This window comes from Elgaria multicarinata, chromosome 3 (genome assembly GCF_023053635.1).
Source record: "Elgaria multicarinata webbii isolate HBS135686 ecotype San Diego chromosome 3, rElgMul1.1.pri, whole genome shotgun sequence".
Lineage (NCBI taxonomy): Eukaryota > Metazoa > Chordata > Lepidosauria > Squamata > Anguidae > Elgaria > Elgaria multicarinata.
The window spans coordinates 75,066,945-75,211,123 of NC_086173.1; the positions used below are offsets into that span (position 1 = coordinate 75,066,945).

General features: G+C 42.4%; 1 protein-coding gene across 2 annotated transcripts; it reads left to right on the plus strand.

Annotated features, from left to right (window-relative positions):
* Positions 1-1,642: 1,642 nt before the first annotated feature.
* NSG2 (neuronal vesicle trafficking associated 2) lies at positions 1,643-113,755 on the plus strand. Of its 2 annotated transcripts, XM_063120623.1 has the most exons (6): positions 1,643-1,863; positions 29,610-29,659; positions 42,025-42,175; positions 72,139-72,258; positions 111,196-111,306; positions 112,942-113,755. In XM_063120623.1, exons 3-6 carry the CDS (start codon positions 42,047-42,049, stop codon positions 113,131-113,133), a joined length of 552 nt encoding a protein of 183 aa, XP_062976693.1. In that variant the 5' UTR covers positions 1,643-1,863; positions 29,610-29,659; positions 42,025-42,046; the 3' UTR covers positions 113,134-113,755. The 2 variants fall into 2 exon arrangements, with proteins under 2 accessions (XP_062976693.1, XP_062976692.1); XM_063120622.1 differs by lacking the exons at positions 1,643-1,863; positions 29,610-29,659 and adding an exon at positions 41,052-41,219.
* Positions 113,756-144,179: the final 30,424 nt, after the last annotated feature.

A 144,179-nucleotide genomic window follows, 5' to 3' on the forward strand; every position in this document is an offset into this window, starting at 1 on the left:
TAGAAAGACCTTTAGATGTGGCTGCAGAGCAGTCTCAGATTCAAATCTCTGCTCAGCCATGAAGTGCAGTGGTTGACCTTAAGGCCGGTCATATCTCAGCCTTATTCACATTTATATTATTGTTTTTAATAATAGTTGTAAAACACTTTGCATAATATGTTCTGAAACCAACTAACATCTGGTCTTCGGCAGTGTTCCATTCTCTACTTCAGAGAAGTACCCAAAAGCACAAAATAACTACACATAAATTCTCTACCTTCTAGTAAATAATTGTTTTCCAGGTATACCCCAAAATGGCAATTAAAAAGAAGTTTATGAAGGTAGAAAGCCAGCAGGGCTGTGGGCGCTATCCACTATATTGCCCTGAGTGCCACATGTACGACTATCTGCCAGCTAGACAGGAGTCATGGCTGTGTGCTCAGTGTAACAAGCTCCTGGTTCTCAAGGAACGAATTTCTTCCCTTGAAGCCAAGGTTGCTAAGTTAGAGGCAGAGACATTGGTGGACGAGGCCTTTAGGGGCATAATAGTGTCCCAATCCCTGGGTGACAGTTTCTCTGTCATAGAGAATGGTGTCTCAGGAAAGGATGAAATGATCCCTTAAAAGAGACCCATTCTTTGGAAGAGGAACAAATATCATCTCGCACTGAGGATGTGCCTCCGGGGGTGAGGTGGCGACCGGGTTTGTGGTAGTGGGAGATTCGATCACCGAGGAGGTCCAGGTTCAGAGAAATCTGAAAAGTGCACTAGGTTTTATTTCACCCAGCAAGTTTCAGCTGTTATAATTCTTCAGGCGCCTTAGTTAACCCAAAACAGTCTGCTGTACTACACCTTACTAAATAGCTGTTTTATTACTATCATTGGTGAATTTCCCTAATCATTCTTGAATTTATTAATATAATTGGCCATTACCTTTGGATACCTTACTGCAATATAACTTGCATCATCCTGACTTGGATTATTTATTTATTTATTTGAATTTTTTTTTAATGCCACTTCTCAGCCAAAATGGCTCCCAGAGCAGCTTCCCTATAATCAACTAAATAAGACTGTCCCCACTTGCAGGCTTACAATCTAAAAGGAACATCACACAAGGAAACAGGAGCGGGCAGGGAAGAGGGGAACAATTCTTTCGACAGGGCTGGTAGAATGCCTCAGCTTCTGCCTCTCATCTCCCTCTGTACTGACTGCTGGAATGGCTGCTGCAGCTGACAGCTGAAGGAGGCGGAGCCTTCATGGCAGAGGCCTTCAGCAGGTTTATGCCAGGTCACAAGCAAATCTGCCATCTTCAGTCATGTCAGAACCCTTCTAGTATTTTTCCCAAATTGTTCTGGGATGTTTTGGGGTCTTCAGCCTCTCATTGATGTCAGCTGTGTTGGGACAGTGTATCAGGCCTAGGCAGATGCAAGCACCCCCAGACATCAATGATCATGGATAGTGTGCTGTGAGGATAAGCCTTCAGCTGTCTGCTCAAATGACACCCTGGGGCAAGAGCCAAATACTGACTATTTATATTTTGTAAATTTGGTACTTGCGGAAGATCTGCTGTCTCTGGCTGGAGTCTCATGTGACTTTGGCACGAATCTCTAGCAAACTCAGCATCCCAGCATCTATTTTTAAACATACAGCCTTCCGTATGTCAACTAGGCCAAAAACAAGCAGCCCAAGTGTTCAGTCACCTGCTTCCACTTACTCCTCTTCTGCTACTTAATCGTTGGAGACAAAGGGAAGTCCAGTGCATGATGCTCAAAAAGAAAGAAAAAATAAGAAAGAAAAGGATGTTGAATGAACAGCAAGACAATTGGGGTGGTAACATGTCTAAGGGGAAGAATGCCAAGCATTGGGCAGCAGAGCTACTCAGCAGGGTACGTACAATAGGCTTTGCCCGATCTGTGTGGGGCAGGGTTCTTGTGGATTTCTCCCTCATCTCCCAAGCACATTGGGGAGAAAATGGAAGGCTTTTATAGAATGACCACAGCTGAGGCTTTAAGCTACACAGTACATACATGATTATATTACAATGCTGATCTGGCTGGACTTTAATTGTTGCTGTTTCTGGGTAGAATCCAACGTTAGTTCTCCATAGAGTGGACATATTGAAATGTATGGGACTTGTTAGCCACAACTCATCTAAGTCCCACTCGTTTCAATGGGTCTATTCTATGGAGAACTAACATTGGATTCTACCCCTGCTTCACAAAATGTGTTCAGAAGATATTACTGAAAACCAAGCATTCTGGATTCTACCTGAAGTAGAAAGTATGTAAACCAGTTGACACAGGAGCGGCTTTTCTCTTTGCTTTCTGCATGAAAAATGTTCCCAAAATAGGTGAAGTTAAGTACTGCAAACATGTTCAGATGTGTATGTCACATGCACACTTTTTACATATTAAGGTATACACTTAAAAGAATCTTAAGTGCACACCTTAAAGCATTATGATGAAGTAGCCTTTATTCTGTCTTTGAACAGAGCCGATGTTTACATTTTGCAAGTGCATCGATTCCCTATAAAACATACTGATAACGTATGGATTATATACATTGTCTTCTGAGCTGCCCTGTACTTTGTCCGTTCTGTAAATGTATTTAAAATGAGGGTCAATCCTGGAAAGTGCAATAAGCATGGAGTAGACACATTGGCAGCAGAAATAACCTTAATCCTATGGAATCACTAATTGTGAGACTGATTATCTTCCAAGAAGGTCGGCACTTCCTAACTTGCAGTACAGTACACGGTCCAGATCTCACATTGCAATCAGAAGGGTTGCCATGTCAAACTGGACACTGGACCCAATACCGTGAAACCCTCAGATATAACAGGAAATGTAATGTAATGTTGGCTTCTCCTGCTCTTTCTCTTCTCAGGCCTGTCATTGAGGCAGCAAGCAGGGTTCTAGGTGTGTTGTCCAGGAGGTGGGGAGATGTCAGGACAGGGGAAGGAAGAAATAGGAGCGTCTATTTCTGACTACACTGAGGGGTTTAAAGGTGTGTGCCAAGGTTGAGAGATGTTACAATCCTATTTTCTGACAAAGGTGAAATAATCTGCTTGCTCTGCGCCCATCTGATGAGGTCCTTCTGTGCATCCCACTGCCTTCTGGGGCACAACTGGTGGGGACATGTGAGGCCTTTTTGTCAGGTTTATCATTTACTTGTTCCATAGGTTTTTCTTTTTGTTTAGTTCTGGGTCTCCCTTAGTTTTTAATGAATAATTTTTATGTAATAATTTTATTTGTTGTTACATTTATATCCTGCTTTTTTTCCTCTTCCAAGGAGCCCAAGGCAGATGACATGTCCCTCCTCTCCATTTTATCCTCACTAAAACCCTGTGAGATGAGTTAGGCTGAGCCCAAAGTCACCCAGGGAGCTTCATGGCTAAGTAGGGACTCTGGATCTCCTGAATACCTGTCCAACAATCTAACCACTACACCACACTCTTTCTCTTGCCGCTTTTAGTATTCTATCAATTTGTTCATATTTTTATTAATATTATTTTATTGGCTGCTTTGTTGGTTTTTGGTGTAAGCTGCTGTGTTTTGATTTGGCACTAATGCATTGGAGCAGTCAAAGCAGGATAAGAGGTTTTCATCAATAAATTAAATTGTTACAGCTTGGTTTGAGCTGAGTAATTTAGTAATGAATAAGCCTTTTCTTGGATTCAGCAGAATTCTGGTGGCTACTCAGAACAAATTGCAGTTGTTGTTCATTTCTGCAATAGTAGTATTAAAACAATTTGCCTTGAAATACAAAATGGTAATATTAGGGAAGTTCATGCAAACATGGCAGTGCCCAAATTATCTTCACAATTTACATAGAAACAGATTTAAAAATAAAATTCAGCAATACTTTCAAACAAAGGTTTACTGTGGACAGCCTGTTGAGACCATTTATTTTGGTCTGAAAAGCCCTGATATGAACATCTACCCTCCCCCCACCCCCTGCATTGTGGCAGTAAAACATACTTAGTTGATCTTGAAGCACAGCAAAAAAGATGAAAAAGCAAACCAGAACAACGTGCACCCTGATTTTGAAGATATTCGCGTGTTAGAGATATCATGGATTTGGCTGCTGACAATACCAGGTTCTTGAATTTTTCTGGTCTGGGAAGTGACAGGGATCCTAATCCTGTGGTTTAATTTCCTTAGAAATTTAAGGATGCCTGGAAATCAATATGGTAACACCTCCCTTGTCTTTTGCTGCCCAGGCTTCAAGAGTGAAACGTGCCCAACTCTGGTCTAATGTGCCCCAATGATGTTCCTTCTAGCAATTTACAAAATATTGTCAACAGATACAAAATGAACATCTTCAAAACAGATTTGTTTAGAAAATCTACTAAGGGACCAGCCAAGTCTACAGTATAATTAAATTAATGACTTCATAAATGTCAACTTTGGTAATAACCTTGCTTTTCTTGCAATGTACTATTGCTCAGCAGGAGAATAATTCACTGGTGATTCTTGATCTTCCATTTGGAAATTGCCAATTCAAAATCTCAGATGTGGCTTAGTGTGGCATGGTCCAAAAGGCACAGGCTGCAGCTATTTTGGTGAAGCCAAGCAGACCTGGGTCTCTGGTCACTGCCTGGATGGGAGACTGTCTGGGAATCCTATGTACACTGTTTTGAGTTCAGCTCCATCATGGAAGAAAAGGGGATAAAATTAACAATAATGCTGATTGCTCCATAGCAATGCTGCATTTGTTCTTCCTTTATATCCCCCCAAGGTGAGTTTTGGGAGAGGTAAATGCATCAAGAAGAGAACACATGGATCTGTCCTTGCTCTGTGAACTATCAGGATTTAGGATAATGCAAATAGGCTAAAGAGTTGTTTATCTTGCAGGTCAGAAACTTGTCTTTTTCATTAGGCTTGTCAGGAATGTTGAACTAATTCTATTTAGGAAATTTTAAAAAATCAACAGTTTAGGTAGCAGGGGATGTGTATCACAATAGGTTAGGACACTGCCATTCTCGAGATAGCACATCCTGCTTTGAATATTTCTTTGTTGTACAAAGTGTTGGGATGCAAGAAAACCATCTTTTCTCTTTGGTGGTGATTTTTAGGCAACTAATCCTCCATTTTAGTCCTGACCCTGCACACAGACATGCACACACACACCCCGGCACACCACTGTCTTTCTAATTTTGGGGAATGAAAGCGGAGTAGATCTAAATGAAATGGTGTCTCTTCCCATTGCTTTAAAAAGGATTGCTCAATAGAGATTGCTGCCCAGCAAATGCTTATGAGGCGATTCCTCAGTCAGCTGCTCTTTATTCAGTATCATGAAAGCCAGCTCAGACAACAGTCCAAAAGACCCATTGCCTGCCTACAGGAAATCGGAGACAAATAATGGCCTCAGAAACGATAGCGAAGCAGAAAACATTGACATCTCTTCTTCTCAGTAAAATAAGCCGATTCAGTACGTCAGTATGAAAAACAGTGTCTGGAATGAGGCTCTGTATGCAGCTGCCTTTTCAGGAGTAATTTTTTTTAAAAAAAAATTTCAAGTGGCTTAGGTAAATACCTTTCATCTTGTGTCACCACAATGCAATATGATGATGGTCTTTTGTGTAATGAAGGTAGTATTGCCTGTTTGGATTTTTTTAAAAGCAGGTTGTTGTAGTGTCTATTTTTACCTGGCCTGTAGTGAGATGTGTTCTCTGGATTTTAGCAATTAAAGGAAACCACCCTTCTACTCCTTGTGAAATTAAGGGCGTTGTACGCCCTCTGCTGGGTTTACTGTAAAATTCCATTTTTTTTCCAGAGGTATGTGTGGAAATAAGATTAGGCTGAAATTGTCCTTCCAGTTTCCTGAAATTATTTTCCTCCTGTAAAAGTGGGGAGTGGGTTACTACTTTTTGGGGGGAGGAAAGAGATTTGCTGAACAGTGTGTGTGTGTGTAGTGTAACAGGGGTGACCAGTGGGCAACTTATGGCCCTCCAGTTATTTTGGCCTACAACTCCCATCAGACCTCGCCAGCATACCCAATGGTTAAAGAGGAGGAGAGTTGTAGGCCAAAGTATCTGGAGGGCTACAAGTTGCCCACCTTGCCAAGTGGTTCCCTTTTTTCTTTCTTTCAACACTTTGTGTTGTTTTAAAGCCCCTTGCCACTCACAGAGGCCCAAGGCTTTCTTTGACTGTGTGTTGCTCCCAAGGCATTTCAGGAAGTGTGGCTGGCAGGAAGCTGCGGAGAGAGCCACACACCGCTTCCGATGTGGCGTTCGTTGCTCTCAAGGCATTCCAGGAAGTGCAGCCAGTGGGGAGGTGTGAAGAGAACCTTGCACTGGTGTGAGTATTGCAGGACTCTTCTTTTAAAATAAAAATTATTATTATTATTATTATTATTATTATTAATAATAATAATAATAATAGAAATGAAATGCAAGAAAAAAATGGAATACCCCTCATCCCACATTTTAAGGGAAGAAGCACTGAAATGTCAGAAAAAATTCAACCCAAATTTACGTGGATTACAGGATCAGCCCAGAAGATGCCTTATATCAGGTCAGCCAATTTGTCCATCTAGCCCAGTATCATCCACTCTGACTGGCAGTGACTTGCCAGGATCTCCGGCAGAAATCTTTCAGTCATTTGTTCCCTGATCATTTTTAACTGGAAATGCCAACGATTTAACCTAGGATCTTGTGCATGTGAAGCATGTGCTGCTCTACAAAACCTGTTCCATAGCCAGGTGGTTCAAAGTAGGAGGTGAGAACTCCTTAAGAAGGTTGTGTTATGGTGGATCTGCCCTTGTGTAAAAACAACAACGACTCACAAAGGATGGACAGTTGCCCTTTATACAATTTTATACAACTGAATACAGCACCTAGTGAAATTCCCTCTTCATCACAACAGTTAAAGCTGTAGGAGCCCTGCCCTCTTTTGTATCTGGTCATTCTAATATAGCTCTTGCAGTTTTAACTGTTGTGATGAAAAGGCAATTTTACCTGGTGCTGCATGCATCCAAATGACACCTGCTGAAATTCCCTTTTCTATGTAACTGTTAAAGATGCAGGAGCCTCCTTTTCATATGGTCACCCTAAACTGATCAATGTCATCCAATAAGGAGTGCCAAACTCTGGTCCATGGGCCAAAACCAGCCTGTCGGTGGGTGAATCTGGCCTTCCAGGGTTCCCTAGATGGCCCTTCCACCCAATCCACCCACTGATCATTTGGTAGTTTTCTGGGTTTTGCTCAGTACTCCCCCATTCTAAAAGGTGCAAATGCCTCTCCTAAAAGAGCTTTAAGTTAAAATAGGCTGGTATTTTTGGTATTTTGGCCCAAATGCATCCTCTGAGAGCATTTCTGAAATTAAATTTTGCCCATTGGCTGAAAGAAGTTCAAGACCCCTCCAGTAATTTCTCATATGCATAACAAAATATTGCCATTGGCACTTTTAGATAATAGCACAGTGATATGGATGCTCATAACACAGTTATGGGCCACTTCATCTACAATGAAATTTCACAAGATAATTTCTACTACTCCTGTCCTGGTGATCAGGACCGTGTTTCATATGAGAACTGTCATCAATCCAGCAGCAAGCACAGGGACATAATCAGAGGAGAAAATCTTGTTGAGGGCAAGTTTTCACCTGTCAAATTCTTCCATGGGATTATGTATATGGGTGCAAGTCCACAAAAGGCTAGTGTGAACTTTGATGTATGTATAAGGAAGTGACATTTCTCGCAGAATCTGGGATCACAGAGATGACTGCCCAGAACCTTTGTATGTATATCCTGATTCACATTAATCTTTTTTCGTTTTGTTATGAACACCGCCAGCCAATGAGAGGATAACGGAATGAAGGATATCTGACAATATGTGAGATACAGACAGAATGGGTTTAACAAAATCCGTACATCCCTAGGTCAATATCTTAATGGGTGCTTCTAGAAGAGATGACCAAAACTGATCAAACTGATAAATTCCAGTTGCAGATAAATACATACATGGGTCTTTGTGACACGTGGATTTTATATATGCCCATGGAGATGAGAAAGACTCACTGATTTTTTCTGGAAATGCAACATACCACATTGACATGGGGCAGTGGTCTTCAACTGGTCCAGACCCAAGACCCACCTAGGACTCCCACCCTGCAACATGGGACCCACTTTCACAATTGCCCAACGTGGCGGCAACAGCTTTGCCGTGACCCATCTGGACTCATCCTGTGATCCACTTTTGGATTGTGGTCCACCGGTTGAAGACCACTGAGATAGGGTATGTCCAGATGGCCCCAATTAGGAAATCAGAAGTGCTGTTTTAGAGGTGATGGGCTGTAGCTCAGTGGTAGAGCACATGCTTTGCATGCAGAAAGTCCCAGCAAGCATAAGCTCCCTGTAGAGCATTTTAGATCTAGGTAAGCATTTTTTAGGGGTGTGTGTAGAATGTTGCCACTGTAGAAGGTGACCTGGAGTTGCCATCAGTGTATCTTCAAATGCCAGTTCTGTAGGTGGATAATCTGTTTGGTCTTGGTATTATGTTTCACCCAAGGCACTCTGCTATATGACTCAGCTGCAGCTTTTCCTTCCTACGCACTCACAAATGTTGTAACTCGAGAGGCTCACTTTGGAACTGGTTTTGTACCAAGTTTTAAAATCTCCGCGATGGGGATATAAATGTTCCATGGTGATGATGTGGGCTGAAGTCACAACTTGGCTCCTCCATGCTTCTTAATGGCTGGATGTTGCCAGGCATCTTTCAAACTCGACAAGGCATATAGGCTGTTCTAAGGCTGCTGGAAATCTCATAGGTCTGCGGGTTAATCAATAAATTTGCAAACAATAGTATTTCTGCAATGGCTAGTATCCTTAGCATAGCTGGCTTTCATCTTTCTCTCCCACTGCTGTGAGCACACGTCTCCTCTCCTTAAAGTTCTGCATAGGCTTCCTGTCACAGTCCACATCAAGCTTCCCCAACCTTGTGCTCTCCAGATGTTTTGGATTTCCACACTCATCAACCCCAGCTAGCATGACTAAAGGTTCTGAGGGTTGTAGTCCAAAACTTCCGGAAGGCTATTCTAGTCTTTATATGAAAGCACCTTTCCATCCCTCACGTGGTTCCATCCCTTTGCCTTTCTCTTCACCGTCTCCATTCAGCACAAACACATCTGCTGTTGTCCCCTTTGCCACCATCCTGACTCCTGTATCTGTTCCAACTAGAGGAAGCAGCATGGTAGAAGCACAATCCCTCTTCTGCCATTAATCACCAAGCCACTTCCCTCTCTCTCTCTCTCTCTCTCTCTCCTTTTGCCGGAGGCTTTCCTGAGCTAATCTAGATTTACCATACTCATATGTCTACTGCTGTCTGATTTTACTTCATCCACAACCCAGCTCTATGTTCTAGCATGCTGTTTGCATTCAGCATATTGAAATGGCTAATCTATATCTGTCATGCAAAATGTAAGGGAATCACCTTCTCCCTTGAAGAGATTAACAGCTACTGGCTAATAGGAAAATGGGTTCAGTGGCCATTTAGTAGAGCCAAGAAACCTTTGCTTAGCGACCCCAAATACTGGTCAGCATTTCACCTAAAATGCAAAGACAAGTCTTTTACCAGCTCTTACAGCTAGGGACTGGTAAAAAAACTTGACTTTGGTTCCAGCTGTGCTAGTTCTTGAAAAGAAAGACCTTACAGAACAGCTTAGTCTATGTGTTCAGAGTTTGTTGCATTGTGGAAACTGCACTACAATGTTCTTTGAACATTGTCTGGGCTGGATGCTGCACTCCTGACACTGCTTTTCAATTTGTACATTTATAAATGTGCGTTAGAAGATGCTGCAACTCTCAAGCGCTCTCTCCTTTCCAGGAAATTGTGTCTAAACTGTTTCTGAGCTTCCCACAGCTCAGGGAAGGAATATATATTAGTGCAGAGGCAGGCAGACTTTAGGCTGCAGGATCTACTTTATTTTTTTTTACTAGAATTCCAAGTCCACCAACTGGAACCAGGTGGAAAACAATGCTTCAGATAGGCAGTCATACACTAGGAATTAAGGAATAGACACCCTCAGCGCAGGAATATATGTTCAGTACCAGACCCAAACTCACAAGTCCTTTCAGAATTAGAGATCGAGAAAGATATAACAGTTTGAAATGGGGCGCTTCCAGGTAAAACGTTCTTAACACTAGTGATCAAATGGCATTCTGCAGCTATTCTATCTTTTCTTCCTTAACTAGTTTTTTTCCTAGTTTTTTTCCTAGTAAGAAAAAAGATGGAATAAGCATTGGGAAAACACGGAGGGCTACAATTTGAATACAACATCATCTGGACGCACACACACACATGTAAAATTCTGTGAATGAAGTGACACAATTGCATAATAACAACTCAGGCCTTCCAATAGGGAAAAATAAATAAATATGTCTAAAATATTTGAATTCCCAAACAGAAATGTAAAAGCAGAGATTAAAACTATAACATATTCTTAAAGGGGCATTGTTTCTGGGATTGTGGCATCTTTCCATTTGTTCAGTATAATATGAACAATAATGAACAAATAATATGTTTTATCAAGTTGTATTTTAGGGTCTTAATTTTTGTTAACTGCTCAGAGAGCTTTGACTATTTGACGGTATAGAAATGTAATACATAAGCAAGCAAACTAAGAAATACATTTTATTTATTTATTTATTTATTGCATTTCTATGCAGCCCAAGATAAGTGAAAGAAAATAATATAATCACTGGCTTCTTCTCATCAGGTGATAAGTTTGTATTACATTTGAGAAAATGTGGGCATCTGGTTTCTTCAGTAGATTTACCAGTTTGTAACCCACAAGACAGTTAGCAAGCAAGCCCCACTCACTGCCTGTTAGTTTCACTCTGCCCTTACCACAGGGAAGGGTTGTACTGAACTTGTTTTAAAATATTGAGAAGTAATTTTATTCTCATTCATTAACTGGCAGCTATAGTTCTTGAATGTGATTGTATTTTTAATTGAGTATCTTGTGTTGCTGCAATGGGTCCAGATCAGTCTGTGGGAAACAAATAACCTACCTATCACTCATAGCAAGCCATTCTACTTTGTTTTTGTCCATGGTGCTCATGCCAGCAAGGCATTTTACGTGCAACATAAAAATACATTGCTATCCTGAAATATTGTAGGAGGTGTTTTTTAAAAAATAAAATCAAAAAATAATAAAAAAGATTGTTTCCCTCAGAATCGTTTTGTGATGCTTTATTTAAACAGGTTTTTTTTTGTGTGTGGTTTGACAGCAAAGTCTGCCATCTTATGGTTTGTCTCTGAGTAACAGTTTATATCCTTTTATATAGCTGTATTTTGTGACTATGTGCTTTCCAAAAAAGCTTTCTTATGCAAGTGCTCTGCCTTATTCACAGAATTTTACAAAGGTGGGGAAGGGGGTCGAGATGCTCTTTCCCATGTTTTCCAACCGCTTCTTCCATCTTTTTTCTTAACACAGAAAATCTGTTAAGGAGAGAATGATGGAATAGCTGTGAAATATATTTTTACTCTAGCTTTGGAAGACCTGCCCCTCTCTGGAAGCATCCCTGAAAACTATATATTTTAAAGGTCTGCAAACTGAAGAAAACCTTATACACATATACGCATGTTATATTTTTTAAAAATAATTTAATTATTTACAATAATTTATATTGTATTGTGTATTTGTGCTTTTAACCTGTTGATTGTCTTACTATGATTTTAATTTTTGTGAACCGCCCAGAGAGCTTCGGCTATTGGGCGGTATAGAAATGTAATAAATAAAATAAAAATAAAATAAAAAAAACAAACAAAAAAAACATTTTAATACAGGAGGACAGGGCTTCTGTATCTTTAACAGTTGTATAGAAAGGGGATTTTCAGCAGGTGTCATTTGTATACATGCAGCACCTGGTGAAATTCCCTCTTTATCACCACAGTTAAAGCTGCAGGAGTCCTGCCCCTAGTGACCAGATACAAAAGATCCCATTTCTCTCAGGCCCTCCCCAGTTCTGCAGCAGCCATTTCAGGCTCTTCTGCCCTCCTCCTTGTATGAACCTGACAAACTGGAAACCTCTTCAACAAAATTGTGTTTAAATATCAAGATTGCATGTAAATCCATTAAGCGTTTGCCTTCATATGAATCAGCAACAGAATAAAAGCACGTGAGCTTTTCATCCTAGCAACACCAAATGCCTTACGCGCAACAGCAAAAGCTTCCCCTGAATGTGATCAATTGGCCAGTGTGCTCACATTCAATAGTGGCTCCCCTTCCCTGTAATTTATCTTATCCCTTGAGCCAAAAACAGAGGTGCCAACATGATTGTTATAGCAAGATATTGATGCGTTTGTTTGCAAATGGTATTTATCAGATGAGGGGAGGAAGGGAGAGAAAAAAATAACCCAATACTGCAGTGTCTAGGCACTTCTCTTAAGGACTAGTAGTGCATGGCCCCTCTTTGTTGTTCAAATGGCTTCTGTTTGAAACCCTGGCTGTCGAATGATATTCTAAATATAAATATGTTCTTTCTTCACTGTAGGGAGCTGAAATATTTTTATGTGACATTCCCTCTCTACAAACAAATTGCTTACTCACTGCTGCGGCAGTATGAGTCATTCATGCATCCCCTTAGGCTGAGTTCGGATGACACACTAATCAACGGTTGTTTCCCATTCTGTTCCTATTAACCCCCACCCCCCCAGTGGATTACTGTGTTGTCCGAACTCAGCCTCTGTGTAACAAGTGTATATTTTGCCCCACGCACCTAATGCTGAAGGCAGTGTAATTTTCTCCCTCCCTCCCCTTCATTCTCAGTCTGTGGCCTCATCCAGAGATCCCCGTTTTGTTCATTGGTTCAGCCGAGACCCCTCCCTGTTGGGTTCATGACAGAAGGGGGCAGCATCAGTCACACCTCTGACCTGTGTGTAACTCCAGCTGCAGCTAGGCCTCTGCTAGGTCTAGGGCTAACTAGGCCTCTGTGAATATGAAGCCCAGTTCCCGCTCGCGCTTTGGCCGAGAGAGATTTCGGACTGTGTATGTGAACAGTTTTGGTAACCACCACTGTGGCCCTGTCATTCATTATGGCAGGAGCAGAGACCATGAAAAAATGGCTCTGGCAGATGCCAGCCCCTGCCTTCCGGACAAGGCAATTTCAACCATTTCTGACAGAATAGGCTCAGGGGGAGCAGCTTCTATTCCCCCTATGGGTCAAAGGAGCCCCTGCTTTGTGCTTGCAACCACTAATGCAACACAAGCTAAAGGAGCTGGGACATGTGGTAGTCAGCCACTGAACGAAGGAGGGGAGGCCAAGGGGGACAAAGCCAGAAAGGTCCCCAAAACCAAGAAGATTCTGGCTTCATCTTCAACGTACAAAGATTGGAGCAACAAAAGGGCAGCTGCAAGCTCCCCAGTCTTCAGCAATCAGAAAGAAATTGGTATGAGGAGAAGCTGTCATGCATATTGTTCAACAACAACAACAACAACAATAATACAATGATACACTCTCTGCCACAATGGTTCTATTTTGGGGGGGACTAAATTCTGTGGTCCAGTATAATCTAGATCAAGAGTCTGGGTGGAGATCTTTTCTAGGAATGTTGAATTAGGGAGTGGAATTTTTCTTAGCGCAAAACATAGCGTAAAACAATTCTGCTAATTCAGTGGCCAGCAATAACAAGTTAGTCACATGACTAACCACATGATTTTAGGTTGTGAAAGCTTGCAGTCCCAAAGCTTTCCCCTCTAAAACTCATGGAATTATCCTATCTCAGTTTTCCATTTTAAAAATTCTAGCTCTTGGTAAAAAATTAAAACATTCCCTGATATATGTGAATGCAAGGGCCAGAAACTGAAACCTCGCTAAAAACAACAGGCAATGCAGACATATATACACCACAGGCAAAACACTCCCCCTTCTAGCCCATAGGATGGGTGGCTGGGCATGCCTCAGAACAAAGCACTGTGGAGCAGCCACCAGCCATTTTTGTTTTCTATGAATGCATCGGGGCCCCAAGTTGGGCCCAGAACTAGAAACAATCTTAAAAATAAAGATGGTGCTGGAGGCTGATGCTGTTTTGCAGCATACCAGCCTCCCAGTTAAAAAATAGTAATTTAAAACCTTTTTTTTAAAATAGTAAGGTTCAGGGAACCTGGCAGGCACCAAGAGAAGTGTCCGGGAGTCACTATGATGCCACATTTGGGACCCCAGTAATAGATAGTCAACATATGCCTATTTTGGATTTCCCTTAAGTTCTAGCTGCTATCTGAAGCAAAAGATGATCTTTATGAGACCACATCACACAGTACCCTCTGGATGTTGATGGTTTCAAGTGATATGAAGTATTGATCTTTGAAAATAGTTTTTCAGAGATTTGTGCTTAGACTTGCACCATGATTGCAATGGAGGAGAGAAAATAAGATTTCAATTAGACTTGTGTGATCTGATTTAATTCTGTGATGTCTCACAGCCACATGGCATTAGTTTGATATCAGTAGCTTAAATGGGAGCACGAAGTAAATACAATTCAATTGTTAATAGGTTGCTGTCAAGAGGCTCAAGGAGATGCATTTGAATTCCCTGCTTCCTTGGAAAATGTGATCGAGCAACAAAACGAAAAGGTAGAACATCAGTAGAACGGCTCTAGAAATGTTTATTTGTTCTGTACATGTGTGCTGCTTTGGGACATGATAACATGTTAAGGAAGCAGCCTTGTACCCCCAATTGTGGGGTAAATTCAAAATGCTGCCCACTGAAGAAAAGAGTACTGATTTCTAAATTAAAATGCTAGAGTTCAAGCTTGCTTTCATGTCTAATAATCTGGAAGCTCCTTGCCCTAATCCCAGATTTGTAGATTCTGATGTTAATTGGTGGTGAAGGAGAAACACTTTGCACATGCTCAAAAGCACTCACATCTCATTTCTCAAATTCCACAATTAAGTCCAGACATTGAAAACATCTTCTAGAGGGCTAAACTCTGGCTGAAGTTGAGACACATGCTTTTCTCTTCATATTGTAGCAGATATTTTGAGTAGGTAAATTGAACTGCGGGACAGTGCCCATGTTCATATGTGCCTATATGAGTGCCTCTGTGGCTCAGTTTGGATGATTAAACAACTCATGGTTTGTTAACCCCAGTACTAGACTGGGGTTGTTTGCAAGCAGGCAGGAGCGAGTGAGCATGCACTTAGGTTCAAACTCTGGGTTGTTTCCTCCTTCAGCAGCCCAGAGTTCCAGTAACACAGGAACAGAGCGTTTTTGGGTTGTTTAGCAAAGCAGAAGAGGCTGGTCAGGAGCAAGATTGCTCGCTCCTGTACCTTCACCAAAAAACTCATAGTTTGTTCACCATAGATTGTTTAATAGACCAAACTAGGTCTGTGTGTCAACATAAGTTCAGGTCAAGAAGAGTATGTGATGAGACAAGATATGTTCCCCAATGAGGGCAGAACTACACATTACAGGAAACATGGGGATGCAATCCAACAGGGCATGCCCATGCCACATTTCCTCCCTCTCTGCTGTAAGGTATGAGAACACTTATCCCATATCACCAATTCATCACTTTGTGTAGTTCCTCACCTCCACTTCACATCACTGGCTGCTGCTGGTTGGAGGTGGGAAAACACACAACGTGATGATGCTACAATACTCGTTCCTACATATCATAGGGAAAATGCATCATTTCACCTTGACAGCTGAATTTCTAAGTACTCATCTGAAGAAGTGATTTAAGACTGCTTCACATATGATGCTTTCTCATATACAAAGATAATCTCTGTGTAGGGAAAAACCACAGATGGTGTTACTTGTGAAGTATGATGCAGTCTTCTGTGATAACTTGCCAGGAAATGAAGTAGGTGCTGGATTTGCATACATGTGGCAAAATAAATGCTTGCCATGCACTTCACATTATTTCCCCCTACACAAATTTTATTTCTGTGAAGGAAGAATGTAATATGTGACATGTTTCATAGGAGCCTGGAGAAAGTTGTACAAGTAGCATTTGGAGGAATAAGCTGTCCAGTTCTGTCCTTCAGGTGAATGGCTAGTGCTGCCAGGCAGGCCCTTTTGCCAGGAAAGAAGTGTGGATGATGAAGGGGAGTAAGGGGAAATACTTCTGCTAAAATAATCTTTATTATGTGTTCATCCTGACCAACAGATTCTCACATGCAGCAATGGGATGCCTGTCAGTCACTGACTGGGTTCAGACATCACAATAACCCATGATGGGTTAATTAAGCCACGATGCCTTAATTAACCTATCATGGGTTATTGTGTCATCTGGTGGGAAGTGCTTTTTTTAACCCATGATGGCTTATTTGGCCAAAATAACACACTCTATAACCCACTGTCTGCAGAGTGGGTTATTTAAGCTGTGGGTTCTTTTTGGCTGGCTACAAAGCTGCCGCTCTGCTCTGATTAGGAACATGTTAAAGGGACCAAAACAGCAGTGTTGAGGAGGCTGACTCTGAGGTTTGGTCCTGATCCTGCAAACCTCCAATGTTTTCTAGGCATCTCTGCCTTTTTGGTGCACTTGGGACTTCTGCTTCTCTGGAGTAAATGGTCAGGGGTTTGATGGTGGATTGGGTGCCTCCCGACTAGAAGAGATTGTGTGCGGACTTTTGTCTTAATCCTGCAAACCCTCAAGGTTTTCTAGCCACTCCCCATTTTGGGGATTTCCCCTCCTTGGTGAGTTATCGCACAGAGTTTTATGGTAGATCAGATGCTGCCTGAGTGGGGGAGGCTGTGTATGAAGTTTTGTCCCAATCCTGCAAGTGTCCAGTGCCTCAGTGGTGAAACAGCGCCACTGCTTAGAAGGGAGGTCTGCAGCAGGATGGGAGGGCACGGGGTTGAATCAAATTACACACAGTAGCTTAATAAGCTACTCACAGTACCTTATTAGCACGCTCGTGTGGTGGTGGATCATGGGCCATTTAAAAAATAAGCTACTGTATGTAGCTTATTAACTCATCATGGGCTATCATGACTTATGTATGCAGCCGCTATGTATGAGATTCTCCACACAGTCACCTACTAAATGGATGGTTGGTGAAGTTTTTGAAGGGAGGAGTCCTAGAAGGGCAAGTGCATTTAAAAGGGAAGTAAAGAGAGTTAGTCTTAGTTCAAAAAGTTTGGGAAATACTGAGCAAATTAGATTATAGGATTTGTTGATCAGGGAAGGGACTAGACTATATTAGTAGAAAGACACGTTTCATTCCATCTCATAAATGCACTTCTGTGCTCTCTGAAAAGTTCACCTAATGCCTGAGGGTGAAACCTGACATGTTTGCAAAATTGGCAACTCGTTATTAGTTTTATTATGTGTAAAGTAATCAACTCAAATTTAATATATCCAAATGTCACAGATGCATGATTTAAAATGAGGAAAACTACTACCTACAGAGGAATATTTTAACATCTTTTTATATGGTATCTGTTAAATATTTTGCAAAGAAAACAAGGAATATGCCTCATAATTCAGCATTGTAATTCAGCATTGTAATCTAGCTTTCAGCATTGTAATTCAGCAATTTAATCTAGCCTTTCCCAACCTGGTGTCCTTTAGATGTGTTGGACTCCAAGTCCCAGCTGCCCCAGCCAGCACAGCCAATAGTAATTATGGGAATTGTATGTTGGGTTATTGTGCCAGAACTTTTCTCTTTCTGGAACTCTGTTTGTGCTCAGAAACAAACACACATCACACAGGTCTTACACAGCAGAGCTGGTTTATTTCCTTCAGGCTTCTGTGCAGTTCAATTCAGATCAGTTCAGATCAGCACACTGAGGCATACACAGAGAGCAGTGATCTTAGAGCAGTGATCTTAGAGCAGTGATCAGTTCCATTTTACACAAGTGAGAAACTATATACAGATCTACACAATTCTTATCTACATTACATACAGCTGTGATGAGGCTAACTTAGAATCTTGGCAAGGTTCCCAGAACAGCCTCTATCTCAAGGTAATTGCCCACAGATAGACTTTCTCTGTTTAACCCTGAGATAGCCATACACACACAATTTTAATGACTAAGCAAGTATTTCTTTTCATATACTTAACAGTCCTCCTCTTGCGCATGTTGTTTAAATTGTGTTACAATCTGAGACCCAGCTTTAAAAGCATCTCTTTGTGTTTTACCATTGATACTGGTTTTGTGAATAAATCAGCCAACATCATTTCAGATGGACAATATTCAAGCTTAATCCAGCCCTTCTGAATTATATCTTTCACATGAGAATAACGAACATCCACATGTTTAGTTCTTGGTTTACACTTTTCAGATGTAGCCATACTAATACATGCCTGATTATCCTCAAATATGGTTACTGGTGTCTCAATTTCCAACCTTAGATCAGCAAATAATTGTTTATACCACTCAATCTCATTACAAGCCAGAGATAAGCTGATATATTCTGCTTCTGCACTAGAGGTTGCTACACAATTTTGTTTTCTTGTATACCAATCAATCAAGGATTGATTGTAAAAGAATGCTGCTCCACTGGTAGACTTTCTATCAATTGCGTTAGCCCAGTCAGCATCTGCATAAACACAGAAATTTCCATCTTTGTGTGTAGATATTTCCAATTTGTAATTGATTGTACCTTTTAGATATCTCAATACACGTTTTACAGCTGTCCAATCAGTTACAGAAGGTTTTGTCATTTTTCTGCTTAAAAGATTTACAGCAAATGTAATATCTGGTCTACTTAGGTTTGCTAGATAAAGTAAACTTCCAATCACACTCTGATATTTCTGTATGTCTTCCATTTCAGTACTGTCTGTCTGATTTTGAAAATCAGTGACCATAGGAGTGGCAACAATTTTACAATTCTCCATGCTGTGTTCTTCCAGCAATTTTTTAATTTTGCCACTTTGTTCAATCAGAAATGACCCTGTGTTAGAATCTTTTGAAATTTGCATTCCCAAATAACTTTTCACTGAACCAAGGTCTTTTAACTCAAAATGTCTTTGCAGCTGGTTTACAAATGTGTTTTTCTGTTCTTCTTCATTAAAAACCAGTAACAAATCATCTACATAAATCAGCAAATACACTACATTTGAACCATCCTGTTTTGTGTACAAACAATGATCAGCTTTGCTTTGTTTAAAACCCATTTTGATCAATACATTGTCCAGTTTCTTATTCCAACACCTTGCTGCTTGCCTCAAACCATATATGGATTTTTTCAATTTACAAACTAACCCTGGATTTTTAACAAAACCTTTTGGTTGAGTCATGTAAATTTCCTCAGTTAAATCTCCATATAAGAAAGCTGTTTTGATGTCAAAATGAAATACATTCAATTGTTTTTCTGCTGCAATTTTTAACAAAAGTTTTACACTTGAGTATTTTGTTGTAGGTGCATAAACTTCTTCAAAATCTATTAGATATTTTTGAGCAAATCCTCTTGCTACCAATCTTGCTCTGTAACGTTCCACCTGTCCTTTCTCATTTTGTTTTACTTTGAATACCCATTTACAGGTAATGGCTTTACGACCTTCAGGTAAAGGTACTAGCTCCCACGTTTCATTTTTTTCCATTGCTCTGATTTCCTCTGACATTGCTTCATGCCAGCCCTGAGCTTCTGTAGGTTCCATTTCCTGAATTTCCTCAAATGAAGTAGGTTCATAGGCTATTAGTAAAGCTCTATGAGAAACCTGTTTGCTTTGGTATTCATCTGAGTAACGAATTGGAGCTTTGCGTTCCCTTTCTGATCGTCTTGGCATAGTTACAGGCATAGTTTCCTCCTCTACAGTTTCTTCCCCCTCCCTCTCTTGCTGAGATTGTTCAGGAATTTCTTCTGTTTCTACAGCTTTCTGTTCTACAGGCAAACTTACATACTGTTTTGTTTCCTGCATTTGTTCTCTTTCTGAACATGAGCAAAACATTTACTTCCAAAAACCCTTATATGTGACACTCTAGGTTTTCTTTTGTAAAACATTTCATATGGGGTTTTTTCATGTACAGAGTGGTAAAGCCTGTTTAACAAATAATTTGAGGTGGACAAAGCTTCTGCCCAGAACAGGTTAGACAATCCTGACTCTTTCAATAGAGCTCTTAACATGTTCTGCAAGGTTCTGTTTTTCCTTTCTGCAACTCCATTTTGAAATGGTGAATATGGAGCAGTAAGGTCATGTTGTATACCCTCATCACTGAGGAATTTTTTAAATTGGTTGCTAAGAAATTCACCTCCCCGGTCCGTTCTTAGATTAGCTATAGGTTCTTTAAATCTATTTTTACTCCACTTAACAAAGGCTTTAAACTTTCCAAAAGTTTCACTCTTCTGTTTTAACACATACACAAATCCAAATCTACTGTAATCATCAACAATAGACAAGAAAAATCTGTTTCCTCCTTGACTTGTCTCAAAAGGACCTGCAAGATCTGCATGTATTAATTCAAAAATTCTTTTTGTTGTTCTCTCACTATGTTTTGGAATGTTTGACTTATGACACTTGGTTTCACTGCATACATTACATTCTACATAGTTAGAACATGGTTTGATTTTCACCCCTTCACACAATTCTGGAATCTTAGAAATTGTTTTATAGTTAGCATGACCAAATCTTTTATGAGTTAAATGGATACACTCTTGGTGTGGTTTGCAATTGGCTATTGTTTTTGTTGTGACTTTGCTGGCTACAACTTCATTTTCTGTACAAGTATTAATCACATACAAAGATTCTTTCATTATTCCCTGCACACACACCTTGTTTCCCTGTTTTATAGTACAATTTTCTTCAGTAAAACAAACCTCATACCCCATTTCTGTTAACTGAAACACACTTAGAAGGTTTGTTTCTAATTCTGGTACATATAAAACACTTTGTAGTTCAACTCCCAGACAATCAAAATATACATTACCCACACCACATATCTGGATTTTTGTTCCATTTGCAAGGGTAACACACTTTTGCTCTGAAGTAGAAGTTTCCAAGGTTACAAATGAAAGTTTGTCTTTTGCCATACTTATTGAAGCCCCAGAGTCCAAAAACCAAGGATTCATTGTCTCTTTGACTCTTGCTAGAAGACACTTCTTTGTTGATTCAGCTTCATTCATGTTGTTTTCTTCTCTCCACTTTGCTGTTGACTGCTTTTTCTTCTTGTTGTTGCAATCCCGCCTTAAGTGTCCTGTGGAACCACAGTTAAAGCATTTCCTTGCCTTTAATGCAGCCACCACATCAGAAGATTTATGGCTTTGTTGAAATTCAGCCACAGGAAGTTTAAGGCTCTGTTGTTTTGAAGCTTGTCTTCTTTCATAGGTTTCCAGTAGTTTTCCAGCTACATACTCAAGGGTTAAATTTTTCTCCTCTTGACTTTCCATCATGGTGACAACCGCGTCGTACGATGAATCAAGACTTGACAAAATCACATAGACTTGGTGTATAGTTGTAAACTCCATCCCTCGTGCCCTGAGTTGATTGAAGATTTCTCTCATGCTTTTCAAATGGTTTGACATAGACTCCCCTGGTTTCAGCTTCATTCCATACAGCTTCCGGGTTAGAATTATTTTACTGCCCGCTGTTTCTCTTTGATATACAGCTTGTAGCGCATTCCAGCACTCTTTTGATGTATTCAAAAACTGAATGAAGGAAATTTGAGAGCCTTCCACAGCTAATGCAATAACTGCCATTGCTTTTGCATCGTCCTTAAACCATTTAGCATTCTGTGGATCTGCTCTATCTGGTGGATCCTCTGTGACTACATACCACAGTTCAGCCTGAATCAGATACATTTGCATTTTGTAAGACCATAATGCATAGTTAGAGTCATTCAGCTTTTCTAACAATTGATGCAAACCAGACATATTAGCTCCTGCCATTCCCTCTGCTTTAGGAATTGGTATCTCACCGTCCTCCTGCTCAGAGTCCTCCTCAGAGTCAGCCGACTGAGATTTTTCCTCACTTTGCAGCACTGGCTTTAGCTTGATGTCTTCCTTCATCAACAGTTTTCTGTTTTAGCAGACTCCTGGTTCTGATACTGCACTGTTCCCATCAAGTTCTGGTTCTTCTGCCTGGATTAGGCTGGCGTAGGCTGGTCTAGGCTAGACTGGGACTAGGCTGCCTGGACTGGGCCCATAACCTTTGTTGGGTTATTGTGCCAGAACTTTTCTCTTTCTGGAACTCTGTTTGTGCTCAGAAACAAACACACATCACACAGGTCTTACACAGCAGAGCTGGTTTATTTCCTTCAGGCTTCTGTGCAGTTCAATTCAGATCAGTTCAGATCAGCACACTGAGGCATACACAGAGAGCAGTGATCTTAGAGCAGTGATCTTAGAGCAGTGATCAGTTCCATTTTACACAAGTGAGAAACTATATACAGATCTACACAATTCTTATCTACATTACATACAGCTGTGATGAGGCTAACTTAGAATCTTGGCAAGGTTCCCAGAACAGCCTCTATCTCAAGGTAATTGCCCACAGATAGACTTTCTCTGTTTAACCCTGAGATAGCCATACACACACAATTTTAATGACTAAGCAAGTATTTCTTTTCATATACTTAACATTGTAGTCCAAAACATTTGTATTTCATCAGGTTGAGTATAACGCTATTGTAGTCTTTCTTCAGCCACTTTCTCTCATAATGAATCAAATCACACCACTGAATGTATCACAGAGCAGCATTTTATTGTTTTAATGTAGGGTGACCATATGAAATTGAGGACAGGGCTCCTGTATCTTTAACAGTTGTATAGAAAAGGGAATTTCAGCAGGTGTCATTTGTATGCAGGCAGCACCTGGTGAAACTCCCTTTTCAGCTCAACAGTTAAAGCTGCTGGAGCCCTGCCCTCTTTTGTATCTGGTGTTTTTAAAAAAATTCTTTTTGCTTTTATCATTGTTTTATTGTATTTCATGGTTTTAAATTTTGTAGTACACTGTCTTAACTAACTCTTTGGCCTTGCTCAGTCCAGCTCTATCACACATAAGCAAAGAACAACAACAATTTTATCCAGATTGTCTTTGCACATGTGATTTTAGTCAGATAAACAGGAACTTTATTTGCCTGTCATAATGTAGGGAGCTTGGGGGAGCTAGGGGTGGCGACGGCCGACAGAAAGCTCTGGCGTGGGCTGGTCCATGAAGTCACGAAGAGTCGGAAGCGACTGAACGAATAAACAACAACAATGTAGGGAGTAGCTCTAAGAGTGCTGCTGATGGCTGCTTTGCCTGAGAAGGTGTTGCAATCCATACCACCTCCTTTGATCGATCAGTTTGCACTCACTTTTTTCATGCTTGTGAAAGAGGTACAAGTTCTTGTATATTTGGTCTAGACATAAGTTGTTCACTGGTTTCCCCACCCCTCTCCCCAGTGTGGTGTAATGGGATTCCCATGTTATCCTTGCAAAAACCTTATGCAGCAGGTTAGATTAGCAAGAGAATAATTTGCCTAAACTAAGCTAAGAGTTGCTCATCCCAGCCAAAGATCAACAATACAACCATGATGTTACACAAGTTCTCTTCACAATCCTGGAGCCCAGGTGCCTCACAGTCCTATTTCATAGTTCCTTCCCCCCTTTTTACGTTCAAGTCTTACAATTGAACAAATCCAACATTTATAAAGGGAAAATATTTTTTAAAAAATAAACTGCAGCAACAACACCTTAATACTGCAGTTCTGAGAAGAAGGAACTACGAATAGGAAATGTGCAAAGATTGGTATTGGAACAATGCGGGACAGAAGGGAAGCAGAGTTGAAATGCAAACGAACGTGCTGGCCTTGAATGTTAGAACACAACACAAGAAACCTTCAATATTGATTTATCAGTACTGGCTTCTAGCATTGTTGCACTAGTCCATGATCTGAAGGCTGTTTCTGAATAGGAAGGAAGGAAATTTCCATTCTAGAGGGGAAAAAGAATCTTCTATCACTCTTATACTAGACCTATAACAGGTCATCCTGAAAGATATTTTCATCCCAAGGGATCAGCATCGAGCTTTTACTGAAGAAAGAGGTTCAGAGAGATGCTAATTCAAGAGAAATGGTGTGGAGTGGGAGTGGGGATGATGATTTAAGAAGATTAAAGGGGGTAATTCATAAAAGAGGTGAGACATTTCACAATAAGTGCACTTTCCCCCTCCATTTAACTGGAGTTAAAAATAAAGAGGAGCCTGCCTGCTCTCTACTCTTCTCAGCTCTAGAACAAAAAGCAAGAGCAGATAAGTCAATATGGTTCTGCCAGTGTACCTCACATATCTTTCTTTCTAGTCTGCAGTCTGGCTTGGAGTGTGTAAAGTAATTTCTAAAATGGTTGAAGAAAATGGACACTTTAGAAACAGACTGATGTCCTGTAGACAACTTTCAAGTGAAGGTAGGTATTAAGTCAGCTTCTGGTGGAGCTCCTGGCTTCACTGATGTGCTTGAAGGGTAAAGTTGTGATAATAACCAGGCATACTTCTCATCAACATCATCTGCTAAGAAGGACTTTACATTCCAAGTTGGTAAACAATGTTTGCTCCTTTGTTTCCTTGGGATCTGAAAGCTGTAGCCCCAATCCAATTTAAGTAACCATGACTAATTTATCTCCATTGATTTGAATGGGACTTAACACAGAGAAAGATTTAGTTGGAATGAATCCTAATTTGACATGTTCCTTAAGGGATCCTTATGAAAACTGTCCTGACACTGCAGTGCAGCTAATGTGGAGGGGCAGAGTGAGAATTCAGTGTGACCATAAGATCATAAGAAGAGCCATGCTGGATCAGACCAAGGTCCATCCATTCTGTTCTCACAATAGCCAAATAGTTGCCTGAGCAGATAACACAAGTGGTTCAGACTCTTCCCCGGCTCTCTCTAGTCTTGCAGGCAGACTTTGTCCAACTGGTTTGGACAAAGAAAGCCCTAACTGCCATGGGCTTGCAGAATCACTTACTCTGACTCACTGGTTATTTAACAGTAAACCTATAGAGAAGTCCCCCAATTCTCCCCCCCACACACACACACTCAAGCGAAGTGGAGAGTAGGAATGAGCTCATTAGCCTTGGCCCTGCCCCTTCCATAGGTCCTTGATGCCTGTCCCTAGAACCTTCCACGAGTTGGAAGGGTAACTTCAGCGGCGAGTCTTCTGTACTCAAGCATGTCTCCTACTTGATTTAGAACCCTGATTAAGGTTCTAATTGAGACGGCTCCCCACTGGAGAAATTATCCTTCCAGTGTGTGGAAGGCTGCAGGACAGATGATAAGGAGACAATTGAGGGTGTGGGGGCTGGTGGACTTGTCCTTGCTCTTCTCCTCAAGTAGCTTTAATTGCTTGCAGGGATGGACTTCTGAATAGGGCTAAATACCACCCACACATTCTATTTGAATATCAGGACACAAACTACTTATTCACAGTTACTGGAGATTTATCAGAATTATTGTTTGAAAACAGTGTAATCACTTCTTGTTTGATTTGACATCTGGTGACTGGGATTTATCATTAATTGCTATTTTTATTATTTATTTATTTATTTATTTATTTATTTATTGCACTTATGTACCGCTCCCATAGGCAGGGCTCTCTGGGCAGTTTACAGAAATTCTAAAATTAAGATAAAAATGAGTATACAAAATTTAAAATTCTAAAACACAGAACATACACACATAAAGCATTAAAAACCGTTAAAAAAAACTAAACGTGGGTGATTAAGATTTTACATTGTTCTGAATAACAATGCCACTCATTGTCCCTTAGCCTCTGGGATGGAGTAGAATACACATCAAAATGAACAAATTGATCTGTTTTGGCAATAGAGAAAACAGGTGCGTTCAGAACATGTATGTGCTTAGACTTGAGAACCCCAGGTTTAAGATTTCAAAGTTAATATTTTTAAGTGGCAGAAGGATATAGGAAGAGCCCTGAAGCTGGATCAGACTAAAGCGTCATCTAGTCCAGCGTGTTGTTCCCCACAACGGCCAACCAGGTGCCTCTGGGAAACCTACAGGCTTGAAAGCATTAGTACTCCCGCTATTCCTCCTTAGTGCCTGCCATCCAGTAACACGCTGCCTATAAACATGGAGAATCCATAGAGCAGCCTTCCTCAGCCTGGTCCCCCTCCAGATGTTCTGGACTACAAATCCCAACATTCCTGATAATTGACCATGCTGGTTGGGGCTGATGGGAGTTTAAGTCCAAAAAGCCTGGGGAGCATCATGATGGGGAAGGCTACCATTTAGCCACACTGACTAGCCACTGATAGCCTTAACCTCTGTGAATTTGTCCAATTCCTTTTAAAGCCATCTAAGCTAGTGGCTATCACCACATCTTGTAGCCGCAAGTTCCATAAATTAAATATGTGTTATGTGAAGAAGTGCTTGCCTGTCCTGAGTCTTCTGTCAGTCAAGGCTAATCTAGACCATGAGGTTAATAGCATGAATGCAATTAACATGCATTTTTGTTATGTAAATCACAGCAGGGAGAAGCCTGCCCAGCCTCAGACCATGAGGAAGGGGGAATTTAACTTTTTCTCTCCATCATGATATTGACAAAATTCCACTTCTCCAGAGCTGCTATTTGCATTTCAAAAGAAGCTCACAGTGGAACACTGGTGCTCGGGGAGGTTCTTGTGCTGTGCATCTAATCTAGAAATGAACAGAAAATGTTGGGGTTTGCTTCACAGTATTGTTACAATCACCCCACTTTTCCCAGAGGTAAGCTTCAGGATGTAGCTCTCACTCATGTTTGGTTTCCTTTGAAGGAGGATAATGTAGGGTTATTGGTGTTTTGTAATATTTGCAGGTATTTACAAACATACAGTTGAGCATAGGTAGAAGTACAGCTGAAACACTCCAACAGACAGACAAAGCACACTGCTCCCACATCAGACCTTCAGGGAGACAGCAGGCTTACAGAGAATCAACCCAGCTCTCTGTGGGCTCCTCTAAATGAGCGATTTATTGCACACTCGTAATTGGCCACTCATGGAAGTTTTCAGGTTCATTACTTGACATCATCAACAACCAGGACATCTCTTGTGGTATTCCCTGGAAATCCATCTATGAAAAGAACCACTTTTAATGTGGTAATATCTAGGGAAAAGCTGGATCTCCTGTGACTAGATGGCTCTGTATCAACAGAAGTAAAGGGAGGGAAAGTATTCAATTCAAAGCATGTGGTTGCCCCTCTCTGTACATGTAACGCAGCCCATAACAATTGCAAAAAAAGAACCAGGAGGCACAAAGCTCCGGGTAAGCAACACGATTTCCCCTTAATGTAGAAATACTCTGAGTCTCTTCCTCTATGTTTGATTCAATTTGCAGTCTCTCTTGTACTTTTGACACACAGGTACCTAGATTACAACATCCTTAGCCAGGAGTGTGGGGAGAAAGGCATGTCCTTTTGCTAAAATGGCTGTCACCTTCTACAGGAGTCTTTTGTTAGTCATTTAGATGTAATTTCCCTAAAAAGAGAGAAACTTAGCACCTTTGCCAAGGCTGTTAAAGGAGTCCCCAATAGTACTTCTGGTTCCATTAACCTTCTCCTGTCCATATTTCCAATCTTACAATGCTATAAATAAGGGATACACAAAAGAACAGTGTCTCCATGAAATAGTCCAAATTTGGTTCAAAATCTAACATGAAAGTAAGTGGCTGAGTTTGGACGACACACTAATCAACGGTTGTTTCCCATTCTGTTCCTACTACCCCCCCCCCCCCCAGTTCATTAGAGTGTCATCTGAAGTCAGCCAGTATCTTCTTCTCTCAAATGTGAAAGAAGACTTTCTACAGCACATGTGTAATACATAAACAAGGGGGCTCCTACTGTGACTTAACAGTAATAGAATTTTAGAATATTTTCCGTCTAGTGGTGGCCTGGATGTTGCAATTTCATTACGTGAAAATGAAGCATGAATTAAAACTGACACTCTATTGATGTAGTTTCCATTAGAGCTTTGTAGCTGCTGCACAATTCAAAGTAACACAATATTATGCTTACCAACATAATTGGAATTTCTGGCTCCACAGTTTAATTAGTTTTAGGAAACAGATTTGCCAATCCATTAAGAGTTATCTGTTAAATGTAAAGTGACATATTCTCTCCCTCAGTTTGTCTGCTTAGCTCACGTTAATGGTAACAGAGGTTTGCAAACTATGTGAGTGTAGAATATTGCAAATAATTTCTGGTGGCTTCTGTTGTAATATTTTGTATAACTCTTCATTATTCACATGCCATATATTTCCAAATAGCCCAAGTGAAATTAAATGAAATTCCTTATTAACCATTAGGGAAGCCCAATATTGTAGATTGCCTTTAATTGTGCGGGCACAGACAATGATCTGCAACATTCTCGTGATGTTATGCCAGTGCAAACACCTCCAATGACATCATACATATGTTTACTCAGAAGTAAATTTCTCTTTGTTCAATGAGATTTCTTCCCAGGTAAGTATATATAGCATTGTGGCCTCAGGATAGGGTTAGGATATCAAACCCACATGTAACTTCCTCATATGAGCCAAAGTAAATAGGCATCTAATGGTCAAAATTCAGCATATGTTAATTGTAACTAGGTATTATTGAAATCAGTGGGATCTTGCAACCCAGTTCTAAAGATATTCACTTGATTGAAAGTAAATCCCATTGATTTCAGTGGGGCTTACTTCCAATTAAGTATGCTTAGAAGTGTAGTCTTACAGTGCAATACTGTACATGTCTAACAGATGAAAGCTTTATTGAATGCAATGGGACTTATTCCCAGTCTCAGATAAGTATATGTAGGCTTTAATACTTGCACTATGTTGAATGGGACTGCTAAATTTCACCCTCTGAAATTAGTATATGTACAGCCATCAGTTATTGGTGTCTCCAACCCATTGTAACTCCTCTGTACAAGGACAGGAACTAATCTGTGGTCTTTGTAACTATGACCCTGTTTACCCAGTCTGCAGCTGCAGCCTGCCTTGCTTTCTCACTAGATTACAAGAAGAGTTAATAGAGCTTTGGAGGCATTTGCATTTTATTTTATTTAAACAAACAAACCCCAAACCTAAAATTCTGCCTTGATGGTTATGTAGCACTTTTACTTAAAGATGCAACTTTCTTCCCTTGGCCTTGACGACAGTAAGAATGGCCTTGTCAATAGTTTTGTTTGTACATCAGGAGAAAGGAATGGCTGGAGTTATCCTCCCCCAACATCTGTTTTCTAATGCCCATTTCTGTTATCATCCATTTCTATTATCATCCATTAGGAATTACATAGTAGTAATTATCTTTGGCTATAATTTGCATCTTTCTGAAAGGCACCATTATGTTACCCTCAGTGCTAATTGTAGCTCATTTTTCCAAAGGTTTAATTGTGGCTCACTTATTAAACTCTATTTAGCTGAAAGCACTCTATTCTAATGCCTTCTTTCTAATTAGCAGATTTTGCACAATATTGCACCAAGGAAGGAGATAAGTCTATTGATCTGAATTCTTTATCAGATAAGTAGTAAAAATACATTGGGTTAATCCTAGTGGGACTGCGTATGCGGAACAAAAAATCTGAATCAACAAGCCTCTGTTTTGCACCAAGGGTGTTTATGAAAGCAAGATTATTAATGTCACACTTCATTTCTACAAAGTGTGTTCTTTAAAGGTGATGGTCTATTACAATGTTAACAGTACACATGGTTTCACAGGAAATATAATGAGAGTTAGTTTCAGTACAGATGAAAGTGGTATTAATTGTTTCTTGAATTCTTCTACAGGTAAAGATGTAAACCAGGATGCACAAAATGGGGCTTCCTGCACTGACACAGTGAGTAAAACAACTCTGTTTCAATGACAAAGTAGGGATGTAAAGTCATTTTAATGAAATGTGTGGTACAATATAGGTCATGGTTAGGGAACCTCCGAGGGCTGAATTCAAATTCAGGGAAGCTCCTAGGGGCTACATTCTAGTGGTGGGTGGAGATGAAGGCAAAAAAGGATGGGGCCAAAAATACAACGAACGTCAGCATATTGTAGCTTAAAGCTCTTACAGCCAAGCTTTGGGAGAGGCATTCCAACCTTTTAGAGTGGGAAAAACTGCACAAAACTTGGGAAACCACCAAAGGGCAGGTGGTTGGGGAAAGGGAAGGAGGCTGTGGCTATCTAGGGAATAGCCAGATTTGGCCCCCAGGCTCATCACCCCTAATTTAAGAAGATCCATCCTGGCTCAGACCAAGGGTCCATCTAGTCCAGCACTCTGTTCACACAGTGGCCAACCAGCTGTTGAACAGGGACCAACGTAGCAGGATGTGGTGCAACAGCACCCTCCCACCCATGTTCCCCAGCAAATGATGAACATAGGCATACTGCCTCTTCTGTTGGAGGTGGCATATAGCCATTTGAACTAGTAGCCATTGATAGACTTATTCTCCATTTGAGGTCTTTCACAATTTTGTTAAAATATGAGTCCAAGAGAGGTAATGAATAAAATAAATAGAGCTCGACTTCTAGTGCCGTGGAATAATATGCTGTACAGAGAGGCTTTGTATGTCTCTGTTCCTTTTAGAATGGACTTCCTTGGCAGTGATGTCATATAGGCAAGGATCACCGTTTATGGATTTGGAGCTCTTCCAGGGCAAATAACATTGTTGTAATGGGGGCGAGGAGCTTTGGTTAATGTATTTGGCATTGTGGGAGATTTATTTATTTATTTTAAATATTTCTTGACTACCTTTCAGGGCAGAAGCCCTCCCAAGGTGGCTTTCACAAATAGAACACAGAAGTTGATGCTCCTGTAGGAATTCTTGAGAGTTTGTTGGACAGCTGGATGATTGTTGAAGCTGTGGTGAAATTTTATGAGTTTAAATTGCTGCTCCACCTGACACAACAATTTTTCTCAGATACTATAGAGGGCCTTTTGATGGTGCATTTTTCCATGGAAATTTCCTCAAAAGGCTTTGCTTATTGGTAGGAAAGACATTTTTATGCTTTGCAAACCACCTGACTCATAGATATACCTCACTATATAATGGAATGGCATATGCTGGAGTCATACAGAGTTTGGAATTACATTGTTTACCATATTTCAGCTCTTTGGTCTATTGCCAAAGTCAAATAGTTTCCCACTGTGGTATTTTACATCTACAAGAGCCCAATATTCTGAAATACTGCAGGATCTGGTATCAATATTCTTCATAAAATCAAAACAGAGTTAGGTACAAAGTCCAAGAAATAAATTTATTGGATGATATGGGATTCAAAACAGAATAGTCAACTCCGCTTGTAGACTTTAATAGTGTGGAAATATATCTGTTTGGATCAAACCATAATATATGTGAAATCTAGGAGTTGAGGAGAATGCTGGTTCTATCCCACACTGAAGCTACGGTTGTTCCACAGTTTCGTGCTGAAGTTTCTTCCTTAGTTTGCTCCTTAGTACAGTTTCACAAGGATCCATCCTAAGAGCTGTTGGTTAAGAGAGCAAAGCTGCCTTCTGCCCATTTGCCCATCTCAGGCCCACTGAAGAGGGCATACTGCATAAATTCAGGAACTGCATAAATTCAGTCTATAGGCACTGGGCAAAGAAGGCTTCTTCCACAGTTTTCCCAAGGAATGTCAACTTCTGGTTCTTCTGTGCTTAAATTACAAATGTGTCTCCACATGGCGAAATGTAAAGAAAATGATGCACTGTTTCATAACTGAACCTCTTTCCTGCCATTTCTGACAGGGAGGGAAATGGTGGGGAAAGCTTCACCTCTTAAAATTGTGTACGCCAGGCTGCTGTTAAAGGTACAGTATGAGTCATAGGGATGGTGACTCTGCAACATGGGTCATGGATGAGCAGTCCACAATTCTAGGAAGACTAACTACATATGGAAGAATTATGACTTGTTTCACCTATATAAAGTGGATTGTATAAACCAGAGGTGGGCAACCCTTTTGTACCTGAGGGCTGCATTTGGCAATGGGCAGTGTGTTGGGAGCTTCACCAGTAACACAGGGACATGTGCCTTCACACACTCATACATGCAACCTTCCCTTCCTGCAGGATGACAGCACTTTATCCAATCAGCTGGGCAGGAAAAGGCACATGATGTGTGCTGCACTATCTTCCCCATTTAAGTTGTGTTCCTGAAAACGACTATCTGGTGGGCTATTGGGAGTGCAAGTCTGCTGGCAAACTGAATGGCAGAGGCCCCAGAAGGCAGTGAAGGGGGAGGAAAGTGGGGGAGGAGAGCAGCGGTGGCAGTGGGCACCTGCAATGAGCCACACAAGAAGTCTCTGAGGGCTGCATGCAGCCTGCAAGTTTCCCATATAAACATTATATGTGGGTTCCTCTTGCCTACATATGTATAAATATTTACATCTTGTATTTCCTCCAAGGAGCACAGGAATGCCCTCACCTCCCCCCCCACATTTTATATCCACAATGTAGATATAAATGTGATGTAGGTTAGGCTGAGACAATAGTGACTGGCCTGAGACCACCCTGTAAACTTCATGGCTGAGGTCTAAACTATATACGAAGCTAAATCCATCATTGGGAAGTATGGATTTTTAAAAGTTAGTAAGTGTGAGAAGGCCCAGTTTCACCTGTACCACACAGCACATGAAGCAGAGAGGATGAACTGTTCCCACTCCAGCTGTGATCCTGATGAAAATCCCACCCCCACACACTGCTATTAACCTCCGCTCAAAAGCTTCCATTAGGGCCAATGGGAGCTTCCCCCCGCCCAGGAATAATGGCAGTGTGTGTAGGTGTGTAGGTGAGTGATTTCGGAAGGGAAGAGTTTACATCTCTCATCACTGTGGACTGCAGTACTGATAAGAACTGGGCCCTTTGTGCCTGCTCTTTTTCTGTTTTTAAAAGAGTCCCAGGGACATGCTTAGTGTCACATCTAGGTTGACCCTCAGTGAAACTTTAGACCCAGCTCTCCGCTGTCTCGGTCTAACTATTACAGCATACTGGCTCTCATATTTACATGCAAATGCATGAAATATTACTGCAGAATTGAAGAACTTCGCAGATAGAAAAAGTTGCAATAAAATCTTTAGCCTTTGACATGTGGTATAAGGACAAGTAACTACTCAATACGTTTTTTTAATTTTTAAACAAGATATTCATAACCTAGTTTTTCAAATCTTTTCCCATCAGGATGAAGCCATTTTTGGATGGGTGTAGAAACTAAAGCGAGAAGGAAATGAAGATTTATTGTCAGGTTATGAATTGGATTGTTTTTATTCTAACCACTGTCCAATTAGCTATTCAAGAAAAACAGATTGTTGGCATTAGACATACTGGAATACAAGCCCTGTATAAGCTTTGTGGAATTTCTTTTTGCCTTTTTAGCATAATAGCTTCATTTTAATGCAAGTTTGATTAAATTACATAGTTATAGGTATTTTGTTTAAACCCTGAGACAGCGTTGCTCATTGTTTCTATTTCCTTTAAAAATACAATATACTATGGATACAACACAATAAAATATTTATGTTGATTGTACATGTATTGTACTAATTACTTTGCTGAATCAAGGCACTTGTGTCTCTAAACTGATTTCCCCCTTATTCCATTAAAATGGTGTATCTGAATCTTAAGATGTATTTTGAAAAATACAGAGTAATGCACCCTGAAAAATACGTGGCAGCCAGATACTGCAGGGTCATGAAAACAATAAGGTATGAATTCATGATGGTGATGAATTGGGATGCACTGTCAGCATTTTATTACTGAAAGTAGGAATACAGGAACTATTCAACTTAATATAGCCTACTGGGGATTTGAGGAAGATTCCCCCTTCACCCAATATTCACTCTTCTAGTATAGTTCTTCTCTACTCCCTTGCTATTATGGGTAATTGCCTGGAAATTCCAAGACTCATAGCACAGGAGAATAGTTCAAAAGTCACACAGGCACTAATAACCAAAATAAAAAAGACACTTTTCTGAGGAGTGGAGCACTGTTGCATCTCTAATTGTGTCTCCTCTTTTGGCTTAGGTTTTTGACAATTTTCAGTCTCTCCTCGACAGGGTCTCCTTCCTTCTTCAGTTTACAATGTTCGACTCAGTTCTGCCCACATTCTGGTAAGAGGGTCATATATTCATTGTCAGGAACAAAAAAGAAGCAAAAACTATGGTTCAACAATAAGCTTAGGGCTCAATCCTATCACAATTCCTGTCAGCTTCCAAACTCGGAGGCTGACAGGAATCCTATGCAGCGTGGGAGCATCCTGGAGGCGATCTTCTCCATGTTCCAGCCCGCCCTTCATTTCTGCTAGATGGGCAGTGGAGTCTTGTAGAGGGAGTCTTTGCCAGTGCTCTATCACCCAACATTTTGCCCTTGCATGCTGGTACATTAAGAAACAAAATCCAAGATGGGTGTATGCAGATAGGAGCAAACTTGGTGTCCAGCCTAACTGCCTCAAATGTCTTGGATTTGTAGACGTCACTTGTACCTGTCTGGAAGAACAACTTATCCCACTCATTCTAGATCTTTGAGAAGTTGGGCTTACATTTGAAAGGAAGGCCCTCAGTGCCATACACAATCCGGGATATTTATTTCCTTGCATCCAGAATTGGAGAGCTGCTTGAATGTACTCGTAAGATGTAGTTTCCCCTTGTGGTAAGTCTGAATATATTGAGCTTTTATTTTAGGTGTCTTGATTAGTTACTGTATACTGCTTCCTTCATAACTGTTACCTCTTACCTTTACCTAGCATAGCAGTTCATGACAATTTTCTGTAATCATAAACCATTCATGTTGATAAGACGTGACGCAATGAGTAAGAGATAAATAATTATAAAGACAAGAAGTGCTAAAGAGGCGAGTAGAGCTGCTGAATGCCCGTTGTGCATCTTAAGGATCGCTGGAGATGGAGCATGTATTACCTGCCCGAAATGGTCTTTGATAACTAACACCTGCAACCACCATGCGTGAGCTGATTTATTTGTTACATTCACTATGGCCACATTTGGATGACTGTATCTCATTTTAATAAGCCAGGGATATTCACAAGCCTTTTTCCAGCCAGCACAGCCCCTTCTCTCCTCCATTTGAGATATGATTCAGTAAACCAGGAAGTCTCTAATAAACTGGAGTTCTGGAATTTTGGTTAATTAAAGACATTTTGGCTTATTGAGGATCTCTGCAAAGGGAGGAGCAAAGGGGCTGCATGCATATCTGAGTTTATAAAGATAAGATCATCCAAACTGGGTGTGTGAATTTCAGCATTCCTTTCTGAGATTTGCAAACGCACACACACCAGCTATAAAGTTTGGTTCAACTCACTGCATGAGTTGAGGACATTGCATAATGAATGTCTTCATACATGCTCCATGTAATGGGCATTCACCTTTGGGGGCATTAAAATTCATGTTGTTGTTGTTGTTATTAAATTTATATTCCGCCTATATACAGAATACCCTAGCGAACATACAAAGTTTAAACAATTTAAACAAGATAAAACAATCAATAAAACAGTACCCTAGCCAGCCTAAAAAGGTTAAAAGCAATTTAAAAAGAAAAAATAATCAATAAAACCATACAGCACAAAACAATATTTAATGGTCAGCAATAATGTTCTTAAAAGTTAAGGCTTGCTAGAATAATAGAGTCTTTAATGCCTGCTTAAAGACATTAAAAGAAGTCAGCAGGCGCATTTCAACTGTCAGGTCATTCCACAGCTGAGGGGTGGTGAAGGAAAAGGTCCTCTGGTGTGTGACTGCCAACCTCACGTTAGGCAGTTGCAGTGGATAATCCTCCAAGGACCTTAAGTGGTGAGCTGGAACACTGAAGGAGGAGTTGCTCCCTAAGGTACCCTGGACCTAGAACATGTAGAGCTTTAAGCACTTTATATTTTGCTCAGAAAGGAATTGGCAGCAGTGTAAAGATTTTAATATTGGTATTATATGGTCTCCACAGGATGTCCCGGAGACCAACCTGGCTGCCATATTTTGTACCAGTTTAAGTTTCTGAACTAAATATGTAGAATCATAGACTAGCAGAGTTGGAAGGAGCCTACAAGGCCATCGAGTCCAACCCCCTGCTCAATGCAGGAATCCACCCTAAAGCATCCCTGACAGATGGTTGTCCAGCTGCCTCTTGAATGCCTCTAGTGTGGGAGAGCCCGCAACCTCCCTAGGTAACTGATTCTATTGTCATACTGCTCTAACAGTCAGGAAGTTTTTCCTGATGTCCAGCTGGAATCTGGCTTTCTTTAACTTGAGCCCGTTATTCCGTGTCCTGCACTCTGGGAGGATCGAGAAGAGATCCTGGCCCTCCTCTGTGTGATAACCTTTTAAGTATTTGAAGAGTGCTATCATGTCTCCCCTCAATCTTCTCTTCTCCAGGCTAAACATGCCCAGTTCTTTCAGTCTCTCTTCATAGGGCTTTGTTTCCAGACCCCTGATCATCCTGGTCGCCCTCCTCTGAACACGCTCCAGCTTGTCTGTGTCCTTCTTGAATTGTGGAACGCAGAACTGGATGCTATACTCTATATGAGGCCTAACCAAGGCTGAATAGAGAGGAACCAGTACCTCACGTGATTTGGAAACTATACTTCTATTAATGCAGCCCAAAATAGCATTTGCCTTTCTTGCAGCCATATCGCACTGTAGTCAGCTCCAAGTACAGCACTTTGCAGAAATCCAATTTAGAGGTTATCAGCACATGCACCTCTGTTACCAGGTCCACATATTCCAGGAATGGGCATAGATGCATATCAGCCAAAATTGATAGGTGCTTCTCACCATCACCTCCAGTAGGGCCAGGTCAAAAAGCACCCCCAAGCTACAAACGTGCTCCTTCAGAGAGTGTGTGACCCCATCCAGAACTGGTTAACATACCTCAATACCTGCATTAGGATCCTTTACGACAAGCATCTCTGTCTTGCCTGGATTCAACTTCAGTTTGTTCTCCCTCATCCAGCCCATTTTTAAATTCAGAGGAGGTATACTTTCCATATGGAGAAAAAGATTTGGTGAACTGATAACACCTGGCCCCAAATCCCCTGATGATCTCTCCCAGCGGTTTCATGTAGATATTAAACAGCGTTGGGGATAGGATGGAACCCTGGGGAACTCCAAATAACAGCTGCTTTTTTGAGGAGCAACTATACCCAAGCGACCCTATCTGGGACTGCCCTGAGAGGAAGGAGCCGAAAGCAGTGCCCCCAACTCCCTCAGGCAGTCCAGAAGGATACTGATGGCATTGAACGCTGCTAAGAGGTCCAAAAGAACCAATAAGAATTCACTCCCCCTATCGATTCCCAGGTGAAGATTATCTACCAGGGTGACCAAGGTAGTCTCAACTCTGTATCCCGTTCTGAACACAGCTTGAAATGGATCCAGATAACTGGTTTCATCTAAGACAGCTTGGAGTTGAATGGCCACTGCCCTCTTGATTACCTTGCTCAAAAATGGTAAATTACTCACTGGCCTATGATTATTAAAGTCCAGGCGATCAAGAGGGGTCTTTTTCAGAAGCAGTCTAACATTTGCTTCGTTCAAAGATGGTGGAAATTTATCTCCCCTTAGGGAGGCATTAATAATATTCAGCAGGAATTGCTTTACTGTCTCCCCTCCGTGGACTACAAGCCCAGATGTGCAACCTTGTGGTTGCCATTGCTCAGTGGCAGAGCACATGCTTTGCATGCAGAAGATTCCAGCTTTAATTCACAGCATCATCTGGTAAGACTGGGAAAGAGCCTTGACTGAAGCTCCAGAATGCTATTGCCAGTCAGTGCAGATAATACTGAGCTAGATGGGCCAATAGTCTGACAGAGTATAAGGTAGTTTCCCATCTTCTGCTGATTGTACTAGATGATACAATGTGTGTGAGGGGGTGCCATGTGGATGTCAACCCCTATGATGAATATAATGTATAGACGAGCTCTATGAACAACATGTGTCCCCCTGCCCAAGAGCACAGTGTTGCATGAAAAAAAAAGTGCACTCTCCTTGCATGCCTATTTGCCCTGCAAAATTGCCACTTTTTGCCACCACTGCAGCAGCAAATTCAGCCTCCAGTGGGTTGCAGGGGATAATGTGGCTCCTGACCCCTGGAAATTTTACGGCTTTGGCTACCATATGGGCATTATTCCCCAATGCTAAAATAATGTGTCAGCAAAATACTGATGCAGTGTGCATGTGCGTGTTCATAAATACTTTTAGAGGGAACAGAAAGCCCAAGAGTTCTATTAAGATGTAGCAGGATGGAGGTGCCAGTAATTTTGCTGGCATAAGTCTAAGCATATGGGCTTTGTGGCCATTTTAAATTTCTACTGTATGTATGTTTTGTTTAGATAATGTCTTATCCAGAGTCTTAAATACATTTACAAGAAAGAAAGAAAGAAAGAAAGAAAGAAAGAAAGAAAGAATATGTGCTTGCTTACCCATATTTCAGACATGGCTGGAAAAGCCAGAGAGAGAAATTGAACAATGAAGGTAACCTATGTGTAATCAGCGCTGATGCTGGACTTTAAAACAGGCAGAAGACAAGCTTTTTGGTTGCCCTGACAATTGGCTCATGTGTGTTGCAGGCACTGAATACCAAGGCAAATTGCACCTGAAATGGGTGGCCTGGCTTCTTAAACATATGGGATCACTGGAAGTGATAATGGAAGCAGCAATTTCCCTCTGATTTGTTTAGATTAAAAAGGGAAATGTATATCCTGTGGGACTCTTATTAAAAGAATAAAACAAGGACACAATTTTCTGTTGTCAGAAAGCAGTGCTTCATATTCTCACAGTCTTCTGCTGCATACATTGGCCCTGTGTGGGCAAACATGCCAGATTATATCTAATATGCAATAAAATCTTCAAGTTTCTCTTTGATTTGTTGTTTGTAACTCACTTTGCGTCTGCTGTCTCAATGGTGCCCTTACTGAGATTTCACTTGTTCTCAGTCTCTGGGCATTGCTGACAGCTTTAAACATGAAGCACCCAGTTTATATAAACTCATTACTGCTACTTCATATAAATGTGCAAAAAATTGATTTGGCAAGTTTCAAAGAGAAAAGTTTTCAACCCTAAAATCAACCTTTTAAACTTCCTAAAATAGCTGCAGGGGATTCCTCAGCCTTAAGAAGAAAAGCCCAAATTAAGTTTCTCTTTTGGAGTTGCCACTCTCCTTTTTTTCTTCCCAAAATTATGGAAATATGTTGCTGCATGTGTGGTTCTCCCTCCCCTCGCCCCAGTGTAATAATGCTAAACTATGTTTTGGGTTTAACTCAAAAGATGCATTCAGGCATTATGCTTGATGGAATGACAAGTAGCCAAGAGCGTCTTCCTATGATGTCTGAAGAATAATTAAATGCAATTTTGTTCTTGCATTTTCCCATTGTTTCCACTTACATGCATTCAGATATCATCATGGTAAGAGATAAAGGGGCTGGTCCATGTCCTTCTGTCACCTCTTGCTTTGCTCACTCCCTGTTTCTCATGTTCCTGGCCTTGCACTACTTGATTTCCAAAGGTTAGATCCAGAAATGTTCATCTGCAAGCAGAAGGCTACTCCTTGCAGAATGAGACTTCCAACACTTCCCCCCCCTCCTGCAGTCTCCAAATTTGCTCAGGTTTGGTAACAGTAACTCCAAAGGTATAACCAACAATGTCACTTCAGCTGTGTTTGCATGGGGTGTAGGCTAAAATATATATTGCACCTTCAGCATAATATCTGAAAATATTCAGTCAACAGAAACCAGTTCATCTTGAACTGCGGTGGCCCATTTACTGGCCATGCCAGCCCAGCCCATTCTATTCTTCCACAAACTAGTCAAATGGACTGGTATCACTTAAAAGCCTTCTCTGTCTAATGGTGATAGGTTAGCTACCCATGTTGAGTGCAGTGGAGGCTCAAAGGAGATTGTCGACATCACATGTGAAAAGAGCTTAAGTCTGTTCCTGTTGTGCGTTCTGTGCTGCTAGATGGAAAAAGAAGACATTGTTTTCTCCAAGAGAAGTGGAAAAATGGACGGGCTCCTTTGCCGTTTTTGTCGTTGTTGTTGTTGCTCCACAAGGTAATGGGTCTGAGAATTAACACTGAGGACCAGATCAGTAGTTAAAAGCCACTATATTAGGAGCTGCATTGTTTAATGATTATGCATCGCTATGCTTGGGGTTAGGCTGAAATGCTGTTCAGCGAGATAGATGAATGATAGTTGGGAAGAGTAATTAAGTCAGAGCAAATAGAGTCCTTGACATCTTTGTGTACAGCACTGGATACGTTATTGGCTTTTCCATGGAAAGACTGAAAGAAGCCCTCATCTTATTTTGCAGGCAAGCCCACCTCCACATCTTACAGTCTGATCCTGAGCATGTTTACTTGGAAGTCCCAATGAATTCAACAGGACCTTCATCCTGGTAGAGCCTTCCCCAACCTGGCATGCTGGGAGTTGTAGCACAAAACATCTGTAGGGAACCAGGTTACAGGCGGCTCTCCTAGGGGGGATCTACACTACTGCTTTTAAAGCGCTTTGAAAACGTTTTGAAACTTGTATATGCAGTGTGTCCTGGGCCCCAACAGTTGTCAAAACTGTTATAAAGCGCTTTAAAGCAGTAGTGTAGATCCCCCCCTAGTAGGTGTTAGGATTGATCTGCCCCTGCCTTGTGTTCCAACTCCTAGGCCTCCATCAAGTGCACATTCTTTTGGAAACGTGTGTGCCTAAAACCGTCCTCATTTGTTTCCAGTGGCTATTGCCTTCTGTTGACTCCTCTGAGATTTAGCTCCGAGTCCTCAAGATCAGACCAAAGTAAAATAATCGCTTCTCCCGCCCCCACCCCCATTCGTGAGTCCACCAAGGACAGTGAGCCCTAGTGAAAATAAATAAATAAATAAATAACCCTGCCTAGGATTTCTTCCCGATAAGGTTCTCCCTGCTACGACTAAGGATCTTGTATGTTGTTGTCCTGTTTACTGAAGTCGTGTCTAGTTGTTGTCCATGACATCATGGCAGACAGGAGAAGGCACAGAGAAAGCTCCACGGTCGTGTCGGAAGTGCGCAGGCCGTGCTGCTGCTAAGCACAGAAACCTGGCTGGCGTTCCCCGAGCGGACTGGAGGTGGCGTCGCGGGTAAACGTCTCCTCCTCCGCCCGCTTCCTCGCTTGCCAAGCGCGTGTGGCCATACTCTGCAACAGCAGGTGGTGCCAGATCCCGCGCAGAAGCCGCCGCCGCCCCAGCCAGCTTGGGAGGGCTTGCCTGCCGCAGACGCGAGCTGCTCTGTGCACTCGCTTCCTGATTCGCTTTCAGTAGCGCTTGGGAACCAGCCGGCTGAGGAGCGAGCGAAGCGCTGTCCATTCAGCACCACCCAGGAAAGGAAGGGGGGAAATATACCCAGCTCTTTGGCGCAATCCGGCCTGAGCCTCCTTCTTAGAGCGCGGTGTGTCCTGCAGTAAGTACACAGGGGGAGGCTGATGGGGTGGGGGTGGGGGTTGTGTGTGGGGGGTTGTGTTGTGTGTGGGTCCTCCTGATTATGAAGCGTGTATTTGTGCCCCTTCTGTCCATTCGTACTGTACAGATTTATCAGCGATTAGAAAAACTGAGAAGGGAAATGGCCTCTTTAATCACCATCCTCAATGTGACTATTAAAAATTATAGTCCCGGAGTACAACCATATCCATTCTTTAATAACAGACTCTATGTGCTGCCTATAATCAGGGGATTGCTAAATATTGCTACAAACGGATTGCTATAAACAGGGATTGCTCATTAAGTGCCACACTCCAGGGGGTTAATGTAGTCATTGTGATTTAAAACACACACACACACACACACACACACACACACACACACCACAACAACCCCCTCCGCAAACCTGGGCCAAACCCATTCCTTGTGAAGTCTGCTGGTTTCCTTGGATTTATAACAAAGCAGCAAGGCGGGGTTCACTCATATGGTATGATCTTGATTTACAACAGTACTTGTTATGCTTGGATCTAAACAAGCTTGATCTGATCTCTCTTGGAGGATGTCTCAAGCAGCGTACTTGATGTTTTATATTCTTTTATATGGTTCCCAGAAACTAAGGGCTTCCCCACCCCTCTAGAAATCTAGCAGAGACATGCAAATAGAAATGGTATGACCTGCAGGGCTGACTGAGACATCACAAAGCAACATTTCTAGTCTTCTCCCCACCCCCACCCCCACTGCACCTAACAGTTCCTTCCTTTAACAGTGGTCATCTCAATATGTTTTAGGTCTGGAACGTGAGGTCTAAGGATGGTGAAACTGGGGAGCAATTTGAATGACAAGAACAAGCAGCAGCCGTCCAATGAGGATGGTTTTCAGACAGTTCCTTTGATAACCCCCTTGGAAGTAAATCATTTGCAGTTCCCAGCACCGGAAAAGGTAAACAGAAACAAAAACAAAATGAAAAATGGTTCTGTTCTGTTTTTTCATTCTTCCACAAGCACTTTTTTTTTAAAGCTCCTATTGTTCTATGTAAATGCAACTGTAGAAAAAGGGCTTGACTTTTGCTGTGTGCTCTTTTTTTGTTTTTGTTTTTTAAAGCACAGGAGACCAGCTCATAAAATCTGGAAAATGGTTTGTGACTGAAATCTGCAAAAGGGCAGGGTCTGTTCGTCCTCATATTTGCTACTTTTTTTTTAAACTGGGGAACAGATTAAGCTGCATCTGAACTACTAAAATGGTGTTGTGTATCATTGTCTTCTGCACCTGCACTGTGATGATTTGGGAATGTTATTTCTGAAGGTGATATTTTGGCTTTCTGTGTGCAGTCTAGATGGGTCATTTGCTATTAAATTGGTCTTCTACAAATGAGTGAAACAGTTGAATTCTTCCATGTAAAGTGCTGCAGAGGAACATTCCATGCCTTCATTCCACCCCTTCTCTCCCCTCCAATTGGTTTATGGGAAGGGATCACTGCTGTAGATCTCCCAATCAAAACTCACAGAATTTGAGTGGCATGCACAAAGTGGGAATCATTGATTAGTTTCTCATTGATCTGTTATCTTTATATAGCCTATTGTCTATTCCATACACATGGTTAGCCCCCATCAATACTTCCACAGGGAGAGTTAATGTAGTGCCATAAACACATTTCACCACAGATGTACCCAGAAAATCTATGCAATTCAAACCCTTATGGGGCTGGGGTGGGGGAGAGAGAATGACTGCACTGCTACACCTGTGCATTCTACTGATATCTAGACAATACACAAAAGGTGTAGCTGTCATGGAGGAACACTGATATAAATATGTTTAATACTCAAATGCATATCACAAATCTGTAGAAAACACATTGATGCTATGTGGGTTGAAGGATGCTAATAGCAAGGGGGGAAAGTGTAAGTGATCAATAAGTTTACCTCAGTAAAATCAGTTTTATACCAAAATACTAGAATTCCTCTCAACAGTGCATCATTATCTACTGCCAGATATGGAGGAATTCCATTCATGTAACTTTGAGATGCAGACACTGAGGGATGGTATTGATATAGATGGGAAGAGACAAAGCCAAGCTGGGTACCTGCATTTCTGATTGCAGGGAGGTATAATCCCAATGATTTCTTAAAGGTAAAGGATGCACAGTTTGTAAGCTGGATATTTCTTGTGTGGTGTGAAATTGTTGGAAATAGGTCTGATGTTGGAATTCTGAAAAGATCAAGATGATGGTCCCCTCTGCCCCATTATACACATATACAGTTTTAAGAAGGGAAGGTTGCTTCTTAAGTGCTAGTTTTCTGGAATCAATTTCCTCTCTAGTGGGGCTGCAAAAAAGCTTATAAAATAAAATTGCATTTTTCTCCACCCCACCAAACGTCCCAAACTCTACACACAAAGAAACATAAGACTCTCACATTTTGCCTAGATGGATAAACAAGTGGGCCCTGACCACTTCATATCCCAGATGAACAAGGTTCTTGCTGACAACGTTCAATTTGTAGCAGTTCTGAATAGATCTAAATGGGTTGGTCCAGTGAATAGTGTGCTTTACCGGGGTGGGGTGGGGGGTAAAATCCAACATAAGTCCTACTTAGAGTAGACCCATTGCAATGAATGGGATTTAAGTTCATTATGACTAACTTAAGTTCTGTTTATTTGAATGGGTCTACTCTAATTAGGATTTACATTGGATTTTACCTTTGGAGACCTGGATTCAACTTCTCCTTCAGCCACACAGTATGTGGCATTAGGCAACTTGCTTTCTCAGCCTCATTTCCCCATTTTTTCAACTAGGAGTAACAACAGCCTACTGCTGGACCTCACAATGCAAGTGGATGAATGGCTGGGGACAAACAAGGTGTCAGAAATGCGGTCTGCCTTAGGTTGTTTGGTCCCAAGCAACTATATGAAAAAAAGCTGCAAGGTCAGCATGGAAGCCAGGATCTGAACTAGAGTCGAAGGAGCTAGGTCAACATAACTGCTGCCTTCGCACAGCCTTTAAAGTGCTGCTACTCAGCCATGTGCTGTAGCTTTGCTCACTAGTGTACTGTTTCAGGTCACAGGTCCTGTTGAGTATGGGGATTAGCCCAGTTGACAGTACTGCTGCTCCCAGGTTCCCAGGGAAGTGAGTTCAAACAAAGCCAAGGTCAGATACCAGCTTAAGAAAACAAAGTGTGGAAAGCACCATGGAGCACTCTAACTAGGCTGAAAGCAGCTTGTACGCTGCTCCAACAACTGGCAAACTCAAACTGTGCCTTAAATGGGGCTTGAGCTTCTTAGAGGCTGCTAGCTCCTCCCATACACTGCATGAGGCCTTTTCCTTTAAAGGGGCCATGCTTGTTTTTAATGCCTTTGGCTGCAATGACATGGAGGCGACTGGGATGTGGGGGTTTCTTCAGAATGGGAGTCCTCCAGATCTGAGGATGGCAATACAACCTCCTCCACAAGCTGGTCTCCAGGGGCTCTTCTGGGTTTTAGGGCCCTGACGAGAGGGTCATTTATGGGTGCTTTTGTGGCCATGAGAAAGAGAAGCCAACTCATGAAACTTACCCCACCAGTTTCTTATAAGAACCAACAGGCTAAATATTACAAGGGTATTAATTTGGAAATTAACAGAGATTTACACATCACATTGAATGCAATCATTTTATGATTTCTTTCTGAAATGCTAGTTATAACCCTTTTGTTTCACTTTACCGATTCCTTCAGGGCATGAAAGCATCAACACATACACACCCGTCTGTGAGGGCATCCCATGTTCCCTTCAGCTGGCAGGGGGATTGTTTTGTATGCAGACAGGGACGATGCATGAAGCTGGCTCATCCACTAGGATGAATAGAGCACTATAGCCACTCTGGAGCTCCATGTGCACATTGAAGCACATGTGAAGCGCTAGATTGAAGAAATAATTATTATTGTTGTTTTGTTGCTGTTACTACTACTATTAGCATTATGTTATTGTTTTATTGCATTTGCTATGAAAATTCAAACCTTTTCTATCTAAGAAGCTTTTAGAGAAGGACAGCTATATCTCCTTTGATTACACTAGAAAACAAAACATTAGATCTGCTGTATTATATTATTTTAAACAAACTAGCAGGTGTTTCTTTTGAAAATGGAAGAAAAGGCCCTGCTGAAGAACACTGAAACATCTAATTCCTTGGACTAAAATGTACAAAAAAGGAAACTGCTAAAAAATTCTTCAAACAATGTAGATATTTTGACTATGCCCCTGCCAAGTTTTATAAATAAATATGCCATTCTTATGCCAACCCTTCTATGTGTGTGTAGTTAAGTTCATATTTCTTAGGGCCAGTAGACATTGCTTCCATAGGCAATGTACTAGAGAGTGAGCTGTCATCAACACATCATCTCTTTGAAATATTATCCAATTAAAAATAGATTGTGGAACACATTGTCCTGGCCCACACTATAACTTAGCTAAAAGGGATTAAAGTGATCACAGAAGACAGACACATTAGTTTGACCAGTCCAAGAACAGCAAATGAATGAAATTGTGATGGAGAGATCCCTATTAGTTAATCAAATTTCTTTTTCTTCCGATGGATATGAAATTGGCTATGATGAAGAGGTGGTACTTGGAGAGAGAGACTTGAGGTGCAATCCTACGCATGTAGGACTTTCCCCCCTTAGCTTAGAATATCATTTACTTTGCTTACACATCGAAATCCTGGAACTGTTTGGAAACAGATCAGTTTGTTTTATATTGAGTGCTGAACAGTGTTGCCCAAGAGACAGGTCTTGGACAAATTCCTATTAATTAACTGTGACTTTGTTTAAGAAGCGATCAAGTGTTGAGGGTAAAGTTTCCTAACTTACAAATCAGTGTTTGCTCAAGCAGCCATTGAGACTTTCCCCCACTGATGTCTCACTGAGAAAGGATTGGGAATGATACTCCGAAGTGGCATCCAAGAGGTAGCCCCTTTATTAGCATAGGCTTCAGCCATGTAGATCTGCAGGATACTTATTATGGATTAGGATTTTTTGAGAATGCTTCAAAAATATTAGATCCCACTAATTTAGGTCCCTGAATAGATAATTTTAGCTTCTCTTTATGAAGGGCATTCTATTTTCTTGGTAGTTTATCTCACACAAAGTCTATGCAGAGCTCTTCATTAACCTTAGAAAATGTGGATAAACAAAACCACATACAGTGAAGAAGCAGCTTGTCCATTAGGCCAAAGAAGCAGGTGCCCATGATGGTAGTGGAACAGGAGCACATGGGTGGGGTCGGTTCTCCTCCTTTTGGGACTTTGGTTCATCTTCATGGCATTCTGCAAGGGACACATTATACTTTGAAATGGTGTGTGTGGACCTAATAATGAACACATCATACTAATACCTATGACATCCTCCTCCTTCTTTGCAATTTGTTTATTTGTTTATTTATAACATATCTTGGCCACCTTTCAGGCAGAAGTCCTCACAAGGCAGCTTACAACAACAAAATACATCAAAATAGTTAAAATATTAAAAACAGTAAAAACATATACACAATAAAATAAACGGCAACAATAAAATCAACAAGAACAACGACAGCAATAGCAGCAATAATAGTACTCAACGTTAGAAGGCCATGGTAAAACAAAATGTTTTCAAGGCCTTCTTAAAATCCTGCAAGGATGGTGCATGACGGACCTCTGATGGGAGTTTGTTCCAGAGGTGTGGGGCCACTGCAGAGAAGCCCCTCTCCCGTGTGATCACCCACCTATTTGCTCCCACAGGTGGGCACATGAGAAGGGCCTCTCTTTCTGATCTTAAAGTGCAGGCAGGCTGATATGGGTGAAGGCGGCCCTTCAAGTAACTTGGTCCTAAACTGTTTGTGGCTTTAAAGGTCAAAACCAGCACTTTTGAATTGGGCTCGGAAACACACCGGTAACCAGTGCAGCTGGAGCAGTATAGACATTATGTGGTCAAACTGCCTTGCCCCCACCAATACTTGGGCAGCTGCATTCTGCACCAGCTGAAGCTTCCGAACCATCTTCAAAGACAGCTCCACATATGGCATATTACAGTAGTCCAGCTTGGATGTGACTAGTTTGTGGATAACTGAGGCCAGGTCCATCCTCTCCAGATAGGGCCACAGCTGGTGTACCAGCGTAAGCTGGTAGAGTGCACTCTTGGACACTGCAGCCACCTGGGCTTCCCCAGTTAGCTCAGAGTCCAGGAGGACTACCAGACTGCGTACTTGGTCTTTTACAGGGAATGCAACCTCATCTAAGACCAGTTGTAAACCTCCATCCTACGTAGTTGGTTTCCCAACCCATAGTACCTCTGTCTTGTCTGGATTAAGTTTCGGCTTGTTGGCCCTCATACATCCCCAAACAATCTTCAAGAGTTCCACAGCCTCCATGGGTTGTGCAGATGGAAACGAGAGGTAGAGCTGAGTATCATTCGCATACTGATGACACTTCAGTCCAAACCTCCTGCCCCCCCCCCCACAGGCTAATGGCCATGGGGTGGAATAGAAATCCCCCAGCACCACCTTCTGAGACTGCTTCTCCAGAAAGGACCAAAACCACTTTAAAGCTGTGCCTCCCAAGACCAATCCAGATAAATGATCCAGAAGGATACCATGGTCAATGGTATCGAAAGCCCCTTTTAGGCAGAGTGCCCTATATTTTGCTATAAAAGCACATAATGTCATGTGGGAAGCAAAATTCAGTGGCTGGTGATTGCTCAGCTTCTGTCTGCTCTCTAGCCTTTAGGAGAGGGATGGCCAACTTTGGGTAGTCCAAAGGGCCAATAAACTGATTTTTGGGCCATTGCCAAATTCAGTGGCAGCTTGGGCCACAGAGGGGATGGAGGGCATGTGGTTCATGGGCCGTGTGTTGCCACCTCTGTTTTACAGTTCTGGGGAAGAGCTTGATGACATACAGGCAGTGCCTGGTGAAATTAGATTGCAAGCCTGCAGGTGGAGACTGTCTAGTCTTCTTTTACTGATTATTTGTAAGCTGCTCTGGGAGTCTTTTTGTCTGAGGAGTGAGGTGAAATACTACAAATTAATAAATAAAAGGTCATGGAAAACAATGAGTTCACAACTAATGTGCAAGATGCAAGCCTATTGGTAGTATACACTGACTCAAGTGAGAAGTGGGTAAATTCATGACAGGTTGGAGGAGGGAGTACCTTCAAAAGTTTCTTATAGCTACCATTGCCACTTTTGGGGGGGATTGAGGGGGAGGGAGGGCTGGCTTGGGGAGGGCCAGCCCTGCAGTTAGGAAGCTGCTTCAGGTGATGGCTGGAGGGGGGCATGTCAGTGAGGTGTAGGAGGGCAGTGGTAGCTTGCTGCTCTCAAATGTGGTGGAGGACCCTACCCCGTCACCAGTGTTGAAGTAGAATTCAGCTGCCAGGTTGGCTTGTGTATGTGGAATGGGGGTAGGGGGTTGTCTTTTACCTCAGGCAACAAAACATCTTGTGCTTTTAATGGGTTCCACACCCTGAGTGTACCCACATCTTCATCCTCATGGGTGTTGCTTCTGCCCATTCACTCCCCCATACCCCCGCTCTAGGCAGAATCTAAATTACTTCCCAGAGGGAGTCGACAAAGGGTAAAGAAGTCACTGCACCATCTCCTTGCTCCTCTCACCACTGGATTGCTCACCGGGTGCAGGTGAACAGGCATCAACAGCAAGCGGGATAGCAACAGGGCCAGGAGCCTCCAGTGTTTGGCAGAAGGCCCTCTACTGAGGCATAGCCCTTAATGGATGCCCTGATGGTGGCTCTGATACTTACACATCCTTTGTAAAAGGATATCCAATCCAAATGTAGGAAACTGCTGTGATGGTTCATCCACATGTGCAGCAGAATAAGGGTGTAGAGTCATGATGACATGATAGAGTGGACACTACCACTTCAGGCTGTTGATTGGCATATGATCTTTGAAGGCTCTCCCCTTTAAAACAATAACAACCCACATTTAAGTAGGAAACTAGCATATCAGGGACCAAGCTTCTAGCCCAATGTTCTCCCTGCGGTGCTAGTTTTCTGCAACATCACCATAGGTGAGCATTGAAAAGCGGTGTTCTCTACATGCATCCTGAAGTGACACCTTCTACCACCACATTCTCACTTCTCGGGGCTGCATGCATACATTTAACCTAAGATATAAGGAAGGGTGTTAAAAATGACCTCATAATCAGGGTTTCCAAGTGGCCAGAATTTAATTATTTGGTTGGTTTCCATAGCAACCCTGAGGCAAAGCAGCAAATGTTACACCCCACCCTGAATTCAAGGTGCATCATACCCAAGGCTGGCCAAGTTATTTTAAGCACTTGAGGCAAAACAACAACAACAAACAACCACCCACAGGTACCTCTCCCAGCTCTGGACAGCAAAATAAAACAACAATAAATTAAATAACTAACACATTTTCTGCCTTCAACCACATCCCTCATCAGCTGCCTGAGATGGCTGCCTCCCTCTGCCTAATGGTAATGCTTCGGTCAGGGGGAAAAAGTGTGCTTTGGGACCTCCCCTGTTACCATATATGTTCTATTGAGGTGGTAGAAACTTTGGTATATGCGTTTGTCACTGCAAGAGTTTCATTCCACTGGAGCTGCTCTGATGGAGATGAGGCGCCTGGTATGGCATTTAGACCCACTGTGGCACGGGTCATGATGCATCTGGCAGCAATTCTTCCTTTGATGCAACTCAAGTGGGGAAAAAGATTCTTCCATTTTAAGAATGATTTCAAAGGGAGAATATGTAGCAGGTGTATCTCTATATGGCCCATGTTATATAAGACATAGTTTTAAAATAAATAAATAAATATATTTATAAGATTTTTTTTTACCCCACCTTTCTCATGTCTACACATTTGAAGGATGGTTCCCTTTTTGAGAGGTGTTCTGCACATGTTCAGAATTTCAGATGCACTCCGACCTTACATAGACTTTAGGCTTTCAAGATGTTTTTTGCTATAAGAACATAAGAAGAACCATGCTGGATCACAGTAAGGGTCCATCCAGTCAACCATCTGATCACTCACTGGCCAACCAGCTGCCCATGGAAAACCCACAAGCATGACATGAGTCCAACAGCACCCTCCTGCCTATGTTCCTCAGCAGCTGATGTACATAGGCACACTGCCTCTGATACTAAACTGGAGAAAGCATTTACCCATCAGAATTAGTAGCCATTGATAGCCTTCTCCTCCATGAATTTGTCCAATCCTTTTTAAAGCCATCCAAATTGTCGGCGATCACTACAGCATGTGGTAGTGAATTCCATAGTTTAACTGTGCACTGTGTGAAGAAGTACTTCCTTTTATCTGTCCTGAATCTCCCACCAATCATCTTCATGGGATGACCCTGGGTTCTAGTATTATGATGAGGGAGAAAAATGTCTCCCTATCAACATTCTTCACACCGTGCATAATTCTGTACACCTCTATCAGGTCTTCCCTTAGCCTACAACAGCTGTTGCAATCTTTTCTCATGCAGGAGCAGCTCCAGCCCCTTCATCATTTTAGTTGCCTTTTAGTTGTCGGACGAGGAAGGTTCAGAGGTATTGGGTCTTTCATTCCATTTTTAAACAGAAGCTGGTTCCTTTCACATAGGAGAAGTTCTCTGCACATGTTCAGAGGAATTTTGCATTAGATTTTTTTTTTTAAAAAAAAACTGTGTTCCCTATGGGGGAAGCACTCCAAATGCTCAGAGGCCATTCTGCTTGAGATGCCAAAGTTTTTGGAAACATGAGTTGGCAACCTTATTCATAATGCCAGTCAGAACTACAGACATTCTCATTGTGAGGAAGGGGATGTGTGCTTGAAAGGACGATATTGGCAGGCAGAGGGGCAAGTGACATATTCAGTACTTTGGCTCTCAGGCCCCCAGAGTATGCTGTGTTTTTCTGGCCAATCTGGAAATCCAACGTCATGTGGATCAGGGCAACCCAAGACATTTTGCTGTTCGAGGCAAAGAATGAGATGGCGCCCCCTCCCATTCCTTGTGCAAAAGCTGACTGAACTGATAGTTGAATCTTCCTTCAACACTGGCAATGGGACTCCTTCTTCCACCATATACAAAGCAGCAGGTTAGCTTAGGGGGCTCAGGGCACACAACTCTGTCCTCCAACACCTTGTTGCTGCCTCCCAGTGACTGCCTCCTGAGATGACTGCCTCACTCTCCCGAATGGTAGGGCCAGCCCTGGTGTGGATACATCCATGTGCACACTTCAGGATTGCAGTCATTGATTGGCAGTTAAATCCAGTGCTAAAAGGTACAAAATGATGTAACTGGTGAAAAAAGAAAAGGAACATCTGTACCCTAGTTACATACCAATGATGGTTAGTAATAAATTAGCTGTTTGCTCCCAAAAATAGGTTTTAAAGAACTCACCGAATGTTGCTGAATGTGTTGCAGGCATCAAAAACCTGAGTAAGCTGTTAGGGACAACTGGAAAAGGGACTGAAGACTCTTCCAAAACCAGCAAGGTGCCTCTAAGATGCATCAGCCTGGTGCTCCAAAACATCTAGAGGGCACCAGATTGGGAAAAACTGACCTACAGTACCATTTAAAGAGGAGATAATTAAATTGAAGAATGTTTACTTTTTAAGATCAAAGTGAGATGGGAACAGCAATTTCCCTTTTCCCATAGTACAAGTACAAGAGGACAAATGCAATTATTATGCAATAGGTTAAAAGTGAACCACCATTGGGTGGCAGTGGTAGCAGCCAGTAGTATAACTGAATTGGGGTAGGTGGTGGGTGGGAGACTGAACAAATTCATAGGGAGCAGGAACAGCTAGCCTGGATGGGGATCATTGCATTTAAAGTATCTGCATTTTAGAAAACTTTCTTGGAGTAATCCAGTTTAGAGCATTCTTCTGTGATTCAGGGTAGGGAACCTGTTGACCTTCAGATGTTATTTGCCTCCAATTCCCATCAGCCACAGACAGCATGGTCAATGGTAATTGATTATAGGAGCTGTAGTCTTAAAATGTCTAGAAGGCCACATCTCTCCCCACCCCCTGCTCTATAGTTTGGGGCGGCTCTAGGATAAATAGTGCCCAGGGCAAGGAGTGCCTTTGGTGCCCCATCCCTATAGTCAGTTTTGCAGGGCCACCCTGCAAAAATGACATTGCTCAAAACCTTGATCTCTCAGTCACTGTGCTTCAATTTGCACAAGCCGACGTTCAAAAAGCCACATTCTGAGCAGTGGCAGTGCACTAAGCAACACAGCAGAATGACCACAGGTTTTACTTAGAATATTTTTGGGGGGTTTGTAGCAGTTCCTATCTTCTGATAAGCATTCTTTTCTTTTATCTTTAAAATTATAATTAAAAAAATTATACATAAAAAAGGTATCTAGCTGACCTCTTATAAGGGCTTGGTAACATTGCCTCAAAGTAAAGCGGTGTTCCACTGATTTTTACTTAGCACAAATGACAGACATCAAAGTGGAAACTGAAAAAGAAACATACTCTAAAACCAATTGAAGGAAGAACATTTTTGAAGTTAGCACCCAAACAACCTGTAAAGCCTTGAAATAAAGGTTATAGGCACCTGCACTTTTGCCACCCTAGCTCAGCTCAGCTTGGAGCCCTCTTTAACTCAGCTTGGCACCCCAGGAGACAGCCCAGCTCACCCACCCCTAAGGCCGGCCCTATCTATAGTGTCCCTGTTAGAGAAAGGTTATTGGCATGGATAGATCCAGAGCTGCTTCATCTGACTGCAGTGCTCTTTGTATATTGTTACATGGAAGGAAGACACTTTAAAAAGTGATGCAATACTGCCGCTGTGCTTCTGCTTCTTCCGTCACACCAGCGGGATCCATTGGTACTAAAATGGGGAGGTAGTGCTGCCTAAAGCAAGCCTGAAAACAAATGGAAACAGTCATTTCAAGTTTGTGACAGGTCAGCAGAACTCCCTCATTTATTTATTTATTTATTTATTTATTTATTTATTTATTATATTTCTATACCGCCCAATAGCTGGAGCTCTCTTCTGTGAGTTCTGCTGCCCTGTCCTGTTCCACTTGTTTCTGGCTATTTTCAGAACCACTAGGATAAAGCCCTTGAGCTGGTGAGAAGTCACATTTTAGGAATATGAAACTCTGGGTTTTAAGATGGCACTATTGTGTGACTTAAGCCATAGCTAGACAGGGCTTTATCCCGGGGCGATCCCCAGGATCGTCCCTGTGTGTCCACATGATGCACAGAGGATCCTGGGATCAGGAAGGGATGATCCCCCCTTGCCCCAGGATCTCGCCCTCTCCTTTAGGCCCAGTTTTTCCATGGTCTCGGGCTGAGCCCGAGACTACGGAACGTGTGGCCAGGCGCTATGGTTTGTCCCGGCTCCTTGTGATTCCTCACGAGGAGCTGGGACCTGTGCACGGGGTGCAGAGTTCCTCAGGAGCACAGCGCCCATCGGGGGTGGGGTGGGGTGAGCAGGGAAAGTAATTATTTTTAAAAAATCACTTACCTTTTGTGCACGAGCGTTCATGCACTGCTGTCCGTTTAAGAAAAAAAAGAAAATGGTGGGTGCAACGCCTCTCCCTCTGAGGTCATCGCGTGCCGCATGTGTACTGATGGGGAGATCTCGCGATAAAAATATCATGGAATCTTCACCCCTCCACCCCGCTAGACCGCTAGGTCTAGCTAAGGCCCATATGTCTTATCATAACAATGGCTTCTAAATGTAGGCCATCATGTTGGCCAAGGCCTGCAGCACCAGGTGTTGGTAAGACGTTGAGGTGTTAGAGTGGACTATACCACTTTGGGCTGCCAGTTGGAGTTGTCATTTCTGAATGTTTCTCCAATGCACAATATCTGCAGATATGGAAAAGGGTTCTAGACCATCCCATTCCTTGCTGTGTTTGTCTAATGGCAGGATTCCAACATTTAATTCCCCACCAGCAATCTGAAGGAGTACAATCCATTCAATAACCTTGGGACTCCACCAGCTCATTCTGCTGCAAGTTGACCAATGTCTTCAGCAAAGCTACAAGGCAGTCTTCCTCCATATATGTTGGACCACAACTCCCATCATCTGAGGCCAACAGCCTATGCTGGATGGAAATGATGGGAGTTGTCTGACACATTGGGGAATGCTGTTCTTAGGCTCATGCATAAGTACCTAACAGTCCCACAGCATTCTGCTATACTAGGAATTTGCAGAAATGAAGGGAAATAATAAAGGGGCATAGACGCAGGCCCAAAGATCGTAGTATCTGAAACCATACCTACAATACATTAGCTATTTTTTGTTTTCTACAGTACTGCATTTGATTATGAGTAATTTCTAGCTGGCTGTGGTCTTCTTTGTGTGCTCTTATGTTAGTAGGGGTGTATGGATTTTGTTACATCCATTCCGTCTGTGTTTAGTGGATTGTCAGCCATCTTTCATTCTGTTGTCCTCTGATCGATAGAATTAGATTTTTTTTAGGGAAGTATGAGAACTTTGTTCCATCTGTGCTAATGCGCAGTAGCACTAATTCACACTTGCACAACTACTAAATTGCACAAATCCACCCCTCCCAAAGTAAAAAAATAAAAATAAAAATCTATAAATTTGCAGGATCCGCATGATTCAGAAAAATCTGAACTCATTTGAATCTGTCATGGATTTCTCAAAAATCCCTATATATTAGAATTCATGTCCTGTGGCTTACTCTAAAGGGCTGGATTATTCCAAGGCAGCTGTAACTCAGAGTAATTTACGGATGTGTGGCTTTTCCCAATCCCTGCACTGAGGCATAATTTGCTACCCTAGAATAATATTGTGTCTATAAGATGAGTTTTCCTCTCAGCCTTTTTTAAAACAAACAGAAAACAACACCCCCAACACCCCCAAACCTTGTTGAGATCAAGATTCTGCAGCTACTGTAGGCTTTCTCCAATTTCCCTCATCAGTTGCACTCCTGTGTGCAGTTCAGCCTCTGTAAATTCAGTGCTTTAATTTTAAACTAGAATTCTTGATGTATAGGAGAGCTACACAATTGCAGTCAGGGGAGCATGCTCCAAGTTCCCTTGATTTTAGTAGGAGAGTGTAGCGTGTGCTTAAATCTCCCCCATTGAATCTTTGCTGAATTGTGATCTTGGTTAAGAATTAATAAACCTCCTTGCTTGCAGTTGAAGCCCATTGCATCTTGTCCATGGTCGCAATGGAGGGGAAACTATTTATTTATTTGTTACATTTCTATACTGCTCCATAGCTGAAACTCTCTGGGCAGTTCATAGAAATTAGAAATGAATAATGCTCCATCCAGCAAGGAGATTCATGTGTGAAGCAGGTATCTGAGCAACTATGACTTGTTGCCTTAGGATCTGCGGAATGAATCAGATGTGCAGTCCAATATGCGTCGGGTTGTGTATTTGAGCTTGAATGCTGTGCAATTGAATGCACATCCCCATCCTGGTGTAAGTAGTCATGCATAAATATCCCTTTTAACTTGTGACTAGAGCTGTGTACTTGACAGGCTTTTTAATGTTTGCAGATTGTTATCCCTTAAGCCAGCCCTGCTCAAACATGCAATGTAATGTGATAGTATTACTTCCTCTATCTTGGATCTTATACATTTCTGTTAATGCATCCGATAACAGTATTTTCCTTTCTTTCGACAACAATTCATTTTGTCATCCAATATAATTTCCATTTTCTTTATAATAACATTCCAGTTTACCATTTCGGTTTGTGGTTGAAGGCCCATCTCTCATGGGCCATGTTTTTTCATTTTGGTTGTTGTTGCTGCTGAATTTAAATTTATTGTTTACAGCTAAATCTTCAGTTTACCTTACAAATGTTGGCAGTTCATCTTCCAATTACCAGTCTGCTGCAAATCTGATGAACTTATTCCCCATTCTTTTTATTATTTATAAGATGAGATACACAAGTAAATAGCACACCGTTTTATTTACATATAAGGCTAAGCTGTAATTTACATATAAACCCTATTCAGGCATTCTACTTATATGAATAATCAACATGTAAGGGTGGAGAATGAGGAGAAGCCTAATAGCTATTTGAAGATCTGTCAGAGGAGAGTGCTCTGTTTGAAGGTGCCCTATTTCAAGAGCTAACTAGTCCACTTCCAGTTTCAAGATCAAGAACCATCAGAAGGGAGCGCAAGGAGGGGCCTTGAAGTTGCCCATCAACACTTAGCTCCTGGGCAGCAGACCGAACAGGCATACAGGTCACCAGTGATGCATTTTCTTTTTCTGGGGGGATGTGTATGTGGTCATGCTATTCAGGGAGCATCACATGGCAAAGGAAAGGCAGACCAGGTGAGGCTGATGTGACCCAGGAATGGATATATTAAAGAAGAGGGTCTCTAAGGAAGGGATAGAAAACTGCAACTTGGAGGAGAAAGGAGAGAGAGAGAGAGAGCATGATAAAGAGAGAAGAGGAGGCAGTTATCCACATAGAGAGCAGCATGGCAGATGACATGGGAATAAGAGGAGACTAAGGGGGATGTGTGATATGAGCTTGAGAGTAGAGAAGTGAGTGAAGAAGATGGAAGGACAGGAGAGATAGGGAAGGTGATAGAGAGCTGACCCACTATACTGCTTCAGGATGCAGATGGTGTACTCCAAGTATGAATCTTCTCCCCTGACAAACGTATACTGCCTGTAGAAAGTTATCATGACAGGAGGAAAATTTTTCTACAGGAAAGAATATTGTGATGTACGAAAGCATTCAGACTTGCAGTCCACCACTTGCAGTGTGAAGTGATGGAATCCCAGGAAGGGCTGTACCTTATCACATATATTCAAAAGTGTAGTCCAGTCCACAGCCAGGGCTCAGCTGTAGTGAAGGCTTGAGAAATGGAGAGTTTTGATTGAACTTTAATATGGAGTGTTTAAAGAAGCCTGTGTAGAGATGTAAGAAAGTGGGTGACATCATGAAAACAAGTGCGGAAAAAAGACCAGTAGTGACAAGCTGAACCAACTGAAGTGGGGAAAACTGGCCAGTAAGGAAGAAGCTCTTGGAACCAAGACATGGACAAGGTTTTTAGCTGCTAATATGAAGAGATATATGTGGATCTCTAGATCGTAGATTCTAGGAGATGCTTGAAACTAGATAATTTGGTGCCTGACTGGATATGGAAAGAGGAAGATGGTGGAGATATAAGGATGATTTATAGGCTGTTTCTCTCAAAGACAGGAGAGGTGACAATATCTCATTGATGGAGAAGCATTGGAGAAGGAAGAATTTAGGGGAGAAAAATTATAATCTCTGTTTGATTATGTGCACCTTGTGACATTGATGGAATAGGCATGAGGAGATTTTAGAAGAAGAGAGACAGGATTGGACAGGAAGTGCCCTGTGAGGGTAGAGAGAGAGATTTGGGAGACATTGTCATAATGATATCCTAGGAAGGCATAGGAAAGAGTCTGGCTATATAGAATTGTAAAGGGGAGAAAAAGTCAAGGACCAAGAGTGAGCCTTCTTGGGCTCCCTTTGAGGAGGGAGAGAGGGGGAGACAATGGATGTGTGGTCATGTGAGAGGAGAACTGCAGAGGTAGCCCAAGAAGAGGGAATTGAGGAAGATGGTATATCCCAACAATGAGCACAGAGGAGAAGCCATTCCATCAGGCTAGAACTGGAGAGAAAGAGAGAGTCTCCATTTGCTTTTTTAAAAGATGGGGAAGTCAGCTGAAGCATGCTTTAAAGCACAGGAAAATGAACCTGAGATCAGGAGAAGGTCATCTTCTTCTGACCATGAAAATGAGAGTGATAGAGAAGGCTCCTTCACATGGAGCATATGTAGTGTAATCAAAATTGGTTACTCACTGAAGTTTGCAGGTCCTTTTCATGTCGTTGTCATCCTCCAGTTCTTCTCCCACCATTTTTTTAGCTTTATTCTACCATGCTTTAACTCACCAAAATGCAGTAATAAATATACAACAACATCAAAGAGCTGGTTTGTTTCTGGGATAGCGGAATATTGCTGCAATGTTGCAGCGCCACCTGCTGGCTGTATAAATGGAACATATGGAAAAAGGAAATGGCTAAAAAGGGTGGGGAGAGGAAAGGGGGAGAGACTCTGAAATACTCTGCTAGAAGAAAGCCCGGTAAGGGTGCAGGATTTTTTGCTTAATCTAGAGAAGCCCGGGGGAGGGGAGAGAGAGAGAGAGAGAGAGAGAGAGAGAGAGAGATGGGTAGATGGATGCAAGCAGAAAGGTATCAATGGAAAAGTTTCAGTGCTTAAATAAATTGTTCATCTAAAGTTCAAGAGATTTACATTTACATGGATGTAAATCCCACTGTGTTTCAATGGGGTATAGTCCCAGGAAAGTGTACCTAGGATCCCAGCCTTAGGGGGTGTATAGGTAAAATTTGTGAAGATGCCTCTTGGTATGCTTATGTGGGATTTGGAAGGTGAAATCCAGGTAGGCCCCAGATGGGCATTTTAAAACCTAGAACTTCAGTTTGATCACAAGCAGTTGTCATTATCCTAGGGCAGGGGTACAGAAACCCTTTCAGCCTGAGGGCAAAATTCCATTTTGGAGAAGCTCTTGGGAGACTTCGCTCCTGGACTAGTGATTTTGCACCCCTGTCTTAGGGAGTTCAGCTGGGAAAATATATAGCTACCTGGCCCTTAGTGAAATCATGGCGAGGACAGGCTGAACGAACTTGGGATGCTCAATCTGGAGAAAAGAAGACTGAGGGGAGACCTGTTAGCAATGCTCAGGTATGTAAAAGGATGCCACAGGGAAGATGGTCAAGAACCATTTCCCATGGCCACAGAAATAATGGGTACAAGTTATAGCTACCTAGATTCCAATTAAATATAAGGAAAAACTTCCTGATTGTAAGATCTGTACAACAGCGGAACAGTCTACCTACGGAGGTCATAGGGTCTTCATTTCTGAAGGTTTTAAAGAAGAGGCTGGACAGCGACTTCTCATAGATGGTTTAATGGGCTTTCCTGCACATTGCAGAGGGTTGGACTAGATCAGCCTTTCTCAACCTGGGGCGCTCCAGATGTGTTGGACTACAACTCCCAGAATGCCCCAGCCAGCTCTGGCTGGGGCATTCTGGGAGATGCAGTCCAACACATCTGGAGCGCCCCAGGTTGAGAAAGGCTGGACTAGATGATCCTTGTGGTCCTTTCCAACTCAACAGTTCTATGATTCTATGAATACAGATTTAGATGAGTCAGGAATTCACCTTCTGAAAATAAATGTACAGGGAGGAAAAAAAACCCTTCTTTTGCTTTTCTCATTCCCTCTAACTCAGGGAATGCCCCGGCCATGAGCTTTGCAAGAGTGCACAGGCCAACACCGAAGCTGGAAGCAATCATTCTCCTTGGCAGAAACAACATGTTTTATTTATCAGTCTTGCCAATCCCGGGGACTCCTGCAGTGAGCGAGATTTTCTATTATTAATAATCCCAAGAAGCAGTATTTTAAAATTTCATGATCTGCACTTTTTACACCGCCTGACCTGCAATATATTATATACTCCTTGGCGGCAAAGTGGGAATTACATCAGGGCTACGTGTCCTTTCCTTAAATGAATAATTTAAGAGTGTTCGCAATGCCCCGTTATGTTAAATGTTATCACTCTATCCTTGCTGAAGAAGGAAGAGTTTAAGTGCAAGCATCAAGTAACAATATAAATGAGACTGGATTTCAGGGAAGAAAGAGGCTCGGAATCCATCCATGTTAGAGTCCTGGATCTTCTTCTGCTTCAGCTTAAAAATCAGGATCTGGTCTAATATGATGGCAATGTGTTACATCTTTCCCTTTCCTATTGTTCCTCCCTAGTTACCTCATTGGCCCTGTTCAGACGACACACTAAGCCATGGTGGTTAAGCATTTTGAGCTAAACATTATGGCTTAGCGTGCCATGTGAGCCATTCCTAACCATGGTGACTACATAACCACAGTTTAAAAATGCTCACTAACCATTTGCTTCAAAAAGGCTAGAGGCCTAACCATGGCTTAGCGTGTTGTCTGAACAGACCCTTGTATTCACTTGAGTTTCTGTCAAAGGTGCTGGCAACCCCCTGAATTCTTCTTTGACTCAGATTAAATTCTGAACTTGGGAAGAGTTCCTGGCTTACCCTGTTCTCACCAACTCAGTCCCAGTGGTATAGTGGTAAATGTTGGCATGCAGGCATTCTTTATGTTAGTCCCCATAGTCATGCCCCAAGGAGAATCCAGAAATGCTGGCAGCTGTGTTGATCCACGTCAGCAAGCCAGTCTTAGCCATTCTCATCTTCACCAGGAAAAGGTATTTTCTCAAGCTCTTGTTTCTCAATTACCCATTCAAGACCAAGCCATCTGAAAATACTTTGCATTGCAGCTGGGATAGCTCATAACTATATATGGTTGCTGGCAAAACCCATTCCTCCCCTGTCTCCCCCATCCCGCCCCGCCGCCCTGCCTACTGTGAGGATTGCAGCTAAGCTCAGAGTGAACAGGGAAATCCAGGGAGAGGGGTGGCAGAAGACATCGTTGTCCCTGCTAATAAAAAAGTCTTGGCATGTAGACCCTGTGAGCCTTGGCTCCACTACAACACTGCTCAGCCCTAAACCTGCATCACAGCTTGATGCAGCCAGGAGAAGCCTCACCATGACCTTCCCTGGTCATGCGTAGCTGTCAAAAGGAACCATGAATTGAGAGATTTGCAAACGACAAAAATCTCAGGAGGGGGTGTGAGCCACCTAAAGTGCTGGTGTTGGAAATCCAGCCCCTCAGAGGACATGCTTTCCCCCCAAACCCCTCTTTGTGAGGTGGACTACCCTCTCCCACCCAGCAATTTTCAGGAATGCAGCTTCCTTCAATTTAACGAAGCCTCACTGCTCTCTTGGCTGCATGAAGCTGCCTTTTAACAGCTTCAGGGATTGGGCAGGCTTGTAAGCAATGTTTGACTCTCCTATGGGGGTGGGTAGGTGGGTCAAATCTGGCTTGGCTAATTTGGTGGATGATGGGTTGACTGATTTCCAAGGCTCTCAATATAAACCATGAGTTGTTCTCCCATCTCCATAGTTCTGTCCTGGGTTAATAATATCCTCCAAAAGATGTGGACTGTGGCACATGTGGAAAGAAGATGGGAGCAGTTAGAGGCAACTCTCTATGCTTTGAATCCCTACTGCTAGCAAGACATTTAGTTATTTTAAAATAATAATAATAATAATAATAATAATAATAATAATAATAATAATAATAATAAGTAGCAAGCATAGGGCACCTCAGTGGGCTAGTGGGCATTGGTGCCCACGGCCCCATGTTGCCTATCCCTGCGGTAAGGCATCTGAGGCTTGATGAGACCTGGCAGTCATTCTAGGATTGTGGGTGTAGCGGAAGAAGGGTGGAGCTTCAGGATCAAATTGGTCATGGTGCACATGTCTTTGGGCTGATAAAGCAGGACACATGATCACCCTAGATGTGAATGTACCAGTTAATTCCTGTTAAAACCATTTATGAATATGACTTCCTAATAGCCCACTTTGGCCCATTAGGCATGAAGTATTGGGCCATCAAACCACTGGACTTCAAATCTATGCTCAGATGCAGCCTCCTTGATGGTCACCTGCAAATCACTATCTGAATCTGCATTCCTCACATGTAAATAGGGAACTGTGACCTGCCTTAATAAAAAAAATGACAAGATATCCATGGATCATGCTGATACTCATATTAGAAACCACTTGGAGAGCAGAACTAATAGACAGAGGTCACAGTAGTAGTAGTTAATGCTCTTACTTTCAAAAGAAGCAGAGGGCCTCTTTGATAATAATCCTTAATTTAGTTCTGTTTTTAGATCTAGGTCAGACCATAGTTATTTTCGTGAATAGCAGGCTCTTGTCCTTTATACTTGACCTATGGCTCTGTAAAGGGAATTTTGCAAAGCATTCTGAAGAAGTTAAACTGTGATATAAACCCCTAAAATATGCAGGTAAATCTTTGCATGCCCAATTAAATAGTACTAGAGCTTTGGAGTTTTTCCAAAGTTTACACAGAAGCTGGGACTCACATTGCCTCTTCTTGAGCATCTGGCATCAAATGCCATGTGGGATCTCCCTGCGGTAAAATAGCCAATGCTGTATCTTCATCAGGTAGGTGGGAGATACATGAGTGGGCTAGATGCATGTGTTCCAGCTTCAGACATTCCAAAAGCAGCACAAAAAGAGGAAACAGAAAATATCAGGGGTCTGGAAACAAAGCCCTATGAAGAGAGACTGAAAGAACTGGGCATGTTTAGCCTGGGGAAGAGAAGATTGAGGGGAGACATGATCACACTCTTCAAATACTTAAAAGGTTGTCACACAGAGGAGGGCCAGGATCTCTTCTCGATCATCCCAGGGTGCAGGACACAGAATAACGGGCTGAAGTTACAGGAAGCCAGATTCTGAATGGACATCAGGAAAAACTTCCTGACAGTTACAGCAGTACGACAATGGAACCAGTTACCTAGGGAGGTTGTAGGCTCTCCCACACTAGAGGCATCCAAGAGGCAGCTGGACAACCATCTGTCAGGGATGGTTTAGGGTGGATTCCTGCACTGAGCAGGGGGTTGGACTCAATGGCCTTATAGGCCCCTTCCAACTCTGCTATTCTATGATTCTATGATTTGCAGTTCCCCAATCCTGCATTGTTGGCAATGTCCAATGCTACCCTCATCACATCATACAAATTCAGACAGTGACATGCTGAAGGCTTAAGAGGGGTGGCAACCTATGTCCCCAGATGATGGTGGACTATAACTCCCATTGTCCATGACCATTGTCCGTGTTAGCTGGGGCTGATGGAGTTGGAGTTCAACAACATCTGGAAGGCCCCAGTATCCCGCACACCTGATTTAGTAGAGATTAGGAAGGCAGCACAACTGAGGATTGCATTGTGAGAGATTTGGAATGTGGGAATAGATAGTGGACAGGTTATCTCCCCCCCCCCCCGCTACCCCTCCCCCCGTTACACTAATCGCTTGCTTATCTGATCTCTAGCTAGGAAGATGCAGAATTTGATGATACATTCTGGGACATGACTTTTCCTTCTGTGAGCTGGGCCACTCTATTATGTTGGTTCATCACAACACTTTCACTCCTTTGAGCCTCATGTTGAATGCTTCCCTATGTTCTGTGGCTCCTTGTGTCCATATTAGCTTCAATCCCTTTCCGGCCTTGGTTATCCTTCATTTTATTTTGGCAGGTTTCTTTCAGGTAGTTTTTTAGTCATTTTGGCTATACATCTCAGTCCTTCTGCTTCAAGGGTATTGGGATACTGTGCATCACCTTCTTTGAATAACCTTGACAAATCCTAAGGAAATATTCCGGGTGCTAAAATGCATTTTTGTCATACATTGGGCACTGTTTTTGAATGAGCCCCTGCTGGGGTATCATAAAACCTGCTGGATCAGATGCAGGGCACAGGAGGCAAATGGTGGCTAAATGGGATGGGATATGGAAATGGTTGCCTGGAATGTTCAGAGACATTCAGGATTTCTTGGTTTCAGTCTGGGACCCTCATGCTAGATACAGCTGAAATATTGAATATCACAAAGGGAGCCTTTTGGAACCCATCAGGTATCACCAAGTGTGCTGTTTGGTTCAGGTTTTTTTTAATAGAGACTGAATGGGGCAAGGCATGCAGGCTAATTGTGGGATGATGAGCAATTTAAATGGAAGAAGAAAATGTGCAAATTATACTTGGTTTCCTGAAAGGGGATTCATCTGTCATGTTGTAATAAAGAGCTTTTGAGCAGTTATAGTGATACAGAGTGAGAAATAAAAAAAGGATGTTGAAAAGTGACAGAATTTATGTTTCCTTATTATAACTTTTATTCATAAGGGAAACCTGATCTTTAATAATCTGAGTGAAGGACTTCAGAATAGTTGATTTTGTATGTGTGTATATAATGGAATATATATATATATATATAGAGAGAGAGAGAGAGAGAGAGAGAGAGAGAGAGAGAGAGAGAGAGAGAGAGATGAATTTTGAGAAACAAGGTCTGCAGGAGTAAACAGTTGCCACAGGATTTTTCTTTTTAATTATTTAAAACATTTAAAATTACTAAGAACCTTGTGGGTACTTCCAGATGAGGCTTTTATTGTACTACTGTGCTGCCTCATTCACAGAAATTTTCGGGCCGGGTGTGTGTGTGCAGATGTGATGTTTTCCACTCATAGGCCTCCCATGTTTTTCCAGTGCTTCTCCATCTTTTTTCTTACTGCAGAAAATCTGTTAAGGAGAAAAAGACGGAAGAGCTGCACAATGTCTTCTGATTGGTAGCACATAGAGCCCTCCTTCAAAAGCACCTTGGAGAACTGGCAAGACCAACATTAAAATCCCCACTCAGCTATAAAGCTTAATGGGTGACCTTTGGCCAGTCACACTTTCTCAGCCCAACCTCCCTCCCAGGGTTGTTGTTAGGATAAAATGGTTGGGTGGGGGTTTGGAGAATCATGTATGTAGCCTTGACCTCTTGGGAAGAAAGGTGAGATAAAAAATATATGTAATAATAGCTAACTAACAAATCAATGGTGACAAATAGCTAAAAGTGTTGGTGTTTCCCTCTGCTTTTGGGAAGGCATTCTGTAGGTGAGGTGGCACTACTGAGAAGGCCCTCTTTGCAGTTGCCACACTCCTGAGCTCACCTGGTGTGGGCTGCATGAGGAAAGCTTTGGGAACAGATCCTAGATTTCATATAAGTTCACAGTCCTTTAGCTCTTCTTGTCCCAAGCTTTGGGTTTAAAGCTCAAAAATGATTGTTTGATAGGGGACTGCATACAGTTGAACCCATTCAGTCTTTCAGTATTGCTGGATATGAGGTTAATGAAGACTCAGTAACCTTTTGAGTACTTTCATTCACTCTTAGAAGAAAGGTCCAAAGGTCTAGTGATAGCTGATGGCCCTTCATCTCTCTGAGAATTTCCTGTGACATCTTTGCCATGTTCCATCTTGACTTTTTCCACAAAACATCTGGAAGGGACCGTTCTGGGAAAGGCTGGTCTATACAATCCATACAATCCTCTGTAAAGGCTGGTCTATACAGAGCAGGAGAGATGGGTTGTGATTGGGGATTTATTGCATGCAGGGAGTTAAGGCCTGAATGTAAGGGCCTGAATGGAAGACAACTGTTAAATGGATGAATGAGTTTGAGCCAGGGCTCAGTCCTATAATCGTTTTTTAAAAATGTTTTTTTATAAAAGAGTTCTTCTAAACATGTGCAGAGTACTTTCCCCTTCCCGTTCTGTAACCACAGCCCCAGCCTACACATGACTCTAGGACTTTGAGGTCAGAGGATATGGTTTCCAGGCAGCCTTTCATTCTGACAACTTCTTGAAAAATTAATCTCTCTTAATACAGAATTTCTGAGCAGACCTATTATGAACATTGCATTGTTTGGATTTTCAGGGTTCATAACTGATGCTTACTATGATGGTGTATGGGAGGGAAGCCCTCCTGCTTATGTTTCAAGAGACAATCAACACACCAGATATAAATTAAGCAAGAAAAAAGGATTGAAAGGGAGACAAAGGGATTAAAATTGGAAATAAATCAGACACCGCAGAGGGAAAATGGTTGCTCTGGCAGACAGTCTGCATTGCATTTCATGATTAGATAGTGGAAAATGTACATCCACATGCAGCAGAGCTGAAAGGGGCTGGAAGCTATGCCTGACTGGTTTATAAATAGAACACAGATGCATTTCCTGAACATTACTTTCTCAGGTGCTAATGGGCAACTTTCTATAATTAATGGCTGAGGCTTGACAAAAGGGCACAGGCCATGGAGAGAACAAATGGAATGCTGCATTAGGGCCCAGCCTGCAATGTAAGCACTGCAGCAAGGAGCAGAGCAGGAGAGATGGGTTAGTGCTGCTCGCCCGGGCCTCTTTCAGCATGCCGGCCGAGTGTTAAAATGCAGCAGGTACGATGGCAAACCGGACGTGTTTCAACGGTATTTCAGAAAGCCTCTCTCTGAATATACTCTGGCCAGTGATTTCTCCAGTTCAGGAACAAATAATCTCTGCATGCAGTCAGGAGTGTGCCATTCCCTGGTTTTGTTCTTCTGCTACATTAACCATCCTTTCATGTCACGTTATGCAGTTTGATAGCACAGTTATATATTTCTTTTAAATACCCATGTATCAGAAGTTTGTTGCACATTGTATTCTTTAAACATTTTGAAGAAGTCCTTTTTTAAGAGGCGTTGGACGTAATTCAGCTGGAGTTAAGTACTTCTAAGTCACAATGATTTCAGTGGAAGAGGCTAACTGTGGTTTCAGCCAAGTTCCCCCCACCTGAGTCCTACCTGGAGAAGCCAGGAACTGAAGCTAGGACTTTCTGCATGCAATGCAGGAGCTCTAACACTAAGCTATTCACTCTCCTGTTAGTCAACAGACTCAATAGGGCTTAGCTAACTTTATCAGCATCATAGATATTGTTTTTATTCAAAACCGTCAGCAGTGAAATATCTGTTATTAGGACCAACTAAAATGTCACAAATCACTCAGTAAGTTTCAACTTTCCAAAAATCTTTAGTCTAAAGATTCAACCAATCTATCAATCAATCAATCAATCCAACAAAAGAAGCCACAAAGTAGAAGTCATAAGATAGAGTACATGAGGTATTGTGCAGACTGGAATTTTATACCCAGTAAGCTGGAAGTAACCTCAATGGACTCAATGGGAGCAATTTCTGAGTAGATGTGAAGAGTACCGCCACATATTTTGGATGACAACTCCATCATTCCTGACCATTGGCCATGCTAGCTGGGGCAAATGGGAGCTGCAGTCAAAAACATCTACAGAGCACCAGTTTGCCTATGTGCAAAAAGATATCAGGTTGAACCTGAGGCTACTGAGATAGGGAAGCATGGATATACTAAATATATGGTGATGAGTAAGAATGAAATGGGATTAGTTGGTTCCCTGGAAGAAGTTGCAAATTGTATTGTTTAGGCATGCATCTAAATATTCAGAGAGAAAATGTGACGAGTGGTTGGTTGGAAACACATGCATCATACAGATGTAGGGTTGGATCCAAGATCTGCTTTCAACATGAGGAAAGGACCATCTGGGAAATGAAGGGCTCTGCTCACGGAATGTGCCTCCACCTGATTTTGGGGATCCTAATAACACACCACTGCTCATCCCATTCAACAGGGTCTCCTGCCTCTCTGTAGTATTTTCAGGGAGTGGTGAGGTTGCCAAGGGAAGTAGGGATCAGGGAAGTCCACTTCCATTAGTGCAGTTTATCCAATATAAATCTGGCTCCAACCTGAACTAATCATATATTGAGTGTTGTTGTTGGGTAATGTGTGAAACAAACCACATAACACACATCCCTAAATGTGCTTACAAGATAGATTTGGGGATTTGGATCCTTGGCCATATTGCTTGTTTATAAATGGTAGCCAACAATGGCTGTGAAAACACAGGAGGCCTGAACAGCAGGCACTTGTGCTGTGCTTAGGAAGTAGGAGTAAGGGCTGAGAGAGACAATGGAAAACCGCAGTTCCACGTTCTCAACTCATTGCCATGTACAGACCAAATTCTTACATGCTCTTCATGTGAAGTATGCTTCCGTAGCAGTATTTTAGGGGCTTTGTTTGGAGAAAACTGAGATGTGTTTCCTTCTTAACAGCCAGTTTCCAGTACATGGTTGTCTGATCTTGGCTGTCCAGCACAAGGAGCAGCTGTGCATAAGCTGGGGAAAATGAAGTCAAAGGAAAGTCATTCTGACACTGAGAATGACAGGCTGAGAGTGTCTTTAGGGTCAACGAGGTGCATCCTGGAGACAGGATTACCATGCTAAATCAGAACACAGAAACCAGAGGTCAGAGGTGGGTCAGATAAAAGAGAACCGGGCAATGCAAGAGGATTACTACTGCAGTGAGAGCGATCAAACCAAGTTAGCAGGATCCATAAAGTAGCTGCTCAGTGGCTCAAGACAGAGGCTTGGATGAGCTGCAAAATTATGTACTGAGGACACAAGGTGCATTGACCTGTCAGAGAGCACATCCAATCTGCCCATAATAGGATGCTGCTTAGCTGTTGAAGGCTAATGGACTTCAATGGGAGTTGGAAGGAAGCAGTGCCAGAGATTTAGAGCTTCATCTTGTCAGTGCCGAGTGCTTTTAAGATGGAGGCAGTTTTTAGAGCAGTGGGACCACTCTGGAAGCTGTATGTATTGGGGGAAGTCTGCCTCTGTCTACCCATTGCTGGGGAACATGAGCAATAGGCTTCTATGGCACTCATGGGTTTCCACAGGTTGGGATGTATGGACTTTGTTAAATTTCTTCTGTCCGTTTTTTAATGGATTGACGTCTTTACTTCCACTCATTGACAGAATTAGATTTTTTTTAAGGATGTACAAGAATTTTGCTCCACTTGTGCCAATACGCATTAGCACAAGGACAAATTTGTGCAACCCACCCCCACACCCAAAGTGAAAAACTAGTCCACAGGTGCACAGAATCTACATGACTCAGAAAAAGCTGGTCCTCTGTCGAATCCACAGGTCTGATTCATTGAAATATGAACTCATTTGAATCCGTTGTGGATTTCTCTGACATCTCTTCCCACAGACAGCTGGTTGGCCACTGTGTGAACAGAATGCTGGACTAGATGGGCCTTGGTCTGGTCCAGCAGGGCTCTTCTCATGTTCTTAAGGTCCTTTGCTGCATTTAATCCAAATCTGAAAACAATCAGAAAAGAAAAAGTTCTGCAAGTTTGAAGGAGAGGCTGTCTGTGCAATGTACTGATTTGTTGGCTGTCTGTGATGTCACCTAGATCTCTGCCTCTCCAATCCCTGGAATATCTTTAGTTTAAAAAAAAGCTTCCCTAAAAAGAAAAATGAATGAAGCAACAAGCCAACAGATAAATGCCCACACACTCTTTTGTCAGTTTTCCCCATAATTGTACATAGCCCCCCACATTTCATGAATGAAAATATGACACAGGGGGGGGGGTAGGTGGCCCAGCTTTGTGATCTGGCGTCCAATGGGTAGGGCCAATGCTATCCAGACTTAGAAAAGCTACAAGCGGAAAGTGGGAACCAAAAGTGCATGCAAAGAGATGGTTGAAGGTGACAAAAGGAGAGAGATGGCGGCAAATACATATATACATGGGCGCATAGCTATGGGTGGGTGAGGGGACTGCCTCCCTAATTTCTGGATGGTTTGCTTCTGATTTTCTTTGGACCAACAGACCCAAGGGTTTGGGTAACTATGGATCTCTTTAGATGTTAGGATTTAGAACACTTTCTGATGTTAACTCGTGGATGCCATTGCATATGTAGCCAAAATGGCACAATGCACACACACACACACTATCAGCAGGCTTAGTGGAGGTGCTCAGAGGTGCTAAGGATTGATGGAGAATGTCAAGATCCCTGCTCTCCCTTCTTAGATTCTTTGAATTGGACAGCCCTTCAAAGAGTCCTCTGTAAAATAGGATACATGGCCCCACTAGAACCCACTTGGGGAGGCAGGGGAGACTGCTCCTATTAGATGGGTGCCTATGTAAACTCATTATTTGTGAACTTGAAATTTGGTTGCTTTGTAATGTTTTTGGTGGCTAGTGGTTCAGTGGTATATCTATGCTATGTAATGAAGATGGACTGAACAGTAATAATGTTCTGTGCACTTCTGATTGTTTTTAAACTTTTAAATTGTTCCCCTTTTAATGGAATGTGACTGATTTTATGGTTTTAGGCTTTATTTGTAGGTGAGAGTAAAGAAAAAGAAAAAAGCTTTAAGGCTGCAATATACATTGTTATGTTCAATTAATCGCCATTGAACTCAATGGGGCTTCATGCACAGGATTGTGCTGCTGCCAATCAATGAGCAACTTACTTTCCTGTGGTTAGGAGAGGAGGCTAATTACAAAGGGGGCAGCACTAGGGGAGATGACAAAGAGGAGATTCCTGGCAGTCGGTTAGGGAAGTATGGATCTGGTTAAATCCATTCAGTCTGTGTGGCTGTCTACATGGCACCACGTTGGAACCACTCCGCCGCCAAACCCCATGGTTTCGCTGGTGAGGGGTGGCGGCAGCAAGTTATCCAGACTGAGGGAGGCAGCACGGGCTTTCTGACGGCCATTAGGCTTTCCAGGCCCACCTCCTCCTCCTCCTCCTCCTCCTCCTCCTCCTCCTCCTGTGGCTTCCGGTGACCAATGGCAGGTCACCTTCTGCCTGGGAATGCCCCCCACCTGAGCAGCACCCAAGCAAGGACAGATGGGAAAGAGCTGCACTGACTTCACCTGGCCAGGAAAAATGGGGGTAAATCCCTGACTTTTGTGCTCCGCATCTTCGGCTCTTTGCCCCTGAGTAGCTCTGAATCAGCATCTGCGTCATATAACCAATGCTGATGGATTCAGAGCCGCTGTAGGGCAAAGACAACATATAGACAGCCCCTGTGTTCTGCAGATTGTCAGGAGACTTTCATTCTGTTGTCTGCTCATTGATGGAAACTGATTTTTTTTTTGGTATGAGAATTTTGTCCATTTGCAAATGCACATTTGTGCTAAGGGTGCCCTTGCACTAATGTGTATTAGCACAAGTGTGCATTTGCAAATGAAGAAAATTGCACAAATCCCCGCTCTACACAAAGCAAAAGAATGGTTTACACAAGTCCATAAAATCTTGCAACTTGGAAAAAGCTGGTCTGCTGCAGAATCTGCGGGTGGAATTCATGGAAATTGAAACTCATTTGAATCTATTGCAGATTTTTTCAGCATCCCTAGTTCTCCCTAAATCTCTCAGCATGTGTATAGTTCTACCACATTCATTTTGTATTGGTATTTTGTTATTTATGTATGTTCTGGCAAGGTGAAAATTGAAAATGACTTTCTCACTGATGAGGCTCAGTGCTACACTGTCTTGAAGTCCAGAAAAGGAAAAGCATTAGAAGCTCTTTGTGGAGGGTCTCACTCATTGGTGACTGGGTGGGCTAAAAAGAAGACATTTCTCAGATTATAGATTTTAAAATCATTCAAGTATTGAGTGCATGATGTGAAAGTGAATAGCCATCCAGGCTGTTGTTGTAGCCACCTTATTATGAAAAGCAACACAAAATCCTTCTGCATTTGGAACATTTTAATTATTTATTGCTTTGGTGAACATCTTTTTTTCTAGCATTGTTCAGCCAAAAAAACAAATGGCTTCCAGATTAAAATGCAATGTAAAATATAATGTAACCTGGGAAGTGTTTTGTGTAAAGGTCAGTACTTCATGCATCTGATGAAGTGGACGGTGTCCATGAAAGCACATTCCAGAATGTAGCTGTTAGTCTTTTAAATTTTTGATAGACCTTACAGTTTGCTAGGTAAAAAGAACCAGTCAAAATCACACTTGCTAGCATTGCCTAGGAGAGGTTGGAAGGTGAGGGGCACAATCTGGGTTCTGAGTAAATGAGACCGCAAATCTTGCTTTCTCACACATTTGAATTTTTTAGATCTCAAGTCCTTTTTGTCCTGAATGCGGAGAACTTTGCAAATTTTGGTAGGTTGTTATAAAAAAACAAACTGAATTTTTAAAATCTCCCCTCCCTAGGCGTGGGGATATGTGAGGTGAACACAGACCTCCCCTTACCCAGACTGTTATGATATGATGCTTTTGCACACCTAACAGAGGAGGGGAGAAGCAGGCATCTAGCGAGCCATGGAATGATGGGAGTTGTAGGCCAAAACGTCTGGAGGGCCACAAGTTGTCCACCCCTGTTCTCAGAGGATCCTATCATGTGGGAGATTTATCCACTTCAGTAATGATCAGTCTCTCACAGTTGTGAGAAGTTTTGATGACACACCTAATTTAAAGCCCTCGTTGTCTTTTATTTTATTTTATTCTACTCTGATGATGTTTTCAGTATACATGACTTCTTTGCAGGGAGCTGAATTAATTGAAAGGTAAAATTTAAGCCAGCTAAAAGTTCTGAATTGCTTTGTTCTGAAGAGTTAAAAGTGTCAACATTTGCTCCTAGGTGATTGTGAAAACAAGAACAGAATACCAACCAGACCAGAAGAACAAAGGAAAACTCAGAGTGCCCAAAATTGCTGAATTCACAGTCAGTTTCACTGATGGTGTAACAGAAAGATTAAAGGTAAGAAATGCTAATTGCTAGCTAGGTATGTTAATTTTCACAGAATAATTGAGATATGGCAGCTGTCTTGATTCTGGTTTAATAATAGCACAACTCAGGGTCAAAATATTTATTAGGCTGAAGTTCTGGGATTGGAACTCTCAATTTAATTTTATTCTTTTGGAAGCAGCTGTGGGGAGAGGAGAGACTTGGATTGGAGCCATGGCATGGGGGAAAGGGGGTCTGACCATTTCTCCCTGTTCTGTGGCACCAACATAACTCCCCTGGCTGGTTATCAGTCACAGACAGGAAACCATATGAGTACAAAAAAATCACTTGGGGAATAAGTTCAGGGGCAAAAGGGTTAACTCCTTCCCCATGCACTGCAGCCCTGTTCTAAATTGTGCTTTCCCCCCATGGCTGCCTTTTGAAGATCAACATTACATTGGGAGATCCAATCACAGAATTCCAACATGATGTGAAGTTTGTCCCTCAGTGCTGATCTAACGTGTCTGGTTTAACAAGTCCTTCCTGACTATGTAAGTTGTAGGGTGCTGGGCTCTCACAATAAAGGCCTCAATTTAAATGAGTCTGTGGCAGAACATGACATTTATTGCCCAGCTTCCGGGTGCTTTCACCTTCAACCCACATAGTCACAGAAAACATATTTCACTCCTTTCAAGGATCTAAAGGTAAGGTAGTTTATCATCTGCTTGCCAGAAAGCAGACGTTTAAATTTAATCTGTATCCTGTTTCATCTGTTTCTTATTGACACAGGAGTTTGGGTACACACATCCTTTTGACTTGCTTACAAAGGCTTCAGTTAAGTGGGGAAAGCTGGACTGTATATGTAACAGATTATTCCTGCGCTGAACTGTAAAATGATGATAATGTGCAAGGCTCCCAGGTTAAAAGGATGTCCTCTCCCTGTTCTAGGGTGATGACTGGACCCTGGTACTTGTGCTGAGTAATGGCAATAACCGCATCACATTTTTCACAAAGTTGAATTCACAACATTGGATTCACACATGTAACCTATTCCTGCCTGTGTATGCTTAATTGAAAGCAAGCCCCACTGTGTTCAGCAATTTACTCTGAAGTCTGCACTGATAGGATTGCAACCTTGGGCTTTGTTCACACAGAATCGGAAATCATAGTTACTTGCTATGAGAATAAGCCATAGTGAGCTTTGGGCTCGCATGCCCCCCCCCACTCCCGTCTCTCCCTCTTTTTGGCCCATAATGAGATCAGAAGTGTTTGCTTTCAATTTTAAATAAACCACAGTTTCTGGTGATGTCCAAACTTGGGGAACTGTTATTTGTTTAAACTATCTCTGAACAAACGAGGAACTGAAAATATGGTTCCGTCCTGGCTCATTCTCACTAACCACATATAAACAAAATTATGCTTAATGAGAATAAGCCTGGATCAAAGCTTCGTAGGGGAGGGGCTGTGACACAGCGGTAGACCACAAGTTTTGCATGCAGAAGGTTTTGGGTTCAATCCATGGTGTCTCCAGGTAGGGCTGAAACAACCTTGGCTGAAACCCTGGAGAGCTGCTGCCAGTCAGTGTTGACAATACTGGGTCAGAAGGTCCAGTGATCTGATTCAGTATAAGGCAGCTTCCTATGTTCCTATGTAAACCATGTTTTCAATCCTGACTTTCTTTGAAATCATAATTTCAATTAAAGATTGTTTCCCAAGTTTGGATGTCACAGGAACCTGGTTAGTTTAAAACTGAAAATGTCTCCACAAGGGCAAAAGAGCAAGAAAGGGGAGAGGGAATGGCTGAGCCCAAGGTACACCACAGCACATGTTCACCAGAGGAAACCCTGGGTTCCTGTTATGTCTGAACTAAGGATTAGGATTCTTCCAGATGTCAGCTCCTGCAGCTCTGGGAACTGCAAATCCAGAAGCAAACCAGAAAGTGGCTCAAAGTAAAATTAATAAATAAATTTTTTTTGGAGCTCTCATGGCTGGTTTTGCAAAAGTGTTGTTTTTCTCCCTATGGCCACCCTACTAGTTGGTTTGGATTTGCCTTTATGAGTTTTTTAAATATTTATTTACTGTACACAAATACTGCCATTCTGCAAGGGCAGTATGCCTGGGAATAACTATTCCTTAAACACACACACACACACGCACACACACACACACACACACACAGAGGAAATAAGCACAATTAATGTTTGTCAGATGTCCAGAATATTAGAATGCTAGTCAGTTGTGAAAGCATCATGATTGCTAGAGAAACGTATGGTCGCCAGTCTAACGAAGTAGACACAGAGCTATCCAGATTGCACATATGTCCCTCCTTCCACCTTTTCACAGTTTGGGTGGGAAGTCTTTATGAGGGGAAAGAGCCCTGAAACCAACTCCTATTCTCCCTCCTAACCTGTCGCAGTTCACCTGGGCTTCTATCATCTTCTCTGGACAGTGGTTAAGGTGAGGAGGCACAAAATGGGACAGGAAGCTGGATCACTTCTGTGACTTGAGTTAATTTCAGGACCATGGACAGCATCCCAGGTGCAGGAGTACTAGCTACTTTCTCTCTCGCTGCCTGGGAACTACTGGCAGGAATTTATAGTCAGGCCAGGGAGATCTTCTGGAAGCTCCATTCCTCAGATGCTCTATCTGCTTGCTAAAGGGCCAGCAGCTTTTTCCTGTAGGTGTTGGCTTCTCCTGGGGAGTTAAAGTTGGAAGGATGAGGAGCTAGTTGAGGACTGCTCCTCAGGGTCTACTTGCTCACTCCTAGGAGTCAGGGGGCAGTGGTATTTCCTGGATCGGATACACAATCTGAGGCAGTGGGCAGTAGAGGTTTCATTTTTTCAAGGGCTCTTGTTCCTGTGCTATGGCATAAACATCTGATCAATGGGATTTGAGTTTTTACAAAATGGTTAGGTGTGCACACCCAAGATTATAGGCTTGGGCTGGGGGACAGCTCACACAACACCAGTTTGTGCACAGAATTCTCCATTCAGCTAGGAATATGTGTGTGGAAGCCTGCTTCACTAGACTAGGTTGAATGTCTGGGTTGAGTGTCCTTGGGGCAACTTTCCCCAACTTGGTACCCTCCTGATGTGTTGGACTACAACTCCCAGCATCCCCCAGCCAGCTATGTCAGAATAGAGTTTGCTATTGAGAGACCAAATGTCAGCAGGGTGACAGAGACGACTCCAATACATGATTGGGCAACAGTCATTGATCTCTAACCTAGGATAATACCTTTCAGAGCTCTTCTAAAGTGATCTCTAAACAGGGGGACCCAAATTCTATTAACATTAAAAATGCATAGAAACTGAATCAGAGACAGTCCTTCTTGAGTTTTCACAAGTATGACATACAGTGCTTTGGGCTGCTAAGAAATGGTTTTATATAAAGTTTTAAAGATCAACAATATTGGGTTGGATTCAGATTATCATATTTAGAGTAAACCCACAGTGGAGCCATAAGTCATGACTCACTTAATTTCCGTTGATTAAGTATGATTAAGTCTGGATCCAGCCTATACAGTTGAAAAAAAATGATTTTGCTTTCACAAAACAACTTTTGGAGTCAAATATAGATTTAAGGGATAAGTATTTGAATTTGGGGAGAATTCAAATCCATATCTGTAGTTCTGATGTTCTAATTTTAGCATGCCTTGTGCTGCACTTTGAATGTGAGACTAATTTGTTATAACACCTGAGTGGTAGAGGTGTGCATTTACACAATACCTTTCAAGACTGGTAAATTCACTCTCATGTTGTTTATGATGTCAAGGCAGAATAATAATAATAATAATAATAATAATAATAATAATAATAATAATAATAATATTTCTTACCCGCCTCTCCATCCTGATCGAGGCAGGGAACAACAGTAAGTATAAAATACATAAAATACCAATTAAAAACATAGTATACATCATTAAAATTCCCTAAAAACATCCTAAAAGCATCCTAAGAACATCCTAAAATTCCACTGGATAGGCCTGCCGGAAGAGATCAGTCTTTATAGTTTCCTATGAATTTCTCACTAGAATTACTGATGCTAAAATGAGCAATTGCATTTTCTCATTATTGTCATAGGAACCACAATATACTTAGGTCTCTGTGAAACATTTGCATGGCAGAAGTGGAATAAATGAATGAATGCACCACTCACAGTAACTAAACTGATAAGGGAATAAATTATATAGGGTTAAATCCAGCAGCTTTTCATCCTTTCTCCACCCCTCGGTACTTCTTCTGTGCTGCCTTAAAATCTTCTCTGGAGGTTTTCCCCACTGTCTTGCTTCATTTCATGCAATGATTGTCTCTTCACTCTCTTTGCATGGATCTATCAAGCCTTCATCTGTGTTCTAGATTCCCTACAACTTTTCTTGTTTCTTCCACTACTCCCAGCAGCTTTCTTGTCCTTCTCCCTTCTTCCCACACATATTTTTACCCAGAGCAGCAAATAAAAGCAGCAGACTGTCAATCTGAGTAGAAGTATGAGTTGTTGCTGAGCTCAATGGCACATCAGTTCAACTGCAGAAAGGAACTCTTCCTTCACTTCCTGACGAATGCTGTGGCGGGATCAACCGTTGCTCCTTCTCAGCCTGACAGTTTCATTTCCAAGCCATTTTCTTCCCCCAAGTCCATCTGATTTCGATTCTGTGCCTCTCCATGGCACTTATTAATCGCCCATCATCGCAACCAGAAGTGGATAAGGCCGTAAGCTTCTCCTGCCTGTTTTTCATAAGGGCTCATATGCATCGTATTAACTTTGTGATATTATTTCCTGACCAAAATGAGCTGAGATAATAGATTATATTTTATTACCTTCTGTAGTTCTGGATATATATATAGTCTTCATTCCAATGTGTATTTTAGGGAAGTTATTAAATATACCTCCCTCTGGTTATGTGCATATCTATTATCTGGAGCTGACGAAATTGTCTTGCATTTGTGTTTTTTGTAGCAGGAAGGCAGAGTAAATGCTTAAGTTTTATTAGCTCAGTTTTTGGCAATACAAAAAAATAAAAAGGAAGGGGAAAATGGGCTGAGAGACATTATAAATGAAATCATCATATTTTCTGCTGCTGGGTGGATGCTTGCTATAGCTCTCCAGTGAGCCATGTGCTAGAAATTTCATTTTCACCTTCCTGCAATAGTACAATAATTTTTTTTTGAAGTGCTTATGCAAACTCAGTGGCCATATTTTAATTTTAGTTTTATAGATATATTCTAGGCCAAATGAGTCATCATGCCATTTGACTAAAATAGGAGCAAAAATATAATCCAAGCTCCCTACAGTAATCCCTGGACAAATAATAATAATAATAATAATAATAATAATAATAATAATAGGGAGACTTCTCTCTCAAAGTTTCCATTGGTGTGATTTTGAATTCAAAATCACACCAATGGAAACTTTGAAGCAATTTCCTCTGTATGCAGTGGGACTAACTTCCTGGTAAGTGTGCCTAGAATTGAAGCCTTATTTTATTTATTTATTTATTTATTTATTTATTTATTAAATTTTTATACCGCCCAATAGCCGAAGCTCTCTGGGCGGTTCACAAAAATTAAAACTATGAAAAGCATAATAAAACAACCATCAGTCTAAAAAAACAAATACAAAATACAATATAAAAAGCACAACCAGGATAAAACCACACAGCTGTGCTCCTGTGCGACTTCTAATCATTTTGGGCATGTGGGTAAGAGATTCCTGGTGGAGTATGTTTTTGGTAAATCACATGTATTAATTAAAAGGTGAGAATTGAAATGACTTGGTAGTAGGGCTGGAAAGAAACAGTGATTCGGCCAAAAATAGTTGAAATTGGTCCAGTAATTCAAGGGAAAATGGTTTCATGAAATCCACACCCAACTTTGTTTCACGAAATCATTTCACTGATTCATCAGTATATTTACTTGGGAGTAAGTGCCACTGAACTCAATGGTGCCAGGGCTTACTTCTGATTAGAAAGACATAGGACTGCTGTGTTAATTTCTGCTTCACCCATCCCCTGCCCAACTCCAAACAGAATGAAACAAAATTTCATTTTTTGGGTCTGCTTTTGAATAAGCTGTTGAGGGATGGAGTGTTTGAAACAAACTGTATAAAAAAAAAACTAAAAGAAGTCTAACAACAACAAAAAAGATGTTCCTAATATTTCAGGTTAAAAATAGGATAGTATGTGACTTTATAATTTTAACAAACCTGCTTCAATAATTGCCATTTGTTTGGAGGGGTATTTAACACCACACCTTTAAAGAAAATGAGGTTTCCTGATCCATCCATGGAAGTATATTTTTTAATATATAGATATTCAGCTGCTGTAATATAATCACAGCCCCCAGTAAGTGACAAAGCAAGTAGCCCTTTTTTGTGGTGGAAGCCATTTTGAATCTTCCAGAATTCAAGAAGCACATCAGAATAGGGCTTTGTGTTTTCAGGGGAATGATGTAGGAATATAACGAAGTGGGTTTTTGTGGCTTATTTCCCACTCTGTGATTGCGCAAGCAGGACAGTGTGAAAAAAGAGAGAGAGAAGGCTGCAGCCAGCTGCTGAGTCCTTGTTTAATGGGATGGAAGGAAGGAGATGGAGACAACCAGGGCACCTTGTGAAATTCTGTTCTTAATCTTGGGGTGGGTTTTTACCCTCCCTATGACCCATGTAATGATTTAACCGATATGCAGGTGATGCGATTCACATGATGCAGCTTTCTAAAAATGAAACAAGCAACCACAAGTAGCCCAGCCACTTTGTACTACTTGTGGTTATTGGTTTAGTTTTGGAGTCATGTAAAGAGGGGTCAGTTCTGCAGGGGCTGACGTTCAGATCAGACCTAGTTAATACCAGCACTAAAATTGCTCCTGGAATGGTGATTGCTGCAAGATTACAACCACCTCGCGCCTACCTGCATCCTGGTGGCTGCGTTTTGTATCCAAATGATCTTTCTAGCATAGCAATAGTCTAATTTGGATGTAATAGTTTCGGCTGTCAGGCAGGATAGAAATGTAATATCAATCTAGTAAATGGGCAGAACTAAGCCTTACAAAGAAACATGTGGCTGCTGCTGGAATTGGCAGCTTCTTGTCGAATTCTTTTGTTCCCACTTGTACAACTTACCCAGGCCTTGGTGTCATTACGCTAATTGTTTCCTTGTCCCCCACATCTCATTATGGGCTTGTCATTGCTGGGGGCATGGAAATCCACAGCGTAATGACATCAGAACATGGGTTACATTGTAACGGGTGTTATGAAGAGGGAGAGGGGAACTAAGGCCTTAGCTAGACCTACCCTATTTCTTCGATTCTAAGACACACTTTTTTCCCCACATAAGCATCTCTAAAAATGGGCTGCGTCTTAGAATCGTGGGTGTGTCTTAGGTTTTTTTTCCTGTTGGTGGTACTGAAATTAGTGTGCGTCAACAAACGATGGCGTCTTACAATCGAAGATATACAGTACCTTAAAATCCATGCCTGACAAGGGAAGAGCCCACGATGCAAGTAGCGCGGGATCTCTCCCTCGTCTACACATGAGGCACGACGGGCTAAAGGAACAACCGCCATTTTAATTTTTTTTTAAAGGGGCTGGATGCGCACGAACACTCGTGCGCTCGGGTAAGTATTTTTTTTAAAAAAAAAATCATTCTCCCCGCTCCCCCCATCCTGCCCCCGATGGGTGCAGCACTCCTGGGGAGCACTGCGCCCTGTGTGTGGCTTCTTCCGGCTATGTGCGAGTAATCGCGCGTAGCCGGGAAAAGCGGCAGAACTGGCTACACGCTCACGGTCTTGGGCTCAGCCCGAGATCGTGGGAAAAATCAGGCCAAAAGTGATGCCCATTATCCCGAGGCAAGGGAGGGTTGATCCCTGCCTGAGCCCAGGATCCCCTGTGCGTCCGCACAGGGGTAATCCCGGGTATCAGCCCGGGATAACCCCTCGTCTAGCTAAGGCCTAACTAACATTGGGATGTTTATAGTGGCAGTCCTTTGCTTCTTCCAGAGTTTCGTTACACCCCCAGCCACGTGACCGCTAGAAAGATATGCTAAGTCATGGTTAGGCCTCTAACACTTTTGCAGCAAATGGTTAGTGTTTTAACCATGGTTTTGTAGCCACAATGGTTAGGAATGGTTCACACAATACGCTCAGCCATAATGTTTAGCTCAAAATGTTTAACCACTGTTGCTTAGGTGTTGCCTGAACAGGTGCAATATGGCAGTTAGGAAGTTTTGCTTTCTATGTGGTTGTGTCACAGGGAAAGTTGCTTCATCTTTGTAGGAAATATCAGAACTGTATGTGCTTGATAGGTAACTCTAGAGGCACCCTCCATTCTGTGTATATTGGTTATCATGGGTTGAATATGTCAATAAACATTAGACATTTCTCAGAGGTGAGGTTTTCAGTAGAAGAGAAGCTTATGTAAATGGATCTGCCCTCCATCTTGGATAGTGCCAACTTGATCTCTTTAACTGTGGTAACATTTGACAGGAACTGTTGTCCCTAGGCAACTACTGTTAGTTCCCTTTTCCTCTTGCTGAAATCTTGTATAATTTCTGCAGCTTGTCACTCCTGAAATATGATCCTATATTTCCTTGTAGTTCAAGCTCAATTACAGAGCATCCCGGCAGTTTGACCAATTATTCCTCAACTGCATGACTCATCCTGCACATACATTATGACAAGCATCTTGGCCGGTCTGCGTGGGTGGAGTACAAGAAAATGATGTTAAAACAACATTAAGGTTCAGCCACCAATGCCCCAAAGTAATTTCTTTTATTGTTGTTTCCCCCCACAGAGAAGGCATGTCAAAAATGTTCTGAATTTTGAAGTTTTATTCCTGTGCTACAAGAATGGGCTGACAGAGAGCCTTCTAGAAGGTTTTTCTTCCTCAAGGATTTCCCACGCTGCCTACGAGGAATCTAGAAAATCATGGAATGAGCTGGCTGAGCATATAGGGTTTTATCCCATTGGTACCCCTCTGATGACGGAAAGCTCTTTGATCCAGTGGAAGCTTCTGTCAGCAGAACAGGGAAGGAGTTGGTGTTTCTCCCAGCCCCTTGCAGCCCCCCACAAAAAAACCTGTTCTGGAGAGTCAAGGTACCCTTTGGAATTGGCACACAGAGCTATGGGGAGAGGTGGAATCACATAAAAATTACCTCCTTCTCTGTTCTCCTGAAAATCCATTGCTGGATCAGAAAATATTCCATCAGAGGAGTGACACCAATGGGATACAACCCACAGAGATCATGTTTGTATGTTATGCAATTGTTCATCTGACTTGTAACGATTTATCACTAGGCTTTTTCTTTGGTATGGATACCCACGTACAGTATATAAGATATAGAAATCTAATAGGATAGGATTACTACACTATCTCCCTCTCCTGGTCCAAGATATTGCATTGCTGAGCACAGATTATGCTAGATTTAGGAGTGCTCTGTGTTTCTTCCACAGCTAATATATCAGATCAGTATTACAGAGAATAAGATTCCCCACTGGATTTTATCTGCACTCCTTGTTTTATTGGTAAGAGTTTGGCCAGGTAATCTGTATTCAGCAGAAACCTAACTTCTCAGTCACTAGAGGCAATTGTGAGCTTAACGATTGTTCGAAGAGAGTTGAAGTATCAATGATGTGTGGTAGTTCTGAAGGTGCTCCTTTCTTTACACTGTTTGTTTACAGGCCTTTATTTTTTTGGCTTTCAACTTCTATCCTGCCTTCAATCAATGTGTACACAGATTTGATATACTCGTCTTCTCCCTCCTAGTCTTTATAGCTACCATGTAAGATTTTTTTTTCTACAAGGGTTAGGTGACAGTAAATGAAGTTTTGAAGTGAACTAAAGCCATATTCAGACATTGTTGTTTACCAGAAGAGCTAACACAGAGCCAAAAGTATGTCATTGAGGGTTAGCTTTTTCTTTACTCTAGTGTAAGTGTGTGTGGCCCCAATTTGGACCAGGACCACTGCTCACTGGAAGGGTAAGATTAAACCTTTCCCCACCCTTGTTTGCTTCCTGAAATTCCACTCCCCCTCCAGCAGGGGGGTTAACAAAAGTGTGTGTGTGGAAAACTCCATTGATGCCCATGGAGGCCTTTTTTCTTTGGGGATCCTTCATGGTTACAAAAGACTATCCACTGTGGAAGTTCATCATCATCACATGAAGGGGCTGGAGGACTGCACAACCTTGGGGTTCGGTTAAATGCGTGGTCCCAAAGTCCAGCTCTGAGTAATGCCTGAATAAAGCAAGAGTATACCAACTTTTTCTTCACCTGCTCTCTCTCTCTCTCTGGCCATAGCTAGACCGAAGGTTTATCCCTGGATCGTGCAGGGGTCAAACCTGTTCATCTAGGTGACACACAGGGGATCCAGTGCTCAGGCAGGGGCGAACCCTGGATGATCCCAGGATAAACCTTAGGTCTAGCTGTGGCCTCTCTCTCTCTCTCTCTCTCTCTCTCTCTCGTTCTTTTAAACATGTTTGTTAATGGATATCAAGAGCCTCATGTGGCACAGAGAGGTAAGCGGCAGTTTCTGCAGCTGAAACTCTCCCCATGGCTTGTGTTTGATCCCAGCGGAAGCTGGTTCTCAGGCAGCCGGCTCACGTTGACTCAGCCTTCCATCCTTCCGAGGTTGGTAAAATGAGTACCCAGCTAGCGGGGGGAAAGGTAACTGCGACTGGGGAAGGCAATGGCAAACCACCCCGCTACAAAGTCTGCCAAGAAAACGTCAGTGAAAGCAGGCGTCCCTCTAGGAGTCAGCAATGACTCAAGTGCTTGCACGAGAGGTTCCTTTCCTTTTTTCCTAATGGATGTCAATAATTTGTAAAGATGGAGTCACTTAGGATGACCATATGACAGAAAAACCCCCGATTTGTTAGGTTTTTTGGTAACAAATCCGGGAGGGGGGGGAATTATGAAATTTGAAGAAAAATCCAGATTTTTCCTATCCTTCCCACCAAAACAGCAGCTCTACTTTAATGGTAATTAACAAAAGTGCTTACAGCTCTGCCATTTTTAAAGATAAAGAGATGAAACTTGGCACTGCGGTCGCTCTTAAGGAGGGCTTGAGGCATGCCAAGTTTGAAGCCAAGCTGTTCATCCTTTGACTTTTAGGATTTTTTAAAAGTTTGAGGTTTTAAAATTATTATTTTTAAAAACCGCTGGAGTCCTATCCTTCAAACTCAGGTTGTCAAACCAACTCTTTGGGGTGTTGCACCTTGAGCAGTTTCAGCCCTTGACATCAAGGGGATCTCCAGTTTTTAGCTAAGAAGTGCTGGGCGAGCAGGGCACCTTTCCTGTTGCAGATTTGGTGGGCAATCGGGCACCTGAAGCTCAGCAGAGATGAGGCTTCCATAGATCAAAATGTGGGAAAGGAGAGGTCAGGCAAAGTAGCCCACAGGTCAAAATAGAACAGGCCAGAGGCCTTTTTCTCAGAGTTCCACATCATGGGCGATGAAGGGTCATCCTTAGAGAAAAACTCTCATGACCAACAGTGAGACTCCTGTCAAGAGAGAGCCTCTCATCTTTGTAGATGTCCTGTTGCTGTGGATATTGGAACCTGGCATGTCATTGCTTTGCTTTGCTACCCCTTCCCTTCCACTTCACTAGTTCACTCGTGAGGTAGGCTCTGTTTGCACTGCTGGCATGCAATGCAGAACATTTGACGTGTGTGTCAGAGAAAAATAGACAGATTTGCAGCTTTGGCTGGCTGGCATATCTCTTCAAGACAGTGCTAAACTGAAGACACAACTCAGAGATGGCTGTAGCTGAGCCCTGAGAGGTTGGCGTGCCACACAGAGCCTTTTAGGAGCATCACAAAGTCCAGTGTTGGTGCAGGCAGAGGTGGCTGTAGGTGGAGTTTTTTTAAAACAAGAGTCACTGGATGTGACCAAGCTATAAGCTGGCACCCTAGCCCTGGCCACAGGGTACAAGTGCACAGCCTGGCTGGACTGCTGGGAGACTTTGGCAGAGAGAGAGGGGGGTGTTGTTTGAAGCTGGAGATGTTGGCTGGCTGGCATAAGGCAGAGAGAGGCTGAAGGCAATCCAGATGCACCTGTAGCTTGGCCCTGAGAGGCCAGCTTGCCACCCAAAGTGTTTTAAGAATGCATCCGAGTCAAGCAGTTGTGCAGGAGGAGAGGAGGTGGAGGTGGCTGGTGGCGGAGGTTTTTAAAGTAAGAGTCACTGGACATGACCAAGCAATAAGCAATACTCCCAGTCACAAATGTGCAGCCTGGCTGGACCGCTGTGAGACTTTGGCGCGCACACACACACACACACACACAGAGAGAGAGAGAGAGAGAGAGAGAGAGAGAGATTGTTTGAGGATGGAGGCTTTGGTTTGGCTGCAATGACTTAGGTCACAGCTAGACCTAAGGTTTATCCTGGGATCATCCAGGGTTCGCCCCTGCCTGAGCACTGGATCCCCTGTGTGTCACCTAGATGAACAGGTTTGACCCCTGGACGATCCAGGGATAAACCTTAGGTCTAGCTATGGCCTTAGAGAGAGAGACAACAGAGGCTGCACAGACAACCCAGAGAAACCTGTTGTAACTTAGCCCCATGGTGCTGGCATGAAACGCAGGGTATTAGAAAGAGGGTCTCTGAGTCGCATGTTTGTGCAGGAAGTAGACAGGAGTTCGAAGTCTGGATGTGCGAAGTGGTACCAATGCTCAAAACTTGAGAAACTAAAGTTAGAAGTGAGAAGTGTGAATGGGCGAAGTAGTGTCCACCGCCTACAACACCCACCTTAATGTTAGGGTAGAGAAACTTGTGACAATCATATACAAGGTTGTTGTTTTTTTTAAAAAATGAAATTTAAAAATAAAAAAGCGAGCTAGCCAGCCGGCAGCAAACCCCATTAACAGCAGCTGCAGCTTGCAGCAGAATGAGGATACAGTCAGAAAAGTTGTTTGAGGGAAGGGGAGAATGTATCACACAGAGTATAGCAAAATCTTCAAATTTTACAGCAAAAGCTGCAAAAGTAGGAGTGAGTGAAGTTAATTTCAGATACATTGAATATCACACTTATTCTTTATTTCAGTGATTTTAACATTAAGATGTTATGTAGAACAAATTTGTCTTAATTGTGTGCTGTAAAATCAGATGTGACCAAGGCTATGTTCAGGTGGGCCCCCCTCTTTGATTTTGGACATTCCCCCTTGGGAGCCAACCATGTTGTCCTCCTTTTTGGTTTCCAAAATATGGTCACTGACTCATTAGGAGAGAAACCAAGTTGGTTTCTGCAGACTGTTTGGGAGATCTTGTTTAACAATCTGCCTTGATTTCTGCTAAGACTTGACTTTGTTGTTTCAAGGTATTCTGGCTTGGTTGTTTTTTTGCCGGGGGGTGGGAAATAGGCATCTTTTAGCCCTCCTGCTCATATTTGTGGAACATGCTGAATCATATGTTTTAGTGTGTTTTCAATGTGTCTAAGGCAAGAGGTCTCCAATGTAGCTTTTTTCAAATCAATAAGCACATAAATGGCTTGAGACTCTTCAAGAAGATGAACTGGGAGGACATGAGATTTTGTCTCAGATGTGGAACTGGATCGCTCGGGGAGAAATGAGAGAGTAGAATGGACCCTATGGGACGGCCCACTGGGACTCAAAGACATCTGCCAAATATAGTTTTTGGGAGTCCCACTAAGCCCTATTCAACCATCAGGAATCTGTGTATAACAGGGATGGGAAACCTCTTTTTGCCTAAGGGCCAAATCAAATTTTGGAGAACCTCTCTGAGAATCTTATGTTCTCTTGGGGGCTGCATTCACTCTCCAATCTCAGCTACCTATTTCTAACAACAAGGCCATAACCAGGAGAAACATGGACTGGGAAACCTTGCCCATGCTTTGGTGGGATACATTCCTAGTCAATGGAACTTAACAAAAGGTCACACTGCTTGGTTTAGCAAGGTCACACTAAGTGTATTCGTGGCCAAGTGTATTAGTACGCAAAGTTGGAAAGCAAAAAATCTCCCTGAATATACACAACCTTTCTTCAGATTTGTTGATTTCAGCTGCCCATGAAAAGATCTATTATGACAAACTGCAAAAAGACAGTAAATACCAGTTAATATGGGGAATCTTTCTTGAACTGTAAACAGATTAATATGAGCCACTACACTGATTTCTTTCTTTCCTTTTCTCTTCCCTGGTTCATTTTTTTCTTTCTTCACCCTTATTATTTATTTATATATATTTTTCTTCAACTCTCATGTTCACATCTGGGCTATCTCTACCTTCCAAGTTGGGATTACATGATAATATAAAAACTGGAGAAGAGGGAGATAGGGAGGAAAGGATGGGGGGAAATGTTTGTTGTTGTATTGTGTTGAAAAACAGAAACACCCAATAAGCTGTTAATTACAAAAAGAGAATCAATAAACACATTTCCCCCCGAGTATGTCCCATGTGTAAATATGGCCTTATCCTATGTTATGAGTTTCTTCCGTTTTCGAGATCCAAAATCATTTGAACACCCCCCCCCCCCTTATTTCTCTGAAAGAGCAGTTTCCATTGGTTCACTGACCAACATTCTGGTTAACCCAGAAGTCACCAGAATCTTTGTTTCTATTATCCTGAAAAAACAGGCAATTTAGCTGTGCTACTAACATGACCTTAGTAGTCACTAAAGCCAACCAGAGATGTTCTATCAAGCTTGCCTGCCCAGCTTACGTGTTCCTTGCACCAGTAGGGATGACCATCCATCCTTTACAAGACCCGCTCTGGTCTTTGCCTCCCTTGGATTTTTTTTTTCATAGAAGCCAAATACATTCATCCATCAGTCCCCCAAACCTAATGTAATTAAGCCACAGCCCTAGATCAAGTAGAAGAAAATGGGTGGGAGAGAAATTGGGATAGCTCAGAAAAGAAAATCAGACTATACATTGATGAGCGCTCCAGCGTACAAGACTTAAAATGTCACCTTTTCTTTGGAAAACCCATTTTTAGAGCCACTCACAATATAAGCCTTGGATTTTTCATTTCCGTCATCACTCCAGATGCTTCTGTTCAAATGCATACCTTTCAAGTATGCCGTGGAATTCAGGATTCAATGCACTTCTTACTGGCCTAAATAGGGGTAAAATATCTTTTAATGTTTGCTACCTTGACTTTTGTTCTGACTGAAATAGAAATAGACTGATATCAATGAATTTTCTGCTCTGAAATCCGTCTTTTGCAAAAAACAGGCTTTATCAAAGCAGAGGGTGGCCTTAGCAGCATGATACCTAAGCAGGCTCCCTTGCTGGCCTGTGAGACTGCCTTCCCACCCTTTTGTGTAGGATGTTGTGCGATGCTGACATTCCATTCAGTTATCCTTCAACGACTAGCAAAATGGATGAGACAATTATATAAGAAAAATAGTCCGGTAGGCATGTGTGTATTTTCAGTGTATCTTTTGGTACAACTCATTTAAACAAATTGTTAGAGGTTCAGGTGACAACCAGTTAATGATCATAAAATGAGATGATACCATGACAACCAGAGCATCTTAGTCCAGTTATGTGCTGGGAGAGAGGGGAAAAAAAATCCTATTATAGCCATTGTTCCTTCAGGAAAAGAGCCTACTCTGACAAGCATGGATTTTCTTTCTCTCACTTAATTGAAGGTAATTTTCAGTGCAGCTAGATCTCTCAAGTGCAGGGCTGTGTACTGCATTCAAGTGTGTGTGTGTGCGTGTGTGTGTGTGTGTGTGTGTGAGTTCAAATCCAGGAAAGCTAGGGAGGGGTAGTGAATAGTGTTGAAAGGGCAGTATGAGAGGGCAAGGAGGCTGCTGAAGAATGAAAGACTGATATTGAGTCAGAAGTTGCACCCTACTGTTTCACTGGAGTAAATGGACCAAAAGCAAATTGAGGAAAGGCCTCATCACATTGATGCTCATTCTGCTTTCTCTTAGCCCTGCTGGAGACCCAAGCAGAGCCAAACTGACTTAAGAATTCTTTCTCTTTTCTGTTCTGCACCTTTATATGGGCACATTTAAACAATTTCTCTTTTACTTCATGCTGTGTTTCTTATGTCCTACAAAGAAGAAAGCAGGACTCGGGATAGAGTCCCCCTCCTGCCCTCCCCAATTGGTGATAGGTGATGTAAGTGCCAACAGCACTGATCTGTATGTGCATTTCCTAACCCTGTGTCAGAAGGGGGCATGCAGCCACAGATGCTGAATGCAACGGCTGCCAATTTGCACAGCCTTGAAAGGGGATTAGACTAATTCATGGAGGATAAATTCATGGAGGTATTGCGGTCCCATGGCTTGGGACCGCAATACCTGATGGAACGCCTCTCTCGACATGAACCTACCCGTATACTGCGCTCAACATCTAAGGTCCTCCTCCGAGTGCCTACTCCGAGGGAAGCTCGGAGGATGGCAACAAGGCAGAAGGCCTTCTCAGTGGTGGCCCCCCGACTGTGGAATGATCTTCCCGATGAGGCTCGCCTGGCGCCAACGTTGTTATCTTTTCGGCGCCAGGTCAAGACTTTTCTCTTCTCCCAGGCATTTTAACAGCATTTAACAACGTTAAGTTTGTATTTAATCGACCCCAGAATTGTTGTTTTTAAATGGATACTATTGTTTTTATACTGTTTTTATGTTTTTTAAATTTTTGTATACTTTTAATGTTTACTATTTTTAATTGTTGTAAACTACCCAGAGAGCTTCGGCTGTGGGGCGGTATATAAATGTAATAAATAAATAAATAAATAAATAAATAAAGCCACCAATGGTACTAATCACAATGGCTACCTATTATCAATGACTATATATGATTTTAATTTGTATTGAGTTAATTCACATTTATGTCTTCCATGTTTCAAATTTTAATTTGTTTTTCAGAAATTTTTATTTCTGTGTGGAATGGTGTGTGTGTGTGTGTGTGTGTGTGAGTGTGTGTGTGTGTTTCGAGGGTGGCGGGCAGAGGGGAAGAGACACTCCCCTGCCAAAACACAGCTTGAAGTGGTGGTGGGGAGAAACTGGTCTGCCATGGACTCTGTGGGCCATGTTTTTCTGGGTGCATCCCTTCTCCCCCTCCTACAGTGCAAACCAATGGAGATGGCTGCTTACTAGTCTCTAACCTGCTTAGATTTAGCAACACGATTTCAATTTGTGAACAAAGCTGAAGCACCCTCTCTCACAAATGAGAATTCTGCTCAATAAATTTGAAAGAAGAAGAAAAAAATCAGAAATAAATATATTTTTCACTCAGGATTATTTAATTTTGAATACTTTTAATTTATATTTATTAAATCAGAAATAATTACAAATGGCCTTCATATTGAAATTTCTGAATGCCCATCCCTAGTAAATGGACTTCTGGTCTGATCCATCAGGGCTGCTTCTGTTTTCTTTGGTCCTGGTGGGGTTACAGGTGGGAGATAAGAAGGGGCTTCTGCTCTCACAAAAAGCCCCTGTGACTTCTTATTGTGTATTTACATGTCACTGTATTTCATGCAAATTTAAAATTCTCCATTTAGTAGCATGTTTTCTAAAAAGTGGCCAGGCCACAAAACCAAATAGATCAATTTTAAACTAGCTAGGTGCCGGTCTTAGTTACAGTACATCAGATTCAGATGGATACCAGGGCCAGATCTACACTAATCAGGATATAATACTTTGAAAATGGTTTGAAAACTGCATATGGAGTGTGTCCTGGGCCTCAACAGTTGTCACTACTGTTATAAACCATTTAAAAGCAGTAGTGTAGATCCTGCCCAATTACCAGAGTAATTGCGGTCTTTGCTGCTTTCCAGGAACTTAACAGCTGTGGTTTTATTATTCAAGCATGCAATTTTCTTTATTTGGTCTCTTTGAAGAGTTGTTGGCCTTCTCCCATTTCCTTCCACCATTCAGATGGTGGTGGTGACAAACAGCCAAGTGCCATATCCAGGCTGGGGGTGGTGCAGCCTGGCCCCAGGAATGGAGATGTTCCCCTCCCTTTTGCTGCTTTTGGCATGTGCCAGCAGCAGCATCTGAAGCAAACAAAAACAACATAAAAGCTGCCCTAGCTGGTGAACGCTTGCAAGGTAGCAACAAGGGAGAGGACCTTCTCCTGGAACTGCTGTGTTGTGATAGAGCCAGGAAGATGGCTGGAGGAGAACAGAAGCACAGGTGACAATCAAGCCTGGCAACAATAGAGGAGGAAAAAGGGTTAGGCCAGCAGTGGTTGGGACAGCCAGGGCAGTGAATGGAGGGTGTGTGACCCGGTCTGGGTTAGGGGATGGGAAGAGACAGGGAGGCATTCACCCAATCAGTGTTCTCTAAGATGAGGTTACTCTAAGAGGAGAGGTGCTGGTGTGAAGTCTGCTCTTCTGCTTGAGAAAAATGGAAAGCTTTGAGCTGGGCCAGATCTACACGTCGTTGCGAAGGCGCTTGCGTGTGTCTGGAGTGCGCCCCGAAGCTCATCGAGACACACAGGCTTACTTTCAAATCGTATTTTTCCGGCTTTTGAGCGCTGTTATTTAGCCCATCTTAAGTCAATTTAAGGCGTTCCTTCTTCCAACGTGTGTAACAATTATTCGCTCTTTCCTCCCCGCCCCGCTCCGCCCAGACTTATTTTGTTGCCTTTCGACTTCCGGTACCATTTCCGGTGCAAACAGCGGTATCCATCTTTAATCATCACCTTTCCCGCGTGCGAGGACAGGTGAGGTCGGTTCCATTTTCCTCATTGCTTTCCTCTGTTGCCTTTCCCATTTTTAATTTTTTTTTAGCTCTTAATAGGGATGCACATATGTGCATGTTCAGTTAATCTGCTGTTTACAGAGCGGCGTCTATTGTGCGTATAGTCTATAGGCAACCCACAAATCCGGCGCGAAAAACAGCATCCATCTTTACTCTTTACCTTTCCCGTGAGCGAGGACAGGGGAGGTGGGAGGGTTCCATTTTCCTCATTCCTTTCCTCTTTTGCCTTTCCCATTTTTAATTTTTTTTAGCTTTTAATAGGGATGCACATATGTGCATGTTTGGTTAGGGTTAATCTGCTCTTTACATAGCGGCGTCTATTGTGCGTATAGTCTATAGGCAACCCACAAATCCGGTACGTAAAGCAGCATCCATCTTTACTCTTCCCCTTTCCCGCGAGTGAGGACAGGGGAGGTGGGTGGGTTCCATTTTCTTCATTCCTTTCCTCTTTTGCCTTTCCCAATTTTAATTTTTTAAAAGCTCTTAATAGGGATGCACATATGTGCATGTTTGGTTAATCTGCTGTTTACAGAGCAGCGTCGATTGTGCTTTAAAGTCTATAGCCAACCCACAAATCCGGCGTGAAAAGCAGCATCCATCTTTTCACCTTTCCCGCGAGCGAGGACAGGGGAGCTGTGTTCTCATTAACTTTTTTCTTTAGAAGAAAATGCTGATGTTTTTATGTCTGCTGCTGAATGCATGTTCTCTTTTTAATGTATTCTTCCCCCTGCCTCATGGCATAATTTCTTAAAGTAAGAACAGATACTTTCGTCAGTCCCTCCCCCCCTTTTCAAAACCTGGACTTTTGCACAGAATGTTTCTTAGCAGAACTGCTTTTGCTGCCTGGTCAAGCTCACTTCATTTCTGCATGTTGGAATGTAAATAATGTTAAGTTTCTCCTCTCCACACACAAACCCACCCCACCCCTCCTTAGATTACCCTTTAATTTTGATGTTTTTATGTCTGCTGATGAATGCATGTTCTCTTTTTAATGAAGTGCTATTTTTTATTTATGTACATTATTAATTTAAATAAAGTTATTTTTTTAAAAAAAACTTCATTTTTTGGAGGCTACTGGTTGAAAAGGGAAGTACAGATGCCAATACAAAAGGTTTTTATTCAATATGAAACAACGTAACACAAAACATAATGTCGCGAAGACAGTGAAGGAATATACAGCAACAACATTGCAATTATAGTACACTTTAATTTTACCGACGCAACTCTCTATTGCGCCACAAGTATGTGCAAATAGCATCCCTAACTTCGGTTCCCTCAGCTACACGCTCGTTTTCATTATTAACATAGGGTTGTCCTAGGGTTGCAAGGTTACCCCCATAGGGCTTCATAAGCCACTTCCGCAACTGAAAGACAATGTTTAAACCAACAGGAATGTTTAAATTGAAACACATAGCAGTTCGTCTCACATGCGCACGTGTACCGGCAACTTGGGGCCAAAGGGAGAAAAACCTTGCTATACAAAACCCTCCTTCGATCGTCTTACATGCGCACGTGTACCGGCAACTTGGGGCCAAAGGGAGAAAAACCTTGCTATACAAAACCCTCCTTCGATCGTCTCACATGCGCACGTGTACCGGCAACTTGGGGCCAAAGGGAGAAAAACCTTGCTATACAAAACCCTCCTTCAATCGTCTCACATGCGCACGTGTACCGGCAACTTGGGGTCAAAGGGAGAAAAAACCTTCATATACAAAAACCCCATTCGTTCGTCTCACATATGCACGTGTACCGGCAACTTGGGGCCAAAGGGAGAAAAAACCTTTATATACAACCCCCCCCCCCGTTCGTTCGTCTCACATGTGCACGTGTACCGGCAACTTCGGGACAAAGGGAGAAAAAACCGTCCATAACCTAGCACTACCCATGGACTCCATCTTCTCCACAACGAGCACAATGACCCAAACAGGGAAATCTGGGATTTGAGGATTTTTTTAAAAAAGGGGGGGAGCAAGGGAGAACGTCACAAGCATCCACCAAAGCCAGCCTCTAAGAAACGCCCACTTGGGACAGAAGGGACGGAAGGGACAGAAATTTAGAAGAGTGTGAACCGCTCCAACGAAACGAAACGAAAGAAAAGGCGCATGAGGCAGTAAAGAAAGAGGCGCTTCATTTAGGTACGTATTTAAAAACGGCACACGGAAGCGCCTTCGCAACGACGTGTAGATCTGGCCCTAGAACTCCATTTCCTTGATTGTACTCTAGAAATGTTTGTTTTAATTTTAATAGAAATACAGTACATCTCCCCATAGTGGGGAAGACTGTGACCAGGTGACCTGTGTGCCTTGCTCAATCTGCTGTCCAAGTGCTACGTGTTGATGGGCAACTTCAAGGCCTGGCTTTCTCTCTGGATGGTTTTTTATCTTTATACTGGACCTAGACTGGACAGGCTTTCAAAGAGAGGAGGACTTAAAAACAGAGGACAGTCATCTGGCAGCCCTTCAAAGAAGACACATGACTACCCTATGTCTAATGTTGATATCAGGCCTTAGGTCTCTGCCCCAGCTCAGAAAGCCATGGAATCTAAGAAGCGTCATACACCTGACTGAATGTCAATAGTTGGGAGAGCAGTTCAGGATAGCAATTGCCCTCCTACCCTAGAGGCCTTCAAGAAACAGCTGGACAGCCATCTGTCAGGGATGCTTTGAGGTGGATTCCTGCATTGAGCAGGGGGTTGGACTCGTTGGCCTTATAGGCCCCTTCCAATTCTACTATTCTATGATTCTATGCTGGGAAGGGGGAATCTGGGGGGTGGGGAACCATGATGGGGACAAAGGGTGAAAAACATTATATGCAACAGTCCTGTCTAGATTGCTCCAAACATGGCTGCTGTTTACTTAACATACACACACACACACACACACACACTAATTGCATGAGCAATGTGGTATCTGTTTTGGCTTTTCCTTACAAGGCAAAGATTGTAAGGGCATGTGGTTGGACCAAATGCACCACAGCCACCCCGTACCGATGATTGCATTCCAGTTGCAAAGAGGAAAACAGATATTGGGGAGGAAGGAGTGCCAGTTTTTCTTGTCTGGCTATGGAAATGGACCAACACTGCACTCATTTGATTGCTGGCACTGACTGACATTGTGTTCAGGTGGTCCACTTATTCATCCCCCCCCCCCCCGAGGGAGGGAGGGAGAGAGAGTGAGGAGGAGGAGGAGGAGGAGGAAGAGGAAGAGAAGGAGGAGGCGGAGGCACTGATTTGCATAAATATAGCATGTGCTCATTTCTATGTACAGATACAAATTTAGAAATAATGAAATAGAAATACAATACATCTCACTATAGTATCTGGATGGCCTGTGTGGCACCTCATCAAGCTGCTCAAGTGGTATCTGTTGATAGGCATCTTCAGGCCCCGCCCCCACGCTCCCTTCTTGTGTGCCAGGGTGTTTGGAACTGGATTGGAGGCTCCTGCCGCAGTGCAGTGGTTTGGCCCAGGTGGCCCTCAGGTGCCTTCTGTTCATCTGTAATCATGCGCTCTGTGAGAGAGGAATCGCTGTACCATATGCGAATGCTGCTCCCTTAATAGTTTTATTTCATGACCCAGAATGGCATGTCTGTATTCCAAAGTGCATTTCATTACCTCAGCTTTCTCAAAAGAAAAAGAAAATAAGATTCCTAAAATGTACTTTTAAACACACAAGTGATGCCTTTGATTTGATTTCAAATGAAAAGTTCACTGGCTTTGGGTGGGGAAATTATTTCTCTGAATTTATTTGTAAACAGGCTTTAATCTTTGCAAGGCTCTTGTTTCTGAGGCCTCACTTCAGAGGGATGTTCTGTGAAATGTCAGAGATGCATGCAAAACTAAAATGTGAAAAATTGATCTCAGGACACAAAACCTAAACCCCAGGAAAAAAATAAACTCAGGCACATGTTTGCTTTCTTGTTCAGTCTAGTGAAGTGGCAGTGAAAGAGTAATGTAAGTTTAGATAATTTTGTAAATCTGTGCATTTCATTGGAGTGTATATCACAATCAAAATGAAGGTGGGGTATCAAGTAGTGGAGGACCCAAGTACAACATTTGTGAATTAGCATTTATTTTTTACTAATCTGCTTTGTTTTAATTGATTTAATGCCAAATATGTCTTTCCTAGGGCCCCAAATTGGCCCTTCACAGTTCCCCAGATGGCCATGCCCTTCCTCTGCCCCACCCCTTCCCTTTGATTGGTGGTTTTCTGCCTTTTGCAGTCTCTTCCTGCACCCCAGTTCTAAAAAAATTGAAATGCCTCTCCTAAGGCCTAGATACTGGTATAAAGAGCTTTATGTTAAAATATGCTGGTATTTGGGCTATTTTTGTCCCCAATACTATTGCTTTTGGTCCCACCCCTTTTATCCCCCCGAGTGTGGGAATGCAGTCTTCCCTGAAACTGAATTTAGCCCTTTACCAGTGGCACCATGTTTGGTGGGGCCTTCAACAGCCTCTTCAGATGAGGCCTTCAGCAGTGGATCTGCCCCCTGGTGGTGGGGTTAGTGGTGGAGCTGGCAAAGCCCCCTCCCTGGGCAGCAAAGACAGAAGCAGTGAATGTGCAGTTGGAGCCAGCAAAGCCCCCTTCTTTATTCTCCTCCAATTTGTTACCACTGGTGTGCAATAAAACTGGCCTACCAGGTGAATACTGTTGCTTCTGCTCACCATTTTAATTCTCCCACAATGCCTGCAGAGCCCTGACAGAGTAACACTCAGTCAGGGTCCCAGAGACATTCTGAAGGCATTAAGAGGGTGGGTAAAAACAGCAGCTAGACTCATTTTTTTTTAGCCTGACTCATGGGGTGGTTGTTGCTCTGGAGGGCTCAAGCCATTGGCAAATATTCAGTAGGGCTGCTGACCCCTTAGGTCGGGCCTAGGAACAGCTGTCCCAGACAGCTAAGTCATGTAAAGAAGCACCATGTGGGCAAGATGGCAGTTTGCTTCCCTGTTGGCTGAACATAAGGCAGTGGTGGTATGGGCAATGACTTCAAAATGGAGTTGGTGCAAAATTCGGAAGTCTGGAAGGCTCTGATAATCCTAGCTCTGGTTCCTAAACCATTGTTAGGCAAGGGGTCAATTCCTAAGAAGTTTGGGTGCTGCACAAGAATGTACATTTGTTGTTGCAATTGTGGATCCTCTTTCCTTGGCTGAACAAATGACTGGTACTGTCAGCTTAACAGTGCTGATCACTGGTTTATGGGATGGGGGAGCTAGCAGGACTTAACCCAGGAACACTCAAACAAGTGACTTTACCTAACTGGTGACTGCTGTTGCCACTTTTACCATTTTGACTGGATCTCATTAGCTTTGTGCTCTATATTTATAAAGTCATGGGGCACACTTATCTCTTCCAACCCTGAGCCTCTCCCTTCATATCATCCCGCCCTTCAGTCTGCCTCTCTCTCTCTCTCTCTCTCTCTCTCTGGGCATAATAACTGTCTGTCCATCCATCTATCCTAATGTAATCTAATGTAAATGTCTATGCATCTATATATAAATCTGGCAAGTGAAAATCATACTTAGGGATAGGAATGTATGGAATTTGTTAAATTCCTTCCTTCTGTATTTTCTGGATTGTCAGGGGTCTTTCATTCCTTTGTCTGCTCATTGATGGAATTGATTTTTTGACATACAAGAATTTAATTCCACTTCTGCTAATGTGCATTAGCACTGGTTCACACTTGTGATAATGTGTATTGGTGCAAGAGTGAATTTGCACAATTCCCCTGCAAAAGTAAAACAGCAGCCTGCAAGTTTACAGAAACTGACATCCCTACTTAGGCATGTATGAACATTCCTGAGCTTACTCCAAAAGTGACTTGATTTTTTATGCATCCACCATGTGAGCTTGTGCTAAATACCTGTGGGCATTAAAAACGTTCTTCTATACTGCCTCCCTTTCCTGCCCCGGGGCTTCTGCCCACCTTTCAGTGACAGGGGAGGTTGTATGTGCTCCAGGTATCTATTGGAACTTACATTCCCACTACAGAGAAGACTGGATCTACACGTCTAAGCAGCCTTGGTAGAAAAATGATGTACTTTGTGTCCATTTCCAGTGGGGAGAAGGCCATGCTCCACTTGTGGGATGGATCACATTTTTCCACCTCCCTCGCCACTGCAGGGAAGTTGTTGGGTCCTAGGCAGGGAGGCAGATGCTTGATGTTTTCGGTTGAGCAACCTCTGTTCATGTGTCCCAAGGGTTGAACAGGGGCACTCATTCCTGCAAGCTCTCCTATTTGATTTCTTATGATATAATTAATCAGATGGGCTCTGGTGTAGGAAGATTTACACCGCAATACATTTGTAAATGTGTCACTAGATTCTTTGCTGTTTCTGTCACAGATCATCCTCTCTGGACTATGATAACAGATTTTATCAGGTTTGTATTTTGTAATCATAAAGATTAAAAATGGGCTCCTTTAAGTAATAAAATCTGAGAAATTTAGAGGCTGGTGAGATATAACGGCCTGTAGAGAAACAGAGGCCATAGCTAGATGGGGGGGGGGATATCCCAGTGTTTGCCCCAGGATCATCCCTGTGCATCCAAATGACGCACAGGGCATCTCTGGAGCAGGGAGGGATGATCCCTCCCTTGGCCTGAGATATCGCTCTACAGTTGTAGCCCGCTTTTTCTGTGGTCTCGGGATGACTTACGATTTGCGCACGTACACTTGTGTGCTCCATCCCCTTTAACAAAAAAACCCCAAAATGGTGGGCACGATGTCGCACACCACATGTGAACCAGGGCGACGATCTCGCGATCATGAAATCATGAGATCGCCTTCCTCCGACCCCCTTTGTCTAGCTGAGGCCAGAGATTCAACCCAAAATGCATTAAATTGACACAGTAAATCAAGAAGAAACAGGTTCATGAAAGTCACCTCTAACTTGGTTTCACCAAATCATTTCACTGATTCATCAGCATGTTTACTTGGAATTAATTCCCACTGAACTTAATGGGGCTTATCATTAGACTCATATACGATAGCACTGTGAATCTCTGATTTTACACACACACACACACACACACACACACACACACACACACTCCACAAAATGGCATAGGAGACCTTTGGGTATTGGAGGAACATTCTCTAAGAGTGAGTGTTTTTCTGTAAGATATTCAGCTGCTCCTCAGTGAGTGGCAAAGGAGACTGCCATTATTTTATTTCCCCAAATTGCACCTCAGACATTAGAACAGGGTTTTCTGGGAGCAAAATGGATCCAATTCTCTTCCCCACAAAAGTTCCCCCCTCCAATATTGACAAATCAAAATGCCCCATTTTGAGCTGGATGAAATGTTGGTGAACTTTCCCCTGTCAATTCACTACAACCCTACAGTCAATGCACCCTAAACCAAATATCACAATGCATGTGCTCCCTTTGTAGCCATAGAAGAATCTAACTTCTGACATTTCATTGGTGATGATTCTACTCAGAGTTGAACTTTAAAGGGCCCTTTCAGCTCTGGGGCATCTATTAATGCAAAATCCCACATGTAAGGAGGGTGGCAAAGTGCCACAGATAAAACATTGCACAATTTGATGAGAAGTTATGAGATGTCACTTGTGAAAGGTCGTCAGCCAGATGACATGCTTGTATGCAATAGCCCCATTAATTGAATCACCTGCTCAGATTAGTGAACTGAAGAGCAAGTCTGTTCCAATGCTCTTAATGTAAATGTCTTTTCCTGATAGTCCATTTTAGAAAAGCTGTTGTATAAACGAGGCATTAATTGGAAGTCATGGCTGGGAATAAAAGGATCTTATTCATGCTTATTCATTCATGACAAAGATGATAGCTTTATAGAAATCTGGCCATCATGTGCATATATTTCACAGTAAAACTCAGATGTGATGCAGAAACCTTCTGAGATCTCTAGGTATGATATGTATCAGAGCTATAAAGTAGATGTAGATATGGTGAAACCCTTAAGCAGTTTCTCGGAAGACAGTTCAGTGTTTGGTTAACATCACCATTTTGCTCATTGGACAAAAGGAAATGGGCAGGACATTTGTCTAGAATGGGCAGGACTGTAGGGAGCAGGGCTTAAATATTGCTAATTTAGGGTGACCATATGAAAAGTTCAGGGCTCCTGTATCTTTAACAGTTGTATTGAAAAGGAAATTTCAGCAGGTGTCATTTGTATATGTGGGGAACCTGGGGAAATTCCCTCTTCATCACAGCAGTTAAAGCTGCAGGTGCCCTGCCCTCTTTTAAATCTGGTCACTCTAGTATAGCTCCTGCTGCTTTAACTGTGGTGATGAATAGGGAATTTCACCAGGTGCTGCACGCATACAAATGACACCTGCTGAAATTCCCTTTTCTATGCAACTGTTAAAGATGCAGGAACCCTGTCCTCCTTTTCATATGGTCACCCTATGCTAATTCACAGTCCCGGTGGCTGCAAGGGGAGAGGTGTGGGATAAACTGTGAGATGTAATTATCTTTTTCATTAAACTTCCCTGAGCAGGGAAGCACTGAAAGGGGCAGGGAACAATCCTCTCTCATTTGCTAAGTACCCTGTTTCCCCGAAAGTAAGACATCCCCCGAAAATAAGACCTACTTCCAGTTTTGCCTCTCGCTGTAATATAAGGCATCCCCCCCAAAACAAGACCTTTTTTTTTGTTCAACAATAAATGTGTACCTTATTCTTCTTCATGGAAAAATAAGACATCCCCTGAAAATAAGATCTAGTGCATCTTTGGGAGCAAAAATTAATATAAGACACTGTCTTATTTTCGGGGAAACAGGGTAGCACCTGTGCGGTTGATCACTTTCAATTCTACTCACTGGACTCCACCCACCCAACCCCAAAGTGTAGCAGATTCAAGTGCTGTTTGAAACATGAAAATGGGCTTGGCTTTTCTTGTTTCATGTGCTATGGAGGGACCAAAGCAAATTCATGAAAATTTGGATATAACCAGAAAGCGCTTCTGAAACTGTTTCCATGTAGATTGGGCCCAAGACATTTTAGCGGGTGGAGCTAGAAGGAATATGAGTATGCATGCAAATGTTACTAGCTCAATAGATCTGAGTCAGACAACCTTATTCATTATGTTGCTAGAGTTCATGAAGGCTTCTAAGATCTTGTTCTCGGAGACCAAAGGGATCCATCACCACAATGAGAGTTACAGTAATAAACTAGCTGGCAGTAACTGATAAGTGTCTGTTCATCTGTCATCTTCATGATCTTTACAAACTTTGCACAATTTTTCAGTACATCAATTTTATCTTTTATACTCTTGAGCTTGCCCCACTTCTTCCAGTGGTGAGAAGTTCCAGAGGTTCAGCACTTATCTGAGTTCAGTTCCCTTTGCAAGGGTGGGAGCTTGGCTTTTGCTCCACTTAGAAGACTTAAGGTGATGTGTTACCATGGGAATTAATTGTTAGACATCTCCCCTTAATCACAGATAAGTAAGCTATGTGTGATTGTCCCTCCTATGCTTCCTCCCCCAGTTTTCATCCAAAATTCCAGTGAAAACTTGAATTTTAACACCCACATGATATGTGTGTGTGTGTGTGTGTGTGTGTGTAATTTCAGAATGGAAATTTTGTATGTGGGGGAGGAAGGTTAAGCCCTCCTCTCCCAAAACATTACGATCCCAATCCAAATCAGCTCCATCCAAATCGGAGCCATGTAGAGTAGGGGAGACAATTAAAGGATCATACAGTTTGGCCCCAACTTGTCTAACAATTAATTCCTGTTGAAACACATCACCTGCCCTTTGCCTAACAATTCCTACTTACCTGGGAGTAAGCCCTATTGAAGTCAACAGTGCTTTCTTTTGAGTAGACAGTATAAGTTTGTATTGTTAGAGTTGTATCCAATATTACTCATACTTAGAGTGGACTCATTGAAAGACGAATATTGGATACAAATCCCTCTAACTTCAAAACATCTACCTATGAATAGCATTTTAGGTCCTCTCCAGTGTTTGCAAAGTGAACTCCCCATTTTTGTTTGGTTTTGTTTGTTTGTTTATTGAAGGCTTAAGTTTTGGCAATGAAATATGTTGCCCAGGTGCAACTTGGCTCCATGAACATTTTAAGACATCGAATCCATTAGACTCCAAACAGCCACTAGAAATTGTATTATGTGATGGAGATCGGCCAGTCTAATTGAGCCACCTACCTAATTTAATTATTTGACAAATTGCTTGGAAACACGATGTGCTTGTTTGTTCTGTGCTCTTGTTGCACTGATGGGATAGCAGGACAGGGGGAATTAGCGGCAAGGATGTCACCTCTTTCTTAATCACAAATTATGCAAAAGAAGGAGGCCTGTGGTGTCATGGAATAGCTACATGAGATAGCCATAGAGCCCCCAGGCAGGGAGAAAAGTTGGATGAGACTTGTTTTTAAAGTGAGAAAATGGTTCAGAGAAGAAGAGTCTGGTTCTACATTTTGGGTGCTTTGCTTCTTTCTTTCTCTCTCTCTCTCTCTCTCTCTCTCTCTCTCTCTCTCTCTCTCTCTCTCTCTTTTCATATACTGACTTTAAGACTGTGTTGAATCCTTTTGATGACCAAGTCTGTAATTAAAAGTCCTAGCAAAGCAGTAGTGTCAGGGTTTTCTAAATATTGGATGGGCTTTCCTAGGAAAGTGTGGAGGGAGCCCCTCTCTGACCAAGCTCTGTGTATCTGTATACTTAGTAGTGTATGCAGTAGGGTGGCCAGGGAGTTAGAGGGGCCTCTGTACTAGTCTGTAGAGCTGGACCTGACCCCTACCCTCACCTAAAATTGCTGCTGGATTCCATGGCAGCAGAAGTGGCTGCTTCTTCTCCTTTGCAGGTGAGTCAGAGGGCCTGCACTGAATTTCTGCTCTCTTTCTCTCTCTTCTGTTCACTTAACATGGTTTCTTGAGGTGGGTGCGTTACATTGGGGCTGGAGGAAAGAACAAAGACAGAACAGTCTGGGGAAAAGCTGTGCCTGCTTGTGCTTGTGGTGCTGGTGCTGGGGAAAGCTCTCCTTCGTGCCTTGTCTCTCCTTGTAGAATGGTGGTTTTGGTGGTGGGTCCTCCTCCTCCTCTTCCTCATTACCATTGTCATTCTATGGGGAGCTTCTAGAAAGAAGGGTGACAGGATGGGGAAAAGCATCAGAATCAGCTCATGCCAAGTGAAGGATGGACATAGAGCAGGACCCACTGAGTACATCTTGCCTGCCCCCTGCCCAAATCAGGAATGGGCACTGTCTTTGCATGGATGGATTGGACCATAGGGTAAAGGGCTGATTCTCTAACGGTTACTCCTGTTATCAGTGTCATGGTGGGAAGTTCAGAATGGAAAGCTCAATGGTCCCTTAGTGACTCACTTCCAGCAGGGCCAGCCCTCCCACAAGGTACGCAGGCAGCGCACCAAGAATCTAGGGATGTGTGAATCAGCAGAACCTAAGGTTGTCAAGGTTCTTCAGTTTCCACCTTGACGCTTGTTCTGACTCATATCTTTATCATATCGCGAACTTTTAGTTTTTCTTTTTGCGTGAAAGTTTGTGCATATTTCCTCAAAGGTGCACATCAATTTTGCACATTATTTTAATGCAGACATTGTTTTTTCCTGTAGACCAAAGTGCATTTGTGTACACTTTTCAAATGTAAGCATTTTTTTCAGTGCACATTTTGTAAATGTATGCATTTATCGAACACGTTTTGTTGTTGCATGAATTGCATTGCAAACCTGGGAATACAGACTTCAGGCAGCAGACTGTGTTTGGGTCTGTGTAGAGTTCTAGGATATGTGAATTGGTCAAAATTCTAGTCAGAAGCAAACTGGAACAAATTTCTCACCCATCCCTACTTCCCCCATTTTCATTACTCCCATTCACCAGGCAGCAGCAAGAGAGAAGACTGGCAGTGTGAGCTGTGTCCAAATTAGGTCTGATTTTAAATGAGCTAATTCAAGCTGTATTTAGGTGAGCCCATGACATGGAGTACCTTGCATCTCCTTGTAAATAGGGATGAGTGTACTCCCCTGCAACTGTTGACTGCCGTTCACCAGACTCCCACTGTTTGCTGCACCCTGGCGCACCTGTGGGACAAGCTGCTAGATGGTATAGCTATTTATGGAAATCCCAATTGGCTCAAAATGGAGGCCGTAAATAGCCCCATTTGCTAATTATATGCTTGCAATTTTAGGCAAATGGGGCTATTTACAGCCTCCATTTTGTACAAATCAGGTAAATAGCTATACCTGTGATTTTGAACAAAATGGTGGCTCGCAATAAAGTGGGAAACCCTGAGCTTGCCCCACTCAGTACGCACTAAGTGGGGCAAAGCTCAAGGATCCGAGAGCTAATGTCCAGGAGGCCGAGCTCGTGAAAACCGGCTGAGCTCAACTTTCAGACTGGATTCCTCCATTATCCCAACATGTACAATAAAACTGTTTAAGAGAAGTGCTAGATCTTCCCCATGCCCCACCAGTTTCTGATGGGTTCATATGTAAATGCTTGAATCCAGATCTCCAGGTTTTATTCCTCTTTATTTATTTAGTAAATATGTATAGCTTACAAAGTGGTATACAGGAATCAAAAAGTATAAATGTTCAATTCAGTCTAAAGTCATAGAGAGCAGCCACATCAAACATGGTTTTAAACATGGTCATAAGCGTATGATACAATTGCACTTTGGCAAAAAAGATAAAGAAAATTAAGCCAGGTTGAAGGCTGGGAGTGTCCTCCACTCACCGACTTCAGGGAAATGGAAGGAGGGCATTCGCTTCCTTAGCAAGCTACCGCCATTAATGAATTGGGGGATAGGGTGGGGGAAGGTGTAATATCTGCATGGAAGCAATTCTGGTCTATAGTATCTATAAATTTTATCTCCTTCCCCATTTTTATTTCCCTTTTGTGGGGATTTATATTGCTTTGAGACTTGTCAAGGTTCATGCTGCTTTTTAAAACAAACAAACCCCAAGTTTTATTAGGTAGTTCAGTTGTCTGATCGTGTGGTATTTGAATGTTAATGAAGTCCTGCATTTTTTAGAGTCCTCGGCGAGCTGTAACTCACACCTGTCACCCTCCAGTCCATAGGTAGCTTTTTATTTCCTTCCTGGGTTTAAATGTCTACTTACATTTTGTCCCAGATCAATCTTCTGCTATTCATTTTCATGTCAAATGCTATGCCATGTTTCTATGAGTGCATGGGATGTGGGAGGAGGATGAGAAGGGGAGGAGAGTCTTGCACACCAGGAAGGATATGATAAAGACGGGGGAAAGGCTTTGAATCTGGGCAGGGCTCGCCCTCCCATGAAGCAGGATGAAGGGCCTACATCAGAGCACCCACTGCCCTGCCAGCTCTAGCAAGCCACCTGCCCTCTGTTTGCCTTGGCACATGGAGAGTTGTGTGGCGAGGAGAAGTGGCGGTCAAGTTCTTGCAAGTGCCCTGCAACCACGTCCTCTGGCCCTGTAGCTCTCTGCAGGATAAGGCAAACAGGAGGTGGGTGGTAGCGGCAAAGATAAGGGGTGTGTGAGACAGGGGAAGGGGTGGCAGCTGCAACCTGGCAGCAGTGGGAAAGAGCTCAATGTCTCATGATGCAGCGGTGGCAAGGGGTGTGATGCGGGGCAGCATGCATGCTCTCCCACCTCAGGTGGTGACAAGTGTTCTCTTCTGCCTCAGGAAGCCAGAGAGCTTGCTCCGGGACTGAAGCTGGTCTACAAAACTGGATGCCTGGAGATACATACAATAATGCTAGTGTCTTTAAAGAGAATGTATGAAACCACATTTATTATAACTACCTGTGGAAATCAATCTTTTTAAATTCAGTGGCAGTGATGGATAGAATTTGATTTGTAGAACTAGTCCAGATCTTTAGCAGGCACTGTTATTCCCCAGTTGCTGAGGAACAACAGCAGTAGAGGGCTATTGCACTCATGTCCTGCTTGTGGGTTTCTCACAAGCATCTGGTTGGCCACTGTGGACTAGATCTCTCCCTCTCCCCTTCAGCAGCTTTCAGTACTATTGACCATGGTATCCTTCTGCGATGATTGTTGGAGTTGGGAGTGGGAGTACTGCCTTGCAGTGGTTTCACTCCTCTTTGGGTGGTTGTCTCCAGAAGGTGGTGCTTGGGGGTACTGCAAGGGTCAGTTTTGTCCCCCATGAAACAGTTGAATGCAGTCATCTGGAGCTTTGGCATGTGTTTCTCTGTTTCTCCTTTTCATCTTCATCAGGTGAGGCTGTGGATATGCTAGATTGGTGCCTGGCTGCAACAATGGACTGGATGAGGGCTAATGAACTGAAGTTCAGTTCAGACAAGACTGAGATGCTGTTAGTGGGTGGTTCTTCTAACCCTATGTAGGGTGCTCTACCTGTTCTGGATGAAGCAGGTTCATAGCTTGGGGGTTCTCCTAGAGCCACCTTTGCTGCTTAAGCCTCAGTTGGCCTCAGTGGCATAGAGTGCCTTCTACCAGCTTTGGTTGGTGGCCCCCTATCTAGACAGGGATGACCTGGCTTCAGTCATCTATGCTCTGATAACCTCCAAATTACATTACTGTAATGCATTCTATACCCTTTGAAGATAATTCAGAAGCTGTAACTTGTACAAAATCCAGTGTCCAGACTGATAACAGGGACAAGAATTTATAACACTGATTCAGGCTTGCTTGCACTGGCTGCTTGTATGTTTCTGAGCTAGATTCAGTGTGCTGGTTTTTACCTATAAAACCTTACACAGCTCACAACAGCGATACCTGATGGAGTGCCTCTCCTGGCATATGAACCTACCTGATTTCCTTGCTCATCTGAGGCCCTCCTCCAAGTCCCTCCTCTGAGGGAGGCTTGGAAGATGGTAACAAGAGAGAGGGCCTTCTCAGGGGTGCTCCCTGTCATTATGGAATGATCTTCCCAGTGGGGCCCAGCTGGTGCCAACATTGTTATCTTTTTGGCACCAGGTTATGGCCTTCCGCTATTCTTGGGCATTTGGCAGGATATGATAATGTTTTATTTTGGATCCTGGATTTTGATTGTTAAAGTTTAGGGTGTGTGTGTGTGTGCATATTGACTGTTTATATATTTGTATGTAAACAGTTTTTATATGATGTACAATATTATATTTTTAAGGTTTTTAATCTTTGTAAATCTCCCAAAGAGCTTTGGCTGTATTGGGTGATATAGAAATGTAATAAATGAAGTGCATTTGTGTGTGTGTGTGTGTGTGTGCACGCTTGTGTGTATGTGTATACCAGGGGTATTGAACCTCTTTCAGCCTGAAAGTTGAATTCCATTTCAGAGACACTCTCGGGCTGCATTCCAGTGGTGGGTGGGGCCAAACATGCCAGCATATTTTAGCATAAATCTCTTATTGCCAGTAACCAAGCCTTAGGAGAAGCATTGGCTGCATGTATGTTTCCGAGCACAATTCAAGGTGCTGGTTTTAACCTAGGCAGCCTTACATGGCTTGGGGCAGTACCTGACAGAACACCTCTCCCAACCTGAACATACCCAGACACCACAGTCAACATTTGGGACCTCCTTGGAAGGTGGCAACAAGGGAGAGGCCCTTCTCAAGTGTGGCCCCCTGACTATGGAGTGAGCCCACTTGGTACTGGCACTGGCATCTTTTCAGCACCAGGTAAAACTGCCCTCTACTCCCAGGCATTTAATGGTATATGATGGAGCATATATGTCTGCTGTTTTGAACAGGTCTATTAGGGAATATATTGTTTGCTGAAATTGCTTTTAGCTGTTTATATTGTTTTAGTTTTTCTGTGTTAATTTTTTGTTTAGACTGTTTTTATTTTGTTGTATTTTGTAACGTTGTTGTATTTTTATGAGTTGCAGTAAACCACCCAGACAGCTTCACCTCTGGGGCAGGATAGTATTCAGGGGAAAGTGATGGGGCCGGGGAAGGAGGCAATTTTGTGGGTCTTTTAGGGAGGGGAAAACAGCAGCATCGTGGGCTACAATTGACAGACGAGCCTTGGCAGGAGCTTTGTGGCTCTTGACCATCTTAGGTGCTGGCCATGGGATGTATGGATCACACTCAAAACAATGCCCTGAATGTTCTTGATATTTGATTGCACCCGTGACAGGCTGATCTCCCCCTTGGACTGTTCCAGAAGGTCAGATGTTTTCCTTGGTCAGTTCCCAGAGCAATTCTTTTTAAGCTCAGCAAGGTCTCACATTTTGGGTTGACACTCAGCTTTCCAGGTGTTGTAATGACCTAGGTACAGGACTAAAGCATATCTGTTCCTAGTGATATTTAGCAGTGAGCTTTGTTTGTGATTGATGGTACTCACCCAAGTGCTGAATTGCACATTTTATGTTTTCCTGCCTGCATACTAGATGTCAGCCCTGATCAGCTCTCCCTCTTTGTATACACTAGAGATTCAAGGAGTTCATAACTTCAAAATGTTAATAACTCTGACATTTCTGCTTCGATATTTGCTTGTTGTTGTAACCCTTTCCAGTTTAGCTTCTATCTCCACAGCAGTTTCTCTAGGATTCATTGTTAATCTCCATTCTTAGGGCCCATCTACATCTTCAGAAAAATAATGTAGGGGAATCCTACTGAGACTGTACCACTTTGGAAGACTGATGGAGGAATCACATGATGTAATAGTTCCCCATTACTAACCCACATCCCTGCTTGTAGACAACTAGCAAACCAGGTGGAAGGGTCTTAGCTAACCTCTTTTTTGAATTGTACTGGGTGGTTTTTAAAATGAGTCTTGAAGAATATTCCAGAAGGTAAACTTGCTTTCATGGCTTTAAAGTGGGATTAGATAGATTCATGGAGGATCAATGGCTACTAGTCTTGAAGGCTATACTTTATCTCCAGGATCTGAGGCAGAATGCCTATTTACACCAGTTGCTGGGGAATACAACGAAGACAGTGTTTTTACATTCATGTCCTATTTTAGATTTTCCACAGGCAGCTGATTGGCCACTTGCTCTGATCCAGCATGGATCTTCGTGTTCTTATGTTACCTTGATTTTGGGGGAAGGAACTACCAAAAAGGCCACAAACAGTTTATACTGCTCATTTCGTTTTATATCTGCCCCTTTGCTGCTGTCTGTCCTGGGAGGTCTATCTTAGCAGCCAGGCATCTGTCCTCCCACCCAAGGCATGCTGGGAATTGTAGGCATAAACCTAGTTTTTTTTTTAATTAAATTCTTTAAAAATACTTAAACCCCCAAAATTCATGCTTTCAGATTTTTTTCTGATCCATGTACCTGAAGACCTGTCTGGGTGAACAGCATTAAGGAAGTACGATATGTGGAAGTGGGTAAACATTTCGGGACATACGTGACACACACATACTTTCTGCTTTATAGGTAGAGATAACCCTCATTGCACTTTTGAATCAGTTTGCATTTTGTGCCTGTACACTGTTAAGTTCACTGCAGCTCCATTTGTCTGACACCAGCTCATTTGTGACACTCACGGGCAGCTTCCCCACAGTGGTTGTAGCACTATGCACAAAGAATGGTAGTTTTAACTCTGGTTTGGAATATAATATCTGAGCTAGCCTGCTAGTCCAGTCAACACAGAAATCAGGACTGCTGCAACCCATGGGATGGATTCAGATTTAACTGAATCAACTGTGCTGATGGAAGTGGACTTTATCACCCCCTCCTTCCCACAGCAGCCCCTCCAAGCCCCCAGAAAGTGCAACACAGAGAGTCAGGAGACATTGCTGAATGGGGTGAGCTGTGCAGTCTGGAGGAGGGGCTCCTCAAACTCGGGTGGAGGAAAACCTTCCACGAACAGAGCTCTACCTCTTGAGGAGGGCAGATCCTCAGTCCAACCGCACATGTATCTTAAGGGGTGTCTGATTCAGCAGGGTGCTTCTTGTGTTAGGTTTTTATGTCCTGATTGTGCAATAGCATTATCTGTGAAGTCTCTCCTGGACCCAGCTTTGCTCTTGGACACAGGCAGTGGCCATGGCCAGGAGTGTATTTGCCCAGCTTAGGCTGGTGTACCAACTGTGCCTTTTCCTAGAGAAAACAGATCTGGCCATCTTAGTTACCACTGAGACTGGATTACTGCAATTTCTCTATATGGGACTGCCTTTGAAGAGTGTTCAGAAACTTGCCCGGAATGTGACAGCTTGAATGTTGACTGGAGCAGTTATCAGGAGCATGTGACTCCCTGTTTGGAACAGTTTTATTAGCTTCATGTTTATTTCTGGGGCCATCTCAAAGGGCTGGTTATTACTTCTAAAGCCCTGAATGGTTTAGAACATGGATATCCGAAGGACTACCTCCTCATGTACAAATCTGTTATTCATTAGGATGTGCTTGACAGCAGCAGATCTTAATACATATGCAGGTTTCTACATGAGGAAGTGGTCCTTTGGATATCCAGCACCTTCAATATCTTTGACTGAGAGATGGGAGATGGACTTCTGTGGAGCTCTCTGACTAGAAAGGCCCACTTTGCCTCTTCCGTAATGGTCATCTGCCATCTTGTGAAGACCTTCTTAATTGACGGGAACTTATTTATTTATTTATTACATTTCTGTTCTGCCCAATAGCCAAACATCTCTAGAAAGTGTGCAGTAATTAAAATCACAAAAATATAACCTGATAAAACATAATATAAAAATATAAAGTTACAGTATAAAACAAAACAAAAACAAAACACAAAAATAAAACCTAGCAGTAGTGCAAAGTTTTAAAATACAGTAACATATTTAAATACAGCAGAAACTGAAAAAACTAAAAGGCCTGGGAAAATAAGAAGGTCCTTACCTGAACTGAAAAGACCTTAACGTAGGTGCCAGGCGAACCTCTCTGGGGAGCTCATTCCACAACCAGGGTGTCACAACAGAAAAGGCCCTCTTCTTACTAGCCATCCACCTCACTTTTGGTGGGGGCTCTCAGAGAAGGACCTCTGAAGATGTAGGGTCCAGGCAGTTTTTATCTATGGGAGGAGATATAAGGATATAATATCAGGTAAGCTCTACCCAAGCCATTTAGGACTTTGCCTTGTCATACCATTGTTTGCTTTTATGCTCCCTGGAATATTTGTCAATAGTTGCATCCACTATCCCTGTCACTCTTAAATGCTCCATTTTTACTATGCTTATTGTTCTTTGAGTCTTTTTAAAGACAATATGCTGCCTTTAAAAAAAAAACTAGAAAGATGGGGCATCAATGTGATAGCTAGACAGAGCTATTTCAATGTGCTTTATGTGCCTGTGAGAGCTGCCTGTGAGGTTGGGACAGAGGCTGCAGCTAGTGTGAAAGGCAATTAGACAGCAACCCAGGAACATATTACACCAGTTCTGAAGATGTTGCACTGGCTGCCAATAAGTTACTGATCCAAGTTCAAGGTGCTTGCATATATAAAACCTTTCATGGCTTAAGACCTGGGCCAGATCTACCCTTTGTGTCAAATCAATCCCATCATGGTAACACTATATCCCTCTTGTGCATTCGTGCCTCGGAGGATACATAATGACATTTGTTGTGGTATTTTGGATAATGTGGAATAAAAAGCAGGAAATAACACAAGGAAAGCAGTAGTGCCTCGATAGTTATCAGTGCACTTCAATAAGGCAATAAAGCAGTGGTGTAGATCTAGCCTTGGTTATCTGATGGAGTGACTTCTCCCTTATATACCTGCCTGGATATAAAGATCTAATGGGGAGTCCTCTTGACAATGCTGCATTTGCCTGGGATTTAATATGCAACAAGCCTAGAAAGGATGTTCTCCATACAGGCAGCCTGATTATGGAACTCCCTCCTTCGTCATATACAGTTGGCACCAAGTCTTAGAAGTTTTCAACACTGAGTCATTCCTCCAGGCTTTTGATTTAATTTGTTTTGCTGTATCATGTAAACTGCTATTTATCTGTGTTAGTGTTCTCCTCTGTTTGTTTGTTTTGGTCAATGTTGTATGATTTTATTAGGTTTTATTGGTTTTAGAGATTATGTTATAATGAAAAGTGGGTAACAGTTCAAAAAATAAAATAAAATAGAAATACTTGCTAGATCCCAAGGGTAAGCTCCCCTCCCCAACCGACATATGTACTTTGGCTACATCTAGAAACATGTAATCATTTTCCTTGGGCACAGGAAGACACAAGGAAAAGTTGGGAAGTTTTACCATTGTTTTCTTATGGGGAATAAAGAGTGAGACAAATCCGGATTTTACTGAAGGCGCATGTAGAAAAATGTCTATTATCAGGGCCTTTTAGAGGGGAAATGGAAATAAAGACCTAGGGGTGTTGGATCTGGTATTCATTTGATTTCCATGCTTAGCTAAGCACTGCACAGTGTGGTAAAGACTGTACTCTGTTAAGCTGGCTATTAATATGAAGCATTTAATTGTGAGATGATACACATGTCGATTGACTCATATTATTTCACTTTTGCAGGTCACTATTCTCATCAGTTTGGCTCTTGCGTTCCTTGCCTGCATAGTGTTTCTTGTGGTATACAAAGCTTTTACCTATGACCACAGTTGCCCAGATGGATTCGTTTATAAGGTAAGAAGTCTGAGATGGATGGACAGTCTCTGCTAATGATAGAATCTAATTGGCTGCATGGCTACAATTTAGTCCTGCATTTTCTCATCAGGATCAAAGACATCATTTGTCAACAACATGCTGCAAAGCAGTTAGTGCTTTAGGAAATGGGGTTTGCCACACCCTCTGCCAGCCGCAATTATTTTGATCTTGACAGGTATAAATCTGTGTAAAAACTACAGCCAGACTCACATATTTCTGAACAAGCACACAGAAGCTGGCCTTTTGAGTTAGCTCACTATCAGGATTAGCCACTGAAAATTTTGGATACAGATATTTGTGCATGGTGCATTTTGGAGGTTTTCCAATGAGTCTCTACAGATGCTAAATTTGTGCCCATAGAGAGAGAAGTATGTGCTTATTCTACTAGGTTATTTATTTTGAGTGTTGATCATGTAATTAATTTATGATTATATAAAACAGAAGACAGTAGTGCTTACCATGTCAGTTTCACAAAATGAGAAAAATTGCATAGGAGGTGATATATTTTGTTGGATCAGCTTAATTAATTATTACAATTTATATCCCACCTTTCTGCCAATGGTATTCAAGGTAACTTACAATAAAAATAACTGAACATAAGAGCAGGTCAAAACCAATATCAAAGGTCAAAATATTAAAAATTAAGGCATGCATTATGGAACAGCAAATCTGCTAACATATGAATATTTCTATACCATTTAGTAGTTGTATTCATGACTTGCAGCTCATTGTACACTTGCCCTACAGTGTGTGGATAAAGTAATATTGAAGAGCAAATTTTAAACTCTTATGTCAGAGAAAAAAAATAGGGACAGGGGAGTATGATTAAGATTGGAGTCTCCAATATGGTGCCTGTGGTTACCAATGTGCCCATGGACTCCTCTCTTGGCAGTGTCTTTGCCTCTTGTCTTTATCCAGTGCCATCTTGATTGGGTTCTAAAGAGTGATTATATGTTTTAGAGATGAAACCTTATAGGCCAGATCCACACAAAGGCAGGATATGACACTTTGAAAATGGTTTGAAAACTTTATATGGAGTGTGTGTAGTGTAGATCCTGCCATAGTTAAGTTCTTGAGCAAGTTACTTTCTGTTAGTGTCACCAGTTTGCCTTCTGAGAAATGAGTGTTTTGTGACAGGCCATACCCACCATAACATCCATTTTATGAACGGGAACCCCCCTCCATGGTAGTCATTTTGTGAGAATGCCTACAGCACTCTTTAAAAATTCCAAGTGTGCCCACTGACCCAAAAATGTTGGGGACCCCTGGATCAAAGGAAGATTAAATATGGACAAGGATGAGTCACAGTGACCTCATATCCAGCATGCTTCATAGCTGACTGGGGTATTGAGCCTGGGTTCCACATCCAAACAAAACACTCTGACTGTTGCCCCATACTGTATTTATAACGTAGATAGAGAACAGCACTAGTATGCATATCTACTTAGAACTAAGCCCCATTGAGTTCAATGGGACTTTCTCCCAAGTAGGTGAATATAGGATTGCTGTTGAAATGTTCAGATTTTCAGAGACTGATGAGGGATGACTCATTATGTGAAAAACAACAACAAGTGTTACTGCTACTCACGGGTCCTGCGTTTTCCTTTTCTTTAGCATAAGCGGTGCATTCCAGCCTCCCTTGATGCTTACTATTCAGCTCAGGATTCCAACTCCAGGGGCAGATTCTACACTGTCATCAGCCATTACAGCATGGCCAAGCAAACCAGCTCTCGGTCTGTATCTCCCTGGCTTTCTTCAGGATCGGTAAATCATGAAACCAAGGCCACCAAGACAGAAGGCCATTAAAGCCATTTGGTGGCCTGGGGATGTAATGGGGGAAACAACATCATGTCTCGAAAGCATTGCTCTAGTTCAGAGAGGGCGCCGTGCCACCAGTGCAACAAGAATAAACAATCTCCAAGTGCAGGTGTTATCTTAATGGATCTCTCTCTCTCTCTCTCTCTCTCTCTCTCTCTCTCCCTCCCTCTCCCTCTCTCTCCCTCTCCCTCTCCCTCTCCCCCTCTCTCTCCTCCCCTCCCTTTGGTGCATTGTTCTCGTTAATTTGTAACTAAGTCAAGATCTTGTACAAAGGCATGTTAGGTGTTGACTATATCTTACAATGTACAAATATTTTTAAAACCATTGCTTAATATTTGTTAAGAAAATAAAAATTAAAAAACAAAAAAAGCAAATCCAGAGAATATTCACAAGGAAGTAGAAGAGATGGTGAACAGGATTTCTCAGGCCTGAACTCAGCTGAGAAGATGGAGAACCGAAATGGTGGGGGTGGGGGCGGGGAGGAAATGCTAGGGCATTGGTTTGTCAAAATATGGTGTGAAAGGGAAACTCATGTTGGCGGAGGGACACTTTATAGTAGACAATTATAATACACAATATAAAACACAAGGGGTTCGACAAAAGCCCAGTATCAAAAGGCTCTTAGGGCCACGTGTAACACATAAACTGAACCCAAATCAGTGCTATGCCAGTGCTCTGATGCACCTGGTTCTGTCCCTTACATTAAAATGTTTGGGAAAGCCCTTGTGCCCAAGGAAGATCATCACTGGAACCCCTTGCACATGCAGGGACCATGGCTACTATTCTATGGTTGCTCCCTCTCACAGAGGGAAAGATTGGCCATGGATACATGCATGTGAATACATGTAAATCCACATTTATCTATTGAGTACCAGCTGAATTTTAAATACCACCCCGACCCCCCAAAAAACAAAGGTGAATTCCAAAGCCCAGAGTGGGGCAGACCAAGTGACAGCTAGTCAGATGGCAACCCTATCTCTTTTTCTAAAATGCACATCAGTTTAGCACCAAAAAAGACATTATTTTAAATCTATCTAGCACCTATGTATTATTATTATTATTATTATTATTATTATTATTATTATTATTATTATTATTATCTCTAGAGTGGGTGTAGAATGTCTGATCTGGAGGCCTCGATTAGACCCCCTGCACCCACTCTAAAGTCAAAATGAAAGAAGAAGAAAAAATAAAATAAAAGATGTAGCAGCTAGATAGTAATGTTGGTTTTGGTTTTTTGATGAAGCAAAAGCTGAAGCAGAGGTTATCTGAAATAACATAACTTTCTCCTTCAAAAGCCAGAGGGGGAATGATACTCCTGTGCATTGGAGAGTATTTTGAGCATATTCTGTTGATTATTAGTAGCTTATGAAAAAGGGCTTATGAACCAAATCCAGAAGTGTGTTCTTACTGACACACCTGCATACACAACTAGGAAGTTCAAGTTGTTCCCTCTTCAGCTGTTCCTAACCCCATGCAACCCACAGCCACAAGTGCTGTGAGTTAAAATTCAGTAAGTTAGATTTCCTGGAATTCAGTATGAAATTCTTGCTCAGTTTTCTACCAGTTTCCTTCAGGAAATTGGCATGGCCATTTAGGATGGTAAAAGTTACATAAATCACCAAGCCATTCAAGGGTGCAAGGGTTGGATCATCATGAGATGCCATGAAACTTTGCTTTCTCATGCAGTTTCTGATCAACAATATATTGTATTCTATGAGGGCTTAAATGTGTGATGCATTTAAAGTTCTTGCTTTTGCAAAGTTGGTTTGTGTCATTTTTACCCTCAGTTTCATGAAGAACAAGAAAACCAAAGGCCATGATCCATCAAGCCTGGCTCCCATCTGAATCTTGTTGGTGTTAATGGGATTTGCTTGGGAGTGGTCAATGGGAGCGATGCTTGGCTGATTATACCCCAATTAAGAAAATTAAATTAAATGTAAACTGAATTCAAAGGAGAAATAAGCAAAGTGGAACTGGATTAAAGCCAATAAAACTATTACTGACTGAAAATGAGAGAAAATCAGATCTTAGATTTAAGTCAAATATTTATATTTTGTTTGGGGGGGAAAAAGTAAAAACCCATTGAGTTGGAGCTGGAGTACAAAAGAAGTAATGATAAATGGTTGTATAATGTAGCCAAAACTGTAGTGCCAAATCTCATTGTCTGACTTTTTATCCCTGTCTCTAACCCCTTCCCTCTTCATACTTCACCTGTAAATCCATTTCTCACCTGAAATGTACAAATACATTGGAAAAAAAAGAAAAGAAAACAATGCCCAAAATAACTACTGGACAATTTATAATTTTGTGGTGTATTGTATGTCAGTAGGTAGAAGAGACTGAAGTATTTTTGGTGTAGTTCTTGACCTTTTCTGACAGGATAAATAAAGCTAGATGTGTCTGAATGTCTCAGGTATTGTCGTACAGTTATTTTCTTTTGTTCTCTCAAATGATGCTGGAAAAAAGAACTGATGGGGGAATGAGCCATGCCCAGAAAGGCAAAGTATTGATTTCCCACATTTGCCTCAGTTGTAACCAAAGGGTTCAGTGCATAGACAGATCTCTGAAAGCACACACACATTTCAAAGAAATATGTGTGGGACTGACATAGAAACAAGTCAACTCACTGGCCATGTAGCTGAGTAATGAGTATCATCCACACTGAATATCACCTACACTGACCTGGTAGAGGTTCTCCAGAGGTTCTCTCAGCCTTACCTGGAGATGGTGAGTATTGAACCCAGAACTTGCTACATGCAAACACATGCTCTACCACTGAGATAGAGCTCCTCCTCAGTTTGGAAGGTTTCTGTGTTAGGCCAGTAAAAGGCCCAGGTCTGTCTAGCTCACTTGCCTACTCTGGCTCTCCTATCTTGCCACATGAGATAATTTTGGAGACATCAGGGCCTGACTCTAGGACCTTAATCACCGAAAGGACACTCCTCAGGTAGGGCTGCTATGAAGTACAGGCCTTCCCATATTTTGCTGTGCAAGGCCAATGGGAATGTCCAGGGTCTTCTAGCATGTTGGTTCCACCATTATGACATTCATTTCTCTACATTAGAGGGGCTAAACTCTTTCAGCCTGAAAGTTGGATTCCATTTTGGGAAAGCTCTTGGGGCCAACATTCCAGTGGTGGGCAAGGCCAAAGGAAAAGGGGTGGGGCTAATCATCATCATCATCATCAAGCATATTGTAGCTTAAAGCTCTTCCTGTCAGTTACTAAGCCTTGGGGAGACATTTCAACCTTTTAGGATGGGGGAAAACTACACAAAAGCTGAGAAACCACCAAAGGATTATTTTTTGGGGGAAAGTGGGTGGAGGTATGGGAAAAGGGTGTAACCATCTGGGGAACAAATCCACAAGAGCTGGATTTATTCCCCAGGTCTGAGTTCTTCAAGCCTCGGGTCACTGTTTCTCTGACAAAGAGCTCCATCACACCTGCAAGTTTGCCCTGGTTTACCCTTGAATTTTCTGCCTTCGTTTTCATAGCATGTGAAAGCTGGATCAACTTATACCATTGCGCTTTTACGTTTCATTCATCTTTACACCTCTCCTCTCCTGTGCACCAGCCTATGATGGAAACCTCATTGACGAATTGGTGTTTTGAATAAAAACTATATTCTTATTGAGACCATTGACATACGTAAATTAAAGAAGTTAGATTTTAACATTAAACACAGTGGTATATCCATTCATAAAATCACATACTGTGGCAAAGTTGCCTCATCTTTCTTAGATGAGACCACTTCCTTTGAATTATAGAATGATAGGCTGAATGCAGTTTGCAGTTTCCTAGAGGTCCAGCAGAACTGACTGGAATTTTTTTTTAGCACTTTTTGGCCAGTCCACCCACTTCTTCATGGGGACTGGAGGATTCAAGTGAAATAAGTAACATTTAAAAAACATCAGTTCAAATGTACGAGCTACTGTGATTATGGAAAGTTAAAGGTGACACTTGAAAACACCAGGGATGTTTTTGCAGGCAAATAATAGGATGCAAAGTGGTAGTAAAACAATAGCTTTGTAGATGTGTGACATTTAAGGGCTGGAGGGGGGATTGCCTGTCCTATGAAATAACTGCTTTTAGAAGTGGCACAGTGAATCACCTGTGTGGAAACTAATAAGCCCACTGGAAATATGGTTGTCATGGTAGCTAATGTGGGAAAGGGTCCTTTTACATTTGAAAGAAGTCTCCTACTGGCTATTCAATATGATTCAACTGCATCTCATCATTTCTTATGTGAATCCATTTTTACCAAGGCCCCTTAAAGCAGTATTATGAAGAAATGGATACTGTTGTTTTATACTGTTGTTTTTATATTTTTGATGGTTTTAAATTTTGTATACTTTTTAATGTGCACTGTTTTTAACTTTTGTAAACCGCCCAGAGAGCTTCGGCTATGGGGCGGTAGGTAAATAAATAAATAAATAAATAAATCATGGGGATTCCCATCTCTACATTTCCCTCATAATGCAAATATGGTGGTGTTGGGCATTTGCAAGGGGAGAATTAGAAGGCAGGAGAAGAATGTATAACCCTTCTTCAGCTCCCCAATTCTCCCTCACAATTGCCCACCCCACATTTTTTTTAAAAAAAACCTATTTCCTCCCCCCCCCCCAAGTTGAACATGAAAAATTCAGCTATCAATTGGCTGCTAGCCATGGTGACTATCTATTACCTCCAGAAGTTGGGACAGTTTGCCTCCATATACCAGTTGGGAGGATGTTGTTGCGCTCATGCCCTATCTGTTGGTTTCCCAAGGGCAGCGAGTTGACCACTGCTGGAACTAGTTAGGCCTTTTGTCTAATCCTGCATGACTTTTCTTATGTTCTTATGACACTGAGACCAGAAGGAGCCATGCTGCAGCTGCACGGAAGATGGCTGGGAGAGATTTTGGAAGGGTTAATGTTAAGCAACTCCTCTTCCCATCTCCTGCAGTTGCCCTCCCTTCATATTAACTGACTGACAGATTTAGCTGTATAATAAGTAGTTATCTCTTAGGCTGTTGCTAGATGAGGCGTTAGCCCGGTGTGAGGCCCGGTCTCCCTCCTGTGCATCCAGATGACGCACAGGGGATTCCGGGGTCAAGCCAGGCTAACACCTCCCTTGAACCAGGATAAGCGGATTCGCTTACGGCCCGGCTTTTCTGCAGTCCCGGCCTGAGGAAAGTCTAGCGACTTCTGTGGCTTTTCCCGGCTGCTCGCCTCGCGAGTAGCCGGGAGAAGCCACGAACTGGGCACAGTGCTCCATAGCTATGCCCATCAGGCTGGGGGGGGAATCACGGGGAGGGGAGATGGGGGCCAGGGGAAAGACTGGACCCAGCAAGAGAGAGGGGGGAAGAACGGGGACGGGTATCGGGGAAGGGGGGTGGGGAAGAAGGACGGGGACGGGGACAGGGCCTGGCGAGTGGGGACGGGCATCAGGGATGGGAAGAAGGATGGGGACAGGGCCTGGCAGGCGGGGATGGGCATCGGGGACAGGAAGAAGGACGGGGACAGGGACTATCCCTTGCTCCGTCGCGTGTTGATGTCTGGAAAAGGGCGACGGCGCGTGCTAGCTGTAGCGCACCGTCGCCCCTCCTCCCACATGGATTATCTCCTAGGTCTAGCAAGGCCCTTAGTGCCATTGCTGAAAACAAAACCTGTAGAACCTCCTTTAAGAGGATGTTGTCAATCCTGAAGTCATGAACAGGGTGTTTTGTGTTTTCAATGCTGGGCAGGCATTTTATCTGTTTTTTTAAAAATAAATACCATATAAGAACATAAGAAGAGCCATGCTGGGTCAGAAAAAGGGTCCATCTTCACACGACAGGAATTAGGAGAAAGACCACCCAGTCTATCTTCAGCCCCAGAATTTTTCTTTTCTGGAAATGAAGCACTGATTGGGAGTGCAGAAAAGTCCCTTCTGATATGACCAAAATACAGGTGTTTGTGACATCACTGTAGAGATGTACAAGCTCAATGTGCAATTTCTGTCTTTACTTTGAGAGGCTCTGACAACCAATCTTTTGCATATTCACTCTACATCAATTTCAGTGGGACCGATCAACTGTGCACAAAATTGTAGCCTTAGGGTGCAATCCTATCTAGATAGTTGTCAGCATCTGAAATAGAAGATTGCTGACTATCCTATGTGGGATGGCTGGAACATGGAGGGGATCCTCTCCTCTGTATTCCTGCCAGCCTGCATTTTGGCTAGAGTGGCAAATTCACCTGTCAAGGTGAAGCTTCATGAAAAGGGAGGGATGGAGCCTGGAGGCTGGATAGGAAGCTGCATAAAACAGCTTCTTTGGTCTCCTCCCCTCCCTGCCCTAGTACTGCCCCTTTCCCCATCTTTGTTCTCTGTTTACAAGTGCAGAGAGATAGCTGGAACAAAGGACCATGCTGGCTATGAGGGGCAGGGCAGGGGGCAGGGAATGTAGTTTCTGGGCTCTCAGGTTGGAGCCCTGGTTCTGACTTCAGTGCCCAGAAACCAAACTAACTTATGTCATCGTCCCCTAGACATTGCTTGAGGGCATAGGATTGCTCTCTTAGAACACAATCCTATGCATGTGTACTTGAACATAAATCCCATTGAATTCAATGAGGTTACTCCAAGAAATTGTGTACAGGATTGCAGCATCACTGTCTGATCCTGTATGAGATAAGCCCGTTAAGTTTAGGGATGTTGGAAAAATACGCAATGGAATCAAATAAGTTTTAATTTCTATGAATGTGAGCAGTGGATTCCACAGTGGACTAGCTTTTCCTGAGCCACACAGATTCCATGGACTTGTGGAAAAAATTTCTTTTTTTTTTACTTTCCAGAATTCTGCACAAATTTTGTCTGACAAAAGTACTTAAAATTAAAAAAAACACTCATTGAAAATGCACATTTCCCCATATGCTAAAGCATGAAAATGCACATTTTGGTGAGATTCGTGCATTTGGGCCAAGGGAGATTTGTGCATTTTCACAAATACAAATTTGCATAAATGTGAATTTGTGCAAATTCAGGAAATTGGGAAAAGCCAATTCTGCCAATGTGTAGATGACGGAATGAAAGGCACCTGACAATCAGTGAAATGCAGATGGAGTGAATTTTACAAAATCTGTACACTCATTAAGTTCAATGGAAATTATTCCCAGTTAAGTATGTATACAATTGCAGCATAAAATGTGCTCATTGAAAGCTGTGCAGCACTTCAAACCTAATAATTGTCCTCAATAAGCTGAATGACTTTGAACTGAGCTTACTTCCAAAATAAAAATGCTTAGGACCTCCCAGCCAATTTACCCAACTCCCAAATAATGGTTGAGTTTGTGTCAGAACTCAAGTTTCTCAAATCCTAATGAAATTACATTTCATGCAAAACAATACCAGGAACCTCCTTGGCCATTCTCATGTTTGAAATTCCTTTTTAAATGGGAAACGGCCATACAAAACCAATAGCCTTTCAAAATTCATACATTATCCCAGTCATCCCATTGGTTGGTTCCATAAACGTCCCATATGGACCCTCCCATGTGTTGTTTGTGAGGCAGAAACTGTGGCAAGCCAGTGTGGTGTAGTGGCTAAAGTGTTGGACTGGGAGGCCTTAGCTAGACCTACCTGATAGTCTGCGTTGCTGGAGAGAAGATCTCACACTGTGATTAAAGCGAGATCTCTCCTCCGTTTACACGTGAGGTGTGACGACCTCAGGAAGAGAGGCGTCGCGCCCACCATTTTTTAATTTTTAAAGAAAGAGAAGCGCACAAACGGTCATGCACAATGGTAGGTGCTTTTTTAAAAAATAATTTCCCCGCCCCCCCTACCCCCGATGGGCGCATTGCTCCTGAGGAGCACTGCTCCCCCTGCGTGGCTCTGCGTGAGGAATCGTGTGGAGCTGGGTCAAACTGAGGCCCGAGACTGTGGAAAAAGCGGGCCCAAAGGGGAGGGTGAGATCCCAGGGCAGGGGAGGGATGATCCCTCCCTGATCCTGGGATCCCCTGTGCATCATGTGGATGCACAGGGATGATCCCAGGGTTTGCTCTGGGATTTTGCCCAGTCTAGCTAAGGCCGCAGTGGGTAGATCCGGGGTTCTAGTCCCCACTCGGCCATGGAAACCCACTGGGTGACTTTGGGCCAGTCACAGACTCTCAGCCCAACCCACCTCACAGGGTTGTTGTTGTGAGGATAAAATAGAGAGGAGGAGGGTAATGTACGCTGCCTTGTGTTCCTTGGAGGAAAAAAGGTGGGATATAAATGCAATAATATAACACCTCACAAAGACATATTTGTTTACACAGGCTTTTCCTGACTTGTAATAGACTTCAACACTGCTCCATTTTATGATTGCCTAGTAATCTTTGAAATTATTTATTGTATTTATTGTATGCTCTATATTATATTTATGATTTTAGGAAATGAAGTGGTATAAATGTCATCTAAACAAACAAATGTGTGAGCCTACCATTTTCAAAATGATAGGCCTAAATCCAGTGCAGTGTTTGGCATACTTAAACCCATTGATTTCAATGCGCTTAAAGATGCTCAACTCTGTGATAGATTTAGGGCACAGAATGGATTCATATGTAAAATGATTTATAAATGGAGGCTTTTAAGGTTTCCCCATCCCCCACAGAAGAATAAATGTGGTGAATTGCTTCTAATTTTTAATGTGTTGCACTTTTATATGGACTCCACTCCTCCTCCTCCCCACCAGCCATAAGTCTCTGTGGCCCAGTGGTGACTCTCCATGACATTATTAAGAGGGAACATTTTTCTATTTTCAGGAACACTTGGGATTCTGTAAGTGTGATGCTTTTGACTTTCATATTGAGCACTAATAATAATCTGACAAAAAAGGAGTCAGAAATTGGGACAGCAGGAGGACTCAGGTCTTTTCAATAACTGATATTACTGCCAGGGGTTGTTTCTTTGACAGATTTGGTCCATTTAATGTGTAGAATAATTGGGATCCCTTCTGTGGCCTCATCTACACCACGCAAGATATTGCACGATGAAAGTGGGATGAAAGCGGTATATAAAAGGCAGGAGCCACACTACTGCTTTATAATGGTATTGAAGTGCACTGACAACTGTTGGGGCCCATTGACACATTCCATAATAAATCGTTTTCATACCACTATATCCTGCTTGGTGTGGCTCCTGCCTTTTATATACCGCTTTCATACCGCTTTCATAGTACAATATCCTGCATGGTGTAGATGAGGCCTGTCAAAGCAAAAGTGACTGAATTTCCTTGCATCAGTTTTTTTTGGGAGGAGGGGGGGAATTCCATACTTTCTTCTCCTCCTGAAATCACTTGGGGTTGACTGGAAATGAGGATTCCAATGGTGACTGCTCAATATAAATCTTCATATGTTGTTAATAATTTATTTATTTATTACATTTATATACCGCCCCTTAGCCGAAGCTCTCTGGACAGTTTGATGCCATCAAAGGAACATGCACCCATCCATTCAAGGTCATGGTAACATTTACCATCACCCAGTACCCTCCAGATGAGTTGGACTACTGGCTCGACTGATGGGAGTTTTGCTCCAGCACAATTGGGGATGGGGGCACCAGTTTAGAGAGAAGGCTGAATTGTGGACAGGTTTGAACTGGTATAAACAGTTGAACCAGCTTTTCCGATCTTCGGAACATTCCTTTTTCAAAAAAAGAAATGTTATCTATCTCCCCCTCGGTGTTAGGAATATGTGCAAGAATATGCAGAAACGCAATATGTGGAGGACACATGTATTCATAGTTCCATCCCCTGATGCAGTCCAATTCCCTGCCTTGGCTGCATCAGGCAGAGCTTTTGGGGCACATGATTTTTTAAAGCTATTTGTGTTTAGCAAAGTATGTCAGAGGAACAGTGCATGTCCAACCAAGGCTGTTACTACAGAGCAGAAACCCCGAAGGGAGCCCTAAAATTAGAATTTGTCAAAACAACCAAACATAACCTTGGGCAATGAAGGCCAGTGGTAAGAAGTCGGATAACTTTGGTCTCCTCTTGCCGCTTCTGTCTTCCACTACCCAACTTTGTCAGACTCAAACTACGCAGAATGTAATTAACCATAACAATGTGCTTGTGTACATGAAAACAAATGAAGAACTGGGGAGGGGAACAGTTGAGATGGAGTACATCACTAATTGGTTTTGAGTTGTGGGGAATTGGCTTGGTGTACGCTGTCACTTGACAAGGCAACCCAACGTGCATAAACATGTGGCGCTTGAATTCACGTGGGTACTTCAATGTCGGCGCCTGCCCTCTACCCTAAAACATCAAACACAGAAATAAGTTGATCCATGCTGAGGCTCATTTCTCCTGCTTCGCCAATAAAACCAGTTGGGGGAATCTAATTCCTGGAAGTTAGAATGCTGATGTAGCAAATTAGGGACAATTCAGTCAGTCAACAGATAAGCTGGGCAACAAATTAGTGGGAAACCGAAGGCTGATACAGACTTCAGGATGATCATGGGTGCTGAGTCACAGTGTTTAGTTATTAAATACGTCTGTAGCAGGAAGTCAATGGTGACATAGCTGATATATTGATTAAGGCTGAAATTCTAAAACTCATCGATTGGCTATTGATGGGTGATAGGATTTTGTGCATTATCAAAAAAGAGAGGACAAAAGAGGACACCAATTTGTATAACATTTTGCATATGCAAATGGTTGTTGTTGTTGCATTTGGAGGCATGGGGCGGGGTTCTATCAGTATGCTGTTAACACTCAAATATATTTCTCTATTCCTTTGGCAACAGCGTCAGCTAAGGGCAGTGTGTCTCCTCTGAATGAATGTGTAGAGGCGGTAATGGGATGGATGAGGAAAAACAAACTGAAGCTGAATCCAGACAAGATGGAGGTGCTTACTGTCAAAGGCCCCAATCTGGGTTTGGAGGTGTGTCAACCAGTTCTGGATGGGGCTACACTCCACCTGAAGGACTGTGTTCACAGCTTGGGGGAGCTTCTGGATCCGTTGCTCCAAAAGACAGCCCAGATAGATGCGACAGCCAGGAGTGCCTACTATCAGCTTTCCAGAATGGCATATGTCTCAGCAGAAACCTGCATATTTTCCTACCAATGAATTTGCATAAATATTAGGAGAATAAAATTAAAAAAGATCCCAAAGTCCATGGACTGCATAATTGAAGGAAGCCAGTACATAGTGGGTTTCTAGAAATCTGAACTCATTTTAGTCTGTCTCAGATTTCTCCTGTACCCCTAATTATATTATATTAATGTATGTGGGAGTCAAAGGTAGGCACCTTTAAATCCCATTAATGAGTGAGTGTCATGCCTGTGTTCGACTCTTCATTTTAAATCGGTGGTTCTTAAAAATGTGTAACCGTGAACAAACCTTGTTCCATTATTTACAGCGAAAACACGTAAACCCAAATGGTTCCCAGTGACAACACTGGGAGTATCTCATTGTATGGAACGCAGTTTGGTGTGTCGGTAAAGATGGCATAATCTGAACTAGGGGTGTGCAAGGACCCCCCACTCCGCTTCACTTCCAGATCCGCGATTTGCAGATCGGGCCGCTTCGCTCCACCCCCGCTCCGCCCATGCCCGCTCCGCTCCGCTGCGGAGCTCCGGATCCGGATCAGAGCTCCATTCCCCCCCCATAGGCTTGCATTAAGCTAAAAAAGTATACAACTTTTTTTCTGCGAAAGTTAGAAACCTCATGTTTGGCACCATGACACCTCATGGAGGTATACACACGCACGCCAAGACTCAAGGCAATCCCATCATCCCCTGAATTTTGGGGAATTTATGAAAATCTGGCACCCCATTCACACCCCTTTTGATAGCTCCGTCAATTTGCACGTTAAAAACCTCAAACTCACCACCATGATAGCTTATCCAGGGACACACACGCACACCCAGACTCAAGGCAGTCCCATCATCCCCTGATTTTTGGGGAATTTATGAAAATCCAACATCCCATTCACACCCCTTTCGATAGCTCCGTCAATTTGCACGTTAAAAACCTCAAACTCACCACCATGATAGCTTATCCAGGGACACACATGCACGCCCAGACTCAAGGCAGTCCCATCATCCCCTGATTTTTGAGGAATTTATGAAAATCCAACACCCCATTCACACCCCTTTCGATAGCTCCGTCAATTTGCACGTTAAAAACCTCAAACTCACCACCATGATAGCTTATCCAGGGATGCACACGCACGCTAAGACTCAAGGCAGTCCCATCATCCCCTGATTTTTGGCGGGGCTTAAACCTGCAGACATCTCAATGGGGCCATTTCAAAGGAAATCCCAACATGCCATGAATTGGGGAGTAGAGATAAACCTATATGAATCTTCTTCCACACTTGAAAAATGGATTTGGAACTTCCAAAACTCCAAGTGAGAGTAGGAAGGACTTCTCCCCTGAGTCAAAGCCAGACACACACAACATCCCTGCGAGGCGGGCAGGGGAGGAGAAGGCAGGGAAGGCAGGCAGGCAGCAGACATTTCTGGGGGCATAAGGAAGTGAGCCAAGGATAAGCCAGTAATGCATATAAAATGGAATAAATAAATAAATAAACAAAGGAGGGGTGGAATTAAAAGCAGCAGTGTTGCTGAATAAACAACAAGAAGAACTTTTAAAAAAAGGCTATATCTGTCTTTTACCAGCAATAGGGGGACGTGCCCAGGGGAAGGGGAAGCAGCTGCCAGTTCAACTCATGAAAGCCATTGCTTCACCACGAGAGCTGAGGAGTAGAACTCTCACTTCAACTCATGATAGGCATTGCTCCACCGGGCTACTCTCTTTGGAGGGCTCTAATTGCCCTCCAAGTATAGGAGAGAGTGGGGGCACGTCCACATGGGATGCCCTAGGGGAGCTCATCCCCTTGCACCACATCTTTTCAGTTGTTCCCCAAAGTTAGGGTGGGTAGCAGTGCTCTCTTATTATTGGCTTAGTATATGATTTCAGGTTGTGTTTGTGCATTTGGTGGGGCTACTGTTTTAAAAAACACTGGGAAAAGTCCATTCAGACTAAGAAAGAGAAGTTCCCAGAATCCCAAGTTACCCGTTTTGCCTATCCCCTCCTCCAACTTTGGGATCATGTGATCATGACCGGGAGTTGACTCTGCCCCTCAGCCCTTTGGAAAAGGTATTTTCCCGCTGTTTTTTTTTTAAATTCTAGCACACAAATCGCAGCACGCAGAGAGCTGAGAGTAGTCTCAAAATGACCCCCATCCACGACTCTCCAAGCACAAGAATTTTCAGAAAGATAGCTTCAAAAACAACAAAGTTATCCCCCTTTCTTTTCCGCAATGCAATCCTATGGGCGAAATGTTTCAAGATGGTGATCGGATTGGACCGTGGAAACCGGAGCGCTCCGAAAATGGCCGCTTCTCTTCGCCTTGCTTCTAGGGGTCTGCGGTCCGCTTCTACTCCGCCTCTGGGCAAGGCGGAGCAGGCCAATTCGCTCCTGCTTCTGCGCTTCTAATCGGAGCGGAGCGCATGCCTAATCTGAACCATCGCCTTGATGTAACAGATGCTTGGAAGGGTTAGCATTAGCAAGTCTAAAATGTCTTCTGAATGGGTGTTGATACTTCATGATTTATTACACTTTAATGAAGAAACAGCATTGCATGGAGAGAAGGAAAGGTTAACGGGATGGTGAGGAAGCAGGATGTGCTTGTACAGAGCATTATGTATGGCCAGCCAGTGGGAGAATCCAAAGAAGGTGGCTTTTACTGCAGCCAGAAACTCTGCCTTAATTTACAACAGCATCCTTCCTTGCTCTGTTGCCAGCGGGGCGTCAGCGAATGATATAAAAAATCAATTTGAATTCCCCTCCATGTATTGCCTGAAAACCACTAGGTTCAGCAGCTGCTCGAACGGAGAGCATCATAATTGAGATGAAATACTCCTGTGCTCCCCTTTGAATGGATGTCTTCATTTGCCCTGGCTAGCAAGCATTTTCTTTCCTACTCAAGGCAGCCATTTTTCTACCTTGCCCTTTGAAAAGAACAAGAACAACACAATCCTAAGCAGAGAGAAACACTGAGAAGCAAACTCCCCTGTGTAATTGATGCTGAATTCTATAGAGAAACAAGGGACCACTGGCTTGGGAACTGTAGGGGTGGGGGAACAAACTTATTTATGCATTTATGCATTTATGTATTTATTTATTGAATTTCTATACTGCCCAATAGGCAAAGCTCTCTGGGTGTTCACATTTTATGGTAAAATACAATTTAAGTATAAAATTTAAACCACAATATAAAACCACAACATAAAAGTACAACTGAAATAAAACCGAGCAATTTACTACTGAAGATCCTGTTTGGGTTATGGGATGCAACAGTTTCTGCTCTCAGTCGGCTCTCTGTGGAAACCATTGACTGGGCTAAAGAAATGGAAAACTTCACCAGCTGTATAAGCCTTTGACAAAATCACTGTCACACATTCCTGCAAGTACAGATATGGTGCTGAAACTAAACGCCCCCTGCCACTTTGCCACCCGTTTTGTAGGATATGAAGTTAGGAGGCGTTCTGGCAATTTGGGGGTTGGGGGAACAATTAAGGTGAAGTATGTGATGAACTTATCACCAGCAGTGATAGCATTCCTTGCTGCTGCTATGTTTTCTCCCTACAAGAGTGAGGACGGGAAGTGCTGCCCTTTGAGTGCTTTATGATTATACCACATCCTGTCCTCACACTGGAGATTTGTGGGAGGAAATTCCACTCAGCAGCAACTGAAGATGTCATTACCACCACTGCCCAGGCCATAAAACCACCCAGACAGGAGGACAGATGACACCAGCAATGAAAAAGTGGAATGGAGGGCTGTTTTGTGAAAGTTTTCTCCCTGAAGTTCTGTGAAGAATTGTCAGCTCGGTTCTAAAGAGAAATTTGATCCTGCAAACAGGGCTCACCCCCAGATCAAATGGCACCCCAGGCGAGGAGTATTGGGGGCATCCTCTACCATGGTTCAACTTTTGCATTGGATCCAAGATCATTGTTCCTCCAGAGGAATGGATTCCGCTGGTGGAACAGGATTGCCCTGTCCTCTTCTCCCCACTGCAGCACGCTCTGCACCACCAAATCTGCCCTGGAGGATTGGCAGACCATCTGGAGAAGGTTTGGAGGGTGTGTGTGGTGGCTGCAAAAGGGGAAGGAGAAGACGGGGAAGTCCCATTCTGCTACTGGAACAATGATCTTGGATCCAACCTCTACTTTTTATTCCATTTGTTGGCCCCCAAACCTTGTAACCCTAAAACGTTAATGACAATTCACTTGCCCAATTGATCTCTGCCATTTAAGATGGTGACTTTGCATGCATGAATCTGATCACACTTATTGAAAATGGGAATTTCCCCACAAATAACAAATACAAAAACAACAATTAACCCAATATTAGCCAGTCAGGTTACAAGTGGCGCTGAACTTTACTTTGTCCTGTTTGTTACTGATGATGATTGGATAATTCAGTAGCTAGCTCAGAACACGTGCCCCCCACGAAGCTCGATGTCCCTTCAAGACTGTCACCCCAAGGGGCTGCCTGAGCTGCCTGTCCCCAAATCCAGCTCTGCCTGCAAATATCCAGATATTGTTGCAAGAAGGAATTAACCCTAGCCTTTCCTTCAGATCACAGGGCTGTATTGTATTTAACGTGAATATCTAGAAAGATTCCTGCAGCAGCTGTACTTTATCAATATTAGTCCTATTAAATGAATCGGCATGCTCATATTTATTCTAGCCATCATGACCATTAGTCACTAATCTTCTATCAACAATGCCTACATACTTACTGGACTCCTTTTTCATAAGGCAGGTCTCATCTAATTGTCCATGTATCCTTGTTTCTAATAATGCTGTTTTATGAAAAGGAAAGAGAGACTGAGAAAGAGGTTCTGCTTTGTTGCTGAAAAATATGTGTCTTCCATTCAGGGATGTGTGAGAAATTCACTCCGTCAAGTTTTTTTTTAATGGATTTATGCAATTTGCACCTACCAGACCTGAACACAGTCCCAAATGCAATTGAAATGAAACTTAGTGCAGGATAATGGTACATTCAGCATAATGAATGGTATGGGGGGTGAAATAAAAGGAATTATAGCAGCATTATTGGATTAATGGTCACTGGATTTTGAATCATAAACTAGACTACACTAGATACCATAAATTAAAAACACACACATCAACATTACATTGTATAAATTTTACAAAAAATAAATAAAAGTATCTTAATTGCTTATTTTATTTTTAATTAAATGATCTTTAAAATGATTCTCTCCCATATTTTAGCCAAGAGCCACTTCCTTTGAAAATTATTTAAATTTATTGTTGTTACTGCTTTTAAATTCTGTTTTGTTTTTTAGTTATGTATTTTGTCATTCTTTTTGTTTTGCTGATGTATGTCACCCTGAGAACTTTGGCTATAGAGACTCATATAAATCATCATCATCATCATCATCATCATCATCATCATCATCATCATCATGCTCAATTGTCAGGAAATTCCTGAATCAGTAAAAGACAGCATGACCTGGCAAAGCCTGTCATGCCCTTCTAGAAAAACTGCCATGAGTGAGAAAAGAGAATGATGATGATGATGATGATGATGATGATGATGATGATAATAATAATAATAATAATAATAATAATAATAATAATAATATGATGATGATTGCTCAAGAAGAGCTGCTGGCATATGAGCCATTTCAGAAATAAGGGAATGCCACTGTCTTTTGCCCTTAATATAGGGTACATCACAGCAATCAATGCCATCTATAAATATTCCTACCTTATGGAGCCCACAGTGATAAATCAGCAGGCAGCAGGGAAATGCTTAGTCATCTAGACAGGGATGGCATTTGGAAAGAGGTAAGTCTCTTCGATACAGAGCATTATTATTATTATTATTATTATTATTATTATTATTAACATTTATATACCGCCTCATAGCCGAAGCTTGTCCATCTGTCTGTATGGGGTGTGTGTAATTTTTTGAGTGGTGGTGGTCATTTTTCTACTATTTTGTTTGGCTCTGGCAAGGTCCAGAGAGTGAGGATTAAAAGACGAGAACAGCTTCCTGGAGATGCCCAGAATTTTAGGGGAATGATCAAAGGCAGTAGCTCAAGAAAACTTTGCACTGCAATATCGGTCTGCCATTTCACACTCTGTAAAATTCTGTTTCCCACAAAACTTCCTCTGCAAGCATTGCTGCAATGAACAGACAAGCAGGCAGCCGCAGCTGCAGCAGGCAGACTAACACCAAAGGCAGTTTTCTGATGTGCAGGGCTTTAGAAAGCTTATTTCTTAATTCCATTAGATATAGTCCAAGACATGTGACTCATTTCTAACAGGCTTCATATCCCTAAGAAAAGCCAGGTTGTGGGTGGAATTTTGACATGGATGTTGCATACTAGTTTATTTTGCTTTTTTGTGTTGCCATGGCCCATTGGCCCATGCTGGCCTGCTTAGTTGAATGGCCACTAACAAGCAAGGTGGCATATGCTTGATTGATATGACAGGAAACCACAGATACGGAAGGCCTTTGAAGGTTCTGACTCCATGCCTGGACTTTACAGATTCTCTTCTAGCTCTTCCTCTAACTCGTCAGGATACTTCACGTTCTGCCAGGCTCCGTCATTTGTTTGTTAATCTACACAGCAATCCTAAATAGTGATGCCACCAATTTCATAATTGGTCGGCTCAGTGGTCTAAACTCAAGTGTTTTGCAATACGCACCTGTGCGGCAAGCTTGGATCGCTTGCTTATGAATTTGTAATTAATTTCAGAAATGATCGAGAGCTTTGGAACATGCACAGACCAGTGGAGGCTGGTGGCACCTACGTCAGTGGGATGGTGAATTTGCTCCAGATTTCAGTCAAAACCAGTCAGAACTCTAAAGGAGCTCTCTAAGATGCAGAGCTAGAGTGGGTTTACTGCCTCATTGACACTGGAACCACCAGCCTCCTCTGGAAGGGGCTGCATCTAAACCATGCCATTTCCACGCATGCACTAAGTTGGCTGCTTTACCTATTCCTTCCTTAAGGAAATGTGATGATGTCACTTTAACCCTTTAATGAAAGGACTTTTTTCCTTGCTTGGGAAGTAAAAATGTACTATGGTGGATGGCACTGGAGTCTGCCTGTGAAAGGGATGACAGGGAGGGAATTCAAGACAGAGGAGATCTTTGTGTTGCTGGTGCAGCTGCATGTCATGGCGGGATGCAGGGCTTTGGTAGATGAACTTTGTTGCTTATGGGAACATTAACTAAACTTTCCAGAATTAAATATATTTCTGGGAGGGGGCTGTGGCAATGATAATAAGCTTATAGAAGATGTGGAAACAGTTAAGGTGAGCTGCCAATTTGGCAAACCTCCCCTTTCTGATTACTGAAAGAGTCAGACTTGATTATTAACCAGGTCACTTGAAAACAACCAATCAGAAAGGGAAACATAATGTGGGGATGCATGTCATGATGATGATGCATTATGCAATTCCAGACTACAGTTCCCAAGATGCAGTTTGCTATTGTGGATGCTCAAAAGCTTGCATACACAGAACAAGATCGCTTATTAAAGGAGGGCTCTCATCTCAGATTAGACAACTGAATTTGGTATTTTCCGAGGAAAATGATCATTCCGTTGGGGAATTTCACCCATCACTCATCCTAAAGCGGTGGTGAGGAGGTTCTGTGGCAGAAGAACCACTCCTTCCTATGCCTGGCTGGCTCATGTTGACCAAACTGGGTGGTAGAGGACAGCATTTACCCCCTTGCCTCCCATGTTCCCCCCTCCTATTTTTCATCCCCTTGACATTAATGAGAAGGAAAATAACTATGCCAACTCTAGGCTAGTGTAGTTTGTGAGTCCATGGGTGTGTCAGGGGAATGGCTACCCTTAATCAACCCTTATGTCCATGGAACACCCCATTTTAGGCCCTACTACTAGCAACTGGTAGAGAACTGGCATAATGTGATCCAAATGCCTGGCTCCTACAAGCACCCTACTATAACAATGCACGGGGTAGGAGAGAAATCATTCTGGCAGGTCAAATGCTTGCTGGAATTGAAAGGTCTTTACCATGTAGTGGAAGACCAACGGAACGGGTTAGATGGGCTTCCCTGGGCAGGGAGCTCCACACCCTGGGGGCAGCCACCAAGAAGGTCTTGAGAAAGCCCATTCTTTTCAATGCGTCTATTCTAAGTACAGCAGGATTTACACTACTGCTTTAAAATGGTTTATAATGGTATTGACAACTGTTGGGGTCCAGGACACACTTATCCTGTTTGGTGTAGATCTGGCCTATGACTAACACTGGATACAACCTTCGGAATTGTAGCCTGTTCTCCTGCTGTGTTTGCAGATTCTTTCATCCACATCACTGACTTTTTGCTTTCACCCTGCATGTGCTCTCTTCTCCATCTCATTTTTGTTTAATAATTGCTCTCTTTACAGGTTTTCAGCTCTGCAATGTTTGCATAAGGCATTTACTCATGTACTCCTGATATTACTTTGATGCACCATTCTTTATTAACCTCTAACCTGTTTATGTTGCTGAGCACTCTCTTCAATATGCTTGTCTGCTTTCAGGTTTTCCCCACCTAGAAAGTTGGGGAAATGAAATGGAAAAGTCCTGTTTATCTGATGCAGAATAAAGAATAGGCAACCTCCATTAACATACTTTATTTTCAATGCCCAATATCTTTAATTGACTAAAAAACATAATACCGAAGGCATAGGGGTACGCACATTTTACTCCATGTCAGATCTATTGGCATTTAAGTCCATGATGTTCCATTGATAGTTCTTGTACACTTGAGAGGCTTACATTGATAATGCCTGACCCAGTTTTCTGGCAGTTGCAGGCATTTGCTGGCAAAACCTGTATGATTATTTAACTTCTTAATAGCCAGTTTCCCCCTTCATTCTCTATCACAGCCTTCCACAAACTGTCCAGGATGTCAGGGGATGATGGGAGTTGTAGCCCAACACACCTGCAGTTGTACCAGGTTGTAGGAGGCTGCACTACCACTTTTCAATCAGCTGAATGCTAAAGGCCACCTCTTAGAGTGCCATCAGATGAGTGTTTTATCACATACTTACTACTGACCACTTACGGATGTTTGCACATCCTTTAGTGCAATGTTGCCTGCCTCCCACCCGCCTCCTGCTCCTTCTTGTCTGTTTTCCATCACAAAATGGACCCCTTTTAATCCAACTTTTTTTTTAATGGAATATGCTGCCATTTCCTGCTGTGTGCAGAAAAAGCAGCATGATAAAAACGCCCCCAGAGTGGGCCACATGGTCTTTCTTTACTTTCTCTTTCTCCTCTGGGTAGAAAGAGGAAATATTGTGGGACAGGAGCAGGGGCGGAGAAGCGATGGTAGGGAACTGCGATTCCCCCTCCCCCAGATAACGCTCTAAGAAATCATTTTATTTGTTACCACTAGTTTCAAAGCTAAAAAGATGAGTGACCACAGGGCCACTGCCAGCCTTCCTTACAAGGTGGGACTGCTCTGTTTTCAGGTGGGGCTTCTCATAAGGTGACCATATGGAAAGGAGGACAGGGCTCCTATATCTTTAACAGTTGTAGAGAAAAGGGAATTTCAGCAGGTGTCATTTGTATGCATGTAGAAAAGTGCCCTGGGGTGCAGTGGTGCCCACAGGCATCCCATTACCTACCCCTGATCTAAGGAAAGCAAGGGAAAAGTCCTCCCTTAAATGATTTATTTATTTATTTATTTATTTATTTATTTAAGGTAAAAGGGGAAGACTTACAGATTATGATGATGATGTTGATGATGATGATGATGATGATGATTTATTTATTTATTTATGTAGCACCATCAATGTACATGGTGCTGTACAGAGTAAAACAGTAAATAGCAAGACCCTGCCGCATAGGCTTACATTCTAATAAAATCATAATAAAACAATAAGGAGGGGAAGAGAATGCACCAAACAGGCACAGGGTAGAGTAAAACTAACAGTATAAAGTCAGAACAAAATCAAGTTTTATGAAGTTGAGCGTTATGGAAAATTAATTATAAACACCTTAAACAAAATGTTCACATTTTTTGTTTTGTTTTATAAAAATTAGGGTTGTAAATATTACACAGTGAACACGAAGTACTAAAAGGTAAAATTAATAGTTGGATCTATAATTAGGAATTGGGAAAAAAGCTGCAGCTTTTTGCTTTTGCTGCAAACATTCAAGTTTAATCTTTTGTTGCACATAGGGTGGCCTTGTGTTCTACTTTACAAAGCCTCTAGTTGGAGTCATCCTCTATCTGAAGGGCTGTCCAATCCAAGTCTGCTTTAAAGATAGGGAGCCCTACGAAGGGCCTAGAAGATGCCCACTAACACTTAGCACCTGGGCAGCAGATTGAGCAGGGACCCAGGTCACCTGATAACCATCTTCTCACTAGGATTTATTTATTTATTTATTTATTACATTTTTATACCGCCCAATAGCCAAAGCTCTCTGAGCGGTTCACAAAAATTAAAACCACAGTAAAACACCCAACAGGTTAAAACACAATTACGAAATACAGTATAAAAAGCGCAACCAGGATAAAACCACACAGCAAAGTTGATATAAGATTAAAATACAGAGTTAAAACAGTAAAATTTAAATTTAAGTTAAAATTAAGTGTTAAAATAATGAGTGAATAAAAAGGATGGGATACATTTCTTTTTAAATTATAGTAATATTTCTGATTATATAAAATTAATATATGCAAATCCACATCAACTTTTTGGTGATGCCTTTCCTCTTGTTTTCATGATTATTTATATATTAGAATATTTCTGTACTGCATAATATATTAAAATCCCTAAGTGGTTCACATGCAAACATAACATAATAGTATAAAGACCAGATAAAGTGTCCTGATCATCAGTAGCTGTTCACTGTGAACAGAGTGCTGAACTGGATGGACACTTGGTCTGATCCAGCAGGGCTCTTATGTTCTTAAATAATTAACACATTAAAAACATTACAACATATAACAATAACAACAGGATAATAATAGAGTCTCTCACAGGAGAGGGAAAGCCTATGTAAAGGTGTATGTTTACAAGCGGTATTTAAAACTGGCCATTGTTTTACTTACTGCAATGTGTAAGTGACCACCCTTGCTGCACACCAATATAAAGCCAGCTCAAGAAACAGGAGCTGCTGTATCTTCTTCAAGATGGACAACTCAATTCACTCTCAGGACCCTGTTTGATAGGGTCGTTTTCTCCAATAAAGCAATAGCGTCCAGCCCTTTCGACTAGCATGCATATGATGAGTTTGTTGCAGGCTGTTTCTTAAGTAGTGCTTGAACTCTCAGTGAAGAATGGCTAAAGGTGTATTGAACTTGTCACAAGGGTTTGGGGGAGAGAAGAAGGCCATGTTTGCTCCCACCCAAATGGTTGTGAATCCAGATGGCCAAAGAGTATACTGATGAGCAGCAGCCAGAGAGTCCCAAGAGGCCTTGGCAGAACCTCTGTGGGAACCGGGGCAGAGAAGAGGACTGTGTCTGCTCTAAGCCACCTGAAGTGGAGTTCTAGTCTAGCACCATTTCCCAGTTGCACCAGAGAGTCCCAGGACACCTTGGTCAAGGGAGGAAAGTGACAAAACAAGAGAACCGATCGAGGATTTCTTGTTATTTGATGTGCCACATGGAGAGCAATATGAGCCTTAATGTCTTCCAGCTGCTAATCAAAGATGATTTGCAAGATATTCAAGAGCATTCATGCCACTGCTAACTACAGGGGGCACCAAATCTGCTTGGACTGGCTGTCCTCTCCAATTAAAGTCAATGGGAACTATGTACGTGTTTCACTCCGAGCATGGCCGGCTGATTCAGTGGGTCGCGAGGGCTTCAGTAAGAAGCAGCCCATTACACTGAAGATGGGGCTGTTTCCTTGGATCAAGGGAAAGGATTAGAAGAGGCAGTCTTGCTATATTATTCTCACTGTCTTGAAAGCAAACAGAAGCCTTTGCCTGTAATTGTTCTGCCTTTGAGCTGGGCAAAATTCCTTTGAAAAGGCCTTTCAAAGTGGCCATGAGGTTGATAGTCAAGGGCAAACATGAATTGTGTCCTTCATTTGCCCTTGGCGCACCATTGCTCTAGACTCCGCCTCTTTGACAGGGTAAATATATGGACAGGTTGTGCCGGTTCCCCCCTCCCCTCCCTGAAATCTGTGACATTTAATATTATCTGAAGATGAGAACTTTGTAAGGTTCTCCCTGTATGCATAATGAATGATGTTGATATTCAAGTCATTCCAAATAATTCTGGAACTGCCTTCGTTAAAGGATGGTAATGGATTTCATGCAGAGACACAAATTTTTGCATGGTACTGACTGGGAAATAGCAAATATATCTTACTGGGAGATAATTTTTCCAAGTGGTATAGAGGGTGTAGGAGACCTTGACTCTGGCCTAATCTACACCTGCCATTTATCCCAGGGTGGTCACGAGGTCGTCACTGCGCTTCCAAATCATGCGCAGCTGATTCCGGGGTGAACTGGGGACAAGCACTCAGTTATCCCAGGATAGCTGGGACTGCTTTTTCCCTGTTTTTCCACACCATCTTGGGACCATCCCAAGCTCCATGGGTGGTGTGGCTCTCCCTCCCAGGGTCCTCCCTCTTCCCCACGAGTAGCAGCATTCAGGAAATGTTATTATTATTATTATTATTATTATTATTATTTATTTATTTATTTATTTATATAGCACCATCAATGTACATGGTGCTGTACAGAGTAAAACAGTAAATAGCGAGACGCTGCCACATAGGCTTACATTCTAATAAAACCATAATAAAACAATAAGGAGGGGAAGACAAAGCAAACAGGCACTGGGTAGGGTAAAAATGGGCACGGAGCTGTGTGGGGGGAGTCCGTGGGCTTCGGGGGTGAGTATTTTTGCCATTTTGGGGAAGGCACTCAGCGTCTTCCAGCACTGAGTTTGTTATGTGTTTCTTTTAAAATAATAATCTCATCTTTGCACAGGATTGCGCCTGTGCAATTGTGCAAATGTCTCCTCTCTTTTTTAAAAAATAAAAAAATGCCACCCTGGAACATTCCTCTTTACTTCCACGATAACTCACTGGCGTGTGGCCCCTGAGGAACAATCCTGGAAGTGGAAAACTCTGTGATAGTCCCTCCCCACTCCCCAAAGGGCTGCAGGTGTAGATGAGCCCTATGACCGAGTATTTGAGAAAATACCAGTATTTGAGAAAATGGTTGAATCTTTTGATTGCAGTGATCAAAAGAAATAGTGTGTGTACGTGTGTGTTTCCCTTCTTGTATATATAATTTGAAGTTGGGAGTTAGTTGGTCATCTCTTTTTGACTGCCTTCCTGTTGACTGATTCTTATGAAACATACTTTATTGGAAAGCTCTTGACATGCAGATTCCACAAATAAAAAACAGTTTTCACTATAATTCAAAGTCGGTTTATTTATATCCATAAACCTTATGTACTATAAAGTTTTTATTTTTAATATAAAAAATTGTCAAGTATAATTAAACAAACATAACTAATTGCAAATTAGAGTAAAATGAAATATGAACACAAAAGAGTATCTGTATAACTTTATAAACACAGGTGCAGGCCAAAGAATATGCCAGTAACATGCGGCCTGTTAACAAATCATGAAGGGATTAAGAGTCACATACAGTTAAAAGTATTGTAACCCAGTCAAAGTTTAGTTACTGCTCAGAAAGAAAGTCTCCAGCTGTTAAATTTAACAAAACAACGGAAGTATTTTCACTGGGAAATGATCCTAGTTTGGGCAAAATTAAAATTTATCACAGATGAAGTGACGATAGCTTGGTGAAAACTGAGCAATGCCAATACTGTGAGCACACGTGGGATTTGAAGGAGGACTGGTGGTCTTTACCCCACCCCCCATATGAGAGATGGGTAAAGGGCTACAATAGGAGACCCAAAATGGAAGGAAGGCAGAGATGGAAGGAAGACTGCCATAAATGAGAGGTGTGGCTTCCGATGATTATTTGTAAGTTAGTTGTGGAGAAGCTCATGTTATCTTGAATGGAGGTCTATTTGTGTGTTTTTATTTCTATGATACACTTGGTTCTTTCTCTGGTTTAGTACTAAACTGTTGGATTAGGTCAGTTTATTTGTATTGTTTTGTTCAGTACTAGTGAACAGGCCCAGCTTTGCATAGTTTGCAATAGCCCTTAGTCTGATACAGCAAAGCCTTCAAGCAAAATGATGGAGTTGTCAGAGTTGGACACATTGTACCCACCCAATGTGAGTAAAGCTGGCACCCTTAGGCACAGCCTCCACCTTCATGCACTGCTATGGCCCCCTAAGGAAGGGGTCTATCTACCCCCCTTCCTTGAGCGGGGCTGCCCTACAGCAGCAGGGGAGGGGACAGCCATATAACTCTGTCCTTTGGCCAACTGGGCGGTATAAAAATGCTAATAATAATAATAATAATAATAATAATAATAATAATAATAATGAAAAATCTCCCCTGGCTTCAAACTTTATGGACTGCAAAGCTACGTGCTGGTTAGGGAAATCTGCCCCTATTGATTGAAGATGTTAATACAGGTTTCAACCACATGGTCACATTTAGATCAATTAAAATTAATGCATTTTAAATAATTCAAAGATGCTTGCCTCTAGTGTCCCTTAGTATACCCCTTAGCATGTGCACCAAGTTTCAGGTGTTTCAAAGTTCTGGTGCTATGGCACAGATGGCAAAATTGTTGTGCTAGGAAGCACTATTGAAGTGCTAGTGGGTGGACAACACTTCGTAGATGCTAGAAATCAGCTCTGTAGCCAACAAAACATCTGGTTCTATTTATGTCCAAGTCCTTTCAGAAGAGCTAGGTCTTATATAATCATCAGAAGCTCAACAATGATGGGGACTCAAGAGTGGTCCTAGTGACAGGATCCAATAGCCTGGATACCACATAAAAAAAATCCCACTATACTATACCTCAGTTTGCAGGGACATCAAGCAAGACTTGTGGTGTAGATCTAGATGCTCAGATAGGTTCACGTGGAAGGAAGCAGGCCTTAAGTATCCCAGGTTCAAGCCATTTAAAGATTCCAGTCAGCCTGTTGGTATGTGCTTGGAAACCCAAACGAGTTACTAATGAAGATGAAAAAATACCATAGTTGTGTAGCACATTCCAGTTAATATTCTGGAAGCTGGCAGTCACATTTTGAACCAATTGTAGTTTCTGAACATTCTTCAAAAGCAGCCTAACATAGAGTGCATTACAGTAGTCTAAGATGAATGTTACTAAGGTATAAATACATGGAGAGTTGTGCATGGGGCATCATCCCTCACATCACCACCACTTCTGGTAACGGGGTTCATCATCACATGAGCAAATGGCTGCCACATTTGTGAAGGTAATGGAAAGATAACCAATCTTGAGACAGAATGACTTGCTTGAGACCCCTTCGAAGAGAGATCATGGCTAGGCAGGAATTGGAACCCAAGCCTTTGAATCCACTCCACTATCCCGATTTGTAGAGAGTATGTTTTAGCATCACTTTTGCCTCTTAAATGGTGTACTGTAGTTGGCATACTGCCCATTGGGCTAGTGCCTCAGTTCTTCCATATGAAGGAAAAGGGCCTGAGTAAAGAAATGGGCTTCTTTTCTGTTTGGCTCCCGGGAAACTGATTTAGCCTAATAACTGTGAATTGTAATGACTGCTGCTCCCGTGGGGCAAACTGAATATATTCCACTTTACAGCAGAATCATTGGGGCAACACCATGTTAAGCGATACTTAGCCAAGTGTTAAATAAGGCTGTGAATCTGAGCTAGAGTCCTTTTAATACTTAATTAGTGCATGCATTTTTACATCATCAGGAAGTGCTGAGGAACACCATTGCAAATCAGAAGATGGAAACAAATGACCACTTGGCCTTTCCATGGCTGCAAAAATATGTCCCCTCTGGCATCTCTTACCACAAGGATTGCTGGTGTTCTTTAGAGTCCACTCATGTAGTGAGTGGAGTGTCACTAAAGGGCTATAGCTCAGTGGTAGAGCACCTGCTTTGCATGCAGAAGGTCCCAGGTTTGATCCCCAGCATCTCCAGGAAGGGCAGGGAAAAAGGCCTGTCTGAAAACCGAGAGCCGCTGTCTGTCAGTGACAACAACAATGGACTAAATGGACCAATGTTCTTTCCCAGTATAAGGCAGCTTCCAATGTTCCAACTGCTACATGACAATCACCACCAGTCAGCCATCTCTCCACATTGGCCACAACCAACATGGGGGATATTTTTTTAAAAAAATTATGAAATGGTATTCAAATTGCCTCTTTCCAACCATAGAAAGGAATTTGGGGGATGAAAGTTACACTTCATTCTACCAGGTGCAATGAGGCCAAACTCGATATCCACAGGTGCACATAAGTGCTAAAAGTTTAGACCACATTGTATAGACTGGTGTCTGCTACAAGCAAAAAGCAGCAGGGGCTAAAGAGCGCATTGCTGGAGGTGCCTGCAATAAGCTCCTATCCAGATGGCTCAAGCATATGTCAAGTGCCATAGATGGGAGAAAAGAGGGTGGGGAGGGTAAATTAGCAAACATTCCCATGAAGATCTAAATATTGTAAAAGGAAAAGGTGATGGGCTGTGTTACGTACCCTCTCCCATTTTCTGATCTTATTGTACCAATTTTTGTTTCATGTTTATTAGGCAAGTATTTCTTTTCAGCGAACAAGTTGACAAATAACTTACATCTTGCACCCACAGTCAAGGATGCTCCTGATCATTTCAGAGATTGTTAAGTTACTGTTGTTAGCCTGAGTCAACAACTCACATTTTGACTATGCAGTGCCAGTAGAATAGCACAGGTGAATTACTGACCTAGCTGTGGATGGGACCAGTAGATGCACAGATCTGTAAGTAGCCTGCCCATCTTAGAGTACTCCTGATCCAGAGCAAGCAAACTGGAGCAGCAAACAGGGAATTTTACATGGGAGTTTGGAAGAGGCCAAGAAGAGCACCCTCAGTTAAGTAGCTTGCTGCCTACCTTTGACCCTCCCCCAGGACAAATTATAATCAAATCATAAACCTGAATTGAGAATAAGAGTGTCATCACACAGGGAAAAATCACGTTTGCTTACCATCGCTTCTCCACCCGTGTGTTTGTCCCTCATTACTTCCTCTTTTGAATGAGGAAGTAAACAACATGAGCGTGGCCCATTCAGTGGGTGGTTTTGATCCCGCTGCTTCTCCTGCACACAGCAGGAGATAGTGGTCACTTCCATCTTTAAAAATAAGTTGGACTTACTGGGGTGTTTGTTTGTTTGTTGCACGAAGAAGGCTAGAAGGGGTGGAAGGTGTGCAGGAGGCAGATTATGTTGTGAGAGGGACCCACAAAAACTCGTGGGTGCCCTGTAACCAGCTTGCAATAAAATACTTATCTGATGGAGCTCTAGGTCTGCAATCATAAGCATGTTTACTTGAAAGTTAACTCCATCAAAATCAATAGGGTGTTATTTAGGGTGACCATATTTGGGAAACCAAAACAGAGAACACCTAGCGTGTGTGTGGAGAAGCAGCTTTCTGAGTCCTGCAGGAAGTACGTTATTCCCCCGCCACCTTAAAGAACCTGATTGGAGTGGAGGAGGGGAAAGATTTCATTCTGCACCACCACCATCCACTCCAATTGGGGCCTTTTCTATAATGTCCACGAATGACCCACTTTCCCCTTTAAGACCTCAATTGGAGCTCGGGGTGGGGGAATGATGTGCCTCAAGAAAGCATGTCATTCCCTCCTGCCATGCTAATGGCAGCCTTAAAGAGGAAGGTGTGTCATTCCAGGACATTATTGAAAATTTAAGAAAATCCCCCCTGACACCATGGAAAAAACAAAAACCAGGACAAATCCGGGGAAATCCTGACAGTTGGTCACCCTATGTTATTTCCAGAGGGTAGCTGTGTCTGGGGCCATCTTCATGGCTCTAGGTTGGCACTGCCTCCCTCTCGAACCCTGTGCTTTCCCGGGGCAGCGTCAGGTAATCCTAATGCTGAGGAGGGAGCATGGGGTTTCAGGGCAGCCATCCAGATACTGGAACCACCCCTGCCCTCTTCCTGGTGCAAGGTGACCAATCACTGGTCTCCTTCCACCAGGCACCACCCCCGGATTAGCCCCAGAGTGACATCACATGGCAGAAGCCCTGTACTGATATCGCTCCATTTGAAAAAGTTGGGGTAAATCCCCGACTTTTTCAAATCTCAGCATCATGGTGGCTGCAAAGCTGTGCTTGCATAGTCTAGCTGGTGTGGTGCAGATCCACAGCCACTGCAGGGCTTTCCCTATGAATAGACAATCCCTTTGTCTATTGCTGCAAAAACAATGAAGAGACTTGTGGCACATTAAAGATTAACAGCTTTTACAGGGACTATAGCCTACTCTATCAGATGCATGGAGCACTGTGGAGGGTTTCTGGTTTGCATTAGTACTGTGCAAAATTTTATTTCATTTTAGTTTGATCATTCTCATTCAATTTTATAGAAGTGAAATTACTTTCAAAAGGAAATTCAAAGGAGGAGAAAATTTAGGAGAAATTCCCATGGGTTGGGTTCAGACTTGTGCTTACCTTACTGAGGATTGTGTGAGAGTGAGCTGCCTTTTACTGTACAATCACTTTCTTGGCTTCCCACACTATTATTGAAGCCCAGGGGAAGACATCCTGAGGTAATTCCTCCCATAGGGCCTTTTCAGATGAGAAAGTGCAGGCAGCCTGGGAGGCTGCAAAGCAATGGAGAAATGTAGAATTAGAAAGAAAAAACCCACCCTGCCCACAACCAAATTTTGTCCACTATTTTTGTGATGGCTTCCGTCTCCCTCCCCATGCCCTTGAATGATACTGGGTATGAGGTATGGTGAAGGGTCTAAAAGGGTGATGAGACTGCCAACACATTTGCTGATGTGGTGATGTGGCAGCACAAAAAACAAAACCCTGCGGAAAAAAGAAAGAACCTGTGCTACTGCTACTGCTAATGAGCTCCACCTCTGAGAAACTGTTTGAAAATTTCTCCTCCTTCTGGAAAAAAAATAGTGAAATCGCCCCCACCCACCCCCGGCGCATTTTTCTGCCCACAAATGGGGTAGAGAATTTCAGGAGGCCATCTGTGCACAGCTCCAATTTGTTTACAGTATATATGGTGTGTGTGTGTGTAGGGGTGGTAGAAGAGAATTATGCTTAGGGTGGAAGTGTTAATGTAAAAATATAACATTACTTTTCTTTCAGAAAACTGGGACAAAACTCCCAGTCCCCTCCCTCACTCTGTGCCCCTGCCAAAATGTTTTTGTTGGTGGCGCTACTGTATTTGAATGTTACTAAAATGGCAGAGCAATGACACTTTTAATTTGATAAGTGTAGCATAGCTTTACCATTTCCTTCTGCAAATGCTGCTTATGGACTTGTTTTTTCCTACATTTCATGTCCAAAAGAATATTTCTCTCAGCATTTCCCTCGCTTCCTTCACTGAGCTTTCTCCACCTCTGTATAAATAATCTCTCCTGTGGGGAATCCCCATAGAACATCATCCATCTGAAGAAACAAAGAGAGACAAAGCCTTCGCATTGGCTGAATAATCACTGGCTTATTGATGGAGACAGGCATATTCCGATATGATAATTCCCCTTGCTCAGTGCTGATTAGATGGTGATCAACTGTGACGTTTGGTGATGGACTCAATATGGTTGGTTACGTACAACTGTTGTTTTTTCTTAAGCGACTATCCAATTATTTTTTGTGTGCTGGCAGAATTTGAAGGATAATGTAGAGGTTAGGAAACAGATTGAACACAGAGACGTCTAAGCTGTTGTGGCAGATGAAGGTGTTAGATGCACATTTTCAAACCATTTGTGCATTATTTGTCACCTCACTCCCACTGCAAGGAGGGGGGTGGCAGGGAGAGAGATTGATGACAAAATGCTGGAACTTGAGCAAAGGAAGAGTCCAAGGACTGAACTGCGACTCATCCTGGAGAGACTGATAGCAGCGGGAATACGTGGATCTTTCCATTTTGCTTTCTCCTGCATTCACAGTGTTAAAAATCTCAAGGTCT

Coding starts and splice junctions, on each gene's coding strand:
- NSG2 (XM_063120623.1), top strand. CDS start 42,047: ATGGTGAAACTGGGGAGCAATTTGAATGACAAGAACAAGCAGCAGCCG. Junction 42,176..72,138: donor AGTTCCCAGCACCGGAAAAG/GTAAACAGAAAC, acceptor ATTTGCTCCTAG/GTGATTGTGAAAACAAGAAC. Junction 72,259..111,195: donor GTGTAACAGAAAGATTAAAG/GTAAGAAATGCT, acceptor TCACTTTTGCAG/GTCACTATTCTCATCAGTTT.